Source organism: Strigops habroptila, chromosome 5, assembly GCF_004027225.2.
Source record: "Strigops habroptila isolate Jane chromosome 5, bStrHab1.2.pri, whole genome shotgun sequence".
In the NCBI taxonomy this organism is placed as follows: Eukaryota; Metazoa; Chordata; class Aves; order Psittaciformes; family Psittacidae; genus Strigops; species Strigops habroptila.
The window spans coordinates 48,184,633-48,288,664 of record NC_044281.2 but is presented as its reverse complement, the minus strand read 5'-3'; the positions used below and the strand labels follow the sequence as shown (position 1 = coordinate 48,288,664).

The window sequence follows — 104,032 nt, the reverse complement described above, 5'->3', positions numbered from 1 at the left end:
TAAAGGAGCTTCACTAATAGCAGGAGCCTAACTTGTCTGCTTGTTGGCAGCACTCGGCTTGGAAATACAACCACTTCAACAAACAAAAGCATCAGAGTAAATGGTCCAATTCTTGGCAGCATTAGCAAAGAAGAAAGTAAGGCAGCCCTTCAGGGCTGAGTGGAAGCTAAATGCCGAAATACTGTATTTCACTAGCAAGTAGGCATCTGCAAAACATTTTAGTCTCCACAGCTACCAACAGTAGTAAACAGGCCTTATGTTTGTTGGTTTGTTTGGGTTTTTTTAATAAATATTTATGTGGTGCTTCCATGAATTAGAATATATGCTACAAAAATATTTAGACACCTGTATCTTCATTTAAAGTCACACCTTTGCGGATGTGACTAGAGTTCCCTCCTGGTAGTTGATCTGTTCCTGCTCTGCAGACATTACTGTCGAAATCAGACCACTGGACAAGAAAATAGACATAAAGCTGCAAAGACCCACCCAACATTTTTCTTCCATAAACAGAGATTGCAACTTTGCTTTTTTTTTAATAGGGCATCTTAATACCATTTTTAATCTTTAACAACCCTGATCCTGTTTTCAGAAAAAATTGTCTGCTCCATTGCCAATAAAATAAATGGCAACACATTCCAAGTCTATGAGACTGCTGTGAAGGCTTATATGCAGGCATTCCAAGCATTCCCCTGCAAATCCACTGTCACCACAACTATCTATGTGAAATACTGGCTGCATACAGCACAGTCCAATGCTTTAATGTCTAGGGGCTGAACAGTAAATGCACATTTCACCATAATTCTGATACAACTGCTAAAATCTGTTTCCTTAGCTGCTTCTAAACCCACAGACTAAATAATGCAGTCAGAAATTCAAACAAAACTTTCACCAACTTGAGAGGAAAAGCTTGAAAGCATTTAAGGAAGTCTGTTGGCATAATTCTTGCAGACCTTTATTCATGAGGCTTATCTGTCCCATTGAAGTGAATAGCTTACATCACATCAGCAAGAGTTAACAAAATTATCATGGGCTCCTCTCACATGAAATCACTACAGAGTAATACTTTTGATTTTCTTACATTCACCTTAAATTTACTTTAATGGATGCAAACCATGAGTGTGCAGAACTTTCATACCAGCTCATTAAACTAAGATCTAAAATATCTTAATGTTCTTCTGTCAAAACCCATCCTTTAAAAGATTTTCAATCTCTGTTACACATTTTACTCAAAATGTTATTCTATCATTTCTCCTAACATTATTCATACTACTGGCTTTTATGTAATCACTTATGGTAGGATCTGTATGTCACTAGTATGTCGCCAAATTTATTCAGAAGTATGTTTAGCCAGAAGGAAGAAGAGGCAACCACCCCATTTGCTGAAGGAATATAGAGAAATCTGACTGTTCTGGTTCCACCAGAAGCTCTGAGGTGGTACATATCACCAACTCTACGACTCTCCTACACCTTTTCAGACCACCTTCCTCTGTTCACCACCAATTTCACTTAATTAGGAAAAAAACCTCAGAGTATGGGCCAGGGGAAGAGGTAGAGCAGCAGTATGGATGGAGCTGCATTACTCTTCTCTATGGAAAAAGTGTCCATGCATACAGACTCCCTCCTCTTCTTGTTGCGGAGGATGCTCACGCTTACTGTAAATCAATAGAGAAGGTAATCTGAGCAAACTGCAGGTCTGGGAGCAAACAAAATCTAACACCTCTAGTCAGCTGAAGGCATTCATACAAGCCTACCCATGCAGTATTATCCGAGAGACTAAACTGAAGAAACGATATCTACATGATCAGAAGTGCCATGTATATTTAAATCTATTCTGGTCTTCAGGTTCTGTATTCTGGACAATTTTCCCTATTCGATCTCAAAAGAAAAGTTCCAATCTGATTTATTTTTAAAAGAGGAAATCCAGGTGCTTATACTGGGAACACTTATAGCTGTAATGACTTTAGAACCTGATTTTTTTTTTTAGATTATATATATTATTGTCTCCTTTGAGAAACAGGCCAACTTTTTTTTTTTTTCCTCAGTAACTGAGAGCAAAACTCTGCTTCTGGGAAATTTCAATCTTAAGTACTCAGCTCACAGAGATCTGTTTGTATCTGTCTATTGTATGGGGGCCTCTTCATCAGTGTGTAGCAAATTTAAGAACTAATACTTGGTTCATGATATATTTCTTTAAAAAATAAGGCGAAAAATTTTAATAATCCCTTCTATACACATTTATAGCCAGTTCCTCAAATATTTCTCATGTGAGCTGACAGAAAGTTATTTCCATTTCCACCATTTACATAAAGCTCTGTCTCCTCCTGTCGAAAAACAACAACATCCCCAACAGTAAACCAAGATCTCTTGGTTTAAGTTTGCACATAACCATAACAATTGCATTTTAGCACTGATCCAGGATCTTGCATACTTGCATAAGACTCCTCCCTTAATCTCCTTTTCCTTAGCTACAGAGGAGAAATATGTCCAAACCTGCTTCATAAATCATGTCTTGGTTACTAAATCATCTTGGATTGCCCCCTGCTGCACCTTTTCAATGTCTTCCTGTAATGAAGTGTCTAAAACTGAGCTGTTTTCTAATGAGACTAGTAGTATGCCAGAATAATTTCTTCAGCTTTATACACCACACTGCCAGAGCTATATTTCAGAAACTTGTTTGCTCTTCTTCATTTTTGTTATTGTTACCAGGAAATAGTGCTAATGGTTTACTCTATTATCTGCAGTCCCTTCAAGGTTCTTTTCTTAATATGAATTCTATGTTGTGTTCCTATTTAGATGGCAATCTTCATGCTTATTCTTTCAGTAATTGGCCACATTACTTCACATTATGCTGCACTGAATTTTATGAAACACTTATCCACCCAAAGGCCAATATGCTTGTGTTATAAATATTACATTTCTGCTCATTCCAAGCAAAGCTGCTATCACCTGTGTTTAAATCCTTAATCTATTCCACTCTCAAAACACCTCTGAGAAGGGTGAGCAGCTGCAGTTAAAAGGACTAACCGCTATGCAATCTCTCATAAAAAAAGAAAAATACCACAGAGAATTAAAAAAAATCCAACAAAAAACAACCCACAATATCTGTGTAAGGCCAAGTTCTCCCTTGGAGTCATCTAACCATCAAGGGAGTTTCCTGATTTCGTAGCCAACTACAATGTAAGTTACCACATTTCATAAAATCTTGCCCTCCACCAACATCCATTGCTGCCTTCACTCAGTGCATCATTTAAAGGGTTGTTCTTCCTGGGACTCCAGCTTCTTCAAAGAGTTTCCCTAACACCCAGCCTTGGTCCCTTTTTCCTCTCCCTGAGAAATTGTATCCATAAGCAAAAGTCAAATGATCTCTTTATATGGACTGCCATCCACATAGCACAGATATCCACCTCTCCAGTTTGTACTTGTCTATACCAGCCCAAAACAGTATCTTGGCCTTTCCCCTTGACATCTCCTTAGAAACTTTTAGGTATTGTGTTACAATAAGGATGACTAAAATGTTGCTGTTAGCCTCCTAACTCCATAGATGTGACCCTGCTACTCCTTGTCTTGACCCTTGTGAAATTTTTGTCTGTCACTCAAACATTGAAAATGGGACCCTATGATGGACGTGCCAAAGCCTTGCTGATTCTTTCTATTCAGGAACTGTGAAACTACCTTTTCTTTCTAATAACATGCTAAGAATCGTACAGACTTACAGCTTTCAGCAATTATCTGAATTTTTTTGGGGGGGGGAAGGGGAGGTCTTTTAAGCATAAGGTTTACCTCATTTGCACCTACACAATAAGTCTTCATGCTTCTTGCAGTGACACTGCTAACTGTCTCTTTTTTGTCCCTTCACAGGTTCCATTCACATTAAATGTAAGTTACTTGTTCTCATTTTCATGCCCTTTGTAGCCTACCTCTCACTGCAAATGACAGCTGCTGCTCCACTATCCATTAGCAGGGTTTCTAGATAGTCTGTTCCGTGCTGCCATCACCATTTGGGATGTTTTTTCCCCACCTATCCACAGAGCTATCCTATTATCCTTCAAAACCATTCTTTTGCCATTCCTTGGCTTGACATTGCTAATGGACAAATGTTAGGCAGCTGGTATGCTGACACTGTTTGCCTTCATGCTTATCAACTGCTTAGTAGTTTCTTTGCACTTCACCATCTGTCCATCTCCATCTGTTGTCTGCTGTCTTATACCTTGGATGTAAGCTCTGGTAGTGGTGACCATCTTCTAAACTTCTTTTTCTTTTGTCAACAGAACAGCTAGCACATGGGGTTCTGCTCCATGACCACCATTTCCTAGGTACTGTGTAAAAGAAATTTTTCAGTCAGCATGCCAGTGGGCTGTTTTCTCTGCATGGAGCCAGTATGCAACTGAGGGTGCTCATGGACAACATATCCTTTTGAATTTGTAAATCACAATCATTCCCTTCTCCCATTTCTTCCTGTTTCTCTGGTAATGTACAAGAAGATGAAGGGGAGAGAAGGCAAACAAAGTCAGCTAATATTTACCAGTTGCCTTATTCCTTTCCTTCCTCTGCTTTTTCAAGAATCTCTAGGAAAATAAGCTCAGAAATTTTTCTTCAATTCCTCATGAAAAAAATAAATATGGAGGAGATAATTGAAACTGAGCGATGGAAATTACCTCAAAACTCATGCCTGGGAAAATATTCCAGGTATTGATGAAGGATGAGGGAGTTCTGGAAGAAATTAAATTATTAGTGCTATCACAATGGTTAGAGCCTCATGGCAAGAGACATACAGAGATAAAAGGACAGGGAGAAGAGCAATGAAGAAGTATGGTATTCAGGATACATGACTGAAAGAAGCAGTGATCTGCATGGCAAAGAAGATAGTGCCCTCATGTGTGCAGGTGAGAAAAGAGGCAAAAGACCACACGAAGTTATAAGTAGGCCAGGAATGTGAAGGGAAGACTATGAGTTTGACAGCATGGAAAGAAACATTTTCCCTCCTAGACCTTTGAAATTCCTCCAAAGTATCATTACTGTTTTTTTAGTAAAAATTGCCCATATTTTCTTAACCTCTATGTCATGTCACAAATAAAAAAACTTGCTTATGATGGTGAACATAACTATTGTTGTGCTTATGCAACATAGAGATCCTGAGAAACAGCAAGCATCTGTTCTGAGGTACCAGGGTATCTTTTAACACCTCTGAAAGGGGTCAGAGGTTTGCTTAGCACCTCTGAGAAAGTGTTCAGTTCTCTGTAGGACTGGCTTTCCACTCTCTTTTTTTAAGCCCAGAGGTAGGAAGAAAATGCCAAACTCAATACCAGTTGTGATTTTAGTAACTTAGTTTTTACTCTCAAATAACTTTAGGCACTTCAGATGGTGCTGATTTGGGGGTTTTGGGCTTGGGATTTTTTTTGTTTGTTTTATTTTTTGGTGGGGTTTTTTTAATTATTTTTAGACACAGATTTTATATGAGCAATAAAATGACAAATGGTAACACAATACCTTTTTAGTGAAGTGTTTATCTATGTTTACCTTTTCAAAGACTTTACTGTATGAAAAATTAAAGAAGATTCAGGATGAATGTATTCTAAGTCAATAAGGGAAATGCAGCTGAGTAGTGTTTAGGAAAGATTTATGATATATCTCATATATTGATCAGCACTGATAATTTAAACGCAATCTACCTGGTGGCTTAGTATTTCAAAAGACAGATCAAACTGAACCATTTAAAACAGCTGTTGCTGGAAGTCTTGGGGACAGTCCTCAGCTTGTATAAATCAGCACAGTTCTGGCAATTTCAATGGATCCGTACTGATTTACATGGCAGAAACTCTAGTGCTCCACTTTCGCAAAAGCTATTAAAATGCATGTAGTAGATTGACCGTGGCTTAATACCTCTAATCCAGCTGCCCTTGGTCTCTCTATTTTCTCTACTTAGAGGCAGTTCGGAGACACTTACTCTGTAGGTAAGTAGCATTAAACTAAGAGTTCTTCAAAGAACTGGACAGTATTGATTGGCAGATGTTTTAAAGCCATTCCTGTAAGTACTGCACTCTGTCAGCAATAGTTTCAGCCTTATGCACAGTAGCCCACTAGTGAAATTGCGAGGCCACACAGAAGCAGCAGGCTAGCTTCCTGTAAAGGTAGGACCAACTTTTCAGGAATCGGGTCCCATCTTTTATTTCAGTCTGTTTCTCACGGGATCCTTTAGCAGAGGCAGTGTAGCAAATAAAAACTTTAAGAACTGTTTTGCTTTGTTGGATTCATTATGAAAGTAGATGTCAGATCTTGTTCATAACTCAGTACCAAAACTCTTATCTGCATACAACAAAAAACAGGCTATATTAAAAGCAGACCACAATGTTCTTAATCTCCTTTTCTTCCTCCAGTATTTCCTCTTTGTTATCCTTTTATATGAAAAGAAAACATACACAGTTTTACACAGCAGGCTGTCTGGCACAGGGACTGCTGCTTTCTGTACTATTATACAGCACAATGGTATTTCCTCCAAGCACTGCAAATGGTTCCTAAGGATTTCCATTGTATCTTAAGTCAGAGACCTTGATGACAGCATTCAGAAGTATCTCTCCCATATGACAATTTGAGATATTTATATCTGAGACCAAAGCTCCTGAGACACCAGGACACCAGCACCAAAAGAAAATGGACATGTGCAAACACACAGACTACAGACTTGTTCTGTTTCTCTGCAGGGACATTTCTTGCCTCTGCTCATATCCGCTGAACAGTGAGTATGGAAAGACACCTGAGGGGTGGGAGAGAGGTCATATTATCTCATTTTCTTAACAATGTCTTAAGTTCCCTTTTCACCATGTGAGGAACAACATATACATGTAAAAAAATGTACACCGTGAGATGTGGGGGAGTTATCCCAGCATCACACTGCCGACTTATCTCCACTTTAAGTCCTGGAAAAGTTCTGGTTTTCTGCTAGCTAGAGAAAAACGACCTGTTGCATTAAGAATATTAGAGCTTGCTACTTGTTTCAGCTCTTGATTAGGAAATTAGTGCTGCCCCCTCCCTTCTTCTTCCCAAATTACAGCAATTGTACCTGTGAACAGGTGCTGTAAGAAACCAGCATCCATTAGTGTATTTTCTGGTTTCATGATCAGCTGATACAAAACTGAAATGTAATCAAGTAAGGATTCATTCGTTTGATTAGCCATTGAAATTATTCTGTGCCTAATCAGATGCCTGGCTAGTTTGTCAGCCTCCTTTATGGAGTCTTTATCTCTAATGGATGGTCCAAATGCGTTCACAACAGTGGATCTGATTTAAGTACATGTGTCGGTGTCCTCTGACTCATCTTTGAGAGTCAAAATAGATGAAAGAAGAGCTTTGATGTGAGCTTATTTCATTTCTCACCTACAAAAAAAAAAAAGGCAGCAATTTTGAATTGCGAAGACTTGTACGACAGAACAAGACTAGAGACATTAACAGAGAGAATGATCTACTGGAACAAGTTCTCTGTGCAAGCTTAGCTATAAAAACAGATCTGCAACAAAACAGATCCAGGCTTAAAATCCCTGCCCTAAGTCATTGCAGATAGGCTTCTCACTCACAGATACCAGTATTTTTGTATTGACAAAACATATGTTACTTATTCTTCGTACATTTTCTGTGTAGTATCAAGGAAGGGTTTCCTTAAGATTCAACAATTGTAAAGAACAGGCACTTTTTCAGGTCCTTATTAGAACTCATGATCTGACTATAAAAATAGAGAGGTAGCATATGCAGTTTGTTTTGGAAAAAGGTTGTTTCCCAGTTTGTAATTTCTCTGAGTCAGTGAGTCGTGGGTAGGTTCAAAATCAATCAATAAGCTAGTCTGTGAAGCACTTTTTTCTCTGGGATTCTTAAAAGAGCAGAAGAAAATGAGTGAATATTCCTGCTTCAGGGATCCTTCCCTCTGTAGTCTGCCTCCAGGAGAGTGGACTATTGCAGAAGGATGCACATCTTAGTCATGGTGGCATGTGGACTGCCTGATTTTGGGAGCAAAAAGGTTGTTTATTTTTGGTATCAAGGGCTAGCAGGAGGAATGTGCTCAGAGGACTGTGGTGGGATGACCCTGGCTGGATGCAAGGTGCCCACCAAAGCTGCTCTATCACTGCCCTCCTTGGCTGGCCAGGGGAGAGAAAAGAATGACAAAAGGCTGTGGGTTGAGATATGGACAGGGAGAGATCACTGACCAGTTATTGCCATGGGCAAAACAGACTTGACTTGGGGAAATTTAGTTTAATTTATTACCAATCAAATCAGAGCAGGATAATAAGAAGTAAACGATAAACCTTAAAACACCTTCCCCGCCATTCCTCCCTTCTTCCTGGACTCAACTTCACTCCTGGTTTTCTCTAACTCCTCCCCTCTAGCAGCGCAGGGGGATGAAAACGTGAGTTGTGGTCAGTTCATCACACCTTGTCTCTGCCATTCCTTCCTCCTCAGGGGAGGACTCCTCAGGTCACAGCCTCCTTTGGGCATCCCCCTGCTCCAGCACTGGATCCTCCCCAGGCTGCAGGTGGAGACCTGCTCCACCATGGACCTCCAGGGCACAGGCTGCCTCACCATGGCCTGCACCATGGGCTGCAGAGGAATCTCTGCTCTGGTGTCTGGAGCACCTCCTCCCCTCCTTCCTCACTGACCTTGATGTCTGCAGACCTGCTTCTCTCACATACTCTCTCCCACTGCAGTTGCTGTTGTGCAGGTTTTTCTCCTTCTTCACGATGTTATCCCAGAGGCACTACCACCATCACTGATGGGCTCAGCCTTGGCCAGTGGTGGGTCTTTCTTGGAGCCAGCTGGCATTGGCTCCATCAGACATGGGGGAAGCTTCCAGCAGCTTTCACAGAAGCCACCCTTGTAGCCCCCTGCTGCCAAAACTTTGCCATGCAAACCTACAAGGACCTATTCTTCTACCACTATTGAGCCAATCCAAGTCAGTCCTACAGCAAAATCCATTTCCCCAACTTAAAGCTGTGATTTTTCTGCCCCAGGCAGCTGTCTACTTTACGTATGTCCAAAGCCAGACCTGCTCAAATCAATACTGAATTTTCTACCTGGCTAATTATTCAGGTTATTCTATGAGTATTCCATGAAATAAATTTCTTGCTTACCTTGCGCCCTTCTCACATGCTCTTGGGTTGTTACACTGCAACACACGTTCAAAAGAAAACTGTTTCTGATGCAAGGTTACAGAATCAGTCTGCATCTGATTAAAATACTGAGGTCAAAAACTTGCCAAACGGGAACATGAAATTGGCTGTATTTTTACCATTGCTACAAGACTAAAAATTCTTTTAAAATATAAATCTCCTAATACAGTTTTACTTCATTTCCACAGAAATTATTTGAGCTCAGAGTTAATTGTTTGTGCTTCAACATAGTTTTCCAAATATTCTTTAAAAATATCACTGGGTAAAATTACCATATATCTTAGTTTCTCTTATTATTTCTATTATAACAGCCTCCATAAATAACAAGTCATAGAGATCAAACATCACCCTAAATTGAAATGTTGCTGATTAGTGACAGAATCATTTCTGGTCTTCTGATTTTTCATGTTTTCTTATCAATTGCTGCTATTTAAAGTAGAGAAAAGAAAAAGGCAAAATGCCATTACAGTATTGCAAATAATTTCTGAACTTACAAAGAATAGAACTATTGGGGCTTTCAAGTTCAGAAATAGATAAATATTATAAATATAGCAAATATGATGCTTAGATATTAGAAAGCACTTTACTGGAGAAGCCTGAATGCAATCATTTAGTTGTGTTTTTCAGCCTTACAAACACAAACTCAATTTAAAAATTAAAGATTAAACTTTGTCTACACTATCGTCAAGACCTGACTGAATCAAACACTGGAGTGAACTCCAGAGTCAGTCTGCTGCCATTGAATACCTTACACATTCAAGTTCAGATGCTAGAGGGAAAAAAGTATATCAGCTATTTCAGCAGTAACTCTGTTTATAAAGAGAAGTGGTTTTCCAGCTTCTGGTAATTAACTGAGTTCTATACCAGGTATTGGACTGCTATTATGATTTCAGTATGGAAGGAAAGAATACAAGAGTCCTCTCAGGCTAAGGAAGTAGTCTACAGGATATTGATAACTAGACTTACCTTTAAAGGGGGATCCGTTCAGCTCCACCCACCTCACTCAAAGAGCAATTTGTACTAAGAACCTATCTTCAGATGAGGCAACTCACTCTTCCCCCATCCTCCAGCAAAATCCAGTGTCATGAGTGGTATTTTAGAAAGGTTTAATATGGCCCAGTTTAAATTAAGCAGGATTCAAGGTTAAGATATTTCCCAAAAAGGATCCATTACCCAGGATGGAAAGGATAAAAGTTAGGGTTAGTGTATTGACTTTTTTACTATTTTCAGTACAAAAATCAGTTTAGCCTTTTATTAGTACTGCAAGAACTTCTCACTGCCACCACATTCATTCCCACTTCACCCACTGTTAAAGGTTTCTGCCCTTCTGCGGCAGAACAGCCCTAAGCAAAGAGCAGGGGACAGGACCTAAAAACAGATCTGAGAGAACAGAAGCCTGTCAGAAGCAGATCAGCTGTCAGGGTTTCCCACCTTCATCACTTACCCCTCTTCCCTTTCTCTTCCAATTGTGCCAAATCATATGGCCTTCTCTAATAGAGAAGAATTTGGATTGGAGTCAAGAATGCTATTAATTTTCCCCTGTAATCAATTACTAATATAAGATAAAACAAAAGATCCTGGTTAGAATCCCAGTTAACACTCTGCAGTTATATATTTGAACGCTGATTTAGCTTTTTTACTTCTGCAAGATAAATAGCAATGAAATGGATGTAGTACTTCTGAAATGAATGAATTATCTGTTATTGACATCAGAAGTCTCATTCATGACTTTAGAAACTGATTAAATTATTGCAGTGAATGATTTAGTAGTAACTATCCTCAAACACCATTCAAAGAGTTCTTGTGTTGTATCTGACACCCAGTGTAGGTGAAGCACTATTGAAGAAGGACGAGGACTTCTGTGCTTTTCTAAAGGGAGCTGGAATTCCCTCTGCTGCTGTCAGCCACTTGTAGGTTGCCTCTGATCTACTGCTGCCCCAGTGAAGTGCAGGATGAAGATTTTGGTGTAACTATGAACATAACGGGATGAAAAGAAGTATACAATCTCTGAATCAGGGTAAAATGAGCTAATGGGCTCACAAATGTCATGTCCAGCCCAGAGGAACAGCTTCTGGAAATCAAATAGAAATCTCAACCTGAGAAGATCATGGAGGACAAAGTCCACTTGCATGACCATGATGTAAATCTGAAGAGAAAAGTGAGACATCTGAATGCAGTATCTGCTTTGGGAACTAGTTGGTGTGATTCATCTAAAATGGACTGCAGAAATACCAGAGCCTTACTGCTGATGGGCCCCTTCAGGGACACCTCTGCCCTCCTTTCAGATGTGTCAGTTATTCTGGAGTAGAAGGCTTACATGCAATCAAATCTAAGTCTTCCTCACCTCAATGTCTTCCAGTTGTGACTTGGGTACGGAGAACTATGAGGACTATCCAACTGCCCATGATCTACTTGACAATTACAGTGGTAATCTTGTCATGTCCTGAAGAAGTGCAGAGACTTCATCCTGCTCCTTTCTGCAGACTCTGACCTGGTGCCCATCAAGCCAGTAGGAGTCAAAGCAATGATCAAATGTAATAATTTCTGGAGTCACTCATAAGCTACTGATCACACGTAAAGCCATCCAGCCCCTTCAGTCATTTATTTCAACAGCCTACCTTCTAATATTCCAAATTATACTACAGGATTTCTCTATCTGGAAGGAGTAAGAGGAGTATAGCCCTCCAAGTGCTATGTTGAAAACTCTAAGTTATAATGCAATATTAAACGAATGAAGAGACACTTCCAGAGAGAAAGGTAGTTGTCAAGATACCAGGAAAAAACAAACAAACAAAAAAAAGGACAAAAATCCAAGCCTAAAAACCACATCACCAAACAAATAAACAAACAAAAAAACCCCACAACCCCCCCAAACCCCTAAACCTGAAATTAAGTCAGTGACATTTAAAAAGAAAACTACAGAAACTCAGCTTGGCTTTGCCGTTCAGGAGCTTGGAAATGACGGCTCACAAGATGTTCTGTAGCACAAACAAATGTACCCTCTGGGCACAATATATATTATTGATCCTCAAATAAAAAGAGAGGAGATTGAAAAACACAGATTAGAAAAAAGCTCTAAGAAAACCTCAATTTCAAGTTCCAAAATAAATGCAGTTGCAGATGTATACTTGGGAAAAGTGCTTGGTATCTTCTGATACAGCACCTTCATAACTGTTGCAGTACAACAGGACATTGTAATTCACAGAGAATTCTCACAGGCTTCAGCTGATGTGGACACTAATTGGAAAATTCAATGAACAATGCAATCTATAAAGAAGTTACATCTTAACATAGAAAATAGTGTCCTTAGGAAAAAAAAAAAAAGGCTCCTATAGAACAATAGTTCAATGTAAGCTCTTTGAAAAGCTTACTATCCTGCAAGAAAACTCAGGGGAATTCATGTACAATGTTATGCACACATTAACGGTTTGAGCTCCGAAACAAAATGAATTGAACAGAATAGTCACCAACCCTCTTGGTTCCCTCTCAGTAAAAACTAAGAGTCAAAAGATAGCAAAAGGTTATAGAAACAAATTCTGAAATTATTATTACAAGATTTGGCCCAAATTACGTAATTCTACATCTAACTTCATTCATCTAATTGCAGCTGCTCACAGGATAGTGCGAGAATGTGTTTATGCATACTTTGTCTTCTGTTTAAAAAACAAAAGCAAACTCTCACTATTGGATAATCCATTTCTAGCTGAGTACTGCCCTCAGAAAACACACTTCTTAAATGTTAGGTCAGAAAGGATGAAAAATTTTAGTGCAGGTGTGTAAACTTCTGTTGTACTCAATACTACATTGTTTAACACTTCCGTAAACTGCACCCTATGTAACTGAGAAAATTTGTATATCAAAAAGCAAAATCTATATATTTTAACTAAGTGTTAAAGTGTTTCATTAAATTCTTGTCTTAACTGGATATGCGCTGTCCCTTTAAAAGCATCTCTGTGTGTTGAAATCTGCACCAAGGATCCATTCTTAAAAACTCTTTTTTTTTTTCATTTTTCTAAAGCAAGTCTTCTGTGACAGTGGGCACCTGAGACTATAAATAGTCTCCTGCTCATAATTAATAGCGTTCATGACTTTTCCTTGTCTCTCCATTAATGATTTCAGAGATACTCCAACTGGAGTTACATTTAAATTAAAGATTAAAAGTCCTTATCACACATGATGTACATTCATAATGACTTCTTAGCCACAGAATTGTTTATTTGAGAACCATTTTAACAACATTGTTAAAATAGGCTATCAAGTTGCAAATGCTAAAGCTATGAAAAATTATTGTCAAACTGCACAGTGAGTTACCAGTTATTATTACACATCTTACACCACAGAGATGTTGTGCAGTTTGTATTTAGCTCTGGAAGCACTGCCAGAATTGATGCTAACAGGAAAATTGTGAGATTTTAGACAACAGAGTAATAAACAAGATGAAACAGAAATTTTAAGTAATTGTATGGATAAAGTCCCACTTTTCAAACACAAATGTGTCTAAAATTAACATTTCATGTTCATATTTCAGAATCTAACTAGAAATCAGCTGATGTGAAAAAGTACCAAGAATGTACTGATCTAGTGGGCGCTGATATTTTCCAGTATCATCAAACACCTGGCCTGCTCTGTTTAGGAGCCTACCATTAGCATTTCACAGTGGCCAGATCTGAAAACCCACCTACATGTTCTTATTCAGCATCTCTTGCTCAACTTCGCTACCTTTTTATGGAACATGATTGCTTTTTTTGCTTTTTCAAAGCCTCCTTCCTTTATAGGTTCTTAGATTGAAGGCATTTCCTGCTTCAAGAAATTTTCTTGTATTCTCTATACTGACAGCACACTGTTAAGGCTCCAGAAATCAGCCGTGTTATTAAATGATTATTTATGTATGAGGTCACAGTAATTACCATTCCTAATGCCTTGTATAACCTAATACCTTCAGGCTGGTAATCTTTAGCATGTCTTCTTCCAACAAGAGTTAAGAAGCTTATGCTTCAGAATTTCAAGCAACTTGGAGAACAAGACACAATCCTGTTGCATTTCCAGCCTCACTTTTAACCGGTGTGTCTTTTCAGCTTCAGTTCTTACATGTTATCATTCTCTCATCACCCAATCTTTACAGTAAGTCCACTGGGTTCCATTAATTCTCAGACAGTCTTTCCATACTGAGTAATACACTTATTTAAATTCCAAAAAGACTCTAGCAATCTATCATTTCCATACTCCCAGCCCTATTTGTTTATTCGTCCAGCAAGATCATCTGAAAAGCACAAGCATCCTCTTCTGAAGCCAGATACACTTTCTTGCAGCTTGTAAGAGCTATAAGAGTACCCAGGAGGCGTATTGAATAGACTAATGCTCTTTGAATACATATACAGATTGCTGCTCCCCTTTTTGACTAACAAGAGAATTGCTACTACTTCACTCATTTTTCCTCGTTATATGTACATTTGATTTCTCTACACTAACTTATTGGCAGTACGTTAAGTAATGCTATTTCATATACCTTCCATATGTACAATTTCAACTCACATTTCTCATATTCTCATATCACTTGTTTTCTTTCCTTTAATTCCATACCTTTTTATTGGTCTCTTACTTTCCTAGAATAGTTCTTTTTAGGTTATTATTAACACCTACTGGTTCCAGCCTATCTGCTTCAGCCCAAAACCAAACCCAGACACTCTGCAGGTTTCCAACTCATCCCAGTAACTTGGAATTTTCCCAAGTTTCCCAGTAAACCAGGAATTTTCAGTATCCACCAACACTTCTCAACCCTGAAAATCACACGAAAAGATGCAGGTCAAGCACAGAAGCGTTGCTCTCAGTCCAGCAATAAAGAAAAGGACAGCAAAATCTAAGGAAACCTTTTCACCCTGAAATTATATCAAGTCTTGAAGGCACCTAAGCATCAAGGCAGGAATATAAGGATCAGGAAGCTTTGTACGTGCTTCCTGCAATGTTACAGACACAAATATAAATCCTCCAACACACTCCCTCCTCCCCATCACAGCTCTGTGGGCAGTGTGAATATAGGCAAGTTAAGAGCAGGCATGTCTAATCATTTTGAGCCATGCAGACAGCTCTTTTACAACAAAGAGGCAACTCTTGATTGCAACATTTGTTTAGCAGTGATTGTGTAGCCATGGCCTCATGCTGCATTTGCACCTGGCTACAACCAAACCAGAAATCTGGTATTTGCAGCCTGCCGGGAAAAGCCCCTGAGCAACCCAAGTAGCAGTGCCTGTGCAGCCACAGCCAGCAGAGAAGCTCCTGCTGCTGGTAAATCCTGCATCTCCAGCAGAAGGCTCTGCTGACATAGTCAGCGGAGGAAGAGGCTTTCTGCCATGTGAATAGCAGTGCGTGCCTTTCTTCCATGATAGCTTAGCACCAGCTCTGTGCCCTCCATCATTAGCCATCAGGACAAGTCTGCCCTGGATCTCATGTTGGTACACGGGTCTACGTTCTGGCAAACTGATACATGACAGTGTAAGTTTTAGGCTTTTTGAACGAGCTTCATGCAATGTGGGGAAAGAGAGGTGACATCTGATCTAGCCTGAAGCCTGCCAGTGGAGACTGGTCAATATTTTCTTTAAGAAGTTTGTACCAGCAGAGCAAGTTCACACTGGATCAGTAATTCACATGATGAGAGAGCCAGTCTGGATCCAAGGAAACAGTCAGAAGCTCCACTGATTGTCTCATCAGACTGTAGTTTCAGAGGTAACAGCAGTGTGTTGAGGAAACAAGTTTGCTCATCACATACTTGCATGCTAATAAGGAAGCATCTCCATCAGCTTGTAAGCACTTTTTTTTTTTTTTTTTTTGACACAGGAAATTTTAGATGAACCTGCTTCCTGCGTATCACTGGTGGCACAAAGAATGAGGTAAGGAATATATGGGTGGGAGGGCATGCCCCAGAACCAATGAACTTAAGCTGATGTGGATCTGCACCCTTACCCTTTCTTAGTAGCAGAGCCATGTTAAAAAGTTCCTAATCCTCCCCAACCCATGCATTCCATCACCTTTCATTATCTCGTTGCAACTGTATAGTTCCTGATCTCAGAAAAAGAGCAGGCATTCTATGAATGTCCTAAGACAGTTTTGCCTCCAAATAAAGCATTTTCCCTAACTATGTATTTAAAAGGCTCTTCAAATACAAATAAATAATTTTGCTAATAAATACAAGATCTTGACAGCTACACGACTCACCTCTAATTCTAACTTCCAATCTAAATGTGGAAAAATTAGCATGACTGAAATGTTTTCACTGCTCAGATTCATGGTCAGTAAGTGTTGTATTCAAACATTTTCTTTATTGCCCTGATTACTAGTCTTTCTATCAGCACTTCCCAGACCTTTCAGTCCCTCACACTCTCCCTCAGTAGAAAGATTGGCGTCATCCAACTATCTTTTCAATCATTGCTAGCATTTTAGTCTTTGAATTCCTCTAGAAGCCTGACTCTAGTCCCATTAATTCCCAATATTAAAAACTCATTCACTTCAGTGGGATTAAACACAATCGTAATCCCTTTATATTTGCAGTGTCATAAGAAAAGCAGGTTGTGTGATCAAACATTTACAATTTTTAAATTAAAACAAACTCATTCAAGAAGGTATTCATTTTTTGGTCAGCCTATCACTGTCATTTGTTCAGGTTCAGACACAAAGCCAGAAGAGTCTCTTCAGCTGTTCTGAAAGAGAAGGTGGGAGCTTTCATCGTGTTTCACCACCAAACCTATACTCATGCACCTTGCCCTTTCAGGGCCCTTGGCAGCTCACATGAAGTATGATCTGTGCTCCTTTCAGTCTCTCCTTTTCAGTCTGGTCTCATCACCACATTTTCACATTGCTTTTTATGGTGACTATGTATGACACTTTGTGGAGATTGCTGACAAACTTCTCAAACATGCCACATGGAATGGGCTCATCAGCCACTTCACAGGCCTCTGCACAAAGAAGTTGGACTATGTTTTCTCAAAGTCTTGCACATTCACCCTAACACATCTAGACCCATTTTAAATAATTCTAAATCAAAGCAGTTTGTGTCCCAGCACTTCAGATGGCAGGCAGAACTCGTCCGTCTGCCTGCTCTTGACCACAGCATCCTCAGGCACACATCCAGTGTGCTAGCTAGTGTGGAAACACAGACTAAGCCTCAGCCTCCAAAGTATGCCATTTTGTCTCTACTGTTTTCTTTCCACAGAAGTAGAATTCCTGTGATCCACTGTACCCTGCCCAAAACGGACTCCTATGTGTACTCCTATGAGGTCCAATGCCTTCTTCCCAAGGTAACAAGAATGTACCAGCTGACTGGTAAGAGTTTATCTCCTCAAAGCCCAAAGTGCCAATGCAAACAAATCATTCAATAGCTACAACAATCTGCTGTTAGAAAAGCTAAAGATGGCTCTGAGAGCTTTAGACAATTCCTCCTTCCAGATCTGAGTTATGATCTCCTTGCTGGAGGCAACAGTGGGGTCATGTTGCAGAATCAGTAATCTGAATAGGCTAGTTTGACAACTTGCCCACAGCAGGCCTGGTACCCTCCCTCTTCCTCCTCCCTCTGCTTCTCTCTGTGCTCTCCAGCTACCAAACCCATGCTGCTTTGGTAAAAACACTGGTAATTTTCTTTCTGGTTAATGTTAGATCTGTTCCCAAAGGCTGGTGGAAGGAAAAGGATGAAACCAAGAGGGCAGATGTTGGGCTTCCTAGTAGGGCTTCCTCTTTGAAATCAGCAAGCTGTCAGAACTGCAATATCATTCAGCACATCATGTTCATGCTCCTGAGCTGCTCCAGTGCCAAGTCTGGATACAAGTCAAAACTGTCAGCAAAAAACAGCTCAGAAAAAAGCAAAACATCACCCTCTGGGCACTGAGGCTGATTTTTCTACTGCCAGCAAGAAATGTAGCATTCAGCAGATGGACAGAATGAACAACTGGAGGAAAACGTAGCAACATATTTTGAAATATCATGAGTAGATGAGCTAGAGCTCATCTCATCATGCTGTCATGACACTTGGAGCATTCTTCTGTTCTTACTTCAAGAAGAGCTGAACAGTTTGCACAACTAGATCTGTCAGCTGAAAACAACCACGTCAATCAAATCTGCATAAAAACCACTAAAGAAACCAAAACAACACATTTCTATGGGGACAAGACCAAAAGCTTCATTTCACTGTGTCAGCATTCTACTATGCCAACTGCACTATGAACACACAGGGCTCTGGGCGGATAAGCACAGGGCTGATCTCATGATTGTTGGCCCCAGTAGCCTACGGTATTCTGCTCTGAAAGGTTTCTGTCCCCACAGCAGACGTGTGTGCAGTTTACAGCCTCCTTGTCTTATGGCAACCTGGAATTCGTCTTTTAAAACATTGGGCTAAAGACCAATTAAACTGCAACCTCTTCATGAGGTGTCCCTGCCAAGCTGCCTCTGCATGGGGCAAGAGCTCACCTGTCCCAGTGTGATGCTGTAATTCCACATGGAATTCATGTAACCACTCAGTAAATACCCCTAGTATTAAGAGCCTGCATATTACTTGCAAACTGGGGTTTAGTTTCTGTGTTACGTAGTTCATACGTAAGAAGTTTTACTAGGTTGCTTCAGGAACTTATCTGTAAATTTAAAAACAAGGCACCCAGTTTAAGTTTGAAAGAAATGAGGCAAATTTTATATGGTTTGGAAATCCTTTTCAAAGGTTTTCCCATGCCTCTCTAGCTCTGAAGAAAGCTCAAAATAGAAAATAAGGAAAGATGCAAAGATCTCCAGTTCAGAGTCATAGTCAAAGTTATTTTTAGACTAAACAGTCCACTTTTAAATAGTCAATTTCAATGTTCAAAATGTCTAAATATTCATTTTAAATAAAAGGGCATTATATATATAATTCCTATAGATATTTATAATCCTTGTCATTAACATGTAACCCTACACAATATGTAATTTTGTAATTCTGTGGCTATATGTTCATATTTATGTAAATGAGATCCTCAATGTACTGCAGCTGTTTCCTCAACCACATAAAGTGTTTGCTTGTTGCAGGAAAACATACATAATTACATTAAGTTGGCTGCCAAGAAATAATAGTCCTAGAAGTAAAACCTATTGATCAGACAACTGGTACATCAGTCTGTATGTCACAGCACAGCTGCTGTTGCTAGAAACTGTGGGATCATTCCTTTGTAAACTTTCCAGCTTTTCACAGATTCATGCCATGTTTCTTTCCCTCTATACAGCAGGATAGCTTAATGCTGTAAAATCAGCACCCTTCACTTCTCCTGATAACGGCAACTGCTTTAAAAAAGGCAAATCTTAGAACTCTCTCTCTTATAGACATGTGTCTTCCAGGTTCATAGCACACATGCGTGTGCACACATACTTTGCAGCATCAACTCAATTTTCAGTGGAGGCAGTTACACAGTGGAGAATCTAAGTGTTCAATTTTGGAGTCTGGAAATCACTATAGAACTTTCATGGTGGGGATGGAGAAATTTCGGACATCAAATATTTGGCTGCTCCTCTGGGCACAAGAAGATGTTTCGTCTTCTCTGGGTGCATCTGTACAGTCTGCCTCCAGAAATTTCAGAGACCAGCTAGCCAATAGAATACACAGCCTTGCTAACAGTTCTACCTCCTTGTTGCTGGAAACCATACAACATGGTGATAGCTTATGGATCATTTTAATAGGATTTCTTAAACTACAAGTGATGGTTTGCTGGAAGCTTTACTAGATTATTTGAATCTTCTTTAATATCAACTGGTTAAAACAAACCACAGCCAGATAACAACTTGCACTGACCACTTTGCTTCACTATAACCATTCTGGGGCGGAGTAACAAGCCAAACATTAGCATATTTGCACGCAAACTGAGATCATGAGGTTGATGTTTTTGGGAGGGACAAGCAGATGCTGCAAGTCAAAGACAAGGGAGAGGAAGGTAACAATCCATTAGCTCTAGGTGATCTGGAAAACTCTGAGACATGCATCTAGCTGTTCCACATCAAGAGAACTCTCTTCTCTCACACAATATGTCCAGGCAAGCTTGTAAGGATCACCAGAATCAGAAAGGAAAAACTGATTACTGCTACCACCATGCATGCCTTCTGTGTATGATGTTTCAGACTGATGCGCACCACAGACTCTAATTTAATATTTCATACAAATCAAATGTTTTATCTGCTGTGCCATTTTATGATCTCTGACTTAAGGAAAATACAATGCTCACTGCACCAACCAACTCTGAGCTGTAAACTGTTTGCCTTCATTCGCAACACTGGGAACTCCCTAGCCTCCTGCTCGTCTCTGCTTTGGTGCAACCATGAAGGCTGCGGGTGTAAAACCCTTTACCCTGTATCCCAAAATGATTGTCAAAAAGTGACGAAACACTATAAAGAGTCAATACATAAAGCCGTACATGATTCTCTAGCTAATTATGGAACTGCCACTGTGAGATTTTAATTTTAACAGTAACTAGAAAAATGCTTGATAACTTCATTCTCCTGTCAATTCTTAAGATAAAAGAAAACCACAGTATACGTATCTTTTAAAACACTAACTCTTGACTGTGGATATGTCCTGGCAAAGTTTTAGCAGCTGCAGTGATCTGCTCTCCTGCTGAATCTGGCTTGTTACAGGGTAGAATTTGTTTACTTTTACCAGATGAAATAAAACAGTTTGTCAACAACAGCATGTATTTAGTAAAAATGCAATCTATAAGTAAGCCCCTTTGCAAATCCTATCTCTCAGTTTCTTCTCCAACAAAACCTCACAAATGAAGAGCAGTGGAGATTTTCTATTTTTCTATTTTCTGTTACCACATCTCTAAATCTGTCCTCCCTGGCCCTCTCCAAAAATGAAGATTTCTCCTCTTTTTCTCACAACGTTGGACTTCCCCTTTCATCATAACCCACAAAACCCTCACACTGAATCATCAATCCAGTCACGGGAAGTTGGATGTACCTCACACTGGAGAGCAGCTGAGATACAGTGAAATGAGGCACGTTTGTACCAGCTGAATATATTGCCTTTTCACACTCACAGCCCTTGCCAGCTTGAAAATGAAGGACTGAACTTGAATTGGTGATTCATTTTAGAACAGCTGAGCCACTAGCTCTGTTCCTACATTATATTAGTATTTTCTCTTCGACTTCTGTTGACAAAGCTTTGTGACCCAGTCATGACAATGGGCAGCTGGTGTCTGGCTCGAACATGTACAGCAGTGTGCAAACCATGGAACAAATACAACCAGCTCAGATCTGCCGAGTAGTTTGTGCTGCCTGACAACAAAGGGATAGCTTTAGCAATTGGCAAGTCAAAGCCTGCAAACCTCCCATGAGATACACAAAGGCACACTGAGATGAAATGCATCAAGCTGAGACTTGTTGTCTTTGGAGGCACGATCTGGTCAAAAAGGGTGCTCTGACCTGCAGCCCGCACTGTTTCAGACCGGGCAGGTGTGGAGCTGTGGCAAGGTGTGTGTTGCCAGGGGTGCTGGGCGAAGCCTGCATGTCACATCGTCAGAACATACTCATCTTTAATTAATTCAATTGCCTGCTTCTAGAGCTAAGTAGCTAGAAACAGAGCCTCCCAGGAGCTGCCATTTCTACTGAAAAACTAATCAGAAATCACAAGAAAGTGTAGTTTGGAAGCACTAGGAAAAAAGTTAACTGTAGAGGCACTACTTGTTTCTTTTAAACAGAAGCCGATACACAAGTTTAAAAGAAACAACAAGTTTGTCAAACAAAGTTTGACAGGGTGCAAAGGACCAGCCGAATTGATGCTAAGGATTCCCCAATCCCAGAGAGGCATCCCACAGTGCACTGTAAATGAACTCCCACTCAACTACTGTAGAGGAGACAACAGAACACTCATTTACAACACTACATAACATCTTCCGCAAAACTAGTCTCTCTGAGCACTCTCTGAACCCAGAACAGATGAGTTACAGAAGCTCTTGCAAAAGAGCAAGAGTGTTATGGGTTCAAGCCACCCAGTGCAGGTGAGGCCTAAGGCAATGGCAGTAACATAGGAAAGAATGGTAATACCAAGGAGGCCATGAGAAATTGTTCATTATCAGTGGTTAGTGCCTATTTCAGAGTAAACAGACTGAGGAGAAATTGATAATTAATCTTCTCACACTAATTATGACAAATAAAGACTACAGTAATTGCAACCATCTAAGTAAAGTTATAGATCTACTAACTTGCCACTTAACATACTCCTTTGTTAGAGCATGGACTGGATGTGTCCCATCAGGTTTAGTAAAAGACTGCATCACTACCCTAAATGGGAGATCCATTTTCTTTAGAGTAATCAAAATAACAAACCCAGTTACTGTGTGCTGAGAACTGATTTCTTACATGTGCAATGGGAAACAACAAGCTTTCAGATGCTCCTAGAATCAAGCAAGTAGGCAAGCACAGAATCTGTACCTGAAACAAAAGCCCAAACAGGGCAAAAGAATCAGAGCAAAGGGAAGTCTGTCATAATCATCAGCTTTACCCCAAAGACCCTCTTGTTGTCTCTTTAGTCCTATTCCAGTTCCTAATGTGGGAATTTCATTGACTTGGACCTTGTGTCAATTTTTTTTTCCACTTTTACTGCATGACCCAGATTTGAGACACCATGCTTTGAAATCTATTCCAGATAAAAGTGCATGCCAAATTATTTCCCCATGCATATTCTGTCCCAAATTCAGCTCCAAAACAGCTTAGCAATTTGCATTGTTATTGCCCTTGAAAGTTTTTCACTTTTGACTTCTGATACCTTCTGCTACTAATAGAATTGTCCCTTCAAAAAATAAAGATACTTATTTCAGATACCTTCTGCTACTAATAGAATTGTCCCTTCAAAAAATAAAGACATTATTTAACTAGAAGAGAGATCACCAATAGAGAAAGAAATTTTAATCCTACAAATATCCACATAACTAAGAAAGAGGAAGTAAGAGTCCAAATATATCAATTTTACTTTGGAGGACTTACTGAAAACCATAGACTAAAGAAGCTTATTTTCTCAGAGATGATTTTATGGTACAGCAATATCTGACATCAGTGTAAGACCAGCAAAATTTCCTTAGTATGCAATGAAGTGCCTAGGGTACTGCACTAATTACGCATTTGGCAAGATGTGAACTCCTCTGCATTTGTGAGTAGCCTGTTAGTGCGCAAAATGTAAGGAGCACAGATCAACAAGCAAGCTCAAATACCACATGGGAAAAAAAAAAAGTAAGGAAGGAACCTATATGACTATATCGTCAATGGCCAAGTCATCTGATCCCTCTGCATGTGGTAGAATAAAATCTGCAGAAGCCAAATCCCTTCCCTAGACGCTCATCTTTCTTGAAGCCATGAATACTAACCAATGTTAATGTAAATGCTGACAGGCACCCAATCATTATTTAAATAAAGAAACATTTCTCCAAGAAGCACCTTTCCCAGGTCTCCCAGCAGAGTTTACACTGTCTGTCTATTGTTAGACTGCACACTCCTCGGGCCAGGAAGTGTCATTTTTACTGCCTCTTACAGTGCTAAGTACATTATTGAAGCTTAGCATCCATAACTATGAAAAGGAAAGCAAAGAAAAATCCCACAAGTTAACTTTGATGTGGGTTGCAGATCCCAGTCCTGTTCTGACATCAGGAAACTGGACTCGCAAAGGATTTGTGAAGGCTGTTATTAAAAATGGTAAAGATATTTAAGGCTCACCTACAAAGGGACAAATGGGAATGTTAACATGTTTTACTCCAGTTTATTTAACTGCATGAAACCTTTCCATGGACCTTTATAATTATAGTGGCTTTAATTTTATTAGGGGAGGGTCTTTCTACATAAGGAAGTCAGTGTACAGTAAGGTGGGTTACAAATTTCTGGATGTCTGGCTGCTCTACACTCATTCTCCATGCAGTGATGATAGCTGAGGCCACTTATATATATATGTATATATATGTATATACAAATCATGCCCACACAGGGATGAGGAGTAAACAGCATGTCATCGATTCACACTCTGCTGAAGAGCCCTCTGAAGTGTCAGATGACAGTGATACAAGTCAGATCTTCAGGGTATGTGTACCTTTGTCATCAAACTTTAATCCAGGCATTCTCTGTTGCTTCTGTGCCCTCAGTTACCTCACACAGCTTTTCCTCCCTGTAGCGTGGTGAATGCACAAGCTGGCATAGACTTTTTAATCTCTAGTTTCTATGGGGTGACAGTACTGTACCATCTAATAACAGAATTAAAATGCTGTCATGCTGGGTGCATATATAAATGTCATAGTGAAAAAGTCTGTCTCATCTCCTACTGTTGAATATTTATACTGAAGTAGTGACCAGATTCCTCAATGAAGTTTGGGGTTCCGTTGTGTTTGTAATTTTCTGCATGTAACAAGTCAATCCAATCACATGCCTAGAATATTTATCTCATCTGGAGATGACAAAACTCCAGGGAACATCTACCTCACATGATCCAAAACCTGCATGACAGCACAATTTAACAAGACTGGTTACTTCTCTTATAAATAGGTTTTAAGAAAAGCTAGGATTTTCATTTCAACTTTAACTCTTCCTAGAATGCCTAAATAGCACTCCTTCCTGTCTATATCCATATTGAGTGCAGTTGGGAATGTTTTTACTATTATAAATGCTAGGAATTAAAAGACAGCAAACCATCATCTGGAAGATATTGGTACCAACGTATAACTGGTAATATATGGATGCTGGCACTGATCAGGACTTAATCCTGACCTTCCTGAATAGGACATGATGAACTAGGTCCACTCAGATTTTGTCAGCATTATTTTAAAACAGAAACCACAAAAACACACAGTATCAAATGCATGCTCAGACACTTCAGCCCTTTGGTGAGAGGGAACACAAATCATCTTTTCCTCTGCAGCTACATTCACAGTAGCCCTATTAAAAAGCAGAGACCAAACACTTGTACCACGTTATGTTACATATTCAAACATTCTATTAGAAGGAGAGTGAGTGGATGTACTTTGCCAATTCAAACCAGATCTCAAGCAATATTCTCCTTCCTTGCTATTAAGCATCTCAGCCTCCCAATCTGTAATAACTGGAATTGGAATCCTCTGTCTTTTGCCACAGCATTTCCCACTGATTTAACCATTCTATTCATATTTTTTGCTGACCTGATTTTTCTCCCCTTTCACTTTTAAATCCCCTATTGACTTGAATTAATCTTGCAGGGAGCTTCTATGACTGGGAGCTCACTGAGTTTTGAAAGCAAGCTCTGCTAGCTCACGAAAGGCCTTCTCACACATCTACTTTCAAAAAAAAAGGTTAAATGCCTAGTGACAGAGGCAGCCAAGTATCATTGAAAAAACCTGCAGTCCACCGCATACACAAGAAGAGAATGAAAGTGATGGCTACAGCAAATCTGTACCTGAGGTGCTGTTTCGATTCAAGTTAAAACTCATTTGGGGGAAACTGTAAAATTTTGCATAGGAAAAGTAAAGACAGAATGGCTGCTAATTAAAGGACTGGCCAGTTTCATGTGTACAATACTAAGACCCTGGAATAAGCTCTCTTACCTCATGCTGTACCATAAGCAAAATATCAATTATGCACTGCATCCATCAAAACCTGTAACTAGCTACAGACCTCATGCCTTAAATAGCAACATGAAGCCATTTAACAGGATTTGATCCTCGGTTTCTACTTTTCTCCCTGTCTTAAAACTGAAGAGTATTTACACAATAGCTATCTCTATCAACAAGGAGTCTTCAGTGTGATGCAAACTCATGCTGTACACCTAATATAACCTCTCTGAATAAAAACGTATTTCAGTTATGAGACTGTGAACAGCGGGAATTTCAGGTTCCTGCAATTTGTGAAATATTCCTTTTTTTCAGCTTAATTGCCCTTTCTTATTTGCATTAAAGTGAGGAGAGAAAGAGCTTGCAATTTCACAACATATACTGAACATTGGCTATATAATAATGAAGCATACTAGGAATATAAATTAAAAAATATTTTGTTACAATCAGATACAAGTTTATACACAGTAGGAAAGAACTATATCCCTGCAGTGAAAAGTATGGAAACAAACATCTGCTGGTGCCCAGAAAAATATGAAATAGCTCTTCACTTTTTTTCTCAGTCATGCTGTTGAGTAAAATCCCCATTCCAAGTATAGTGGTTGCACTTACCATTTCTGCTATTACATTCTATATAAGAAAATTCTCTTAAATGGAGATCAAGAAACAGCATGAAACTACAGTACTGAACAACATAATACAGCTGTAATAGAAATTCCTACTGATGTCTGCATTTCATGTAGCTTTATAGTTTCGGGTAGTGATTCACAAAGTGTGGTCTATGGATTGTTGTTAGTCAGCTAAGCCATGTTAGCGGATCTACAGAGCTACTGAACATACTCAGTAGCAACCTGGTACACTGGGAGCTGTCCCCACCCATGGCAGTGGGGTTGGAACTACATAATCTTAAGGTCCTTTCCAACCCAAACCATTCTATGACTCTATGATTCTATTTTCAGAAAAGAACGTGATAGAAGTGCATGTATCTCTTAGAAACTTAGAGGCCTAATATTGATTCATAATTACACCCTGAACAATCAACCCCTCCTCTCAATTATAGCGGAATATTAACAGAAAGCAGCATTCATGCTGCTTTTAAAGAACAAGGATTCATGTTTCAGATGGAAATAGAAAGGTTATAAATGGCCACAAGCTAAACTTTCAGCCAGGGGAAAATACTCTTACCCAATTACAAGAAAACTTCTTGTCCCTTCCTGCAATTAAACCATTCGGCTGCACTATTACTACTACCAGAGCAGTCTTTTCTAGCTAAAGAGGCAAAAGCCATCTCATGCAAACAGAGCAGTCATTAGGCAAGGGAAATAGTGTGAGTCTAAAATTACAGAAGGCATTGCTTCATAGCAGAAATATTAACAAGTTTTTATCTCATGTTTTTTGCTAAATTTTCTTCTCCTTTGTACGGCTTTCCTGTTTGTTTGGTTTTCTTTTAAATATATCACTAAGAGCTTTGTGAGTTTCTGGTGTGAAAAATATTGTGTAACTATTGTGCTTAGACAGAAACAAATGAAAACACATTTTTCCTTAAGTGCTTAGACATGGGAAAAGGTAAAGGAGAAACTAGTTTCAGCTGGAGCGACTTTTGCATAAAATAATATTTATGAAGATAAACTTCAGATTACAATAAAAGGTACAGAATCTTTTTGCCTGTTTTGACAATTCTTATTACAATACCAGAGCTGTTGACAGCAGTCTTATGAAAGTAGGTATTACAGAAACTAAGCACATTACATCTAATTTTCCTAGTACTTTGACCTTTGAAAATTAGTGTACATTCTTGAAGCGATTATACAGCTGTCTGTAAGTTTATGACCAGTATCTACTGAAAATATTTGCAAATTTAAAAGAAACCATTTTCACTTTTAATTGCAGTAGCAAAACTATTATCTTATTACTATTCTTACTCACTATGAAACTGCAAAGTTTGTGTAGGCAAATTATCCCTCTTGCTGCTAGATAAAAAAAACTGAACATGAAGCTGCTGAAATAATCTTGCAGTTCGGGCATTTAAAAATTAAGTAAAAATGTTATTCACAGATTCACAGGAGGAGCAATAATGAACACTTATTGGTTTTAAAGATATTTGGTGATTTCATTCATGCAATTTAAAACTATCCCATTGTTTTAAATGTCCTTGGGAGTTCCATGCCACTAGCTGCGAATTTGAGAAAATGAAATGCTGTTTTCCATCGACGTGCATTAAATCCATATCATATTTTCCTTTAAGAAGCTTATGTCAGTCAATATGGATTCTGTACATTACCCACTGTTTTTGATACTGTATCAAATTAAATAAAACATCCAAGGAGCTACTGGAGAGGGTCCAGCAGAGGGCCACAAAGATGATAAGGCATCTGGAGCATCTCTCTTATGAGAAGAGATTGTGGGAGCTGGGCCTATTTAGTCTAGAGAAGAGAAGAAATGCATATAAATACCTCAAAGGCGGGTGCCAAGAGGACGGTGCCAGACTCTTTTCAGTGGTGCCCAGCAACACGTCAAGGAGCAATGGCCATACATAAGAACATGAGAAGTTTCACCTCAACATGAGGAAGAAGTTCTTTATGCTGAGGGTGGCAGAGCACTGGAACAGGCTACCCAGGGAGGTTGTGGAGTCTCCCTCTCTGGAGACATTCAAATGCCTGGACGTCTGGACATGTTCCTGTGTAACCTGCTCCAGGCGGCCCTGCCTTGGCAGGGGGTTTGGACTAGATTATCTCCAGATGTCCCTTCCAATCCTAATGATTCTGTGATTCTGTGATCTCATAAAGAGAACAAGATATGCACACATTGTTTTCAAGGACTTGACAAAGAACCATTAGCTGCACAGTGTCACCATGTCTTCACAAATAAGGGAGTAAGGAAAACTAGAAGCAGAGGACAACGGAAATAAGAAGAGGAAAAAAGCATGTTAAAGAAAGATTCGAGAAGGTGTAAGAGTTCTTAGACACCAATACCATGGCATCCAACTCACTGGCAAACTATCCCTCAGAAGTACGCATGGGTACTACTGGAGAAGGCTGGGAATTTATTCTTCTTGATAACTGCTACTGCCTGTTGGTCAGGCAGCTTGCTACCATTCTTCCTTGCGGAGGATGGCCTTCACAAAGATCATAACCTTTCTCTGGAAGTCCATCCACAACTTACACTAAGCCTTCAGATGTTACAATTCTTCTTAATCAGTTTTGCCTACATGAAAAAGGCCCATACTAAGCCTGAGACCATGACGATCTTGGGTCTCAGATTTTTAACCATGACCACAATTTAATGCAGACTACAGACTACTACCACTACTATACCACCAGGTAAAAATCAAATACTTAATCTACTTAAAAGCATTACAGAAATATATACTCAAGGACACAGTTTAAGGACACATTTGACTTAGTACAGCTAAAGTATAACTTCTTTGCAATTCCAAATCACTAATGTCACTTAGGAGCAGTTTTGTACAACATTCTGAGTCCGTATACGAGGCTTGATCACTGCAGTGACGATACAAGAAAGGAATACTTGCTGTTGTAGTAATCATGTCTGGAGGACATGCCTTTCTAAAATGTACAGATCACATTATGAGAATTTTGTGTTTCAAAGTGAAAACTGAGGTAGTAGAACATTGAAAAAAAGCCAGGAATGAACCTTGGCTATTTTTCAGTTTTAGATCCCCATAAGCATTCTGATATCATTCACTTTCATATGTTAAATTGGAAAGGAGAAGATTTGAAGTTTCAAAGGCCTATTTATCTTCCTCCTAATCTAGCATGCTTGTTCCCTTTGCAATGAAACTTCTACTGTTATCTGCTCCTGCCTGTTATCACATCATCCAACTTCTCTCCAGTGTTTCTGACCTTCACCTTGCACTTGCTGCTTCTCTCATTCCAAGCTCCTCTGGGGGATGCCAGCTCTGAACTGAATCATATAGGGGTTTTTTTGCAAACTCTTTTTCAAAAATCCACATCTTCTGTAACACATGCAAGGTATGAGGTGACTAACAACAGGTCTACCATAGGGTATCTGGGAAATGTTTGATAGTAAAAATAGCAATAGCAAAATTTATTCTTTTTTACTCTTCATTGATTAGTTCTTAGGGCATGTCTGCACTGTACAATACCACAGGACACAGAGACACCTGAGCTGCTACTCAATGAGCCAGCTCTGTGGGACAGAGCTAATTAGCCTAAGCACAGTGCCATGCTAGCAGTGTTACTTTGCTTTTAAGAAGGAAGTTAGTATGTCTTCACAATATCATACTCTGCCCTGTCACTACACCAGCCTGCTCAGTGGTAGCCTGATGATTTCTGTGTCTACCAGAGTGTAGAATTTCATTGATAATTGTGCAAATGCAACTCCATTAAAGTTAGCAAAACTCATATGATGACTTATTTGTAGATAGTTTTTTTCTCAAGGCCTTACATGCATGCAAACAAACACTTTTCCTAGATAAAAAAAAAGTTCACTTCTGAATGAAATCAAGGGATTGGTCACCCAGAAGTGGGTGGCTTCAGCTGTGTGCATATAAACCAGCCATTTGGAAGACATGTAAAGGAATTTCTTGACATTTCTTGAAATAACTTCTACATTGCAGAAATTATTCTCTTTTTATGCTCTTTCAACATTATATAAATTTGAATAACTATTAATTTCATTTCCATCTACATTTAAAAAATAGAAAGAAAGCATTTCTATACATTGCAAGACTATACTGCTCTGTGAAAATTTTGCTACACACTAATAAGGGAAGTCCACATTATGGCTTTGTACGCATGTTACAGGTGGAGTCAAGGAAGCCATTCAACGAACAGAGGTCTCAGCCAGGAAGTCTTGCTGACCACAGTTTGCAACTAAGATGATGATCTTCAAAAAAGTCACCTTAGAATCTAGCAAAATAGAAGTAATAAACTTATGAAGGCAGCCATTAAAAGTTTCCAAAAGGTAAATGTATGTGAATTAAAGTGTTTAGGCCCATCTTAAAGACCGTTTAAGCATATTATAACTGACTAATTAGAAGCACCTATAATCCAGAAAGGAAACAAGTGAACTAGGCTAAAACAGTATCACTGACCAGTAAGATCTCTATAAAAAGTTGTCAAAAAATATGAGTTCTTCAAAATACAGAAATCCCCATCATGATCAAGTCAGCCATACAGGACAAACTACAGACTGTGAAATGTAAAGTTGAATTTGAAGTCAAAATGGCAAGATTTATAACGTAACAGATTTTGAAAGTATATTTTCCCTTCTTTCAAAGAAAGAAATGAAAACATCCTGAACTAACAGCGCAGCTGAGAAAGATATAGTTATTATGGGTAATATGGGATTTGAGCTGTGTTCATATATCAAATATAGTTGTGGTTGGGACACTATCACACAACTGCTCTTTTCCTCTCACAACAAAACCTCTGGCTTCACACATACCCTGATATCTTAATTTAAGCCAAGAGTGAATCTAGGCACTGAAAGCAAGGCAATAGCAGCTGGTCTGGCACAGTTCCCTCAGCGCTGCCAGGGAGGCCAACAACATGCAGAGAACAGGGCAGCCAGGATATGGCCTAATGTCCCTTCATTCAATAAGGGCACCCTGCTAGGTAGAAAGGATTGGTCTTATTGATAAACTGCTGTTGGCCATGTCACATAAAGTTTGTGGGACCCATTACCTGCATGTAATAATCAGTGGGAGAGACTTCTATTTCCACCCTAGAGTACTCCAGAGTAGCACAGCTGGGGGTCTTTTCCAGCCATTCAGGCAGAGTCTCCCATTGGCAGAACAGAAAACCTCCCAAATTCAGCTACTCCATTTGCTCACAGCTAATCCAGTGAGCTCTGAAACACCATGTCCCACCTAGTGAGGCAGAACGGAGACCTCATAGTGCACTTCCAGGCACTAACTCACTCCATGGGAAGCCACTGGTGCATGTGGCCAGGCATAGCACCAACAAACTGCTTTAGGAATAATGATCTGGGTGCAACCAACTTCCAGCCCTGTCCCAGAGTCACTATCACAGACTCTTTTGTGTGGACAGCTCTGAATTATCACTATTTGGTTTTGAAAATATAAGCCTCCTGATGTAACAGGTTTATTTCTAATGCAGTGTGGTGAACATAAAAAAAATTAATTTTAATTATCTATATATCTGGATTTTTTTCAGACTAGCCAGTTCCATAAACTACATTTTTATGACATTCTCATCCTTGACATTTTGGCTTCTATTTTTCCCAGGTGGGTTGCTTAACAACCAATTTCCAACATGCTCCAAAGTGACTAGTCTGATCATCCTGTCACAAGTTCTCGCTCACAGTGATCTCCACACCCACCTTCCATCTCAAACTGGGGGCCATATTTTATTGGTTGAACAGCAAGAAAGCATTAACAGTAATTACAGGAATGTTTTTCCTCTGCTCTAATTACAGTGACATCAACATTCTATTAACCTTTAAATCACTGGTATTTTTCCAAGAGAGAACTGTAATGAACAGTAGTTAAGAAAAAAGCTCCATGACTTCAGTGTGAAGAAAATGAGCAAGAAACAAAGCAGAGAGAGCATATCTGCTGCCAGTATAAATGCCTCCTAACAACCCTCTTGCACTGATGGACATCACTGCCTCTTACAGGCCAAATCCTCAGCTTGTGTATTTTACAATAGCTTCCTATTGTAAAATTCTGGTAGCCCAGGAGCTATAAGGCACAGCTTTTATATTTGGTCTTTGGATCTCTTAAGAAAAAACACCTGGAACTTGAAGTGCTAAATGTGGCATGATAGGTACCTAGCAGCTGGAATAGTGAGGAGTTACTGTCTTGCATACGCTCCTGGACAGACAGAAATAAGCATTGTTCTGGATTCATCTTAATAATGAATGAAATTAATAATATCATTACAATAATGATAATAATCAATTGTGAAATAATTGAAAATAATGAAAATAATCAATGAAACATTGACGAACATGAAAGAGACATGGTTTTCTTTCCTTTGTGATAGTTTAATTTTGTCTGTTACAAAGTTGATACTTCTTTTTATAACATTGATGAGATTCCTTAATTTTTCTGCAACTGACCTCAGAATGGAAATAATTTTCAGAGACGCCAAGGAAAGAACAGGTTGGCAGAAACAATACTTTATGGAAAAAGTCAAATGAAGTAGCTGATATTTTTGTGTATTCTGGAAACGATGTTTAATGATTTAGGGATTCTTAGTCAGAGGAAAGTTTTTTGTCCCTCTAGGTTTTCCAAGCACTTCATTCCTTTAAAGGAAGACTGTGGAAACATTTCCCAGGAGAATATGAATATTCAGGAAAAATAGGGAACCATTTTGCTGACACATATTTTTTTGCTTGGTTGTTTCTGGCAGAGGTGCCTGTTCCCCAAATACACCAAATCAGCCAGATATACAATGGCAAGCACCTCTACAATGATGTAACAAAAAATTCTGTTTACAGTAGCATATACAGAAGCTTGGCGTTATAAAGACATGGGAGAACCAGTAATGGAATAAAACAACCTTATTACCTCATGCATGACTAGAACGAACACAATGTGGATGATTCCGCATGGAAACAAAATTGTTCTCTTCTTCCAATGACAAGCATTGCTTTCATAGACACAGTTCTTAAGTCAGTCTAGAATTCTGCTGTGTCTCCTTTGTAAATGTGTTTAGGACTATCACTTAAGGTTAAGCCTTCTCCAGCTTTGCCTTGATTTCTGGCTAGCATATTTATGTGTGTGTATTATGAACTTCACTCAATCTACCCCTGCAGAATGAGATCTGAGTAAAAGACTTCCCACTCAAAGAACTTTATTTTTTAATAGAGGTCAATCCTAACTTCCTTTTTTTCAGTGTCTTTCGTAAGAACAGTTCTAGTTCATGTAAATAAAAAAAAAAAAACAAAACAAATAAAAGAGGGGGACCAGGTGAAGAAAGTGCTATGACAAAGGAGTCCAACTGTGACCAAATCCTTGATCTGAACAAGGCAGAGAAGGGACTTAAGCCAGCTTTCTTCTCTTGCTGTGTGACAGATCCACAATGCCATGCACAATCTGGATTGATTCTACCTCTTTGTGTTTGAAATGTCATCCAGGATTTCAGGGAAACCTTTGTTGACCAAGAACAACTGAAACTGCTTTTCTCAAAGGAGAAGTTTCAGCATTTCCTCAAAATAGTTTTGTCAACCAAAAAAAATACCATGACCAGCAGACTTGTACCATTTTCTAAAATAGCCAAGAGGCTTCAGGACTATGAGATTAATTTTCAAAACTTTATACCCTTAATCTTACTTCATTTCCTTGAGGGTGAGAACAGTCAGCATGGATTTACCACAGGTCAGATGAAGATTATAGAAAGCCAAAGGCATAGTGGAGCATGCAACAGCAGTATAACCCTGGTGGCGTTAGGAACGTAGTGCTTTCTGAGCCTTGGCAGAGGTGACCGACTCCAATACAGGAGCTCTTAATTCAGCACACACGTTTATTGAAAATGCATCTACGAAGAATTCAGTTCTAATGAAGCAAGTAAAAGGAACTGAAATTGCTTAGTACATACCTTTAGCAAATCTTATTCATCTTAATATATTGGCACTGCTACAATTAATAGCCTGTTTGAATTTCCCTTACAGTTTCTATTATGGCAGCTTTATAATTCAGGCATAAAAATCTTGCCCTGGGCTGAAACTTGTTATTTAATGCCTTAGTTCATTTCAGCAGCTTACCTCCTGCCCCGAAACAGTAACAGAAGCTGCCATGTGGGGTTCCTCAACCTAACATGCTGGTAAGGGGGCAGCACACTCAGCTTGCTGTCTGGTGTAAAGTTTGTAAGAATATATTTTTAAAAGAAATACCTAGGTCTTCCCAAGTGCAGATAGAGTTCAGGAAGTAGCTCTTCTAACTAAAACTTTAAACACAATCAGAGAATATCCCTAGCAACTTACTGACTTATTTGCCTATCCCCAGTACAAGGAATTTGAATCTTCCTGTCACCTTGGATAAGGACCCTATTGGCAGACTGGTTTTTGAGAAGGAATGGTCTTTACTGGAGGCAGAAAGGACAGCATAACATGTGCATTGAGAATGAGATGGAGGACAGAGGAGCAAGAGCAGACCAACAACTGGGAATGAACAGCCACCCAAATGGCCTAAGATATAACCAACAGCCATATTCAAAAAAATGCTCATGGGCAGGTCAAAGAAATGAGCCAGAAAGAGATTTGAAGCAGAACTATGTTTGGTTGAGACTTCTACCATGATAAAAGAAGTGATGGCATTTGGCTTCTTTCCAGATTGGACATTACTCTTCATTATAACTCAAGCCGTGACTCTGCAAACATGAACACCAGATCCGTACAGTATCAAATCACTTTACCAAACCTGATCCGCATCAGCCATGGAGGTAAACTGCACTTGCATTGAATTATACAGACCAAAGATAATGTTTATGATGGTTTTCTACTACCACATGAAGACAGATATGTCTTAACTAGCAAATGCACGTTATGCATGATGGTTTGCAACTGGAACACAGACACTTTCCTGATTAGGAGTTCAAAATCCTAATGTACTACATCATCAAATCATCATCCCAAAGGCAAGGTGTTGTGTTACATACCCTCACAACTCCACTACACATTTCCTTTCCTTTAAGACATTACAGGCTTCCTATCCTCTCACCGTAATAACAATTTCTTTGAAAAAAAAAATTTTTTTATAATTTACTGAATTCTATATATGTCCATTTCTTGAATTCTCTTCTAGTTTCTGAAAATTCAAACAGAATTAATATCTGCTTTTTTTCAATTATCTCCAAAACACTGCCAAAGTATCACCTTCTACTATTATGCAATAAAATTGCATTAAACCGCGAAAGGTGACTTTATGCATCACTTATATTATCTGTGCAAAACCACAGAATAGTGACTTTAAAAGTAAAAGTAAGTTACTGAAAAATAAGGAATAGTAGGGAAGAGTTATGATGGGATCATGCATCAGCCAGTGCTTTTAAACAAATCTATTTAGACTTATTAAAGTTAGTCTGAATGGGCTGTAGTGCTTTGGGGTAGGATAGATGTATGCAGCTGAACTGGAATCAGGCAATGATACAGTACTCAGTGTCTGTGGAAAAAAAGATGATGCTCAACACTGACTGGAGTAGGAGGAAAAACAGGGTGGTAGAAAATATATAGACTAGAACAGGCGCCTATAGACTGGAACTGCAAGTTACATAAATGTCCTCAGTTTGCCATTTCATATCTTGTGAATGCTTAGTTTTGCTCTGCTGACATTTTTATGTAGCTCTGTGTGGGGATGTCACCTGTGGAACAGTGGCTCCACCAATATTAGAGTGGAACTGGCAGTAAAGATCTCTGGTTTATATTTCCAGCCTTGCCACTGACAGTACCACTCACCATGAAAGTCACTTCTCTATTCTTCAGCTGCCCCATTTATAAAACATGAATATTGTTATTCGCTTACTTCACAGAAAGTCTTAATGATTCAGTTACATACTTCACTGAAAAATAATATATATGAACCTTCCTCAAGGAAAAGAAAATAAAACCTGCAGTTAGCATAGTTCCTGTCCAAAGGAATCACAATAAGAAGAAAACGAGTTGTAAAATGGTCATTTTTAAGAACTTCACCAAACTGTAAAGGCTATCACCTCTGACAGCATGCCGGAATAGAGTTTGTGTGAAAGCACAACCCTACAGATAATCACAGCTGAACACTGAATAGGCAGCCACCACAGAAATTATGTTTATACTGAATCACTCAATGAGAAAACACCGTGCTCTTTTTCAGTTTTATGCATATCATGTCAGAGCAGGATGAGATTCTACCAGTGCACGGACACAGATTTCTCATAAACAGGAAAAACTCCCAGGTTAAATCCACATATTTTAAGTCAGAGGTTGGCAGAGTTTTTCATTAGCCTTTAGATGAACCTGTTGTTTAGGGTGTTATTCTCTCTTCTCACAAAAGATGTACTGTATTTTTTTCTAATGAGATCAATTGACCCTGGATTCCAGTGTCATAGAGTATGGGCTATTATCTTCAACCTGAGTTCCCATTAAAGTATGAATGCTTCCTCACTTCGTTTTACATTGACATTTCAATTTTGAAGAGAGAAGTAGCATAAAAGAATATACAAAATTCAACTACTGAGGTACTGCAACATTTTGTTTGGATTAAGATTGTTTTGGTATTATGTACTTGGATTAGAGTTGGATGGTGTATTTTTGATATTTGAAGAAAGAGAAAAAAACCCAACTAAACTAGAAAGGTTTATAAATTCTCAGATAAAATGATGTATTATTCATTTGAAGGCATCTCTTTACAGCTCAAAAGCTGTCCTCTACTGTGACAGATTGAAAAACTCCAGTACAATTTGTTTTTTCAAGCTGTCCCTGAAAGAAGATTCTGGGAGAAGTTTTTCAAGTGCAGAAACGTGTGCTGTCTGCTTAGATTTTAGTTTATATCCAAGCTACTGAACTGAGAACATTTTATATCCTGTCAGTTTTAATGTTTGTTAGTCTACTTTTATAATTGTGTCACTTGTGAGACTTTGTTAGAATAGAGACTGGGGTTTCTGGGGTTTGTAAATATGTGAGGTGTGAAAGTAACACAGTAATTCATAAAGAGCTATGTTTTCATCAACATTCAAAAACAGAGGACTTGCAAAGTCCCTGGTACTGCTAGACAGCTTTGTAAACTGAGGCTTTGTCTGGTCTCTCATGTGGAAAGCAGAAGCAGTTCCTTATGCCAGAGCAGTGAATTCTGCCCACTACTCACTATCAAGGCACATTTTTTCATTATTTTAGCACATGTTCCTTCATTCCCTTGACCATATACTTATCAATTTGCCAAAATACTGAACAGAACCAAAGCTATTTGTGATTTCAAGTCAACTTTTTTCTGAAAATAATGGCAGGTAATGAGAGAAGTCAACACGTTTTGGAATAGTAGAAACATTCTGTGTCTATGTTATACAATTCTTTAGTTTGGGCTTTTCATTATGAAACGGTTTAAAATAAAACTAAAAAATAGAAAAAAGATGAAATAATGTAACTTGATTTTAGAAAAAAGCAAAACATTCTATGGTGGATCAAACTGATGGCTCATCTGAGATTTACTCATCTGCTTTGGGAGGCAGTTTTCTTGGAAAGTAGCGTATTTCTGTGCTAGTTATTAAAAAGTTCAGGCAACAATATATCATGTTGTGAGGTTTTACTTTTTGACAGCCAGTCCACTGCTCCAGCAATGCTGAAGTTCTCTTCTCATGGTCACATATAAGTAGCTTATCATTTTTGCTGGAATAAGATTGCAGGTCCACCAGTCAGCCAGAACCCAAGTTGTTACTGGTCTTATAGCAGAGTGGTAAAAGTAGCAGTCAGCTTTATCTGGATAAAAAGTGTGCATATGGAGAACCTTGGAGACAATCTTGTCACACAACTTGTGTTCTTTCCTGATAGATGCTTTATGTGCTTGTGTGTGCTTTAACTTTCATTTTCTTTAGGGAACAAACACTGGGATACTTTCTTTGCCCAGACAACTCTCAGTAATATTTTAGGCCTAACCACTTTACTTCCTGGCTTTTGTCTAGCTTCTCTACACTGTACCGCACTGTCTGCTTTCTCAGATAGTGTCTGTGTATTCTGTGTTCCAGTTCCTTCACCTTGAACTTTTGCATTTGTTCTGCACTAATGGCTATTAATGTTTTGATCCTTTTCACTCCACAGTTTCATTCTGCCTCAGGTCACAGTTCTCACCAGACACTATCCATTCCAGTATTTCAGGAGTTAATCCTAGTAATAGTGTCAATCATTTTATGTTCTTGCTTCCCACTGGGAAAATACAGAAAGAAAAAAAGAAAAATGAAAAAAAGAAAACAAGAAGAAAAAAAATACTAAAAAATAAAAAAAAAAAAACCTTGCAAAAGGAAAAAGAAAAAAAAAACCCACAGAAAACAGAAAAAAGTAAAAAGAAAAAATAAGAAAGAAAAAGGAAACACCCCGCCCCTCAATTTTATCTTCATTTTTTCATCATTGTTTTCATGGTCAGGTCAGTTTATGGTAAGATTTAATTCCTTTTTCTGATATGCTGCAGGTTCTTTCTGGTCCGGATATCCAGGTGACCGGGTGGCCTGTCTGTAGGTGTTGCATTAATTACATTTCTTGCCATGTTGTGGGTGTCATGAATCTTGTCAATGACATCAAATTCCATCTAGGGAGTGCTGAATAGTAACAGCTCAAGCTTTACAATCAAATTGTTCTTTATCTATTAGAGAAATCCTAGAACTGTGGCAAATGACTGAACCGTGCATATAGATTTGTGCTGTCTTCATCTACACTCTTTTCTCTAGCAACTTGGATTTCACATCCAATTTGTTACTTGCATGAAAGACTCCTTACAGCATATGAATTGCAAAAGCTTCAAACGCTGAAGCTTTTCAGCCTTTATTGCTGCTTAACTTAAGCCTTATCTTCATGACTAGAACTAACACCATTATTAGTTTGCGTTCTTTCAGGTAAGATACAACAGTCAGCAATAGTGCACAACCAGGCTCTCTTCCAAGGTTGCCTGGGTCTGAAAAGAGCTAATGAAGGCTTCATTAACCAGCATGCCATACTATATAATTGCAACTTTGCTATGAACTAAAATGTTGCGCTATCAGGAGCACAGATTTTATTCTTTTAGCATTGTCCTTAATTACTCCCAGGAACTGTTCTGGCAGCGCTATACTCTGAAGTCTGGCAGTCAAGTCCTTGGAGGCATACCTTATCTGCACAAATGTGTTTGCACAAACCTCCACTCTTCTTGTGTACTTTTTCTGAAAGTCCTGTTGCATATCTGTACTCTATTATTCATTGCACAGAAAGAAGAGCGCATAATATTGACCATTCAATAACTGAAATACTCTGATAAGAGGCTAACTGAATGTAAAACTGTTTTCTATTTATTTCAAAGAAAAATATTGATAGACTTCTCTTTTTAAATAAGCCAGCAGAAACACAGCGTCACTATCCACATTTTTCACAAGTAAATACAGTTGCCACTGATAAGGAACTCTCATGAAGTAGCTGTTTTTTAAGTTCCTCTCGTGATTGTTCATTTAGGTAGAAAAAAGCCAAATCCCCAAGCTCAGGTAAAAGCATTTGAGACAAGGTGCACACGGTTATGAGATAAGACCTATCCCCCTCTACGCACATGAGTAGTCAAGGAACTAGAAGCAAGTGAAAGGTAATATTAACTGAGATAATAAGTTGGCAAGTACAAGGGAATTATTTCCCTTCACTGGAAAAGGGATTATGTTGTTAATAGCTGGGATTCACTACTGAAAACAAGTCTTCAAAATTATTTATCTTCATCATATTTTGGATGATTATTTACAGTTTGCCTAGAATGAGCTTCATATCAGACATTTTGAAAGTCAATTTACCTGAAGCAGATAGCACTGATGGAGCAAAGGCACAGTTAGTTCTCTATTAACTTCAGGGTTACTGGAGGACTGAAGGAAGGCAGTTCTGAGCTCACAAAGGTAGAAGCTAGTGATGCCATACAGTGAGTTTAGATAGGATCACACATCTAGTAAAATAGTAGTTGGAAGTATTCAGAGGGTCCTTCTGGATCCTTCTGTTCCACATCAAAGGTGAGAACTTACATATTTCCACTAAAGGCAGGAGCAGGTTCTTTACAATAGAACTGCTTCCTACAGAGGTGGCTTTTTGCAGATGGATACATACATGTTTCTTAAAACAGTGAGGGCAAACCTTTATTTACAGCATAATAAGAAGCATTAGAACATTCATTCTGGCACCAGCTCAAATTTCGCTTGATATTGAGCTTCCTCCTAAATCAATGGTTTGCCTTCACCGCCTAAAAATGTTCTTTATCTTCATTTGTGTACATGTATAGTCCATCTGGTGAAAAAATTTTGTCATTAGCTTTAGGTTTTCTTTAGGCTTTCTGCTTTCTCAGACAGCTATAGAAGCTATTTCTATAGACAAATATCTATTTTCCCAACTTTCTACACAGTTGTTCTGACAAAGATATCATACCAACACAAAATTTCCTCCACTGATCTAGGCTTTGAGTTAGCCTGTAACTCCAAGGTATTAATATATGTGAAAGGTCTTTTCCTTGCATAAAATCTTTGAAATAAAAACTGATGTGCTTATTAGCAATATGTGATTTTGATGAAGTGTAACTAGGCTTGACATGAGAAATTCTGTAGCCTGCATTCTGCAGGTTAATCCTATTTATTTCTTCTTTTCTTAATTTGGATCAACAAGTTCTTTTCCCAGGACCAGAAACAACACTTTGGAAAGCATCTTCTTCTATAAATTTCTTTATACTAATCAAAACATGCCACCATAACCTGTTTTCAGCATAGGTGACATAGGAGTCCTCTTTTAAATTGTAGATGGGAGGTTTTCCTCCAGTGTGTTTTGAGCTTTTTGGTTTGCTTTTTTCCCCTGTTGAGGTAAACTAACCACTTGCATACAGGTGCTCGAAAGAGGTTTCAGAGAAGCCACACTGATGATAGTACACAGAAAAAATTAATCTCAGTAATGGTTGATGAAGCTTTGTCAACAAAGACCGATCAAAGTAGTAAAACTAAATCATCCTCTTTCCAGATGTTACAGAATTCATCGACTCCTTCATAGAGTATGGGATGAAAAAATTAGAACAGATTTCTAGAACAACAGAACACCAAAGCCACAAATCAGATTAACTGAACTAGACTTATGTATTGTGCCAATTGATCTCTCTTCTTCTCTCTTGCCAGGTATTGTTTCTTGTCTCTCAAAATAAACTGACCATATTCAGCAGTGACCTTAAAATTACCATTAGGGAGCTATGACTCAGAGAATCTCAGACAGCCTCAAGCCATTCGATGTTTATGAGATCGTGGCTTCCCTTGAATCTCTTCATTTTGAGGAGATGCTGCTGTCGTCTTCTGTTATCTTAAAACTTGCAGGACCAAACAGGTTTTAGATGACAAATCTGATCTTTGACTGTGTTCTTAGAAGACATTCTTTAGCCATGATTGCCAAGGACTTTGAGATAACACACTTCAAGTTCTGTTGGCACTTAAAGGCAATTCAAGGTAGTTATCCGGACTGAACATATTTAACTTTTTTCTTTTTAATTAACTACTTTATATGCTTGTAAAAACACCTTGAAATACTAAAATTGAAAGGACATATAACATTCCAGTTCTTAACAACTGAAGTGCAAGGTATCTGTCCAGTCTGGTAATATTAACTATCTGGTCCAGTCTGGTAGTATTAGCTATCTGCTCTTTAACACCAGGACTCATGAGGTAGTGAGTCCTGATGTATTTACATTTTCTGAATTTATATATAGTATGTTCCAATTGTTCCACAGTGAATTTCTGCTTTTTGGATATGAACATTACTGAACCAGCTTCTATACCACTCTGGATAATTCTGTTGAATAGAGATACTCAGGCATAGAACAGCCACACGAAAATATCAGATTCTAAACTTCAAGTATTTAATGTAAAGTGGTCAAAGTATAAAACAAGAAAAAGTCAAAAGAAATTAAGCAACTCAACTCTGCGTTGCAAGAAAACTGGACTTTCAATATATGTATGGGAAAACTATTGAAAATTATTTTTTAATGAATAGATACAGAACGAAACCTGCAAGCAAATATGCCGTATCATGATGTATAATTACTGAGAATCTCATCTCTTTCCAAATCAATGGTGTCAGTAGACCGTTAAAAAAAAAAAAAAAAGCTACCTTTTGATAAAAGTGGGATTTTTGACCTTGTCTAAGCATAATGTATATGAGAGTTTCCTGTATAATTTTCTTCACTAATTAACATTTGTGTTATGTAAATTTGGTAAAGCAGTTGAAAGGTAAAATCTCAGATGAAGTTTGCATCCAATTACAGTATTGCAAAATAAATCTAATGTTTTATCACTATATATTTCTTAGGCCAGAGAAAATCTAACTCAGAAGACCATTATCTGCCTTAATCTACCTTTTCCTGACCAGCAGTTTTAAGCTATCTACGCAGACAAAAGATCTCCACCACCAAGGGATATGCTCTAGTCATACTATATTATTCGTCTGAGGTTTTTCTCTAGGAATAGGATACTTCCATGCTGGCCTGTTGAATGCCAGAGCAAAAGGAAGCTATTCAGCTTACGAATCATAATTTGTCTTGAGACACAAAATGCTTGCCAGCAAGGAGAATTAACTATATGAAAACATCAACAGTGCAAAATCTGAGCTAATGAGGACTACACTATTTAAAGCACACAATGATATGTAAAAAGGTGTTCAATCCGAATAGATGCCAAAATAAACAGAAATAGGTAAGAAACCCCTGCACTGTCTTAAAACGAAAAAGTTAGCTACATCAGAATTTCCAATATTAAGCATAACTCCATTAGAAATCATCACGTTCTGTGTTTTCAGCGTGGTATCTATTCAGCGTGGTACTTCAAGCTTGGTATCTATCTGTACTTCTACTCATACAAACAGTGAATTACTTGTTATACAACTATCCAATATTTCTTAGAGATGAAATTCAGTGAGCCCACATCTTTTCAGGAACCATTCTGCTTAGAAGAGTTTTCAACAGAAACTCACACTTATTGCACAGGTTATGTTATTTTGATTACTATTATATATTATTATATACACATATATATAACTATTGCTTATTATCTAGTGTATATGGTCTAGCACCCTTTTAAATTAACTTTATTTGGAGGATAGCTGCACCTTTACATTTTAACTACTTAAACTTTACAAACACCAGATCAATTATAGGTAACAGAGATGAATAAAGTTGTGTAAATTATGATTTTGGGGGGATGGTGAAACTGAAAAATTATAAAAAAACAGCCAGTAGAATGCTTGCATTTCTCAGAAAAAATGGGAGGAAGGAAGTAGTTTGTGGTCAAACAAAAATGTTGTTTCAAACACAGTAAAAGCATGTTTCATTAAGGTTAATTAACCTTATGAATGGAGGTCAACTTAGGTATAAAACATGAAAGCACTGAGCTTTCAATTTAATATTTCTCCCAAATCCATTTTTTTCCATATGTACAAGAATTTGCACAATAGGGGGAAAAAGAGAATACTACTCCCCCCCCACCCCCCAACATGCAGAATGGAACAAAATAGGCAATTGCATGTGTACCTCGTAAATCCATGGGTAAATTATATCAATTGCACAAAAATCCATAAATATCCAGTCACCTGTCCTGTATACTTGGCGGGTGTAAAAATAGGCATTTACTGAAATGACTGAGTGGTGGTTTGCTTTAATCATTAATAAAAGTTATATATTTAGTGCTCCATGCTAAAAATATTAGGTTTACAGAGTATGACAGAAGAGCTAAGTCCTATAAAACACTAAGTTAGAAGGAGTATTGAGGTTTTACTCTGCATAGAGACAACTGAGCCAAGTCCTGTCATGAAAACCAAGAGAATTTGGAGAATATTGATGTTGAAAAGTACTCTTTTGAATAGTATAATTCAGGATTTCATTTATCAGCTGGGAAGCAGGAAGCCATTTCAAAAGGCAACACCACAGAATCTCAAAACCAAAAAGGGTAATGAAGTTCAATTTTTTTTCTTTGTATTCTGAACTGAGGTGTGCCTTAGCAACTTGATCTCCATTCAGTGAAGAATCTATTGATTCTTCTGTGAATCTATTTGTATTCTCTCTGAGCCAACTGAATCACGTTCAGATGCTGGTTTTATCTGAATTTGTAAGTGATGATGTTTGGGGCCCACATAATATTCAGAACTCATGCTTGTTCTTCCCTCTATGAAAGTGACTTCTAAAAGCATTTTACAGTTACTTGGTATTGAAATGAGGAAAAATCTATGCGTTTGGCTTCATTATCAAATTTGTGAGTATAAGCCACAAAGCAAAATTTGCTCTTTATTATTGCATTCTGGTACAAAAAGAAGTTTCCAGACTCTCTTTAACAAAAAATCTGTAGAAGGGTATGCCCCTTCGTGTTTCATTGTTTTTTGGAGAGCAGAAGGGAGTAGAGGAGGAAAGGTTTGGCATTACACTTAAAAATACAATTTGATTTTACTGTTCTGTGGGAAAGGAGAGGAATGTTGATTTGCAAAGAACTTAAAAGAGGCTTTCTCATGCTTTAGCAAGATCTGAAAAGAATCCATTAAATTTACTCCTCAAAAAATCATCTTTCCCACTAGAGACTTATAAAAATTTTACCATAACCAGGAATGTATTTAGCTTCCAAGTTATGGTCTGAGAAACTGTATTTCTAAAGAAATCTCAATAAAGCACAATGGCTGTTTAAGTTCTTGTTTTTAACTGTACACACAGTCAGCAGTACTGATTCCTCTATTTAGACTGCCTATCAATTTTCATTATGAGAAAAAGTCTCACTGTACGCATGTCGGGGGGAAAGGGTTCTTTAATTTGAAAGAACTGTAAATATGTCATGATTGCATCAGGGAACATGAACTTGGAAGCCACAGTAGCTGTCAGGTATGCGTCTTATTGAGCATATCAAATAATACCACTGGTTTGCTATCTTATTTGTGATCTTCAGTAACACTGCAATGGCAGTGGAGTAGAAAGAACCTGAGACACAGAGCACAGGCACACAGTCATAGTTGTGGAGTTCTAGCAAATATGAAATATTTGCTAGAGCAAATATTCAACAACTTGCAAGTGCATGAAGGAAAAATAAGTAAAAAGTGGAATATTTGTAGGGGTGGATGACTGAAAGGAATCTGGAAATATTTTTGGACAAGAAAATGGTGCTAATGTGTTAAAGAACACTGAGGAGGAACTAAACAAAGATGGTGAGCAATTTGCATCCTGCCATTCTGCAGAAAAATTAATGCCATATAGTGTTGCAACCAATCTCCAGTGAGTTTTCTGCCACAATACATTAAAGAAACATCCATAGGAAGACATGATACCTGCTTTGAAGTTATTACTATCTATTTTAAGACATAACAGTGAATACAGCAAACACGAGAAGAGAAAATGAGGGAAAGGAATATGATAATAGAAAGCAAATTCTATTTAATAATTCTTTTTTAACACTATTAATATATACGTGTTCCTTGAACTAAAATGTCTTGCAAAGCTAAAATTGTGTGGGAAACATTTGCTTGCCTTGTGAAAGTTAAGAAACTTACATGTTTTTACATTTCACATTTTGCATGAACATGTTTTCAGTGTTTATTTATCTGTTTTTAATGAAAGAAGAAAAAGAAGCTCACACAGAATAGCTGCTGAGCTAAGGCAAAGATTGGAAGTCCCACGTTCAAGTCTCTGCTGACATTAGTGTTTGTTTATACAAAGTATAAAGAGGGAAGAACAGGGAAGATTCTAACTGTGTACCAGCCGGTAGCTTAGCGGTTAAGGTTTTATGTGTGATGTGAAAGCTGGGAGATCGAGACCTGAATCTGACTCACGCAACACTGGCAGGCTCTTTGCTATGGCCACTGGAACACTGTTTATCCATACAGCGTCACCCCGCTCCCTCAGAAAAAATTGCATCTTCGCTAAAATCTTTCCGCCAAAACTAGAATATATTTTACAGTGAAGAGTGCTGGTTTCAAAACACTGACCTTTTCAAGTGAATACACATTCTGTTGAAACATTACTGAATAATTTCAGAGCCATATCACAAACTTGTAAGAAATTAGTTGTTTGTCACAGATTAACAGGTTTTATTATTTTCCTATTCAGGAAGAAAATCTAGAAGGAAAATATAAAAAGAAGTTATGATTAAAAAATCAACCTAAATTGGGTAATGCCTTAATACCCTAGAATTTTAAATTCCAAAAAGCAATTAAAATTCCAAAGCCACTATATTATGAAAAGACCAACTACTTCCCTGTCGAAATTTTATACTCTTTTAAAACTGTCCATAAAATTGTGACTTATACTAGCTAGATCACGCTTTGCATTTACTTAATGCAAAATCACCCATACATCTTGGCAGCACACTTGCAATGTTGTCTGCTTGCTCTTTTAAAAGTAAATAGGGTAGAATAAAGTAAGATATTACGGATTTATCATGATTTCTCCAGAAAGTGCTCTTGTTTAGACAACAGACAGGACAGGAAAACAGAGAGCATGTGACACTAACACTATGTTGGATTGTTTACCATTGATTTTTCTAGCACAAGTTAATAAAAATAATTAACTTGATTTAAAAAATAGATGAAATTAATATTCTTGTCTTGAATTTCTTTCAAAAAGCTTATTTTAATTATATAATCATTTGTGAATCTTCAAAACATTGCAGACGTGCTTACACACATGTGCATGCGTGTATAATGCTTCCTTTCACGAAGAGGATCTCAATGAGGTTTATAAGAAATCTGTAATTAGGATATATAATTTCACCACTGAAATGTGGCTACCTATTGGGTAGGAAATGACTTCCACTTGTAACTTTATCCTGAAAATCATTTAAATGCATGTTTATATATGCAACTACTTTCCCTAAATCTGTGGGACTGCTCATATACCCAATACTGAAAAGAAGTCTATTTTACATGCTCTGAGGGTTAACATCATCATATATATCAACTGAATTCAGGCAGTTCACCTCATATCACAAAACAAGAGTGAGGAAACCTGGTCAATAACTCAGAACAAATTCTCTCTTTCAAACAGAAGCACGGCAAATCTGATATCTAATACACAGCAGACAGAAGTTGCATTTCAAAGAGTTTATCTAAGGTAAAAGTCCCAGCAGCCTGAAACTTGATCACCCTGGAAATACAAAAGACTGTTTTGCTTGCCTAGACTAGAGCATTTAAAATCTCCAAATACTAATCCTTTGATAACTGTATGTTAATATGGTTCCTTATTCTTTCTAGGAGCACTCTTAAGTAAAATTATTCTATAAAGACACCCAGAAGAATGGTTAGGTAAGGTGTTTGAAAGTCAGCCCTCGAGAAGGCATCCAGATTGACTGTAGTCAAGGGATATCATTAGTTGGACTAGATGATTGTTGAGGTTCTTTCTAACTGAAACATTTATTCTACTCTCTTCTATTTTATTATATTCTAAATATGAGGATTCCCCAATGCAGGATGGCACCACCACAGTGCAGTGGAAACATTGCTCCGTTCCAGTGGAATCTGGGAGGAAAGAATGTCTACAACAGTGTTTTTCTTCTTTTGGCTTTAATCTCTTCTTAGACAATAAAGTAACATAGCACCTTCTCCTGAAATGCTCTGGAAAGTATAAATACTCCCAAGTTTCTGCCAGAAAGTAGTCTATATTGTAAGAGCACATTCCTGTGGGGCCTCCTATCTAGTTTGAGAAAGTACAGTCTAGGTCTTTCACTCTGGACCCAGGAAAGTTTGATCCTCCTCTGGTCTCTGCCAAAATCTTTGTTCTGTAGGTGCTCTTCATCATTTCATCCCGTCTTGTTTTTCTCTAATATTTTCTGTCCTGCCTAACTAGATTACAAACTTCGTGTTTGTCTCATATGTTTTGTAAAATGTCTGGCATAAAGGGCCACTTCTGTCGACTCACCAAGTGCTGCCATAATGCAATTAATACCAATGCATCCTGCTGTGACAGTATTTCACCTTAATGTGACACAAGAGGGTGGTACTATACAGTGCACTTTAATTTAGTGCTGAGGGGAGAAACAAGCTCAAGGTATGAAAATGAGCATCCAAGGGGGAATAGCAGGGAATATGACTGAGCAGTAGATGAAAAGTACAGGAAAATAAACTTCTGTTAAAACTGACTGGAGACTCCAGATCTGGAAAGTGCTAGTTGCTTTGCTTGGCAACCATCTACATGCCCTTCTGTGGCATTTGCCCACACACAGAAGAATATTATATATCTGAGGGTGAGCAAAAGAACTTTTCAGCCCAAGGGATGCATGAGCTGTAATCTCACCTTCTGTCTGCTGACAAATATGCTTGTGTTTCTCACAGCTCCTGTTAATGATCCATCTTTGCAGACTTTTGCTAGAGTGGGATTTAAGGGAGATGGTGGTTAGTTACTATATACGAAGATCCACTTGGCTCACTGCATTTCCTGTGTGCTAAGTTACTCTAAATCATAAGATTCCCATTACAGACTCTTTACTTACAACTAGGAATACACCCCTGATTTCCAGTAGCAGAGACCGAATTCTGTGTCGTAAGACAGTGGATATTTTTTGCTTCACATTTGCAACAGTGTCTCCAAGCACTGAACTATTCAGCTCACACCACCAAAAATCCTGATGATCCGTAGTCCGTGTTCTACATGTGTCTCATACAACCAACAAAGGTATACTGTGATTTCTTCTAAGTAATGGGCCATACAAAAGGTAATAGCCTGGTCCTCCCCCAAGCACCCTGTTCAGCTATATGAAGTAGGTCCTGATTGTGTCTGTAATGCTATTTCGTACAAGAACTGGGATGAAAGACTCCAAACAAAAAACGCTGAGCCATCTGGAAATACAGCGCAATGCTGGACAAGTTCCTGAAATAGTTCTGCATGAACCAGTAACACCAAAAGCAGTATGGTCCTGTCAGTTCATTTTTCCTTTGCAGGATGAATTATCCAGGGCTCTGTGCCTCACTAATGCAGTTGTATTGATTTTGAGATCCTGGTAGCTTGGGTATCTTTATGCAGAACAACACTGTGTATATGTATTCTTAGAGCTCATTCTCAAGGGATGCAATTAGGGTGTCACTGAGTCTTAATTGTCTCCATAGATGGTATTTTCCTTCGAGTCCTGGCCCTTAGAGAAACAAAATGTATGGCTTATTTCCAACCCTCCACACAGAAGTCTGCAGTACTGTATATGGAACTTACAATTATCATTTATTTTCAGAAGCAACTAGGAAGATACGTCAATGATTTAGGGAAATTCATTCCACTTAAGAGAAACAGATCTGACCGACAACTCTCAAAACTGGTGGGTAGTGAACACATGTGGGAGGGAACAGAAGCGCCCCAGTCCGGGAGCTGTGGAGTGAAGGGCTCGAGGCCCACGCCTGTGCCAGCAAGGAGCGCAGAGCAGATGTGTGCACCAGGTAAGGTGCTGAGAACCCAACATCAGCACTGTAAGTGGCGGAGCAGTTACGGAGGGCTGGTTTTTGTCAGGTCCTGATACCTGGTAGAAGGATGGCGCTCACGAATGTCACTTTCACGTCAACTGCATCTGAAACACACAGATAAATAAGAAGTCCTCAGAAGCCCCGACTCCGCCCCGCAGCGTGAGCCGGCTGGTCACGGGGGTGATCACCGAGCACTTGCTCCGGGGGAGCACTCCCGACGCCACCGCAAGCTCACACCACAAGGCCCTGAGCCCCCCCCGAGCACCGCCTCGCCTCCTGCTCTCCCGCAGCCCTGCCGGCGCGCCCCGACACCACCCGCGCGCCCCACTCCCCACACAGCGGCACGCGGTGAGGGCCCGCCCCCGCCGCACCGACACCCGCCCCCACACCCTCCGAGCCCGCGCGCACCGCCCCGGGCGCCGCGAGAGGGGGGGCGGGGCCGCGCGCGAGGGCCCGGATGGAAGCGGCGCGGCGTGCGGCGGCGTGACGCCTCCGTGCCCGGAAGTGCGGCGGCGGCGGCGGCAGCAGGAGGAGCGGCGGAGGCCCCGCGGCCGTACGGCAGCCGCGAGGTACAGAGCGAGGGAGAGGGGCGGCAGCGGGTCTTGGCGCGGGCAGCGATGCGGCTCCGCCGCCGCCCGGCCTCGCCGCTTCCGCCTCCCGCCGGGCGCCGGTGACCGTCACACCTTTCCCCCCCGCCCCGGCAGTATGAGACCCGCCGCGCCGCCCAGCCAGCGCCGCGCTCCGGTACGTACCCACCCCGGGTCGGGGGGTGGGGAGAAACGGCAGGGGAGCGCTGCTGACTGGTGGGTTGCGTGTGCGGGGAGGCCTTTGTTGCGCTCTCCCCTGCCCATCGCCGTGCCGGCGGGGCGGGCCCGGGTCCCCCTGCCCGGAGCAGCGACCTTGCAGGGCCCTTCCCGTGAGGGGGACCCGGGGTGTTGATGGGGAGCCGAGGGTACTGCTCCCGCTCGCCCTCAGCGCCTCGCCTTCGCGGTGGCGAAGCCACCTCGGCCCGGCCCGCACGCACAGCGGAGGCCGGGGACTGGTGTTGCTTCCACGTATGTAATCCATACCTTGGGCAGGACGCGCTTCGTAATGGGCTCCTGCAGGCCCTGGCATGAGTGCTTTCGGCTGCACGGTGCGGGAGGCCTTCGTGCGAAACTGGCTGCAATATCTTACTTTCTGTGTACGCTCTTGTTGTTATCCTAAACTGCAGTTTGTTCTGGGAAAGTTCACATCCTGGGGGGGAAAAAAATAGAATAGGGAGTTTAGTTCTCTTCTTTGGGCCGCGGCAAACTTTTGGGGACGCTGTAGCAGCAAGTGAATAATGTTTTAAGAGCTCGTGTTTGATTCATCTGTGCTGCCTGCACCATTTTATGCGTGGTCAGGAAACGGCATTGACTAATAGTGGTTTTCACCTGATGATGTCATCTACCGAAATTCACTGGAGTCTGGTGAATTTGCATCATAAGGCTTTTTGAGAGCAGTAGTTGAGAAGGAACATACAGAATGGAAAAAGGTAAAACAAAGAAAGCAACGTGATCCCTATTGATGAGTTCACGATTGTTTAATTGCAATATACTAAAATCAACAGCTAATTTTAAAACGTAGCTTTGCTTTGTGAAGGTATTCTTAGCTTGCTTTGTAAAATGGTGTTGAGAGTTATAAAAATAGTATTTGAACAAAAAGGATTGTTTCTAACCTCCTGCCGGGAAGAACAATCTGTGAGAGTCAAGCTGGGTCATTCCTTTTTCTTATCAGTTCTGCAGAATGCATTATTTTGATAGATTTCCCATATGGTTAGAGGAATTTGTACCACGGTGGTGCTGAAGCTGAGCCATTTGTATGATGGCCAAGGCATTTGTTTAACTGTTAAGAAAAAGGTTTTGTTCCCTTTTTCAGGGTTGTGGTTTTTTGTTGAGTTTTTTTTTTTTTTTGGTGGGTTTTTTTTTGTTTGGGGTTTTTTTTTTTAGTATAAACTTTGTTATTTCTGGAAGTAAAAAGCCTGTTTTAGAGAGACACTTAGCAGTCACTGTCACTTCTGAAAGTGTTTTACCTGTCTTCTCTATCTGGGCCTTCTGGGATGTATGACGAACACAAACAAATGTTTGTGAAGGATTTCCAGTGTGTGTCTACAGCACAGTATTTCTCCCCACTCTGTAAGTGGATGTTTGCTCAGGAAAGGGAAAATAATTTCTAAACAATATGTCTCATATATAAAGCTGCAAACATGGCAGACTTTGGTACATCACCAGAAACTACTTTTAACTCTCTTCTGGAAACCTGAGATTTTAAATATCCAGAAATATCCTTGGTGTTATATTGCCTTGAAACAGCTTTCTGCCAAACTTTTAACTTCGGTACTTTGCAGTCTGCTTTTAAACTGTCAGTGTAAATAAAACATTACATTCTGAACTTGCATAGGCGTTGTGAGCTACTTGTTGCTATTAAAAACTTCAATACGCTATAGACAAATATAAAATGGATTTGAAAAGCCACCAGTGTTTTTCTGGCCTAATCACCAATTTCAGCTGTCAGTGTGTATAGTTTACAGTTCTTGGATATTCAGTTGAAATAGCGTATTAGAAAATGACTTTTTTTTTTTATCTCCCTTTTTTTCTATATGTTGTTTTTATCTGTTATTTTTGGGGCCTTTGAAAGCATCAAACACAAATATACAGGAAAGATAAGGAAACCAGTTGATATTAACAGCCGAAGTTAAAATGGAAAAGAAATAGCTGAGGACAGCAATAGGTAGTGTGGTTACAACTTGCATGTGGATCTCATTGACTTATCTTTTTATTTACCCTTCCTTCTTTTTTATCTGCATTTGTTGTTTTCCCACTGTTTCATACACAGTCTCTTCACATCTCTATCTTATGTTCTCTTTACATCTTATGCTCCTGTAGAAATGACTGCAGATAGAAATATTGAATGTGTTACCTGGTTCTGGGGTATACTCAAAAGTAGGCTTCTGTGTGTCTTTGTCATGATATAATGAAAACCAGGACAGTCTTGCCAAAACTACCCCATCCCGGTTTGGTTGATTGGTTTAGTTTTTTGTTTGTTTTTCCTTCTGTTGAGGACAAGTGGATATTTGTGGTATTTTTTGTCACAATTTTTGTGACAGGTTCATAGGCTGCTTGTAGGCATTTCTGTCTCTTTGTAAAAAGCAGTCTACAACATGCTGTCCTGTCTGCTTCCTGTGTATTTAGTAAAATGCAGTTAAGAGCAAGGACATGTACATGAGATTGTTACACTCATAAAAAGCAGTAACCTAAAACTTGTAATCATAAAATAATGCCATCTTTAAAATACTGCACCCTGGATCGAAACACGAAGACATAGAGAAGTGTCAGCATTCTTCCCTTCCCACCTTATTTAGGCCTTCCTTCACTGTGGACACTGTGGACTTTGCTGACAGGTAGCTCTTCCTTAACCATCTCCATTGCATTGGCTGTCACTCGGTCAACTGTTGTGCTGATATTATATTAACTTCTGTGAATTGCGTAGCTTCAGAAGTCTACTAGTACAGTGAAGCTGAAGGGGCCCTCTCCTAACTCTGCAGAGGTCACTGAACTGAGGAGAAAGAGCATTTTGGTAGCCAGATGGGCTCTGTGTTTTGTTGTATATGTCCTGAGCCCTGTATTTTTGGGATAAAACAGAAGGACTTTGCGTCAGGGGTTGTCTAATGCCTGCTCCATCACGCCAGAGATGTGCTCTGCAAGAGGCTTTCATACCTTGGCTCATGATTCCTTTTCCTCTCTCCGCAAAATGCGTGCATATTCAGAAGAGGCTTCTTCCTTGCTTTGATTTCTTGAGAAACTTCCCAGTTTATGTCCTCACGACACCTTTTTTTAATTTCTTCTTGTTCCACCCAAATCAAAAGGGCTGCCACTGGTACCGTCCTTTCAAATGGACAGTAGGATGTCTTCTTCAGTTTGTGCTTTGTACTTAGGAAAGAATTGTTGCAACTGTGTGAGGGGTGGAGGTACTTACATAGTGCAATGTAGATATTGTAGTAGTTGTTACTGAGAGAAGGTGGTCACCCTAGTTCAGTGGGTTTCTTAAGTAGTGTGTCTACTACATTATAGAATGTGTATTGTTTTGTGTAAAAGTTTCAAACCTTGGCAATGTTTTAGCTGTTCAACTTTGGTGGGGCTAAACTTTGGCAGAAGTTCAGTGTTTGAGTGCGGTTAAACAGAAAAAACACTCAAGTCTCCTGGTTCCGTTTTACCTGAGTTTAATAGCTTACTGATGTGGGTGTGTTAACCTGGTTTAAAATGATTCTGTATCAGCTGTAAAGGGGTTTTTTTGTTTTGTTTTCTGTTTTTTACAAGGAATTGCTTTGCAAGCAGACATGTATCTGTCAATGTTGTTTGCATATAGCATTTAGGAAACGTAGTGGAAAGTGGAAAGTCTTTCAGCTGATTCAGAAACTCGTTGGTATGGAATAATCTAGAGACCTCACATGTACAAATTCCCTGAATTAGATTACTTATCCTTGATGCTGCCTTGTATCTCCTGTAAGCCATTTATCATTTGATTTTTTTGTGAGAAGTGTCACACTTGCCACTTTTCATTGGTTACTTGACTTTTTCTTTCTGTGGAAATCGTCCACAATAGGTGGCATAAAACAAATGTAATACATTATTTCCAGAATTTGACAGTTGCTTTCATGAAAGCTGCTTTCTTTCCCATGCTACTTATTCAGGGATTAAAGATGGACTAAATGATTTCAAAGTGGACTTTTTTTGTCATGTAATGTGGAATGCTAGGTAAAAGGAGAGAAGGATTTCTGTGTTGCGTTCTCACATCTATAAAAGAGGCTGCTGTGTCGTGTATTTGTAACTTTTTTTCTTCTTAAGCATTAAAAGTGTCTAAGTGTGCTTTCCCTTGATTTAATTGCTAAATGTATGGAATGAAGCTGGTGAGTTTTGTGAGCACTTTTAAGATGGTGATTTGCTTCTTGTGTGTCTATGAGGGTGTTTTTTGAGATAATTTTTTTTTAATTTAAGTTCAGATCTCAGCTCGCTTAGTTGATATGCATTATTTGAAGCTCTACTTTGATTGTACTCTTGCTGTAGGATTGCTTTAGAATAGGCAGCTGTTGAGCCTTTAATTAGTGGTACTTTGTCAATTGAGTAGTGAACAGTCTGTGTCAGTTCGGCCTGTGTTCGTCCGTGTGACATTTGCTCTTTGCACTATATTGTGGCTTGACTTCTTAAGCAGTTCAAAGGTGAATTATCATTTGATGTAATTTAACTGGCTGCTTTGTAGAAAGAAAAAGTGATTGTGTGCCAGGGAGAAGCTCTTGGCATAAGCAGTGTTGCTGCTTATGGAATAAATGTCTCCAGCAGTTGGGAAACTTCCAAAGTTCATGGGGTGGGAACCTCTTATTGTTATACCTGTCTCTGTTGTGCAGTGGAGATCTACTGGGTGAAACTTGGGAGGCAAGGTTTATTTCGGCCTTCTTCCTTGTTGCTCCTTTAATGTTTATCCCCGCCCAAGAGCCCACTTACCAGTTGGTCAAGTCACTTGCAAAATCAATTCATAAGTAAGGTTACGAATGGAGATGAAGGGGGGGCAGTGATGACTTGCACTTGATTTGTTTCAAATGACTTGTTTACTTGTGTATTAAATGCTTGGAAAATTAATTAGGCTTGTGTGCCTTTAGAAGAGTTTGAGGTTAGTTGCATCAGTTGTTGCTTCCTGAAAAGCTGAAATTGCGTCTAGGTGCCGAACTCACTCTGGCCTGAGGAATAGCTGGTATAAGTTTCTCCTCTGGTGTCATACTTTCTAGTTCTGTGTTCCCTGCTGATGACTTCTTTGGAAAACTGCTTGTCCAAAAAGTTTTCATTTTCCTGGCTTTCTTTATTCATATTCAGTTTCTAATTGATGGGTCTGTTTTCTCCATCAGCATGGCCTGTAGCCTGTGAAGGACAGCCATTTTCAATATACAGAGATTAAGTGGAAAAAAAAATCACTGGTTTAAGTTGAAATAAAATCTAAATATAAGTAATTTGTTGCTTTGATTGCTTAATGTATTAATCTAATGATCCAGATTAGCTAGCTAATAATTTCTTAACATTCCTTAGAAGAGGCACTTGTTTACTGTGTGAGGCATCTAACACAGTGGGCTCTGAATTACTTAATCTGTAGACATTACCTCAGCAACAAAACAGCGCTCTTTGATGGCATTTTTTCATAAATTTTAAATCAGATGGAAACTTGTTAACAGAGTTTAATTTCAGAGCCTCTTGTTTGTAATCGAAACTCTTGAAGATAAAATCAGAACTATTTTGTAACAAATTTAGATAACAAGTGCTTAATATAGTTTGCTTCAGCTGCTGCGATGGAGCAGTATATCATGAAAATATTAAACTTTAACTCCTTTCTATAAGCATCACATGTACCAGTGGTCACACTGATATTTACTTATGAAATCAAGTAACTGCTCTTGTAACAGAGGACAGAATACAGTCATGTCAACTAATGTGTTGTGTTTGTGGTGTGTGTAAAATTAATTGCAGCAGTTTGCATGCATACCTATTGTAAGTGGGTTTGTTTTGGGTTTTTTTTTTTTTGATGCATTTGGAAAGTTCTGCTTTGTATGAACTCATTTAAAGACATGAGTCGTACTACTACAGTTCTGGAAATGTTACACTAGAAATCAAATTGTTTAAAATCCCTTGCTGCTTTGGGTAATTGTAGGTTAATATAATCCATTGCTGTATTGAGTGTTGAAGTTGGTGTGATCTTACTCTTAGGTCTGGTACTGTGTGTGGTGGTTTCAGAGGAATAGAATGTATAAAATCCAGCATCGATGTGTTTTTGATCTCTCTGCAGAATATGTCAAGGTATATTTTGCTTGTTACCTCTGTGCATGTAGCAAACAAACTTTTAAAATTTAAAATGGCAGCTGAAGAATGTTTGTGTTGCAGTGGGTGATACGATTTATAAGAAACTGAAGCTTCTTATACTGAAGAAGTTTGCGTAAAGACATTTTTTGCAAGATTTGCAAAATGCACTAGGCAGGTGGTTGATCTGAGGGGAAAAAAAATAAATGCAGTAAATACATCTGGAAGGTTTGCGTTAATACTATTACATCCTATGAGAGGCTTCTGATTAGGGGAGTTCCTGCATTGCTTATCAGTGATGTTTCCCTAAAGTGTGGTTGTTCTCTTAAAAAAAGAAAAAAGAGGGGGAGAGGGTTAACAGTGGGAGGAAAGCATAATACAAGTAGAAGTGGAAGAAAAGCTTGCATAGGCAGTAGCCTGATTAAAATTTGTATATGGTAAACTTTATATCCGTAGTTGCTATGATTAGTTGTATTGATAAGATTATCAAGGAAAATCGACCTTTATTCTGTGATCAGTTGTTTGAAATATTGTTTTACAGGCCAGGCATCATTTTTAATAATTTAAATACCAGTTTTTTGGAAATGTGCTATCCCCTCCAGCAGTTATGAGACTCTACTCACTGAGTGGTGAGAGGAAAAAGTACATGGCAGTAGAATCATCAAATGTTATTCTGGGTAACTAATAAATTATAGTGTCTAAGGTTTCACAGAGATTTCCAGAGTCACTTGTAAAGATGGGCTTATTGCTTGGTGTTAGCTGACTTTTTGATTTCCTGATATTAAATTGCATTTTTAAGTTTTTTTTTTTTGGTTTTTTTTGTTTTTTTTGTTTTTTTTTTTTTTGGTGAAAGCAGTATTCTGTGACTGAACTGGATCCTTGTCAGGATGATTCACAGTGGGATTGTGCCTCCTGAAGGGAGGCAAGAAACAGAAGACTTGCATCTGCTTTTGGTCTGCCTTGTTTGACGGCACTGAAGACAAAACAAAATTATTTACTTGCCATAGCCAATGGAGGACTTTGCAAGCCCCACTGTGCTAGGGCATCAGTAAAGCGAGGAGGGATGTTAGGCTTATTTGAGCATAGATGTCAGTGGGTGATGGCCTTGGTGAGCTGCAGCCTGTGCAGCAAAATTTCTGGAACCACAGCTCCTGGTAATAAGACAGCTACTTGCAGTAGTAGTTCACGGTGTGGTGGTTTGTGGAGTATGTTGCCAGCAAGAGCCTCTCAAAGACAGCTGAAGCAGCTTATGAAAAGAGTTTGGTGTGATAGAACTTACTGCGTTTTTATCAAGCCTGTTGCTTTTGTCAAACTGAAATCTTAACTGTGCCCAGACTAGCCAGGCCACTCTGACAGCCCTGTGCCAGCCTGTTTGCCTTATTGTTGTTTTTAAACTTAATTAGACATTGCCTGCAGAGGAACAAACTGATGGCATAAGGAGACTGTGCTGGGGAGCAGGGGAATGTGAGTAAACAGCCTGTTCAACAAGGTGTGAGTTAAGATTTTACGCATTCATGCTTTGGTAACTAGGGGTTTTTGCAAGGCAGCATTTTTCCTGTTGCTTTGAATATAGTCTTAGGCCTGAGTTTTAATCTTCAGAGAGTTTGCACAAGTTTTGTTAAGTGAGTAGGTGATGTGCGTTAGCCTTTTGGAGAAAGATCTGTAGCAGGGGAGCCTGATGTAGAGTAACCTGCACCATCCCCTGCTCCCTTTCCCTCTCATCCTGGGTAAGCAGTCGGAGGTTGCAAATAGAGCAGTGAGTTCTGCCACCTCAGCAGCTGGAGAAGGGCTGAGGTGTTGCAAAGCAAGAAGTGGTTATTGCTGAATAGTCTTGTGAAGCATTAAATGGTTCTGTGAAAGTTGAAAGCTATTGAAATCTTTTAATGCTCAAACGAATTTCAAAGAAGTAACATTTGCATGGAAAAAATGTAAATACTACTTTTGGTCTTGGGACTTACTCTTTCTAATCTATAATTTTAAAAGTTTACAGCTCCTGAGTTTGATCAGCTGGTCTGTCTTAAGAGGTTTGAATTGCTTTTGTTGTGGAAAACGGTATCTTAAGCAAATTATTTTGCAATTGTTTTTAAATCCAAAAGTATAAGCAAAACAATCTCAGTGTTTTTTGAAAAAATAGGAGAAATTGTGTGTCTTTGAACTTCAGAAACCAGTCTTTATTGGACTGAAGTTGGGAGCTGGATTCAGTGATCCTTTATGGGTCCCTTCCAGCTCAAGGTATTCTATGAACTTTTAGGATTTTCTTTTTCACTTTTCTGGGTGTGAACCTCTTTAGCTGCAGTCCGAGACTGCAAGTCAAGTTTTGCTTGCCTTGATGGCTTTTGTCAGGTTTTCATATAGCTATGCTTTCAGAGATTCGTAGGTAATATTCACCAAAGCAAGTGCAGCTCTACCTCTTGATCTACCTGTCTTTCCTATGATGTTGTCTGATCAGCTGTTGAGGATGACATTTAATACTCAGTCCATTGAAATTAGTTCAATTTCAAGACTATTTGGGTGAACTAGCATCAAATGCAGTTTAGTCCTCTGGCAGAATTGAGTTTTGGGGTTTGGAGATCATGCATAGGGTTTTTTTTTTTCCCCTCAATTTTCCAGCTTAGAAGTATCAGTTGTTTTTTGCACAGTGTAATACACTTTGTGACTGGTCTGGTACAAGGCATAAGATGATGAGCTGTTTGAACTGTACTTCTCACAAACTTACCACAAAGGTGCAGCTCTGTGCACAAATGTGTCCACTCTTTGCCGTGATAGGTAACACTGCAAGAAATGAATTATCCAAAGCCCTCCTGATAACATCTGTGCGCTTTTGGCTGCTGAAAGCAGTTGTACCATTTCAGTGTGGACTTTCCAGGTGATAACCATCTGCAGAGGTTAATGAGGAGAGCATTATGCTGCTGTGGCTCTTTACAACTTCTCTGCAGCAAATGAAAGCATCTGTCTCCAGAGAGTGTAGTCCAGTGGTTTTCACAAATCTTGGGAATTTAAAAAGAAAGGAAAACCAAAACAAACCACCCCAAACTAACTCAATCTGCTGGAGAAAGATAATTTTTATTACAATTTGAAGTCAACTTTCTGTTGGCTAATACAGATACTTGGTTCACGTGCAAAATTGAAAGCCAAGATTAGCATTTTCAAGTTGGTGAACTCTTAATTGTGTGTAACTGAAGTATTTAGGGAAGAAATGTCTTCGCTTAATATACTTTCACGTGCCAGTGATTTGGTTGCGTAAGAGTAATGGAGTAAAACAAAGGGTGGGAAAAGATCACTTTGGCTGTATACGAGGAAAAACCCCAAACAACAGTAGATTATTTGAGCAGAATAGTTTTCCAAGTGGAGTCGTGGTGGAAATACCCATCTTTTGGGGTCCCATAAAACTAGACTGGTCAATGAAATTGAAATATGCTGTAAGAAATAATATTGCATTTCTTCAGGGAAATGCATGGATGACTCCCATAGGGAATGGTCTAGGCTATCTAATAAGGGGTGCAATGGGTTTCCTATAATACAGAACAATAATGCAAGGCTAATTCTCAGGGATATTATTGGCTGATGTAAACTGGACATTTATAGTTCAGTCTCTGCTGGGCACTATGTTTTCTCTCAGCTGAGGTAAAATTCAACTATATTTTTCAAAGGCTTGGGATAGGAAAGAAGATTAAGAGCAAAGCCTGAAAATTGCATGTGCTCAGCTTGACAGTTTTTACAACTAATAGTATAATCTTGCTAATATTGAACTGCTGACTTCAGTGTTATTAGTTATAGCTACACCACCATATTCCTGAAAAGTTGGGCATTTCACATGTGCTGGGTTTTGCCTGGCTTTTCTTTGCTGGGGCTCTTCTGCTGGAACCCCCTTGAGGATGTGCTTTTAAATTCTGGAGTCTTAATTGCAGCTATTTTAAGATGTCTCTGACCCCAGCTGCCTGCCCTATCTCTGTTGGAGTTTACTGTCCCTGGAGCAGGGGTGACAGGGGATGGATATGTAGTTTCTCAGCTGTCACAGTCCCATCCAGGGTAGTGTGTTTTCTCACTGGAGAACTGTGGAGAGGGTTATGAATTGGCTGGTGGTGTGGGTGCTGAAGTGTGTGTGTTTCTCCTGGCTGGGCAATAGCTTCCAGCAGAGCTGGGGGCTGGCAAGAGTGAGATCTTCAGTGTGAAGCACATAGGAGCAGCCAGAGCGTACGATTTAAGCCCCCAAACCTGGGTTAGGTTTGTACAAACTTGGTTGTTATTGTGTGATTCAAGAGCAAACATACTTGGATAAGCATTTTTTAATAGTATATTCTAAAAAAAACCCCCAAACTCTTCCTTTTAACTGTTACAGATGTCTCACTTCTTCAGTTAGGGCTTTCCTGTGCATAACCCAACTGCTGTTCCCTTCTGCTTGCCCTAAAAAGGAAACTTTTTAGAAGTTAGAAGTACTACAAGTACTGAATGTAGTATATCCTTGACCTATATGTTTTCTGTCTTAGGGGGTGGATATACATAACTGCAATTGTTGAAGTATTAGTAATACTTTTAAATGTTGCAGTGATAGATAGGGATTAAATTCAGTAAATACCAAACATACTATTTATATTTTCTAAGTATATCTTGAGTATGTTTTCAGAGAAGCAAATGATAATGCTGAACAAATCGGTGGGAGGGTTGGAACTAGATGATCTTTAAGGTCCCTTCCAGCCCAAACCATTCTATGATTCTATGAAATTAGGAAACTGCCTAAGCTTAATAGACCTTTCAAACGTTTGTATTTTTGTTGTATATAATACAGCAGAAAATTTAGTTTAATCATTAGCTATAGGAAATATGCAGCAACTCTTTCAAAAAGATCAGTTGTGAAGACATGCAAATCATGTTAACGAAGAAACAGTCCTATCTTTTACAAATTTCAGATTTTTTTGCCTACTTACTAGTAGAAATCTTGAGTTTTTGTAAGTATAATCAGCTTACCACACAAACTGTTAAGCGGGGTGGGGGGAAAGGTAAATTTCTCTCTTTGATTGGATATTTTAAATCTCTGATACTTGGTAAGAAAGAGAATCTCTCTCCTGTGGATTTGATCAGCATTCAGGCCCCGGGAGTTCCATGCTACTGAATAGGCATGACCCAGGTGATGGATGGCTGTTACACAAATCTTTCCATGGCCAAGGAGAAAGGGACATGACTTTCTTGGCTCTTAAACAGTTTGGCCTTTATAAGTTGGTGCTACCTAGAACTGTTTGAGTGAACTGGGACATTGCTTCAGTCGGTGGTGCAAAAGTAACTTTGTGTTGGGCCTTAAAATGTCTTTCACTTCAGATTTAACTATTTTGATCTGGTTTGTTCTCCATCTTTAGCTTCATAAATGTATACTCTCTCACCCAGGAAGTGATAAAATTCGGTATCTTTCCCAATTGTTTGTAATTTAAAAACCAAAACCAATTCCTTAAATAACAAATAATAATAGGTAGTGTTATATATGATACTTATATAATACTATGTAATACTTTGCTCACTAGTGAGAGGAAATGAAATCAATATCTCTGTAACTAGACCATGTTTATTTTGAATGAGGTTTTGGAAGCTGATTTTATAGAATAGAAGGCTTATTCATTTTAGATTTATTTTCTTTAAGTTTTGGCTGTACAATTAGACAAACTATATTTGGTTTCTGAATTACATATTTACTAGGAATAAAAAGTTGGAGGAACAGGTTGTTATTTGCCAATTAACCTTCAGAAGGTGATCTTTTATTTTAGCCAGTGATGAAATATCAGTATTTCCAAAGACCGGGGGGGGGGGGAGGGCGGGTTAATTTGTAACAGTTTTGCATTTCTTGAGGTGTTCAGTCCTGTCTGAGAAGAGACTGTGACCATTCAAATGGAATATGTAATACTTACACGTGGGATTTCTTGGTATGGTAATTTTTTAGGCTTTCCTTAGAGATTGCTAAATGATATTAATACCACTCACTCTTAGACAGCAATTTACTCTTAGTTTTTACATTAGCTGTTAAATGCTTGATGTGGTATGCTGGATAGAGATGTTTGATGTTGCAGTCAGGACAAGCTCCATAGGCTCTTTCCGGGGCTTTGTGGAGACTGTGCCGTCATGATTTGGGAGTGCACGATGACATTACTGTTAAATGTTGCTTTGTCACTCAGTTTCTGGACAGGACATGAGAAAAAGCCCACACTGCCAGACTCGCTCATGTGAGGGTATCCCTTCCTGGAGGAAAGGATATCAGAGAAAAGAGGGTCAGCAGGAGCTGATCATCAAGTTCCCAATGTGCTTTCCTTCTCACTCTTGAGGGAGCAGGACAGGGTCACTGGTTTGCTTGGTGTATTAATGTGTGGGTTAGGTTCTGGCAAGCTGGATTTGACTTTTGGGGTATGTTAGATACCCTGCAGAAGACAGTTTGTTTAGCAGTTCCTGCCAGTAATTTGCTGACTGTAATACCTTACTGAAATACAAAGATAAATTATCTCTATGGTCACTGGTTAACATGCACACCCACTTGTATGCACCTGTTACACTATTATTGCTCTGAAAGAACTATTAGGATATAATTGTTATGCTGAGCTTCTGTTCTTAGATGTGAGGGCTGGCAAAATATCATGTTAACACTTAAGACAATTCTTCAAATAGGTTTATGAAGTGTTTTGTATGTTTATTTGGGGGGGGCTAGGAAACTACTCTTTGTGTTCATATGCATATGGTACTTAATGAGCTAGTAATTTTTTCCATGAAAAAGTTGAGATTATTCCAACACAAGATGTAACAACCTGGGAATGTGTTCTTGTCTAGCTCTAAGAGGTTGAAAAGTAACTTTATTTAGAATAATGTGGACAAGTACTCAATTTCTGGGAAAGGAAGCAAGATAATATTTTATGGAATTCTTGTTGTATGGATGTATGAAGTAGCTTTGAATCTTAAGATCTCATCTTAAAAGTTATGAAAATGGAGAGCTGATACAGCTTTTGATGAAACTTAGTGCAAATGTTTTATGGAGGGTAGCCCATGCTTTCTTTACACTTCATGTGCAGGTAATTAATGATAATCAACTTCACATGGCTTGAAGCTTAACACAAGTGTTTTTTTGACTAGGAGAGTACTTTAGTTGATTCCAGAATAAAATGTGCTTTGAGAAATCCCTTCTTTTATTATCTGTGTGACTACATTCCTACTACTGCTCTGCAAGTGGTACTCAGCTCTGTGAAGATCCTAATTTAACTGGGACTGGTCTACTTGGCAGTGATTAGCAGGTGAAACCAATACTTCCCTTTAGAGACCAGTAAAACTGATAAGCCCATCATGTTTGGATTAGATATTAGAAGGTTCTTCACTGTGAGGGTGGTGAGACACTGGAACAGGTTTCCCAGAGAAGTTGTGGCTGCCGCATCCCTGGGAGTGTTCAAGGCCAGGTTGGACGGGGCTTGGAGCAACCTGGTCTGGTGGAAGGTGTCGCTGCCCAAGGCAGGGGGTTCGGAACTAGACGATCTTGAAGGTCTCTTCCAACCCAAACCAGTCTGTGAATCTGTTCATTCTATGTTTGGGGTCTGGGAGTATAGGTTAAGTAAAATACCTTTGAGCTTTTCTTCTGTTTGTGTTTGGTTTATTTTGGGTTTTTGTTTTGGTTTGGCTTTTTTTTTGGGGGGGGGAGGGGGAGTGTTTGGTTTGTTGTTTTGGGTTTGTTAGGCCAAACTTTTGAAGTTAGACAATGAAAGCAGCATCTTGGCGAATAAAATAATCACTGACTGCTGCGCTACATTCAGTATGGGTATATCGCTTCGTTGAAAAAACAACCAAACAACAAAGGTACTTGACACCCTTTAAAAATGCATCTCTTTCCCTTTGAAAACCAGAAACTTCTTTTGCCCTCATCCATTAAAACTTGTTTTACTGTTCCTAGTGCATGTTTACTCTGGTCAGACACATCTGCCTGTCAAAATGGCCACACTGGTTTGTTAAGCCAAGTCCAGACAAGTACGGCATTGCCTGAAAACTCTTGGAGGCATTACCTGATAATGTCCTGTCACCTCTGGTGCTTTGTTCATGATAGCCTGCAGAGGAATAAGTGCAGGTTCTAGCATGAGTTGTTTTGTCCTGCAGATAACAGGCCTGTCTTTCTGCACTTCATGGATTTAATTCTGCCCAGTCATTCTCGGACTGGTTTTGTGAACTGCAGCTCTGTCTTGTTCCCAACCATTTGATCTAATAGGCTGTGATGAGGGCTTGGTACTTGAAAAACATTTTTGTCAGAGCTGAGGGCAGTGGCTAATCAATGATTCATAAACATTTTCTTCAAAGTGGTATTTAGACTTCTCCACAAGAAGAGTACAGTACCTAGAACAAAGGGGTAAGTGTGTAGGTGCATCTTTTTTCTCACCTTCAGTCTGCCCTTGTAAGGTCCAGTCTGCCCTGGTAGCCATCACTGACGACACAAAGTGCGGGCACACAAAGGGCACTTGGCCTACAAGGCCCACTTGGTCTGAGTGACAGCCTGAGGTCTGAAAAAAATCCTGCCTTCCCCAAACACCTCTGCACTTCAGGACAGCATTTTTGAAGCTTGTGTTCTCTTTCGCCTTGTAGTTTTGGTAAATATTCCCACATCCCCACCCAAGTTGTGATTAATAGGTTAAGCGAGGGGCAGATGAGCAGTACTGCTAAACTGTTTCTCTGCTGTTCCTGGCAGTCTTTTGGTATGTCTTGACAGAGAGTCTCTGTGTATTTGTTCTCCATTGTTCAGTTTTGCTGTTAATTGGTTTCATACTTTTTTTTTTTAATTACACATCCAGACATATTAAAAAATAGAAAAGACAACTTTTCAGCACAGACTCCCAGTTTGATATGAAGTATTTAAAATTACTGTTTTCTCCCGGTTTTCTGAATCTAAAAATTTGATTGACTTGGTAAATCCGTGCCAAAAAAAGGGATGTCTAAATCTGTTCCTCGGAGACTTATCGTGAGCTCATGAAAATCAGTTTTGTAGTTCTAATGCTGTAAATGGAAACCTTACAAAATGCTGAAGCTATTCAGAAGGATCTGTAAAGTGTACTTATGTAAAATCATGGTTTCTGTCAGAACCTGAAATAAAAAAAGCCATACAGGAGGTGGAAGCAGCCTGTGAAGTACAAATGCCCTGGGTAGAGCAGATACAGAGACAAGGTGGCAGACACCTGAGAATAATTGAGAATACCCACCCTTGCTTAGAGTTAAATTGTCAGCGAATTGGGCAATTTAGCTGTGTGACAGGAGGGAGCAGATAACGCCTGGTACCTGGTGTAATGTCACTGGGTGCTTTCTAAAGAGCTTACTATACAGCAGTTATTTTAAGTCTTTTTCAGTTTAGAGACCCTTTCAGAGCAAACTAGGCTCAGATCTGCTGCTCCTTTATGGTTACGAGGAGCTGACTGGTCTAATGGACTGAAAGAATTGAGGAACAGATTAGAGATAGGCAGTCCTGTGCATCTCATGCAAATGACAGAATAAGGAATAGGGATATATTTCTTCTTGGTTTCAGCACTGGAGAATTGAAGAAGAGGAACGAGGTTCAGTAAAGCTGAGGTGAGCTGTTCTAATTCTTTCAGGATGTGGTTCTATCTAAAATCCATCATGTATTTGGGTAGCAGCCTCAATTGTCACCATTGAATAGGATCTGCTTCCAGAAATAATGATAATAGAAGTACTAATATTTGCTTTATGAAAGAGGGATGTTCACATGTATGCTTCCCAGGAATTTTACTGTTCATGGTTCTGTAGAGACAGTCAAAATAAATTGTAAACCTGCAAACAAAATCTCTGTAAACACAGCTTCCACAATATATGCAGTTTTTTTTAAAAAAAAAAAAAAAAAAAAAAAGAAAAAAAAGAAAAAATACAGGGCAAGCAAGTTCCATTACCTTAAATTTAGGGTGGCTGGTTTTTGCTAGTTTTCATCTGCGGAAAGTACTTTTAAGTACTGAAGATCGCTGTAAATAAAAACAAGTTTTAACTTACCAGAGCTGAATTGTATTTAGGATTACACTTCAATGTCTCTGATCCATGTCTTACAGGAGACCTATTCACTAATTATTTTTTTTTTTTTCCATCTAGTCATAGTAGGTCTGTTAGTAGAGATCCAGTAAGGGATCTGATTATATAGCATCTGCTTCCTCATCTCATAAACTGAGAATTAGTTTTGTTTTCAAGGTTTCATACATTCATGATTTAGAGCGATTCCCATGCCTGCAGGCTTTAGTGGGTAAGGGCTAGTTCTTATCACAAATAAGTGAGAAGCAGCCCCAGAAAGGCAAGAGGGAAAGCATCTACCGAGGTTCGTAGTGATTTCCAGAGAATTCTTTCCATGTAGGGATAATACATTTGTTCACATTGTGACTGAATTGCATGTGGTCTTGCAGTGTCTTCTTACAAATGCTTGCATAAAAACTTGTTTCTAAGTGTTGCCTATCCCTGAAGGAAGAGTTCCAATACGGTTAGTGATGTGCAATCGCATCTTTTGAGTAAGACGACTAATGCTGTTCTGTCACAAGTAAAAAGACCTATGGTGAAACACTCAAATGTTGCAGGAAGATTGTCGTCTTCTGATGGTACTTCAGCGATAGCAGGATATGTTTAAAGAAACTTCCTGTACTAAGAGAAAATATTTCGTAGCAGAAACAATTGTGACTTTCATCTGGTTTGATTAGGGTTCATTTAACTTCTTTTTGCAACTTAATGGAGCTGCTTAAGTGAGAAGCTGTGCTTCTGGCAGAAACCTGTCTAAAGTTGACAGCAAACCCTACCTAAAGGAGAGTCAGCCCAGTAACCCAGAGCCTACCCTCTTGACAGGCCTGCCTTCATTCATTAGTTATATACCAAGACTAGCACAAGTAGGCTGCTAATTCTGTGTCTGTGGCTAGATGTGATGATCTGGGCATGTGACTCCGTTTCTGATGGGCAGAAGAAATTGTAGTGCTCTGTTAGGTGATAATCCATAACAATATTACTTTATTTGCTATTAGAAAGTTCTTTGGATTTTGTGAGTTGACTTAAGCTGTTTTTCAGCTTTGTGCTTCGGTAAGGAACAAACACATGATTACGGTGATTATAATTCTTCAGTTGAATCTGTTTGTGTTAAAGATACAAGGCAATCATGAAAGATGTGTGAAGAAAGTGCTTTAAATGCAAGTTTAATTTCTTTCCTTCCCTTGAGAAATCCCAGGATTGTTTGAACCTGGTAGCTAGGTGCTCTTCCAGGACTGAATTATGCCTGTGTGGTCAACTAATACATTGGTGGTAATAACTGAGTGCTCGCAAGGCCCTAGTTACTCTCCAAATCAAAGGAGAAGATCCTGAAGAAAATTGTAACATGACTGGGGTGATCAAGGTGGTAATTTGCAAAGGCAATGTTGAAATAAGGTTGTTAGTGGTATTCTATGATGCATAGGTGCTTGCTTTTGTAAAGTATTGCATGAGGATTCAGTCTGCAGATTTTGAGTACAAGTGGTCATTGATGTCAGACATCTAGCTCATCGAAATAGCAAAGCCGTGGTCCTCTTTCAAGTTTAATTTTCAGTTGCATCATTTAGTAAACACAGTAATATGGATATCAATGGATATTTTTTTCACACTTAAAAAGGGTGAACAAAATATATTAAATTACTTTTTTAGGAGAATTACTGAAGTCTGGATTGCTATCTTGATACTATAAATCTGCAATAAGTGGCAATGTCAAGGGTTCCCACCCCACCTCCTCCTGGGGAGATGTCCAGTGGACCTGTGGCTGAAAGCTGGTGCTACACACAGGTAATCTACATAAATTCCAATGGCTTTATTTTCTAGTCATAATTATAACTAAAAATAAAAAATAAAATTACCGAGCTGTGCTGACAATCTAACTAGTTGATGTAAGTTAAATTTTATTGACATTCTCTACATCTCTACATCTTTTATTTAGGTTAAAGTAGTAAAATTTTCCTACATGTGGACCATTAATAACTTCAGTTTTTGCCGAGAAGAAATGGGTGAAGTTTTAAAGAGTTCTACCTTTTCATCAGGGCCAAATGACAAAATGAAGTGGTAAGGTCTTTATTCTAGCAACTGCTTTGTGGTTTTTGTTTGGTTTTTTTTATTTGTTTTTGTTTTGTTTTTCCCACTCACAAAAGTTGCAAAATGAAATTGCAAATAAATATTAAAACTCGTATTTCTTGAAGTTTTACTGTAGGTACAGATTGGTTCTAATTTCAAAGTTTCAACAATCTTAGGGGAAACATTCATTTTGGTAGCATGTATCACTGTATCTTATAAAAAATATTTCTGAATTTATTCTGGGTACTATTGAAAAATGTACAATTTCTGTGTTCCTTTCAGGTGCCTGAGGGTGAATCCAAAGGGATTAGATGATGAAAGCAAAGACTACCTGTCATTATATTTGCTTTTAGTCAGTTGTCCAAAAAGTGAAGTCAGAGCAAAATTCAAATTTTCCCTGTTGAATGCTAAAAGAGAAGAAACAAAAGCAATGGGTAAGGGAATCTTAATGTATTGCATGTGGATTTGTAAGAACATTCCCCAAAAATTAGCCTTGTAAGTTTTTCAGTTGAGAACAGAATTTAGGATTGAGATAAACTTTAAAATACCTTTTTAATATCCTTTTAGAAACTTAATTAAAAATCTCGTTCATGTTTTACACATTTCTGATTACTGAGCTATGTTAATTCTATCCCGAGCAGTATAAATTATAGCACATTGCTGTTGTCGCTCCAGATTCATGTCACTTGGCTCTTCTAGTAGATTATTCTTGCTTCCTGTTATTAGGGGTGTATTTGCTTGTTTCTAGCTGCAGTGGAAGTGTCTGATTTCCATAGTTATTTGGGATAAATATGCATGGTTGGTGTTTGGTTTTTTTCTTAGACACTCCTTTACAATCTTTTGATCTACTTCATCTGTTTTACACTCTTAATTTTAGAAACATGAGCCATATACCCAAGGAATTAGGAAACTTTGAAATAAACAGTGATTTGATGTAATTGTCACTTTAATATGAAAAATACAGCTTTTAGTTTCAAAGTTATAAGCTTAACCTTCACTGGAAACACTTTTTGGAAAAGCTGGAATTCTCATGAAAATGTGTAATTTAATGCTGGTCTGCACCGAGTTTGTGCTGTTGCTAGTGCTATATATGAAGAATCTGTCTACTTTTCTTCCTCCTACTCCAGGACTTAAGAGATCTTGCAGAGTCTGTTCTGTTGCAAGTTCTGAATTTCTTGGAAAAATCTGTAGTTCTCCAGTACTCATACCAAAAGTTCATGCTGCTTTCTCCTTATGTAACTGGGCACACTTGTAATCTTGAAAGTAAATCCATAAAACTGAGTTCAAATCTAAAACTTAAATGGTTGGACTTTTTGGAAGGAAGGGAAATATGTATATTCACTCTGTTTATCTTCTTACACTGATGTAGTTGATTCCTTCAATCCCTGCAGGCCTCCTGGTTCTGGAGCTTATATGAACAAAGCTACGCTTTTGTACATATGGTGGATTGTGGTTTTTGGCTTGAGACAGACTTCCAGTCTAGCAGTGGACAGGTGTATGTAATTAAATGAAACTGCAATGTGAACATCAAAAAATATTTCGAGATAATCAGAGAATCACAGAATTGTTGAGGTTGCAAGGGACCTCTGGTTGTCGTCTAGTCCAGTCCCCTTGCCAAAAGCAGGATCAACAGGAGCAGTTTGCTTGGGGTCTGTCATACTTTGAATATCTCCCAAGGATGGATACTCCACAACTTATCTGGGCAACCTGTTCTAGTGTTTAATTAGGTGCTGCTGGTTCTTTTTTGCTTCAGGGGTTCATTGCTGATTCTTGTTCATTTGTTGCCCACCAGGACCCTAATCAGCAGTCACCTATTTCTTCCTGATGGGTAGGTCTGCAAGCAGACACTGAGCACAACATTGCTTGCATTGGCTTGCCCTCTAATCCTGTAAGCTCTCTGCTGGTTCATCATCCACTGCAAGGCAGAGCTCCATGCATTCCTATAGTTCTCATGTAAAGGGTAGCTAGCTCCTTTACCTCACCTTCCTAGCCTAGCCTCCCTAAGGAGCCTGAACCTGTCCACTGCAGTGCTCTGGTCATGTGAGCTATCCTACTGTGTCTCTGTGAGGCCAAGATGGTAGCCCTGCATCTACACACAGACTTCTAATTTCTCCTGTTTCTTCCTTATGCTGTGTACATGAGTTTATGGGCGCTTCAGAGAAGTGCTCCAGAAGATTATTGGTCAAGTGTTACTTTAAATGCTAAAAGTCACAAGGTGCTAAACCCCCAAAATCCTATGAGTAGCTGTGTTTTCAGTTTCTGCAATAGTAGCTGTCCTGTATTTGGCAGTACAGGAATTATAAACATATTTCCATTTTGGGATATTACCAACAGAAATTTTATTTCTTGGACTTTCCAGCCATTCGCCATCTGCTTCTGGAGATGCTGTGTTTTTATTTATACAGTGTAATGATGCCCAACTTCAGATGTCCTTTGTAAATTGATAATTCATGCATAGACTGCTTCAAGTGATGAAGCTGTGTATAAAATACATAACAAAGTAACATTTGAGCTTTATTAGGAGAAAAATGCGTTTATGCTTTTACGTTGCTTTATTTTTCTGGTTTTGTATGCTTAAATTGCTACTGGTCACTTAATTTCAGAGGGTTTAACACTGGTTGTTGCTGATAACAGTAAATTCTAAGTTTGCAGAATAAAGAATTGGGCTGAATCTAGAAGGGAAAAAAATTTAACTTCTTAATTTTTTTTCTGGTCTTATGTTTTCATTCAATTTTGAGGTTTGTTGTGAATTTTTGGCAAGTTGATAAAAAAGCGAAAATGCTAATCCAGATGCCAAAAAACCTAAATGGTATTTTTTAAAATGGCAGTTTTATTTTGGCACACAAACTTAAGTGTGGACAGTATTCTACATTTGTTCTGTTGCCCTCAAAGCCCCCACTGCACTTACTAAGTGCATTTCGCTCTGCTTCTGTGCTCTGCAGGGTAAGGAGCTTTTTTTTTTGTTGTTTGAATGTGTGAGTGTGATAGAGACACCTCCTGCATTGTCAGTTCCTTTGTGGTTCTTCATTGTATTCAGAAAATAGAATCAAAACCTGTACAATATATTTTGCTTGATCTAATTCTAGTGGAAAACCTGTTATTAATATCATTTTTGCAGCTATTGGCAGTGAGCACAATGTATTAAACATATGTTTTCTAGCATATGCACTGTGTTACATGGTTAAGTCTGTTTCAGTGATGCTACCAAGTTGAGTAGAGAAGTCTAACTTTCCTGATATCTTTTATTTTAGGTGTTGTAGAAGGAATTATATTTTAACAGATTCTGTAATGAAAAATATGTTGCTTTTACAACAAACTTCTGACTTAAACTTCTAAATTCTTCTTTAAAAGGCTAAAGTATCTATCCATACAGCTTTGTATGGAATTGTATGGAAATATGATGGCATGTTTCTTGCCCAGCTTTTTTGGAATGAAAGGAAAATTCTATCTCAGAGAACTCTTTTTGAGATTTCTTTCCCCTTCCCCCTGACTCCATGTTATTTCAGAAGTAGTCTTGCTCTCTTCGTTTTGAACAATCTTTGTAAATATGGTTCAGAATGTAGTTTATTCTACATATATTCTCAAGGGTATTCCCAAATAACCTCCTTCCCATGTTTTAGTTCCACATAAAAGTGTATGGTGCTCTTTCCTGTGGAACAAGTGGCCACCTTATAGCAAACCTGCCATGTATAATAACTAATCTTACAGAATTACATGTATTTGCACTCATATGACCTTGGGAACCCTTTTGTGGGCTGTGAACATTAGAAGTGGAAAAAAAGGTTGTGTGGTCACAGCAAATCTGATGGATTAAAAAAAAAAAATACTTATCCTAACTATGGCTAAAAGGTAAATATAAATAATACCTTTTTATGACCAAAAAAAAAGTTTGTTACTTGAAAGCTTTTGTTTCTGTTTTGCCTTACTGTATTTCAAAATAATTTCAACCTGTGAAACATGATTTTCCATTTCAGGAGGAAGTCAAAACAGATTGTTATGACAACTGCAGAAGTGCTGTCAGAATGTACTTGTGGTGACAAATTCATTGTAGTAGTACTTCCCTGTGAACAATTTCTGTTTTGACACATTGGCATTCTTAAACATTAACTGAAAAACTCCTTTCTTGCTGGATGGTGCCTAAGACAGCATCTAAGGAGTTGATATGGTTTGAATTGAAAATTTTGCTGTCAAGTTCTATCAAGTGTTTCATAAAATAATGCTATTACAACATTAAATTTTTAATAGTTGTGGATTTTCTCAATGTGACATATGAGCCAAACGTGCTAAATGGATTCATTTTTTGACGAACACTTGGCTTTAATATAGAATTTAGGTATTGTTATTTGCTAATATTTTTGTTTAACTTGCTTTATTTGTACATTGACTGTGTTTTATCAGAAAGCCAAAGAGCATATCGATTTGTGCAAGGCAAGGACTGGGGTTTTAAGAAATTTATCCGAAGAGATTTTTTACTGGATGAAGCTAATGGTCTTCTACCAGATGACAAGCTTACATTATTTTGTGAGGTGGGTATAGGTTTATAAGTGGTAAACTTCTAAATAAAATGTTTTCTGCTCTAGTAGAGGTTTATGTTGATTTAAACAGTAATATCTTATGAAAGTTTTCTTCTGTACACTATAAATATGGTAAAATACACATTTACTTGCTTTGTCTGCATTGCATTTGTTGTCTCTTTTTTTATACATGTATACTGAAGTGTAGAGTAAGTCTGAATTGATCACTTGTAAACTGTTGGGCTTCTCCATGAATCTGCTAGGATTACTTTAGGATTATTTATGTAAAAGGTGGCTGATACATGCTGTCTGTAGAAGTACTCTTTTACTGAGGTCACTTTTATTTAAAGATGTTGTATTTGGAATTACAAGATTGCTTATCCAATGAAAAACAAAGGGGATGTCTGCATGTTGGTTTGCATTATAAAAACCCCAACCGATTGTTGGAATCTATATTTCTGAAATACCGTAATTGATGGTTTTAACCAGTGATCAGTTCTTTCCAGTAAATGCAATACTTTTTTTTTTTTTTTTTTTTTTTTTTTTACCCAATAGTGATTTTACATTTTGTTTTCTGAACAAATGCAAGTGTCCTGTAGAAGGACTGCTTAATACTGAGAATTAATATTGGGGGCTGTGGTATATATTTAACTTCATGGTGCATCATGGATCACTTCTGTATCAGTTATGTTGTAACTGAAATTGTCATGTTAAAATTCAGTAAAATGCTTACTCAATGTTAAAAATGGAAACTAGGGAAAGTGTAAGTACAGTGTAAAATACACATTGGGTGGTTATCTCTGCTGCCATAAAGTGATAGTGACTTAGGAGGATGATAGATGCTCTAACTGCTAATAAGTTTGCTTTGATCTGTGTATTTATAGGAAATAAAAATAAAATTGTCTTGGCAAGATTACAATTTAATTATATGTCATTATGCTGTGTAGGAAGAATAATTGAAATGTGGCCCCTGAGACTAGATACTGCAAATATAGTGCATCTTATTTTCACTTAGACAAGTTAAATGAGCTGCATGATAAATTTGTTATGAATACAATTATTTGGGTAATAAAAGCAGATGTAACAAGTGTCTTATGGTTCTGTAAAGATACTTTTGAGTATTTTCTCATTTTAAGTTTTCCTTGTAATGAATACTTTGATGTAAATGAACAGCTCATAAAAACAGTTTTTTGGTTTTGTAAATAGGTCACTACTTAATGTTAAATTTTTTTGGTTTGTTTTCTTAAATTGAATAAATACCGAATTTTCCAGAAAGAAACATTGTTATGTAAATCTTGATGCTAATCTTTAAATATAACTGTGTTTCCCTACAAAACTTCTTGATGTTTTAATGTGAAAGGCTTTTGTGAAGTGTTTGACCTACCCTGATTACAAATGCTGAAGGGAAGTACAACATTTAGTTGTGCACAGTGAGAATGTTAAATAACTTCTGGCTTGTTTTAGGCTAAAGGAAAAAGAAAATATCAGAAATCCAAATAGTTTTGAAATTAGTTTAATCAGATGTGTTCTGTCATTTCTAATGACACCTGAAAAGCTAGGTATTGTTTGAAGTTTTTGTCCTTTAAAACTGAACTGTAAGTTTTCATTTCTGTGTTTGCCTTCCTACTTGTATCTTAGTTGAAAGACTGACTTACCACTTCTTAAAACTATGTTGCTAAAACTTACCAGATATAGCAGGTATTTGGTAAAGGTCACTGGATACCTGCTGTGCTGGTTGGCTCTTTTCTCCCTTTTGGATTGCAGAAGGATTATTTGGTCTTTCCTGGCGGCAGGGAGATTCCTTCTGTGTTGCTGAATGTTCTTGGATTTGTCCTTGGATTGGAAAGTGAAGGGTTGTTAAATACTTTGCAAAATCTGGTGTTGCCACTGACAAGTGACCTCCTGATTAAATACAGCTTCATAATTTTAATTTTTTTAAGCAAACTGATCTGTTTCACTCACTTTGCACGTTCCATATAGCTTAAAGTTACTGAAGTCTTGCAGGTATTTTCATTTACTAAGAGAACAGTAATTTCTCTGTTTTTCCTAGTCAGTGCTTTCACAGATCTCATACCTAGCTTATGTTGAGAGAGTAGCCTGAGATATCATTTAAATTACCTTTACCGTTAGATCACCACAGATTCAAAACCAAGAAAATAATAGACATTATCCACATTAACTGTCATCGCACACAGAACTTCAAGTCATAAGTTACGCATTTTCCTATACCCTTACATGTGAGAGTATGCAATGCGAACAGGACCTGTGCCCCTAAAGTATGTATGCTGCACAAAAGCTGCATGTTGGATAGCTTCCTAAGTAAAGTATATCAGACCATGTGGATGGAGTACCTGGAAATCCTGGCTGGATTGCTGCTGCTCTTTGAAATAGGTTGTTTGCTGTTCTAACATCTTCTCATCTTCTGTCAGTTCAGTGAAGAAATACCTTTGCTCTTACAAGTGATTTTATAAATGCAGGTAAGGATTGTATCAGGTGTTACTCAGCCTAAGATGAGTTTTCAGTAGTTATATGGGATCAACTTCATTGGATTTCAGCTTGATTTAAACAAATTAAATAAAAAAAAAAGGAAGAGAATGTACTTGATTTCAAGCATACCATCTGGACAAGTGAGATATGAAATATCTGACTCCTGTAAGTGTTTGTATTTAGAATTTTTAAAACTTGTTGCTATCTATAGACAATACATGCTAGGCGTCTCAGGTGTAGGAGACTTGAATTAAAATTTTGCTTGGGCTATATCTTTAAAGGATGGATCATAGCAAATAGTTGTGTTGCCCAACTATCGATGTATATTAGAAACCAATAGAAGTTTGGAACATCAGAGGTCAGTTTCATTACACATAGAATGTGTAGGTGACCTTCCTAGCCACTTGGCTGTAGCCAACAAGAGGATGCTGTGTGGGCAACTTGGATCAGGAACTTTGAGTCAAGTTTCTGGGGAAGCAGAACTCGCCTTTGGCAACAGAAGACTAGCTTTGCTAAGCTGAAACTTTGTTTGTATGTATGTATATCTCTTGAAATCACTGTGTGTGTATGAAAACTGTGAAATCGAGTACACAATAGCTCTGTAGATTTTTTCGATTTTTTTTTTTTTTCAGTGTTATAAATGTATAGTCTTAACGTGAAACTGAAATTTCACGGTGCCTGGGGTATTTTTTTTTTTTTTTTTCCCTTTAAAAGGTGGAAGAATATAAAGGAATTTCTTCTAATCACAAGGGGGTGTGGGATGAAACAGGGAATTGGGCAATGATTCAAATTCCCAAGCTGCTATTCTAATTGGATCATCTTCTTCTTCTGATCTGGAGTTTCATTTGCTTCTTCAAGTTTCACTTGTTCTTCAAGTTTCCGTGAAGCTTAGCTGTGCTGGTTTGTTTTATGCCAAATTTATTCCAGATGCTGTGCCTCTAGAAATCAAACCGAGCAGTGATCTTAACAGTATCAGCATTTTCTAATGTTCTGTATTTGTGAGATCTGGTGATCAAGATCTTGTAGTATGTCTCTTCTTTGCAAAAGTGTGTTTTTCTCAGGTGTGTTATCTCAGACAACAGAAGTAAAACCTGCTGAGCTCTTCTATTTTCCCAGCATACTTTAAAACAGCCTAATATGTAAAGATACCTGAAAAAAAGCATGTAAGAATGCTGTTGTCCTGTTCTCTTCTTGCATGAAAGAATTAAACATGGGGAATAATGGCAATATATTCACTTCAAATGCACATATTTCACAGTTTTCTTAACTAGTTCTGTACAAAAATGACATCCTGTGAGCATGCATTTAACTATTGAAGTTACCTACTCCATCTTATACTTCATTGACTTATATTTCCAAAATAATGGCTTTTAATCTTGTTTGGAAAACAATGACTTGTGATTCCAGCCTCAGCTGGACACAGTAAAATGAAATAATGGAGGAGCTATGTTACTTCCACTTAGTTTGCATTATCACATTGCAGGTTAAGTATGGATTTACTGTAATTAAAGTTATGAGTATAATTATTCAAAATTTCTATGGATTATTCCCTTAAGACTTTGCTGTGACCTTGTGATCCTAATGATCTGTTTACCATTTTGTATTGATATATTTTGCTTAAATGGGTAAAGAGTGAACTGTTAAGTTATCTCTGAAAGAGAGTTAACTTTTTTTTTATCCCACTGATATCCCAAGAACCATATTGGTCCTTGGCTTATTTACTTTGGCATTTCTGTCTGGTGACATGTGGTATTATCCTTTTTTGTTTTGGTTGGATAAATACAAAATACTAGTCTCTAAGTAAAGCCCTCTTTGTTTTATGTTATTTAAAAGTAAACTGTAAAGCATGGTTTATGGTTCTGGCCTAATGCCAGAGACATCACTGGTTCTTGCTTTGCTTTGAAATTGCTGAAATTCTAGCAATAGGTACTGTAATATAATTATTACTGGCATTCAGTTATGAAGGAGTTGTCTTGCTGTGATTTTCTGTTAGGTAAGCGTGGTCCAAGACTCAGTAAATATATCAGGACAGTCTAATACAAACACTTTGAAGGTACCTGAATGTCGACTAGCAGAAGATTTAGGGAATCTCTGGGAAACAACAAGATTTACAGATTGCAGTTTTTATGTAGGAGGACAAGAATTCAAAGCTCATAAATCTGTACTTGCAGGTACTTTCTACTTTTGTATTGCTATTACTTTGTAATTTAAATTGCTAAAAGTTTTAAATTTGGCTATATTCAATATTTACTTTTCTTGATACAGCACGATCTCCAGTTTTTAATGCAATGTTTGAACATGAAATGGAGGAAAGTAAAAAGGTAAGCGTTACTGAAAACTTCACATGTAAATATTTGTACCTTGTGAAAAAGGGAAAAGTTGCAGAAAACTTAAGTATTACAAATTGAGGAAGACGAGTACTGCGTGATGGTGCATGAATGGAGGAGGGTACTACTCCTGATTGCTCTCCTGGTGAGTTCTGTGGGAATCTCCTTGTGTAGAAAGTGCAGTTAGGGTTGAATGTGGAAAGGTTCCGGAGGATTTGTTCTTGCAAGTACTTGTACCCACCCTAGATCAGTTGGGGTTTCTTAACAGTAGCTACTTATGTAATTGACCTAACTCTGCCCCTTTTTGCTTTAGTTTATACCTTTGCGTAAGCTGATTGACTTGAGTACGGTTTTGTTATAGTGTATTAAAACATTTTGTATGGTAGCTAGGAGACATAGAAAGAAACAACAGGTGAATTATACTCTAAGCCCTGAGGCAGTGAAGCTCTTCTTTTCATTCAGAGTTTCTGCAGGTACTTGACCTGTGTAAGTGTTTTGGATGGAGAGTTACTTAATCAGCACAGAGCGCCGCTGCTGCTTTTGTGCACTCGATCTCTCCCACAGCGAGGAGTTGTTTGTGTCTTTCATGAAGAAAAATATCAGATGGGTTGGTTATAGGCAGAATCCATAAAAAAGGCAAGGAACTGATCAGCTCACTAAAGAATTGTAATAGATGATCATTACTTAGTCTTGGAGGCTGCAAGGTTGCCACTGCTGTGAACAAATACATTGGATGAATATGGGGCTGTAGTACCATTGGGTTTCACAAACATGGTATTTTTTTCCTGCACTTACCTAATCTGGAAACTTCCACAGGTAGATTTGGAATACTGGAAGCATTTTATAGATATTTCTGAACTGAAAGAAATCCAGATATGTCACAGCTTCAGTAATGCACCATGCTGGCGGCCTTCACCTTCGTGTTAGCAGTGAATCTCCAGTGCAGCCTTACTCATAAATACTGTATGTGGCTCAGTGGATAGGAAACCAGAACATGTGCATCTCGTGTACCATCATGTACTCATGATTTTTATACTCCATTCAGAAGTGTGGTGCTTGCTTTTACAGCTTTGAAATAATTTCCTACTTCATTAGTTGCTTATAGGGAATACTATTTGAGGGTGGGTCAAGCATGTAATACCACCGTTTTATTAGGATGGTCCTCAGCTACATGATGTCAATTATATGTGCTTTTTTGTTTGCTTTTTGGATTCTGAGAACAAAATGTAGGCTGTGTTGACTCAATCTTAAGTTGAGCCAAAAATGTCTCATTTTATTCTGTCTGCTGCTCTGACTTGTGATATTCCAAGCACATCATTGTCGGGTTGGAAACTCAGTAGCACTTTTAAATATTCCTGAAACTGTGGCTTGATTTTTGTGTACAGCCTATGCAATAGTCCGGCGTTGGACATGTCTGGAAAAAAGTTGCAATTATTGCTGAAGCTTTCCCAACTGATTTCTACGTGATTTTAAGAGCTGTTAATTTTTATTTACTTTCTGCTTAATATTGTTGAATGTTAATTTAAGTTTGTAAGGATTCTGTATGATGGATGGCAAATGAAAACTTGTAGTGTTCATCAGATTATATTTGATATGTTAAAGTTGTAGCTAAACTCTAGAGGCTTTTATTGATTTTTTTTTTTTTTTTTTTTTAAATTTATTTAACCAGAATCGTGTAGAGATAAATGATGTAGATCCTGAAGTTTTTAAAGAAATGATGAGGTTCATTTACACAGGAAAAGCACCAAACCTTGAAAAAATGGCTGACAATTTGTTGGCAGCTGCAGACAAAGTAAGTAATTGACTCTTAAGTTCTCAAACCTCATATTTGCTTGTGGAATGTTCTTCTAAAGAAAAAAAAAAAATCTTTTTTTCAGATTTTTTTTTTTTTATTTTTTTTTTTAAATGTGAGAAACAGATTTCATCAAAAATAGAGAAGGAAGGGAAAGGATAGACTTCTAGCAGTAGAAGACTGATAAATCTTTCTTGACCAGAAGTGTGGTGGGTTTTTTTGTTGTTGTTTTTTTTGTTGGGGGTTTTTTTTTTTTTTTTGGGTGGGGGGGTGTTTTGGTTTTTTTTTTTTTTTTTAAGAAATTAGGGACCATTAATATGATTTGGAAAATTGGTCTTGAATAAAATGTATCCTAGTTCTTTGTGTTCTTGAAGAGGATGTATGCAAGTGCTTGAATTAACTGTACTTCCTAAGTACTGCTACTTCAGAAATTTCATCTTTTTGTTTTCCCTACAAACATAATAGTTCTAGCTTTTCATCTCTTCTATATTGGAACTTTGTCTACTCTAAATTGTCACTCTGTGAAATACATTTCTACTATGATATTTGAGATAAAGGGGCTTTATAGCAGCACAGCAATTAAGGTGAGCTTATTCCCTATCATAATTTACAGTTTTCTGACTTCTGATCCCAATAGCTTATTTTTATTATTTGCTGCTTTACATCTTGAGTTGAGATTTTACTTAGTTATCCTCAGAGGACACACAGTTGTCTTTCCCTGAGGAGGCAGAAGTAGTTTAGAATCCAGAAAATACTCCCTTCAGTGTGTGTAATCTGAAAAGTTTTCACTCACAGCTGCAATGGGAATTTCTTAAACTACCTTTGCAATTTCTGAATTGGTTGGGCAATCATATCTGTAAAATATTAGTGGTGAAAGTTGCCTGTTCTCATAATCAATGCTAATACAAGTCATTTAAGATAGTAAGTCATCCCAGTAGTTAGTTTCAAGAAAGAATTATAATTTTTTTTCTGGGAATTTAATGCATTATATGTTTTCAAGATCTCTTGGCCTGGCCTTGGTGCTCTGTCACTCTTACTATTTCCACTTCTCATTGCCAGCATTGCATCTTCCAAAATTGGCGGTGTTTTGTCAAGTTTCTGTACATCCAAACAGGAAGGTGAAATGGTCATATTTTGTGAATGCTGGCCTTTCTTTAGGGCATAATTGATAAATGTAGAGAATATTATAAGTTACAGTGGTGGGATTGTCTGCAATATCTGGAAATAAAAAAGGAAACTTTATTCCTTATGAATGTGAAATAATAATCTAAAAAACATTAGTGTTTTGCATTTTACAGAAGGCATTGTACCTACCAGGTAATACAGCAGTGTAGATTTGTTTTAACTGATATTTATTTACTCTAAATAAAGGTATCTTGAGGAGCACTATAGTAATAAAATAGAAGTAAAAATGCATAGGTCTAGAAACATAGAAGTTAGCCCAATATTTTGATTTGAGTGGCATTTCTTCGTTGCATTGAATAGTTGCTAATACAAATGTATAAGTGGCACTTGAATATATGCCACTTGGGTCTAAAATTCTTTTCAGACTTGAAAACTGTTATCTGAAGGGTGCTAAACTAAATGGGATGGGTAAGATCTCAGTAGTAATGTATATAGCTGAATGAAACCTGTTCAGACTACGACATCCTTCAAAAAAAAAAAGGATGGTTTATTAATGCAGAATATAATGTGGGAACTAAAATTGGAACAAGCTAATTTAATGTATTTTCCTGTGGACATTTTCATGGAAGTTACCACTGTATAATTTCTTGCCCCTCACTTTGAGATACATATGTGTCTAATATAATTATAGAGCCTGTGTCTTTTCCTTGCTCTTCCTCTCCTACCAAACCGAAGGAAAATGAAAACTTCTGAATGAGTTATTTTTGTTTTATTAGAAGTTCTCCTAGTAAAGCATTTGATCAGTTTGCGTCAAACCTAATACATGTCTTACCATTTGAGGACTCTTCAATGCAGCATATTGAATTTGAATTACCTGTTTGGAAACTGTTTAATGTTGAGCTCGGGAGGCACCAAGCACTTTCATGACTGGAATGTCTTAAAAGCTGTAGAGGTAATGGTAGAAAAAATGAGTTTGAAGAATGATTAGTGTAGTTTTTTCTTTTATCAGTATGCACTGGAACGGCTGAAGGTCATGTGTGAGGAAGCACTCTGTAGTAACCTCTCGGTAGAAAATGTTGCTGACATTCTTATCCTCGCAGATTTGCACAGCGCTGAACAGTTAAAAGCACAAGCAATAGACTTCATTAACAGGCAAGTAATATTTTTGAGACTGTACATAGATTTGTTTTTATTGTTTGTGTACCTTTTCAACATGAGCATGGTTCTTTCTTACAGGTGCAGTGTTCTTAGACAACTTGGGTGTAAAGATGGGAAAAACTGGAATAGCAAGTAAGTTTTCCTACCTCACGATGTTCTGTACAAACACTGCTAAATAGACTGCAGATCTTAAGAACTGTTGCTTCATGTCCACACTACTGAGGCCAGTCACTGACTGTAAGTAAAATAGGATTCAGCAGATGCTACCCCAGTTATGATTGTGACTTCCCCTTTAAATGATAGGTAGAGTTAATTGCCTACCAGTGTGAGATCCTAACAATAGTTTTCATTTCTCTCCTCCAGTCATATCAGTGCTGTGAGATGGTGGCAGCAACCTTTATAAATGGAACTATTCTCTTGACTAACCAGGTTTGTGCCTGGAGGAGTGACAACCCCAGCGTGGTTTCAAGACTTGTTTAGGTCAATATGAGCCTGCAGTATTTCCAAAGAAAGGAGGGCAGTTGCTCCTTTTGCCTTTGGCAACATGTTTGTGCACCTTCCCGCATGCCAGCACTAGTACTCTTGAGGCCACACAACTAGTCAGTCAGATCCCTCTGATCTGGCTGACTCTGTAACTGCTTATGCCTACACTGGGAATAGGTTAAGAATATATGGCTTAGACTGTAAGACCAATTGCAGCATGTATGTGGAACAGCTCAAGTAAATCATGGAATAGAAGACAGCCAGCTTCAAAATAGCCAGTGATAGGCTGAAACAGTGAAACGAAGCAGAGCCCTTATCTTACTGTCAGAATCTCCAGAGAAGTTAAAATGTATGTTGTACCAGTTGCTTTAAAATTAGTGTTTCTCCTTTAACAACAACAACAACAATAATCTTCACAGGCCTAATGATTGAGCATGCTGTGGAAAAGGGAGTGGTAGAAGGTAAACAGTGAAATACCAGTAGAAAACTTAATAAAGATAGGTCAGCATACATAACAATGTAAACTAGCAGATGTGTTCCTTTTCAAGTGATTTGGAATTTACTGAGCTGACTTCTCTCTTGGCACATTACTATTAAAGATGCTGGTCATCTTTGCTTCAGCGAAAGCATCTGCAATAAATCAGGAAAATAACATGAGAAGGCCTGACTTAATTTACTAACTCTGGACACCAGGGAGTCTGAACTTTGATATTGTTTCTCGAGGCACTTATCTTTACTGACTTGCAGCAGAAGATTAAAGGCTTGCATTAGAAAGGTGGAAATGTTTTTTAGAGATTATATGGTACAGATGTCAGCTGTTAACTTTATGTTTGACAGTATTCCTGAAGCAGTATGAGGATGCTTATGAAAGGCTTTTGAAAATGCAGGGTAGTAGAAACCTGGGATTGATGCATAAGTTATTGGTTCAAAATGTGGCATGCATACCAACCAGTGTAATATTCTTCATGTGCAGAAGAATCTATATTCACAAAAAAGTAAATATATACGTTGAGAAAATACATAGTTTTTAATTTCCTGGATGTCAGTGTGATACTTGCTGAAATTTGTTGTTGCTTCTATGTTGGTTAAAAATCCATAGTGGCCGTTGAAAGCCATTCTGAATGTAGTCCATGATCTTGTACTGAAGAAAGAGTGAATATTCACAAGTATGCTCCACTGGTAGTGAAACTGCAATCTCCCAGGGAAGGACTCTGTAGTCAGCCAGCTAATCTGTCTTCATGGCTTTTTCTAACATATGAAGTACATCATTTTTGCTGCTGTTTTGGCTGATTCATCTTGTCATCCTTCTCTCTCCCCAAATTGAGCATGCCCTTCTATGTAATGAAATTGTCACGTCTTCCCTTGCTTTTCGTCTCTACACTAGGCCTCACTTTCTTCTAGATTTCCTCTTATTTTTGTTGTGTTTTTTCTTGAGCAATTTCAAGGTGGTTATCTTAACACAGTATCCAGTATTGGATGCAGGCCTCTAGCTAATGTGTTGCCGCTACTAAGTAAAGCAGAATAAGTACCTTATGTCCTACATGTGATGGTAGTAGTATACCCAAATTGCAGTTTACTGTTTCTTTCCAATGGCATCCTTATCAGCATTCGTAAAGTCTGCTGTCTTACAATGTTCAGCTGCTCTTCTGTGGTAGTTGTCTTGCCTGCTCTTCTCAACTGTATATTTGTGCATTTGGTTTGTAAAATTGTGTGACTATTATTAATACTTCTGTTTTCAGCCAAGCAACAGACATAATGGAAACAGCAGGCTGGAAGTCCATGATCCACTCCCACCCTCACTTAGTAGCAGAGGCCTTTCGCGCACTAGCATCTGCACAGTGTCCACAGTTTGGCATTCCACGCAAGCGGCTAAAACAGTCATGAAATCTTCCATGAACTTTAGAGAAACTGAATTGACTCTACTCCTCCATGTCCAGAGGTGTTTTCACAAACCATAAAAAGAATTTTTGTTATCCTTGTCCACAGAACAGAAGCTGAAAAAGCCTATTGTTTGCTTTTCAGATGGATAATTTATGGTTTAATCCTCAGCTTTAAATTAGACTGATTAACTCACTGAAAGGCCTTAAATTATCTTCAATGACTCTTAGTCCATATAGTCTAATGTATCTTGATTTTTTTTTAATTATTATTATTTTTTAATGTGCCTTGTCTTTTTGACTAGGCTCTGCAGGATTGCACTAGCTCCATAATGCAGTAAAGTTGATAACTGAAGATTAGTTTTTGAAAGGGATCTTCCATTATTTTCAGAAGGAAAAAAAAGTTTATAGTTTGGTCCTGTGCTAACTGGAAGGTTTTAACTAGCCTCTCATTAAAAGCACTTGAATCAGAGGCACGTAGCGTACGCTAGGCAAGTGCTAAATATGGGGAGAGCCTGTTTACCTCCAGCAAATGCTTACAGGCTATTTATGGCAATATACTGCTTTGAACATAATTTATTTTTCATTGTGGGGGCAAATATGCAATGGTTTGGCCCAAAAATGTATTTTCATTACAGTTTGTAATGCTTATTGTGTGTGTGTGTCAAAGCTGTCCAAACGGTAAAAAGAAACACAGAATAAACCTCTCGCTTGTGTTTCTTTACGGTCCATCATTAGTTTACATTTAATGCAGAACTGAACAGAAGTAAAGAGAGTTCAGTGTGAAAACAGAATAGTATTGTATATGGAAAAAAATATATCCCACGTGTATGGTTACATAGGAAAGTAAAGGATGCATAGAATGACCAAATGTAAATTGAAGAAATGGGCCAAATGGATTCTGAATATGCACTTTTAATGTGTAACTTTTGTATGTTGTGTGGTACATATATATTTTGCTTTTGATGAATTAATGAGGTACAGGTAATTGTGGCTTAACTTTTTAGATACATTTTAAGATGCCCACAGCCACATGGGATTTAGTTTTGTTAGAAAAGAAAGGCATGTCTTTTTAAGACTCAATTGAAGGTGGCTATCGCAAGCTTTCATATTTAAGTAACAGAATATTTTTGCTTATTTGAAAAAGGCATGTGAATGGCAAAGTTTTGAAGGGTTTTTTCCCATCTTGACCTATGTGCACAGCTTCCATTAACACCTAAGGAGGTTATGTACACATCAAGAGGAATATTTCCCTGAAATGTCAGATGGTGTTTGCAAGCAGAGACTTGCTCAGTCTTGCATTTCAGTTATTGTACTAGCATTGTGGATGGTATTGAAATTCTGCATAATGTGAAAAGGATGAAACATTTGTAAACTGCTTGTCATGGGCCAGTTCTGTATGATGCGAACCTTAGCTTTAATATCAACATCCTCAGTGTTTGATAGCATTGTTTACAATTGGGAGGAAAAGTCTGCAGTAGTGCACACTCTAAATGTTTCCTGAGTTATTGCATTGAGTTTACTGTAATAGTGATAATATGCTATACTTCTTTTTGGGGAAGACTTGGGTTAGCAGTGGGGAATGGGAGGAGATCTCACCTAATTTATAAACATATTTGCATAAGGGGGTTAGTTTGCCTAGGAAAAAAAAATTATGCAGGGAGGAGAGAGGAAGAATTTCAGATTGTTTACTATCTTAAAATCTATCTCCATCCTCATTTCATTAGGATTCATCTGAATTGCTCTGAAGGAAATTTTCAGAGGAAAGAGTATATAGTTTTATACTTTGGCATCTAGTACACCATTAGCAAAGGTAAATTGGAAAAAATGCTCAGTCCCATTTTGAACAATAAAATAACCTCTAAAGATGCATTTTCTTCTTACCTTCTAACTAAATCTTTATGATGGATAAAGTGTAAAATCAGAAACTTTAATAGTGCATAAGGCATCAAGTTATATATTTGCAGAGATTTATCCTTTTATCAGTTTAAAAATATTTATCTAAAATAAGATCTCATAAGCATTCTTCACAATAAGACATGAAAGTAATTGTTCCCTCCAAAATAGTGATGTTTTTGCTGCACTGTGTAATGCTTTAGGACTATATATCCTCATACTCATCACTGGTAAAACTTGCAGCTCTAACATACAAAGTGACTTGAATATTTAATGCTGTAATAATTGTCCAGTTCAGCTTACTCTAAAATATCAACGTACAGTAATCAAATGGAAAGCTTAAGGACTTTTATGAAAACTTTTTTTAATAGAAGCTTAATAGCACACTTTGTACCAAATAATGTCAGACACTATGCTGTAATATTACCTACATTGTCGAGTGTCCACTTTTCAAGTCAGACAGTGTATACCATACATTACACTAACAGGAAAAAAAACCCAACCCACATGATAATTGATCTGTTTAGATATAATTTTATTTATAATGTATGTTTTGAAGTTTTGTCAGCTCTTGCAGAAAAAGTGAAACAGTTACTGTATTATTAAGTGAGTGCACTAATTATTCACCTCTTTAACTACATGCAGTGTTCTCACTGGAATGGGGCTGGCTTGTAATTACAACCTTCTCCTTTGGAGTCAATAGCTTGTTTTTATTCCCCACATCTCAAGAGCTTGCCCTTCAAAACCTCAGTTGTCAGTTCTAAGTGCAGCAGATATAAAACTATCTAATACAAATGGACAGGTTTTTTCAGGCAGAAATCTTAAGGGTTTTTCTTAGTTTTATATATGTATTAGGAATATAATGTATGAAGGTGCCATGTTTTGGCTTGCCAACACTACTCCCTCAGATAGATGTGAACCATCGCTTCCATACTTTCTGGGGAGAACCCTGCATGTGTCCTGTGTGTGCGTGCGTGTGTGTGTATGACTGTGGTGTTTTTTGTCAAGAATGACTTTCTAAAAATAAGGACTCAATTTGCTGTTAAAACGCTATGATGTATTATATATATATATATATATATTTTTTTTTTTTTTTTTCCATTTGAACCTCTCCTAAGGAGATGCTTTGGGTGGAAGATGCTTCAATAAATGATCCTTATTTCCTAGTCCATTTACTGCATGCAGAAGTATGAACACATTGTGCCTTTTTAGGAAACTGTTGTAATGAAGGGAATATTTAACAGGACACAAGATCTTTTTTAAAAGGTATTCTTAAAGGTGGAGTATGCTATTTGATATACAGTTGAGATGGAAAAGTTACAAATTGCCCATTTAGGCTCTGTTGCATGTTGATTCTTGCTTCCTAAATTCAGTTTCACTAAGGTAGAAACAACACAAAAAAGTGGAATAAGTATTATAGATACAAGTTGAGTAATGGTATATTTTTGTGAAAATGTGAAAATACTTGCTGTTACAAGATAAATGTATGTCAAAATGTGGTAATCATGGACACAAAGTTAGTTTCACAAGTTACTCTATAGTCTGATGGTTTTCTAAACATTGAGTATAAAATTCACCTTTGCACAGAAGGTCAGTAGAAGACCTACATGGAGATTATATTCCTTTTAAATCCTCATAGTAAGGTTTCTCTCTTGGGAGAATAAAATGATGTGCAGTATTTGAAACTGTGTTTCATGAAAGACAGTGAATTGCAAATGTGAGAGATTGCTACCTGAAATACTGTTCAATTTCATTGGATTTTACAGTTAGTTAAAATTTCTAGATTTAATGGATTTAGTTTTTGTAATTGACAAATGGAATGTTAACTGTCTGCTGTCTGGTGTTGATAGTGCATTTAGTGCAGAGCTTAGCTCCTTAGCTAGCAAGACACTGACTTAGTCTCATAACTTGGCTTCTGCTTACAGTAAATGGACTATGTAAAGGGAATTTACTATTTCAAGTGTTTTGCAAGGAACTTCACTGTATTTGTAACCTGGTTTTTGAAGGCTTAAGATCAATGAGTCCTATTTTAGAAATTAAACCAGTGAAATGACTTAGACCTGTTTTGGGGTGGAAATGATTAAAAGAATTCAGATATGTAAACAGTTGTATCAAACCATCCAGCCTTTTTTTATCAGCTGATGTTAATGGTGAAATACTTTTTGTACCTTGTTGCTGAAAATATTTTTGCATTTCAGCACATCAAGTTACAATAAAGTTGTTACTTATACAGAATGTGTCTGCGTGGCTTGTATTTGGTTTATTTCTCGTACATGTTCACAGTTGCTACTTTTGATTCTCTCCTTTTGAGAAAGGAATTTTAACAGCATTGTCAGTCTGTCTAGTGTAAAATATGCTGCTGTCCTTTTGGAAACCGGTTTTTGGAGAGGATCATATTGCAGTCTTGCTCTGATCTTCATTAACTTAATTATTTTTTCATTTTGACACCTTCAAATAACTTTGAGGTCTGAACAGCTTATAACTTGCCTACCTGAGAAATGACTGCCTTTACACAGGCTCTGTCAGAACTGATGCTTGGTGGGAAGAAGAGTTGATCCAGTGGTAGTGAAGGTGGGCTTCCTGATTTTGAAGAGATTTGGTTTCTTTTTCCACCTGCTATCAAAACATGGTTGGTTGGTTTGTTTTCTGTCAAGGAGTATAGGCTTACTATGACTACATAGAACAGGAATGTTGCTTGCATTTGTTATGGGAGAAGTGGTATGTGGGAATAATCTCTGTGGGTAGTTCATGGGGTTTAATAATGTTTAGATATTTTTGCAAAGACATGTAGGACTGTTGATATGCTTCTCCATGTATTTGATTTTGGACGTGCTGAACTCAAGAAAACAATGTCAAGGTAAGTTACTTTATAAAAAATGTTGCAGGCTGTTTGAACAAACGTAATTACTTATTTTGTGTTATCTAGGTTACACCGAAAACACAGCACAGTCGGCCATTGCAGTTCTTTCTAAGATGACTTGGGTAACAAATAAGAATACAGAGCTGTCATCACGAGGCTCCTGTGGGTATCTCAGCATAGCACATTGCTGTTTTTTGTGTAGGTACATGCAAAATTCTCCATGTTTCCTTAAAACATAAATCCCTTAAGTTACTTTGCAGTGATTGAGCTTGAAGTTACTTAAGAGGCTGACAGCAACAATGGTGTAACTTGCACCTTCACAGGCAGTTTCAGTAACTTCCAAGGAAAACATGACTGGTTACCACTGTGATTGCCAGTCAGAATTATTTGTCCAAATTTTTGAACTGAGGTTCAACTCCTAGGTAAAGAATATTAAACTTGATTATTTCTTTAATTTTATAAGGCTATGTTATTATCCTTAATCTTTGTGAAGTAATTTTTCTTTATGTTTATCTTGTCATCATACAAAAGTTGTCTTTATTATTCAGCAGAATGGATTCAGTTAGCATTGATGAAAAAAGCTCCTATTTTCCTTCTAAAATTAATTCTGGTAGTCTTTTGGGTGGAAATGGGGCACATAAATAAAGCTTTTCCTCCTTTTGGTTAAACGCTTCCGTTTTAAAATATTTTATGGTGTCAATTTGTCTCAATCATGGTTTAACTAAAATACTTCTAGTAACTTTAGCAGCTTTCTGAGAATTCTCGTTGGAAGTCCAGTGTATGTCTTTTTCTTTCTTTAAAAGGGGAAAACTCAAATAATGAATCTTGATTGATAAGATATGCTATTAGAACAAAAAGCGATTCTTGTATACAGTAGTGCCAGCCCTGCCATATGCTGTAGGCAGTTTGATGTCCTATGAGTAGTGCCAGCTTAAGCAGTCCCTAATACAGCCACTAGAAGAAAAGTTTTTCAGTCACAACAGCTGAGAAACGCTGATTAAAGCATGTCTTTGTGCTGCTTTGCCAACTTAGTTATCGACTAATCGCAACAACTTGCATCTTAACTTTAGCAGCAATTCTGATATATTCTAGAATCTTACCTAACTTAATGTTTGGTGTGTTTTTTGTTTTGTAATAAAGGATTCAGTAAGTTTAGCTATGATCTGTATGAAGGAATATAACTTTTTAATGTTTTTCTATGTTTTAGATGACTTCTGTTACAGTTAGTATTTGTTAAAGTGTTACCCATTCCACTGCAAATTTTACTTGCCATGTTTATTAAGTAAATTATATTTATGATCATACTACTTCCATTATACACAAGTAACTTTGCACTTAACATTGTGATGGTATGGTAATAGAGGAAATGCTGTTAATTGCTGTTAAAATTAGAGTAGGTTTGAACAGCTTATCTTTCCGCAAACTTCCTGGTAATTTTCCACTAGAGGAACATGTTTTTATTGTTGTTGATTTTTGAAGATTCCTTCTTTGTTATCTTGGAGAAAGCTGGAAGAAATACAAGAACAGAAGCTGGAGCATTTCAAATGTGTGATGTGAAGGGCTTGCATTTTCCACTACAAGCACTGCATCTACTGAAAAAAAAAAAAAAAACCTACCAAAAAACCAGACTCGGCTGTGACAATCACGAGTGCTTCAGAATAGAGGTGACATTCCAGTGGTTGTCTAATAAGTTATATTTTAAACAGTATGTGAAGTTGATGCTTTAAGTGTAAAATTGTGTTTCTCATACATCGAATATAAATAACAGAAATGAGCTTGTGATTTGAGACTCAGGAGGGAAAAATAATTTTGCAGAGTTGCCTGGCTTTGGCTTATAGAGAAACTATCAAGAGTAGTTTGAGTTCTCAGTTAAAAGTATTTTGAAGGACACTTAGAACTGTAGCAATCATGGTGATCATCCTGTAAAGCAGTGTGGATTTGGCTCCCTTTGAAAACATTACCTGACACTAACATTTTTGTCTTGTGTTCTTAGTATAAGAACATTGTGTTGGAGCATAACAATATTTTTGTGCAGGTGCTGGTTTTCAATCAACGGTATGTATATGATGAGTGAAAATCTGCGCTCTGCCAAACTTATGCATGTTTCATGTGTTGGCAGTGATAGTCATGTAGAAAATAAACTTCACGATGTCAAACTTTGTGCTGCTGATCAAAGTGGAGGCAATTTGTGCTGCATTTTAAGCAGCTATGGGTTTTGACTTCCTGCATTTCTCACTGCATAGTTGACTGAGCCATTTCAGTTAATAAAGGTAAGTTTTGAAGCATATGCAAAAAAACCCAAAAACTAGTAGGGTGACTTCTGAAAGCATGGAAGCTTTAAGTGCAGGCTAGCCTATTTTAACCTCAATTGCCAAGTAAACTATTTAAATTTTCTATTTTTAAATTGGTAACTGTAAGCTTTAAAATTTTATGTATTACATACACAATTTTCTAACCCAGCTGTGTCAAGTTTATAAAGTCTTGACATTTTTAACCAAGCTGTCTACTTGTTACTGAAGAATGAAACTAGAATAGTTACCTGCTGTGGCCAGCAAAGAGTAAATCTTGCTAGGGTAGTTCTGCCACCCCCAGATTAAGAGCTGTGATGTTCCCCATAAAGCCCACGCCATATGTTGTAAAAGGAGGGAAAAAAAACCCCAAACAAAGAACCAAACTATTAAATTTTGCATCTTGTCCCTGTCAGATCTTGCAGATGGGCTGTTCCTTTCAGACATGCGCATGTGGGAGTTCTTCCACTAGCAAGACTTAATTTCTCCCTTAGAGCAGGACTGTGTGTTGTTATGCTGGATCACAAAAGCCTATACCATTTTACCTGGGGAGGATTATCCCAGGGCAACAGAGGGACTAAAATCTGTTTGCCTGTTTTCCTGCTGCTGTGGTAAGGACTGGCATGCAGGGAAGCATGCAGAGGGTGTGCTCACCAAGGCCAGCTGCCAAATTGGTTGCTGAAAGTGCAGCTGAAGTTAACCAAAGGTGTTTGATACAGATTTCTGGGACATCTATGTACGGACAAGCTTCTAAGCTCCCTCTTTGCTGTTATTTCATAGATATTGAAATGGTCTTGGCTGTAACCATTGGGACAAATAATGCCCACACTACTTGTTGCGTATTTATTGGCTTTTCTGGTCAGTGTGAATTTGAAGTGTAAATGTGGAGCAGTGTAGATATCTTTTTGAATGGAGCTTTTTCTTCAAATGCCTTGTTGTTTTTCTGTTTTGTTTTTCAGAATGTGTGCTTGCACTTGTTAAATAATTTAAATAAATACAAAATAACTAGTGAATCTGCAAAAGCTTTGTTATGAAATTTCAGCAAGTTGTTTCCCTGATTGAAAGAAATTGAAATAGAAATTTCTTTGTAACTGTGCCTGCTAATAAAAAATATCAGGTGTAGTAAATCTCTAAACAAAGAGGCGTTAAACTGTATACTAGATTACTGGTAAAACACTTTGCATTTTCTTAATGCTAGAATAGCAGGCATCTACTTTTGACAAGCTGACAGACCAGAGAATTGAAACTTAATGAATCTTAATGCTTTCTGTCATGTACTTCAATTTTCTCAAATTATTTCTCCAATTAGTTCTAGTCTTTGTGAGGGAATGATTAATGATAATTAATACATTCTTAGAATTTGCATATTCAAGCTCCAGTGTTTCAAAAGAAAAAAAAAGTAGGTTTGTGTACGTGGGCAAACGAGGTTTGTCTGTTATTTCTTTGCGGTGTTGGGGTGTTTAGATTTTCAGTTTTCGGGGAGAATTTGATAGATGCATTAGGTAGCTCAATATGCTTTTTTCCATAAGAAATAATTTGGGCATAACCCAGGTCTTGGATCTTTCCTGTAAAGCAGTTTCTTTCCAGCTACTCTTTTTAGTAGGTCAGTGGGGATGTAGGGATGCAAAGCTATTGTCAGGAGCCTTAACTTGTCCTGGAGTCTACCTCAGCTTTGGAAAACATTTAGATCTGCAAGATGGCAAAACACATAAATCCTGTAGGGCATCTACTCTTCAGAGGGTTTGGTTTTGTTTCATTGTTAGAGTCTCTATATGCCTCCTTTATGTTGTCCTTTATTTGGTTTTGTCTTACTCTTGATATGCACACATGGAGGGGTTTATCCAGATATGTCATCGTATTAATTTTGTGCATAAAATCAGCAGCACAAGGTTTTGAAAGCTGTTGGTTTTTTGTCTGCGTAGGAGCTCAAGCTTTCCATGCTGCTCTGCAGGTATCCAACCTTTGAGTCTCAAAAAGAAAATTAAAATTTTGGTTTCTGCTTAATTCGTCCTGCCTCTTCTGGTAGAAATGCTTGTCCAGAGGAAAGAACTGAGATCAAACAAATGATTGTCTCAGTAGTTGGGGGGGGGGGGGGGGAACAGTAGGACAAAACTTCATAATAGATTGACAGGAAATAAAGATTCAGCTTGGAGAAATAGAGCTTAATATTTGGCAGGATAATCAGCTGAAACAGATTTTGTGCAAAAGAGATGCTTTAAAGCTACTAATGCAGAAAAATATCTTGAGGCTATAATGAGCACTGTGCAAGATGGAACCTTGCAAACACATCAAATCAGCATGACTGATTTATAAACAGGTATCATGCTAGGAAGGTCTGAGGTGAAATGTTACATTTGTGTTCAGCTGTTAATCTTGCCCAAACTGCCACTTAGTTCTAGATCATTTTGGCATTCTTCTGCACCTGTGAGAACATGGGGCCAGGGAAGGTAAATATTCAGGGAGTAAAAATGATTATGTATAGAACATCGGTTGTTGAGGATACTCCATGCGGTATAAAACCAAGAGCATTTCTAAGCTGGGCTAATTTTGTGTAATAATAATCATCTTTGCACTCTTGGTCATAGTCATTCTATGAGCAGTCATATTTACTCTAGTTCATTGTATTTACTTTAAGTCAGTACTATCAGCGAGTCCATAATCTTCCCTCATTGCTTGTTTGCAGAGAGCAAACTAAACATTTGTTCCTAATTCCTCCAGATAAAAACGTGTAGAGGAAGGTGCTGTTGCACTGAGACAGTCTTTATAATCCTTGTTTGTGTTTTCACATGAATTATAAAAATGGAAAGAAGTTTTTCTGGGCATGAATGTTCCTCTTGCTTCATTCTTTAAAAGCAAACACAAAACCTAGGGCTGGCTCAGCCATGTTCAGTGCTACTGAGACCACATCAGTAACAAAAATAAGCAGCTTATTTAGCTGTATGTAGAGATTCCTATCACAGAACCATCAATAGTGCTGGCATAGTTTTGTAATCTTTATTTGCTTCCTATAAGGCTAAACTTTGTCAAAACTTGCTTCTATTCCTACAGATAAACAGGATTTAAACATCTATAAGGGAAGTGCGAGTTCTCCAGAGGAACTGTGCTGCCTAGGAGGAAAGCAAAGGGCATGGCTAGCTGGGTAGAGCTAACAGTTAGTATCCTTGTATGTGGTTGTCAATGCTATTTATTCAGCAATTTTAGCTTAAATAATGAAGTTGAGGGTGAAGTGAAGGAGGGCATTTGTTTTGTCCATACCAGGACAACACAATACTCCAGCAGGGCAGTAGGAACTAGCATTGAGCAGTAAAAACAAGTCTGGATCAGCCTGGTTATTTTCACAGCAAGTATACACCTTGTATCTATCTAGTCCTCAGCTTCTTCAGCTGTCATACCAGTTCTTTTTCCACCAGCAGAAAGACTTGGGTTTTTTCCTAACTGGTTCTCTAATTGTAATATAAACATAATTGAGCATGCTTGTGTTGATTGCAGTTTGCTTATGTTGTGGATTTTTCTCTTTTGTGTCTTTGTCAAATATTGAAGCAAGGGATTCATCAATTCAAATCATAACTGATAAGCAAGAGTGTGCATGGGTCATGAGGGCTTTTATTTCCAGGGAGTTTGAGCTGGAAGGACTTGATGCCACCTTCACATTGCAGGCCAGGTACTCTTCTTTTCCATTTGCACCTTGCAAAATTTTTTTTCTCCCACTCTCCTGAGTAACAACTGCAAAGGGAGTAGGTGAAAAGAAATGACACTAGGGAATAGCTTCTGGCTCTGCTGAGTGCCATGGTCAGCAGACCTGTTTCTGAGTAGGTGTATGGCAGAGCTAGTAGGATGGCGCTTGGGAAGATCTGTGGGAAGAGTTCAGAGGGAAATAGGATCTTTCTTTGGTCCTTGCCCAGAAACTGTGCTGAGTGATGTGTGTCCTTGTGGCACCTGGTAAAGGGGTTTGAACAAAAAAACATACAAGAGCCTGCATGTCAAAAATGGTATTTGCCAAGCCAGCTGAGAAACATTTTTCAATGTTAGTGATTACTTGGTCTTTAAATATGTTGCTACATTAGCACGCTAGGCGTGAAAATTGTTGTCTTACTAGCTTTCAAAGGTAACAAAGTTACAGAATCTGTTCATTAGATTTGCCTTCATTTGAAAATCATTAAGAACAGACCATTTTCCCTTAAAATTTGCAAGTAGCGCATGTCTGAAAATGTAGAAGTGAGGGAAATTCTGAAACTCGATCAGCCAGAGGGGATTTTTTTTTTTTTTTTTTTTTTTTTTTTTGCCCATGACAAAAGTGAGTATGTGCAAAATGAAGGAAAGTGGCTCTTAAAGCAGGTCTTACAACTTCCCACTTGCAGCTCATAGTACCGGTTCATAATTTGTAACACTCATTAAAGCTTCGTTAAACATTTCATTCAAATATCCGAAGTGGAGGAAAGTAATGATTTGAGCAATAATGATTTGAGCAATCTCAAATTTTGGAGGCGTGGCAAACTTTTCAGATGCTTTAAACTGATCAAACATCCAATAAGTGACAAATCTGAATGTGTTGCAGTAGCTCTGAAAGTCCTATCATACGTTTTACAAACTGTAGTCCCTGTGTTTGGAAATGCTAGATTAGGTGCTAACTAAGCATGCATATGGCTGCTTTCTGTTTCTGGAAATGGGCTCAGTCTTGAATCGAGGTAGTTCAGAAAATTCCTGCAAGAACTTCATTTAACATTTGGGAATATACGCAGTGCATTCTCAACATTCTTCAGTCAACGCTATTAGCCTACTTACTTCCTTGCATCTCTTCCTTCATGGTGGTGATACCCCATTTACCAACTGCGTGTAGCATCCTCTGAGTGGGGAGCACTGCTCCAAAGCTGTAGAAAGAAAACTGTGCAGTTTGCATCATGTTTCTTACTAAGATCTCAGTCTGACAGAATGACTGTGAAGCATCTTTTGTCCTTTGTCTAACTGCTCATGTAAAGTATATCCCAGTCATCTTGTATTTGGTGATCATTTGAAGATCCATGTTTTTGTACAGGTTTCTACACATTTATGCGGAATCATCTTGAAACTTCTGTAACAATTTTAAATTGGTAACATAAGGCAATGCTGTTTTGGTTTACTGAATTATCACTGGGTACATAAGCCAAGGGATTCAGGGAGGGAAAGATGGGTGTGATGACGGTACAATTTGTTTTCTGAAAATGTTAGTTTAGTAGAATATTTCCCTTATTACAAAACTGCACTAGCCAAATGTGCATATTTTGAGCTTCAATATTAAGCTTTCATATCCTGCAGTAGATTAAAACATCAGTCATATTCTCCATATTTCATAGTCCTCTAGAAGCCTGAGGGAAGGTGCACATGTCTAGTGTTACTTATGTCCCACCAATAAAACAACCCTCTAGAAGGAAATCTGTGTAGGCCATACAACAAGATGTCAAATTAATTGTACAGCAATAATGAGTTAGCACCAAATGCTAATTAAATATTGATGAAAGTCATGCTTTCAATTATCTTCATTATGGTGCAATGTTTTATGTAGACATGAAATGCTGGGAACGTGGGCATATATTAGTCTTGTCATATAAAGTCTTGTCATTAGTCTTGTCATATAAAAATATTAGTCTTTAAAATTCATTTTAAGTGCAGTGGAGGTCCATGTATAGTATCTTTTTGACATAGTAGATTTTTATAAAAAAATTCTTTGCGTTCACTCATTTTCTTTCCCCTTCCATTAAATACCCTGCAAAGCAGTCACCTTTAACGGGGAGGCTTTGTAAGTACAGGTTCTGCCACTGCTAGCCCAATAGCTAGCTGTGGTCTGCCCCATGGCTTTTCTCCGGTCAGCATGCTAAAATGTGATGACTGAGATGAGTCTCGCTATGATTTTTAACGAGGTTTTGAACTTACTTACTAGCTAAAGTCCTCTCTGTCTTTTTTGTTCCCAGGGAAGTAAGGGATTGATTTAATCTTACTGATTGAGGGTTTCTGAGCATTTATTCTAATGTATACCCTCCCTGTCTGTCTGCCTTCACAAGGTTTTCGTTGCTTGGCTGAAGTGAGGTGGAGACTGGTATCTCACTGCAGTTAGGCTACAGGAGCAGAGCTGGAAGGGCCAACCTCAAGCTCAAAGAGGACAGCAGCTGTAGGGCAGCATAGCAGAGAGGGAGAGAAGAATCCAGAAGTGTGAGCTTTACACCAAGAAATTGAGCTGAAGCAGAGAGAGGGACCAGTGGGTAAGATGTAATGCAGGATGCTGTGCTTGCAGGAAAATGGGATGGGCTACAGCCACTCCTCTCCTCTTGTTCTTACCACTGCGGAGAAGGCTTTTAAACCTAAGAAATTTATGAGAGTTTCTGGGGATGGACTTTGTTACTCAAAACCAAAAGTCTGGGACTGTGAAAGCCCAATCCCCAACAATGTGAATGCTGTTTGTCACTTCAAAGAGCACTAAATTGTAAGAGTGGAGGCAGGTGGGTGATATATAATTAGAAAGGTTGCAGAGCTTTTTATTGTAGAGCGTGCAGCCTTACTGCTATTGTCTAAGTTGTTCCTAAAAGATAACTCTGATATTATTCACTGTGGAATATATATGTGAGTCCAGCGAGGGGCATTTTAAAATTACCAGTGGTGTGAAGCATGGTAGAGCAAAAGGAGCACTTGAGCTAAAGAATAGATAATACCCAGTGGAGCAGAACTGCGGTACCAGCTGCTGAGAGGGTAATTCAGTGCTCATAATGATTTTCAACTTCACTCTAAAACTATCACTTTGGAAGTATCCCTCATCTAAAGCACAAAGTTTTCCCAGACCATCTGAATAGAATCTCTCCACATCCTGAGCGTGTGAAATTAATGACTGAATATTATGCTGAGAGCCATTTAATTAAAAACACTTTCATTAATAATGCATTTGGAGAGTGTATGTGTGTTATGTAATTAAAGATAGTACATCAGTAAATGATACTATGCAAAACCAATTCAAAAAATTCAAATGAGTCGGTGAAACATAAGGAACTTAATTCAAGTGGGAATAAAAGTCAATGTGAAATAAGCTTAGAGTTTTTCCTGGAAGCTGCAATTAATCTGCTTCTGGCAACACAATTCAGTACTCATTTTTTAAATAAGGGGCTGTGCTTGTTTTAAAGATAACTGGTATGGTGAATCAAAATACACATTTCTTTCTCCGCTCCTTTTACCAAGTAAAATAAGTATCCCTTAATGTCCTGATACACTCATGAGCTTGGCTGACCCAAGGGGTCTGGGCTACTTTGCCTTGCACACTGTTCATCTGTGGTGCTTGTTTTTACTTTGAACAGTCAGGTTGCGTTTGGCTGTGGCAAAACACTGTGGGTCTAGTATTTATGGTATACTTACTTTAAAACCAGGAGAAGGCAATGGAAGAGGGAGGGCATTTCAAGACACAGCAATCGCCCTGCATGGCATCACCTCCAGGAGGCTTGGGTGAGCAGGCATCCTGTTTTCCCCAAGTACTTCAGCTAATCCAAATCTTCAGTGATTGAAGCCAAAAATGTTACAGTTAAATACATCTGACATGAGAAGTGGATTGGAATTAGGTAGTCTTAAGTACTATATAATAAATAGGCATGCTTATCATCTTCAATATGGTAACTTAAAATATTTTTAATCCTTTGGTTTACCTGCTCAGAAATCTGTGTTAAATATTCTGTGCTGAGATCCCAGGTTAATGGTGCAAGTCCACTCAGCATCACCTGCCATTGCTGTGTGTGCTTCAGGGACTTCTTCAAAGAAAAGGTGGTGGAAGACGAAAGTTCTATTGGCTTTTCATCAGGGTTTTTTGGAATGGGGACAGAAGGGGGGGGGGGTGGTGATTGGTGCCCACCCATGTAAAAACCTCATACCTGGGGTGTTTACTGAGATTCGGCTCTCCTGGCTGCTGACGTGTTCATGACTTTAATCAGAGGGATGAAAGCAAGGTTCACAGCAATGCAAGAAAACTACCATGACGTTCCCAAGCCCCAGCTGGAAGGAAGGGAGTTGTTTGCTTTGAGTTTGCCTGTCTGAACTGTAGACTCTGAAAAATTGTTGACATATACCAGGGACACCTATAGAGTCTGGGCACCTGGAATGTGCCTGTGTCGGGCTTCTGCGCCCTTCACTCTCTCCCCCGATGTGGTTCAGTGCTAGCGAGCACAGTGCATCTATTTCATCACCTGCATGAATTAAATGGGAGCTGCAGCATCACTGATATCTGTAGGATCTCTAGAACGAAAGATCCCAAGTCTTGTTTACTGGGAAGTAACACCAGCTTTAACAGAGGATACAAACCTGAACAATACTAGGAGAGCTAAGCAAACACCCTGATAACTCTAGGTGGATTTTCGGGCCATTTTAAACTTCAGGGCTAGTTCAAATAACCACCAAGTCTCATATTTCACTATTCTCTTTCTTGCCAATTTGGAACCAATTATAATGTATCACCTTTCAGGAAGATCACCAGCTTATTTGGAGCTGTTAAGATAAAGTAGCCAAAGCTTAATTGACTGCATAATGATGAAGGAGCCACGTACTGTCTGGGAATGAGGCAAGAGAATAGAGAAATGCGATTTGCATCCAAGGGGCTAGAATGTAGAGCTGCCAGGGCAGATGTGCAAGATGATGATGGAAATGTGAAATGCCAGTCTGGACTCAAGCTGATAATAAAACTATCTTGTTTACGAACAAGAGTTAAAGTGAGAGGGGCAAGGTGAGTGGTGGGATGCCTAAGAACATGTTTCAGAGGCAGCTTTTGCACAGTTGCCTCTCTGTTGTGGCCATGCTCAGCAGCAGCTGTGCTCCCTGCTCTGAGGGCCCAGCCCTGGCTGAGAGCCCCAAGTCTTGCCGCTGCCAACCCAAAAAAGACCATGGTGTCACTGTGTGCCAGCTCTGTTTCCCACGTTAGTCATTCCAGAGAATCACAGACTGGTTTGGGTTAGAAGAGACTTTAAAGATCATCTAGTTCCAACCCCCCTGCCATGGGCAGGGACACCTTCCACTAGACCAGGTTGCTCCAAGCCCCATCCAGTCTGGCCTTGAACACTGCCGGGGAAGGAGCTGCCACAACTTCTGGTCAACCTGTTCCAGTGCCTCACCACCCTCACGGTAATGAACTTCTTCCTAATATCTAATCTACATCTGCCCTCTTTCAGTTTAAAGCCATTCCCTTTTTAAAGCCGATTTGGAAAGCTAGTTGAGACTTTTGACATAAGCAGGGAAACACTGAACATCTCTGCACCCTCGCTATAATTCACCTTCCCATGTCTGGGTGAGGAATCACAGATGTGCGTTTTTCCTACAATGAAGAGAATACATTCATAAGTCCCTGAACTAATGGAATTTTTTCATTCTCTGTTCTGCCTTGACAAAACCAGAGAGCAGCGCAAGCAGTCCTGTCAGACCTGGCTGGCTGAATAAGAAGGTGCTGGTATTTTTTTTTGAAGTCTTGTTTTAGGGTCCTACCACTGTCTATATAGGTAGAATTTTTTTTTTTCCATGAAAAAACCTGTTTTCCCATGAACATAATGGCTTTTTAATTGGGCTGCAGCTGGTGCTAGTGTTGAGCTGAGTTAAAGACCGAATTATGCCTTTGGAAAAGCATTTCTTGGTGACTCTTTTCTTTCCCTTCAAAATTTAGTATAGATGACTAGGGTTCTTGCTGGAGAGTACTGGCAACTGGAGGCTTGCTCCTGACTGAAAACCCACAGGTATTTTGGGCTGGAGAGCAGCCTGATGGGGATGGTTGCAGCAGTCTCAGCAGGAAGATGCTGCCATGCCGTGCTGCCAGCAGCATCCAGCAGACTCCATTCAGCTTCCACCCCTTCCGATTTTATAACTGCTGAGGTCTGGCGGACCCTTACTCAGCAGCCCTCCAGGTGAGGTGTGGTGTGGTTTGACTGAAGCAGGGACAATTCATGACAATTCAACTCTTCTTTTGCAAAACCAGTTCCTTGGATCCCTCTTTTGTGGATCCCGCATGTTCCTTCACGTGCAGCAAGCAGGGCTACGCAGGCAACGGGGAGCTGCATGGTGAGTTGTGGCTTAACTTCTCTACACTAACTCCAAAGACCTGCATCCAGCAGGGATGTGATATAAACTTGTGATTTCTTTGGAAACCTGTCAAGGGCATGACACTAACTGCTAGTTTTTTGTCTAACACAGTACAGACAATACTCTCTCAGTACAGTTTGGTGCTAGGTGCCTATATGTGAGAAATGTCACTTTATTTCTTGTAGTTTTCAAACAAAGAAGGAAGCTGCTTCTGACAGATGTGTGCAAGAGATGTTGACAAGAGAAATGGGAGTGGCAAAGCCTAGTTTTCAACAAGAACACCCAACAGCTAAAAATCTACTTGATTGCCGTGTGTTTCATTGAGCTACTTTGTGTATTGTGACTTGTTTTTGTCTTTTCAACTGTGCATATTTGAATAGGGACAGTGGTAATGATGGATCATTATTATACTATAAATAAAACATTATCCAGATTAGGCTAGTCAACAGAGCATAAAACAAATAGCAAATTCTAATGTCCTTGAATTACAATTAACAAAAAGCAGCACAGGATGCTGATGTGCACTGAACACCTTCGCCTAGTTGCTGTGAGAGTTTTTCCAGTGGCATGGGGATTATTCAGGGGTTTGCTCTTTTAGCACTGCCTTTTAAATCCTCCCTAAAAAGAAAATGTAGTGACCCCAGGGAGCTCACAGCAAACAACACTCAGCTTTTTGCCTTTTTCCTGCCTTGCTCACCGCTGTAGCATCTGCTTGATGTAAGAGCCAGGGAGTTGCCACGCAGGCGGCGAGGCCGGGGAGCGCCCCGGCTCCCAGCGCAATATCGCAGCGCTGCGATGATGGAGAGGCCGAGGAGCTTGCGGCAGGATCCGACCACAGGCGAGGGTTACAAGGAGACGAGAAGGCTTCGGATCTAAAGCATGAAATTCTTGAGGGGAAAAGCAAAAGAAAAACCAAACTAAGTTAGTTCCCTGCTCAAGTTGAAATGATTAAAAAAGCACACCCTCATGTGCGTGTGGTTCCTGCAGCACTGCACAGGGTGCTGCCTCAAGCGTAAGCACCAATGCTTATGTGGTATCATGAATTAGCTTTTTATTGGGACTTTTTATATGTATATCCAGAGGATGGGAAAAGCAATAGGAAGTGTATTTAGTAAGGAGTTTAAATACATATTTGCATTGCTATACATGCATGCACAACTACACTGTTGAGGTTTGGATTAAATCAAAGATGTATGTTAAACTGAAGTAGGTATATTGAAAACTTTTCAGATTAAGTTGCTGTGGTTATAAGTCATTATTGTCCAACTGGGACACTTTCAAAAATGGTACTTAATCTTCCAAATTTTTATTTTAAAATCCTTTGAGTAAGAGTCATGAGAGGAGGAATATCTGAAACTTGTCTAAAATAGTCACCTGTTACACATGAAAATGGTGAGGGTTTTTTGTTGTTTTGGTTTTTTTTTTTTTTTTTTTAATGGCCTATTCTGTGTGAAATTAAATCAAATTTAGTTCTGTTTACATGGGGAGTGTGAAATTTGACCTTATGAAGTCTGTCCCTTCATTGCACTGTATTTTGCTTAGGTGCAAGTAACTTTTTAATCCGATTTTCACTGCAGTAAGATTGTAAGTGGGTTTTTTTGCAGTGTTTTTCTTAAATTGATCAGAAAAAAGCATTACAGGTTGGGGTTTTTTTTAAGTTTAAAAGTATTTTGATATGAAAAAGGGTGGTGGTGAGCTCTGTGGCACGATGAGATTGGTACCAAGGCTTGCTCCCTCTCTTCCTGTAGCTGCCCAGCCCCTGCCTTGTGCTGGGGCTTGGTGGGAGGCGCAAGCTTCTCCCACTGCCCCTACTCAAAGTGCTGGAAAACCCTTCAGATGCTGCTGAGGTTAGCTTCTCCGTGGGAAAACACTCGGACTATGCGAAAGCATCTGCTAAGTCTCCGAAGGCATCCCCTGCTGTGTGCCGTTGCCTTTGTCTTTCAGCAAACTTCAGCTTTTGCTGAACTATTCTGGGTTTGCTGGTTGCGGAGGGAGCTGGGCACATTTGGTGGTGGCGGCTCTTCTGCCAGGAGGTTTGGGAGCAGGAAAGCTCCTTGGTGGGACTTAGAGGTGAGAGATGACAGCTCTTCCCAGTGCTCTGCTGGAGGATGGGTCCAGGTTCACCGTCTCCTGCTGTAGTGGGTCTTTCTCTGCTGCTCCCCATACCCAGCACTGCTCCCATGGTGTAGCACCAGCCTGAGCCTCGCTTGAAGAGCCTGAGAGTCGTTTCAAGCCAAAAGCTGCCAGATGGATGCATGTTGTCTTCCTGTTCAGGAAGCACAGTGTGAAACCTGCTAAAAGACTGGGCCCTTGATTCCTAATAGCCTTTCAATGTGGATTCCCAAATAGCCCAGGCCCTCTGGGTGTTTCCAGAGTGATGTATGTTTGCTCAAGGCCCTGGTTTGTCTTCCTGAGGTCTGGAAAGCTCAGCCTGGGATGCGGCTGTGCTGCAGTGAGGGGATGTCTGTGCTG

General features: G+C 38.5%; 1 protein-coding gene and 1 long non-coding RNA gene across 4 annotated transcripts; one reads left to right on the top strand and one right to left on the bottom strand.

The window, feature by feature from the left end:
* Nucleotides 1–49,516: 49,516 nt before the first annotated feature.
* On the bottom strand, nucleotides 49,517–51,182 carry LOC115608245. The gene is made up of 2 exons (XR_003991495.1): nucleotides 50,842–51,182; nucleotides 49,517–49,875 (listed from the first exon to the last, which is right to left on the bottom strand). It is a non-coding gene; the product is annotated as an uncharacterized LOC115608245 (long non-coding RNA).
* SPOPL (speckle type BTB/POZ protein like) lies at nucleotides 50,262–88,582 on the top strand. Of its 3 annotated transcripts, XM_032919946.1 has the most exons (12): nucleotides 50,277–50,515; nucleotides 66,146–66,189; nucleotides 68,275–68,409; nucleotides 68,561–68,682; nucleotides 68,974–69,125; nucleotides 73,090–73,217; nucleotides 77,686–77,863; nucleotides 77,958–78,013; nucleotides 79,689–79,811; nucleotides 81,946–82,088; nucleotides 82,173–82,226; nucleotides 84,317–88,582. In XM_032919946.1, the coding sequence occupies exons 3-12, from the start codon at nucleotides 68,332–68,334 to the stop codon at nucleotides 84,459–84,461; spliced, it is 1,179 nt and encodes a 392-aa protein (XP_032775837.1). In that variant the 5' UTR covers nucleotides 50,277–50,515; nucleotides 66,146–66,189; nucleotides 68,275–68,331; the 3' UTR covers nucleotides 84,462–88,582. The 3 variants fall into 3 exon arrangements, 2 of the variants coding, with proteins under 2 accessions (XP_030342673.1, XP_032775837.1); XR_003991494.1 differs by lacking the exon at nucleotides 66,146–66,189 and having other exon boundaries at nucleotides 50,262–50,515; nucleotides 82,173–82,331; XM_030486813.1 differs by lacking the exon at nucleotides 66,146–66,189 and having other exon boundaries at nucleotides 50,262–50,515.
* The last annotated feature ends 15,450 nt before the right edge of the window (nucleotides 88,583–104,032 follow it).

What these genes read in the sequence shown, in the direction of transcription:
- SPOPL (XM_030486813.1), top strand. Translation starts at nt 68,332, where the DNA reads ATGTCAAGGGTTCCCACCCCACCTCCTCCTGGGGAGATGTCCAGTGGA. An exon ending in AAAGCTGGTGCTACACACAG is followed by an intron (nt 68,410 to 68,560) that starts GTAATCTACATA and finishes TCTTTTATTTAG; the next exon opens with GTTAAAGTAGTAAAATTTTC. An exon ending in TCATAAATCTGTACTTGCAG is followed by an intron (nt 77,864 to 77,957) that starts GTACTTTCTACT and finishes TTCTTGATACAG; the next exon opens with CACGATCTCCAGTTTTTAAT.